The sequence below is a fragment of the Drosophila elegans genome, unplaced genomic scaffold (assembly GCF_018152505.1).
Source record: "Drosophila elegans isolate 14027-0461.03 unplaced genomic scaffold, ASM1815250v1 contig_349, whole genome shotgun sequence".
Classification (NCBI taxonomy): domain Eukaryota; kingdom Metazoa; phylum Arthropoda; class Insecta; order Diptera; family Drosophilidae; genus Drosophila; species Drosophila elegans.
This window is the reverse complement of record NW_024545729.1, coordinates 1,415,974-1,516,982: the sequence shown is the minus strand read 5'-3', so window position 1 is coordinate 1,516,982 and position 101,009 is coordinate 1,415,974. Positions and strand designations below refer to the sequence as shown.

Below are 101,009 nucleotides of genomic sequence, written 5' to 3'. Positions count from 1 at the left end.
GTTCTTATTTTTAAAAACTTCACATATCAATAATCGCTTTAACATAGGTCTACAATATTAACACATATTACTTTGTTTAGCTTAATTTAAATACATATTACCAATTTAATCCTAATTATATAAGCAATACATTTTAAAGTCTAATGCCCACTTTCCACACAGTCCATCCGTTGGAAACAATGGAAGGTAGATGAATCTCTGTGGAAACAGGCTATAAGCATTATTAATTTTATATGTTACTAAGTTTTTTTAAGCAATTTAGTCATAAAAAATACTTATTAAGAATCCATGCTATTAACTTACATTTTATTGATAAAAAAATTCCAAAAACGTATAACCATCGTTAAAAGTATTATATTATCTCTTCCATAAGTATCGTATAGACAGGTCCTATCGATATATCGAATAATAACTGCAACTCTGCGCCTATGAACAGAACACATTGCATGTGGAAATTAACAAAAAGTAGTTTTTGATTGTAAAGATATAAAGCTAGAATAACGGTTTGACTTATTGCTGTTTAATATACACTCAAAGTGGAATCAATATTAACCGTATTTCTGTATATAGCTCCATCGTTAAAGCACATATGCTCAGGTAAATGTGAGAGGTATAATAAGGACTGGGCAACAAATATTACATGATGACATTTTGTGCAAGTTGACTTTACCGTGCTAAGAAAAAATACAAATTAAAGCATCGACATGTGATTATTATGCTCAGAAAATACAGAATCGGTTAAAATCAATGGAACGTTTTCACTGTCGGAAGCTTTGTGATAATTTTGCTTCTCTCATTCTTACACATTTTAAGTCCTATCGCCACAACAGCAACGTCGGCAAATATGTAAAGTTAACAGGCTTGATTGGTTTTGAAAATACAAGTTGGGGAATAAGGTATTTCATGACGTATAGCCCCAACACACCTAAAAAATCAAAAAGTTTCATCTTATGCACAAAAAAAAATTTTAATTAAAATTAAATTGTGGTCATTCTGGACTATAACACTTAACATTGTTATGTGTGTACTTTATAAATATATTCAGACATACACTGCTAAGTCTTATACGTGTCTTTTCGAATTTCAGATACGATTCTGGAAGTGATACACCAATCTATTAACAGGTAAAATAGACATACAAATCATAAGTAAAACGGCTTTTAACTTTATTAATGTCTTATTGTAGAATCAAATGGTTGTGTGACGACTTATTTTAGTGGGTCCAAAAACGCCCCAGAAATCGTCAATGAACGGCTAGGTTGACCGTTTTGGCGATTTCCAATACTACTAACTCACTAAAATTGTACGTAATGCAACAAGCTATACAAACTATATCAACACAGTCAGATATAGCTAAAATCATGCAGCCCCATTCAGCACAAAATATGGTAAGTTTAGTTGGCAACTTAATCTTATTCTATCCCTTTCCACACTTTATAAGTTGTTATCTTTTATATGCCTACTATTTCTTTGAAAATATTTTGCGCGGGTTTCTCAATTTAATGAGCTTAAATAACGCCATACTTTTATGTTGCCATTGGTTCGTTAAGAATCTGCTGCGCCAAAAAAAGTGAACTGCTAAATGTTGTGTGGCCCTACTATGGCAAAAAAAATCGGAATAAGTAAATATATTTATAAATTTAAATAATTTGAGAGGTGAAATCTTAGGGAAACGAGGCACTGCTTTTAGTAGTAAGATACCTGATAACGAGCTTACATTTAAAATTGAGTATAATTTGCTGGTTCAGAAAAAAAAACATTCTAGTAAAATCCAAATGGAAGTCATCGAGTGGCCTTCTTACTTTAAATCCAGCTTCTTCAACATCACCGAGTTACTCTTGAAAAGAAGAACTAACATAAACACAAATAAAGATTTATCATCTTGGTCAGAAGTGAGTAGTGCAGAAAAGGAAACATCTCGTCCCAATAGACAAATAGTCTACTTTGTCATATCGTCTTCTGCGTATATATATATATCTTTGGATGACTCGATCACAAAGCGGTCATTGGAACGATAAGTCAGCTTAATTTCGATTTCAGATCATGTTTATAAACGGCGTGGATCGGACGAATATTTCATATAGCTCTAAAAAATCATCATTTCACTGCAACTTAAAGAAAAGTTAATTCCATCCCATATCAAAGATATACAATTTTTCTTTTTACATGTTTCAACATCATAATTCATCTACATCTTCGGGAAAAACACATTGACACATTTTTTTGTACCTTTGACCTTACCTAGATACTTGACAAATGGTTACCCCTTTAGCTTACCTAGGTACTTATTTTGTATCTTAACTAGATCCAAAGAACTAGTACCTTTGCCACCACTGTATAGCTCCCTTTGAAACAATCGGAAAAGTAAATAAAATAAAAACTATAACTTTGCCGTTATATTTTGTATTTATACAAATGTATTTCGAAACATGGTTACAGTTTAATGTTTCAGAATACCGGCTTTAGTTTTATTATAATCGGACAATGATAATATGTACAGTAGTGGGAAAATTAATATAAACGACATTTTCTTCTGAGCTTGAGAGGCAATTCCCAAATAAGTAGGAAAGTTCTTGGCTTAAAACTAACAAAAAGTAGAGCACTGAGCACTTTATTTTTTGCTTACGCCGAAACTTCGCCATATAATCTGTTTATTTGGAAAACAAAGGGCTAGTTTCTAGGTGAAAATCAAATTAAACATTTATAATCAGATTGGGTCGCAAAGTGCACTGCACAGCTCTTAGAACAAATGTTATATAAAAAAAGTAAAGCATAAGGTGCTTTTACAATCAAGGCGACGAAGAGTGAAAGTAGAAAGCTACCGACATGTAAAAGGTTTTAAGACAAAATTTTAAGTTGCCATGTCCATTGGTTGGAGCGCTACCGAACGTTAGGCCGTGGATGTATATCAAACAAATTTTTTTTTTTTAATTCTTTAAAAGGTCCTTTTAATTTTTAAATATTTATTTTTATTGTTATTTAATTTTTAAATTTCTCTTTAATATTTGTAAATGAATTATTTAAATACCTAGTCTAGTCCGGTACTATGTTAAACCATTATAAAAGGCAAAAAAAAACAAGACAAACGCATAATTCTTTGAAAACAATTTACTAAATAAAATAAACGTAATATATGCGTTTAAGCCATGATGATTTGCAGCTCAATTATTCGTCCGTTCCTATGACAGGTCTTTTATATCAAGGAAATATGAATGAATAGTTATTAAATGAAAAGTAATTAAATAAAAAACAGTGACCAAAGTTGACTTTTTAAACCTCTGTAACTTCTTTAAAACTTCGAAATTCTCAAAACGAACCGAATATATTTGATTTTGTGGTTGTGAACCCAAAAAGCAAGCTGTAAAGTCTTGCCTAAACAAAATTAGTCATGAAGTATAGGTGAAAGTTTTTTTTGTAAAAACCATGGTCAAGAATATGTATACTTTCTAGGGTCGGAAATGTCTCCTTCACTGCGTTGCAAAGTTCTGACTGAAAATATAAAACCCTCTCCAAAGGTATAAAAAGCATAAAATTGGCTAGGATTGACATGAAATTCGTTTCTACGCCGATTCAGGTAATTTCTATAACACTTTGAGCTGTGTGTCGATCAATTCGAGCCCTCTGCAAGGGTATAATAAGAAACAGCAAAGTTATAACGTTTTTTCATTTTTTCCCCGACGGTTCCTATGGGAGCTATATGCTATAGTCGTTCGATCCGAGCGTCTTTTTGTCTACATATTTACATTTACATTAATGTGCATGTTAATGTTGAAATTCAGATGGATTTCTCGGTCGATCAAATGAAAAGTATATGATTTGTCTGATCGATTATTAAAAAATGATAGCTATAGAAAAAAACCTAAAGATTACCCGAGACTTCTTAATACATTATTAATATAAAAATCGTATTACTGAAATCGTAAAAATGGAAACTCATAGCTCATAGAATTTATGATTCATCTCAGATCAAGTAACTATCGATTCATCGATTGTCAACAGTCATTGAAAAAGTATTGCTTACTTTTTATTTTTTTTTTAATAAATAAATTTATAGTTTCGATAGGTTTAGTTTCGAATTTTTTTTTACCCTTGCAGAGGGTATTATAATTTCAGTCAGAAGTTTGCAACGCAGTGAAGGAGACGTTTCCGACCCTATAAAGTATATATATTCTTGATCAGCATCACTAGGCGAGTCGATCTAGCCATGTCCGTCTGTCCGACCGTTTCTACGCAAACTAGTCCCTCAGTTTTAAAGCTATCTGCATGAAACTTTCCCAAAAGTTGTCTTTCTATTGCAGGTGGTATATAAGTCGGAACGAGCCGGATCGGACGACTATAGCATATAGCTCTCAAAGGAACAATCATAAAACAAATAAAAAAAAATGATAACTTTAGTGTTTTTTAATTTTTTGTTTAGTTCTTCGAGATATAGTAATGGTTAAATATTTCAGAATTACGTTTTAAATTTCATCAAAATCGGACGACTATAGCATATAGCTCCCATAGGAACAATCTTATAGCTGCCATAGGAACTATCGAATAATTAAGCTTCAATGTTTTTAAACATACTCGCAAGTAAATCACAATTCAAGAGTATTAAGTTGAAATTGTGCAAGGGTATATGAACTTCGGCTTGCCCAAGTTTGCTTGCTTTCTTGTTTAATGTAAAACAGTAGATTTCTGAAAGATACTGTGCTCTATAAAATTATCTTGAGGGAGCGCGGGTTACTCTTGGGCCAACGTATTTTCATCTTTTAAGCAAAATACTAATTAATTTCAAAATTAAAAAAAAAAATATAAACAATTTTGGTATAAAATTAGCAAAAAACAATAATTCGTTTCGCACCCAGTCGAATGAAACCGTTAGCGTTAACAAGTTTTTTTTTGCATTTTCGACCATCATTTTAAATGAATTAAGATTAACTTCCAAAAAGTGTTAGGTTCGGCTTTAGCCAACAATGGATTGTAAGCAGGAACCTTTTGGAATAAAAAATTTAAATAAACAAAACCTATGTTTGAAAGCAACCCAATTATAGATTTCTTTATTTACTCGTTAAAAAGTATGTTAGGGGTAGAAGAATGCGTTTCAGACCCTATAAAGTATATCTATTCTTTAACTGTCTGTCCGTATGAACGTCCACATCTTCGAAACTACAAAAGCTAGAGTTTTGGGATTAAACATGCAGATTCTAGTTTTGCCTACGCATCACAAATATATTTTAAAATTAAACCACGCCCACGTTACCGCCCACAAATAGTCAATAACTATTTTTCAAAATTTATAAGCATTAATCTAAATTTTCTGTAAATGGCCCCCCCAATATTTTCAGAGGGAATATTTGTTTAAAATTTGTTATTTAATATAGGGTAATCGGGTTTTGAATTTTCTGGTTTTAATGTCGCAAATGTCACCTTTACTGCCTTTCGAACTTCTGACCAAAATAACAACACACCACTGCAGGGGTATATTAAGATATTTCAATTTGTGCAGAAGAATTACCTTACAATATATTAAGACACGTTATAAAGTTTTGTTTTGTTGTCTTATTAGGAGTAATTTTCCTATTTATTTCCTAAGAAAATATGTTTGAGTAGAGTAAAGACGGATTGTTGTTTCTTAGAAATATTTTTTTTATCGTTTTTAAACCATTTTTTTTTTTTTTTGAATTCTTTAACCGTTTCATGATTTGTACTCTTTGACTACATTTTAAAATTTAAAAGTATTGCTAATAAAATTCTACAGTCCGGAAATATCCCACTCTTGTGATCTGTTGTAGATTTTGCCAGCCATTAAAAAGAACAAAAAGTATGCTCAACAGGTGCCATCTTCAAAGCCACAATCCCTTCAGCAGCCCCTGCAACAGCAGCATAGTCATCCCACATCACAGCATCAGTTTCAGATTAATAAGGCATATAACGTGGTCTCCATTCATAAGGCAGCAGCGCAGAACGCTCACCAGTCCCCGCACCTGACGCATCCGCATCAGCAACAGCAACAGCCACCATCCCATCACCTGCAGCAAACACAGCAGCATCAACAGAGCTATGCGAACGTTGTGAACAGATCTATATCCGGGTCTGGACCGGTTGGAGCCCAGCAGTCAACGGTCATGTGCAACAGCTCCAACATATTGACGGTTAATAGTTGTCAACTCAACTCGGGAGACATGAACTCGACTGCCATTTACAATTTATCCAGTCACCGGGCCCTACCTGGAGGTCTAGATGGAAACGTTTGTTTTCTAAACGTGCCGGACATTTCGAAGAATGGGACTAACATCGGTGGTGCAACAGTAGTGTCGAGCAATTCGATCCCCGGAGTCGGAAACGGAACAAGCTCTTGCAATGGAGCCAGTAGTAACAGTCAGATATCGTTGCCCAATTCGCACATGGGAACAACTATGAGTGTCACCCTGGGCACGACAACTGCGGGGACAAGCTACATGCACGACAAGAATATCGTTGGTGTTAGCGTCAATTGTGTTGATACTAGTAGAAAGTATGACTTTAAAAACAGTAGTTTGGTGTCAAATAATAGCTTCCAGGCATCCACAGCAGAGGTAAACCATCGGAAGTACTGTGATTCTAGGAACAGATGCGTTTTATAAAAGTTTTTTGTTAGTTTCCTTTCTTTATAACAACCATTTTTCAAATTTAAAGTCATTCAATAATGTATAATTCGTTCCCAGCAATAGGACAATTTTGACAACAGTTGTGGAAAAATAGGCTTTTTACAAATATTTCTTAATCTTAATTTAAATATTTGTAATCTACTGAGTACAAATTTTATTGGACGTAAAGCATAAGATAACTACGTAAAAGATCACAAGAGTATATTGGATTTGTAAATGTCAATATCGTAGTCGGAATAAATTGTCTGATTTCATTCGGGGAATCTGAAATGATACTTGTATATATTTGCTCACTTTTGCCAACTGCTGTTCCCCATTTTGTCGTTTAAATTGTTCAAGTTGTTGTAAAACAAATAATCCGAGATCTTTTCACTTTCATTTTTCACTTTTCGATACCTTTATTATTTGATTTACTTGTATTATTGTTTAATTTTGAACTGCTCCTTTCTACTGATCATTAATTTTCCTTTCGCATATTTGCAGTATGTTTCAACGGGAAACAACAGTTCTGGGAACACCCGTTCAAATCCACAAAGTGGCGGAATATTTCGAGGACCCCCTCCGGCGTCGAATGCGCAGAGAGGTCCCAGCGGCGGTGCAACCCGCCACGTCCATGTACAACCCATGTACTCACAGCCCATCCACCAGAACATGGTGCTTCAACCATACACACAATACAATCCGCGACAACAAACATTTCCAGCTTCTCACCTGCAATACGCACCCGGCCCAATGCCCTACTACCAGTACCAATACGTGCCAACTCTTCAACAGCAGCCGCCGCCACACGCCCGTAGTGCCGTTGCGGTGAACACGAACGTCAATGTGGGAAACACCTTGCAGCCAGTGCAGTCCGGACCCAATGGCCCACTGCCTGGGCCTGGGGCTAGCTCGTCACAGCTCCAGCTGCTCACGAGCACCGTGCAGCCTGGAGCAAACACTGTGATGGGAGTCGGGGGTCCTGGCAGTGGAATGGGACAAGTGGGTGTGCCCAACATGGTTGGAGTTGGAGTGATGCCGACAAGCGTGATGCCGACAAGCGTGCCACCGCAACCCGTGCAGGTGCAGCCGGCTAGCAGACGCCGGCATCAGCATCGCCTGCAGATAATCGATCCGGCAACAAAGAAAAATATTTTAGACGATTTAGATAATGACGTCTCGGAGCCGGTTACACTTTCAAACACATCGGCAACAGTCCTTTCAGAGGGTCAAATCCGTGTACCACAGCAAGATGGTGTTGGAATTAATAATTTAAGCAATGCTCCATCACAAGGATCTGAATTACGGACAAACGCTGCCCACACCCCCGTTGGTATGTACCTCTAAAGTTTTGTTCATTTGGAACACTCTGTTGCACAAGTCACTGCCAACATTTAAGTAGTAGCCTGATTACATTGCCGCATTAGTGGACTTTTTAGATGTGCCTGATTCCATTGGCGCATTAGCATTTAGCTAATGCTACTCCGACATGTGAGTGGCACGAACAGCTGATTTGTGTTTGTTATTTTTGAATTTTGGCAAATTCAAAATAAATTAATTAAAACTAATGAACGTGAGTGAGTTTACTAAGCTCTGTAATGCTCAGCAGGACATCCATAACGCGACCGAGGCATTTGCCAACTTGGACGACAAGGAGAGAAGCTGATTGCGTTGTTATGACGGGTATACAATATAAAAAGGGCAAGGATTGTGGTACTGCGAGCAGCATTTGCAGAGTGCGCTCTAGGTTTCAGTCATTTTTATACAAAATAGATGTCATATTCAAAAGACATCAAAAATTGCGCCAACCTTGCATATAGAAAAGAGCTGTTGTGGTGGCACGAACAAAATATCGTTAAACATCGGTATTTTCCGGTATTTTTTCTAAAAACGTTCGTGGCGAATGGTTTTAATCGCCTTTAATAATCGCATTTACTTTAAATGCGGCAGTTAGCCTTACGGGATTCCCTGTGTAAATAAATGCGCATTAGTCTAAATGCCGTTTAATGGAATCAGGCTATAACACATTTAATCATAGCGTCTTTTGGCACAAAATATTTATCCCTTCAGAGGGTATTATAATATTAAGAAAAAAATCTGTTTTCAAAACCACCAATTGTACATTATACTAGACTTGCAAATATTGATATTTAAAACACTATAAATAAGGTGTTTTAAATGCTTTATACTTCTAAATGCTTATACTTCTTTATGTACCTCTAAAGTCTTATTCTTTTGGAACGTTCTGTTGCATAAGTCACTGCCAACATTTAAGTAACACATTTAATCAAAGCAAAAAATATTTATACCCTCAGAACAATATAATTATGAGAACCAAATCTGTTTTGAAAACCACCAATGGTGCATTATACTACATTTGCAAATATTAATATTTAAAACACTGCAAATAAAGTGTTTTAAATGCTTTATACTATTAACTTAGTTACACTTTTTGTTAATATGTGTGTTTTTTGTTTTGTTTGCCTGTAGTGGTCTCTAGTTATGAAAATTTATTAAAGTAATTGAGTTTGGCCAACAAAATAGAAGAACTTTAGTTAGTTTTGACCATAAATCAAGTTTTTCATCACAAAAAATGCATAATCGACTAAATAATATTCAGTATACTATGCATTCTGGCGAGATATAATATCTTTCTGCAGAATTTAAAATACAATTTTTTTTAAGCATTACAAAGCATTTCTTGGTTTTATGACGCACAGTTTTAATATGGAAACAATACATTTTCCTAACAGCTAGCTAAAGCTTACACATTTTTCTTTTGCAGAACCAGTACCAATAAACCGCCAAGATGTTGGGCAGACTCCAATCGTGTCCGCCATGTCTGATGCACCTTCGGTTGAAATATTACCAACGCCTCAAAGAGGTAGAAGCAAAAAGTAAGTAAGCACCTTTTATTCACTTTGAAAGTCAATGGAAAGTTGTAACCTTATTTATTGAGAAGCACTTAAACCTGTAATTAATCAATTTTCAAAAATTGACTAACTAAAATTGAAACAACCTTCGAAGAACCTAAGCTTGTAAAAATAAATCTTAATAAGGCTTAGTTAGATAAATAATAAAAGAAAAAACTATTAAAATAATTGTTCCAGTTTTTGCTAAAAAGTGAATGATAACCTAACTTCAAATGAATAGATTTCTATGACACTTTCTCATTCAATGTGGTAAAAGTCATGCATTCAAATATTTTGGCAGATTCTGCTGTTTCAATGGAAACTCGGGTCAAACCAAAAGCCTATTTTTATTGCAACGCAGCGTAGATGACGTATCCGACCCTATAAAGAATACATATTCTTGATCAGCATCATTTAGAGAGTCGATCTAGCCATGTCCGTCTCTCCGTTTCTACGCAAACTAGTCTCTCAGTTTTAAAGCTGTTGCAAGTAGTATATAAGTCGGAACAAGCCGGATAAGACGACTATATATTTTAGATCCCATAGGTACAATAGTCATGGTTAAATATTTCAGAGTGAATTTGATTAAAATCGGAGGACTATATCATATAGCTCCCACGGAAACAATCAAAATATTAGAAAAAATAATTTTGGCCTGTCCATTTTTCACTTTTTTTTTTGTATTTCTTTTAATCATAGTAATGGATTAATAATTCTTTATATTCCCGGTGCATATCGGCTTTTGCCGATTTTTTTGTGCCCAATTCGCCAAACACCCGATTGGGTCGTGCTCGTCGGAAATACGCTTTTATTACATTTTGATACTCTCCCTATTGCAATCACGATCGTCTTTCGTTTTACCAAAGTCAGTTTTTGACTTCTACAACCGTCGATAATCCCAGACTGGATATATATTTTCAAAATATTTCTGGGTCGCAAACCAAGCCAGCTCCGTTATATCTGTAGAAATCCTACATTGCATATATTTGCATTACTGGAGATTTTAACATTGGTTTTTCGTCTGGACGGAGTGCTTGTGGCTAAAAGCATGAATTCGATTCCGTTTTTAATGCTTTGCATAAATTATTAGATCTTATATTTATCAAACAAACCCCGTTACCTTACCTTCATTGTATATTGATTTCTACGATCCTAGGTGTTGGTCTCTGTGTGTGTCGAGCTAATATCTCTTGTTGTCTTTTAGAATTAGTAAATGTACTTTTCAATTGCAATATGCTAAAGAATCAGCATGATTCGCTGGATCTGGGTGTCATGTTTAATGATAAGATAGGTTTCGTGGACCCCATAAATCCCATGACTCGCAATGTTTGTCTTTGTTGAGCTAATTCTGCCCTCTTCGAGGAACCCTACATAAAACTGTCCCTTTATTTTGCGTTTTCTCGCTCCCAAGTTAAATATGACTTTTTGCACTACATTTTTCAGATCCGCTACCTTGCGGATCTTTAATTTTTACAAGACTGTATAAGACCTTTTTGCCATTTTATGTGCGACCACAAAGAACCAAATATGACTTTCACTACTGCTTTTGACTTGAGAATAGAGTTTTGTTACCAACTGCTGGGAGCCTATTTTTTCCCCATCAAGGTTATAGTTTCATTTGCACAAAAAGTTCAGAAAATGTTACCTACTTACTTGTGGATTTAATTCTTAGGCGGAAAGTTTTCGTCAGGTTTTATTCATAGATTTCGTGACGAGATATCGAAAGTGCACTTTTCGGAAGTGAAAACTGAAACAAGGCCTAATATATTTAAAATACCTTATTTTAAGTAACTAATTACTAATTAAATTAAACTTTAATTAACTAATTTTAAACTGTTTTTTATTGTTTTAGAATTCCTATAGTGTCTCCCAAAAATGTATCCGAGTCTACTGCTGCTCCTACCACCGGTAAGTACATGAATGTGAACAAAGTGTTTTGCTTGTTTAATTAATGAAAATTAAGTACAACAAGAATGAGATTTGTTTAGTTTTAAAGGCAAAAACAATTGATAGCATAATCGATAGCTGGAACAGCTGATCTCAGATTTTAATAAATTATATTGATTTACTACTCTTTTTTTATTATGCCGGTTATAAAAAAATATTTCTAACATTATAACTAGTTATTTACTTATGAACGCTTCATAAAAAATTAATATTAAATTAAAAAAAAAAATTAATATTTTTTACTCATCGATACTTTTTTTCACACTAAGTAAACTTAACTAAAATTTTTAACTTTGTCAAAAATGTACAATTCTCGTAAGGAATATCTCTTTGGTCGCGTCATTTTTGTATGACTGAACATAATATATTTTTCGTTTTTCTTCTTTTGTATTGTGAAAAAAATCATCTAAAAGAAAAGCATGTGAAGGATCTGCCATTTTAAATGGTTAACACTTTCTGCGACTTATGTTTTTTTAAAGAACAAATTTTTACAAAACCGGTAATAATGTTTCGGTATCGGTAAAGATTTTTTTGGTTGCTAAATATTACGGTTACGGTTCCGGTTAGGCAAAAATATATGTTATCGGTCCCGGTTTCGGTTACGGTTTTGATTCAGTTTTCGAGAACAATGAACTTAAATAGACAAAAAAGACGATTTTACGTGTAGTTTGAGTCTAATAAATCAAAATTTCTTGTCATAAGTAAAATAAAGAATTTTTAACAATTTGCAGCCACTGAGTATGAATAACACGATACTTGAGTACGGCTGTAAACTCTTACCCGGAATGATCATATTAAAAAGTCTGTAGAGAAAAAATATGGCATAATAAGGACATTATCCATAACTAAAAATTGCCTGCCCACCCATATAAGTTTACTAATAGCTATAACCTGCATTGTTCTAGCGCTATTTTATGGAGTAGAGTTTTTTCAAACTGTGACACTACCATTAAAAACAAAATTAAAGTTCTATTTAATTGAATAGCCAGGTATATATTCAACCTACCACACCTACCTACCTACCAAATCACGTATCCGAGTTTTCGCAGAAAATATTCGATATCTCGCTAAATGAATGGATAAAGATGCGAATCTTAATTTTTCTTCGTATCTTTTCGAAAAACTTCAGTTTACATCCTCTAGAAGAGCAAACAATCTTACTTGCATAAGACCTAGATCACTGACATCCGAAAGACAATTTTTAATTAATTCTATTCGATCATGGAATGGCAGTTCAAGATAAAATTATTCACACACCTTAAAAATACTATTACGTAAATTAAAGGTTTACTAAACCAATATTTTTTTTAAGTGCATAGGTAGCGCTAAAAGAAAAGGGATTAAGAAAAATTTAATTGTTTATGGAAAAACGACGTTGAACGTGACATTAAATTTTTTTTAATTGGAGCTTTGGGCCCGGTTTGCTGAAATACTCCACTTTTTTTAGCACAGTTGATATTTTGTTCAAAGTACGCGTTGAATGACACACAGTTTGCTTGGATCCGATGCTCCATTCAAAAGCGATTCAAAAAATATATATATTTTTTTGTATACCTTAAAATAAGAATGTTTGGGTGTTTGTTTGTCAGTTTCAAAAAATCTTGTTGTTTTAGAACCCTTGAATATTTTTTTGTGTTGTGCCGTTAAAAATCTAAGAAAATTGTCTACGTTTTGACTAGAAAGGCTACAGATGAATGCTATGTGTCGTTAAAAAGGTATTGTCAAATGCTAATCACGATTTGTTGACATCATTGTGTGAAGGGTAGGCTTTCCAAGTAGTATATGTAGGTTTTATTTGGATATTTAATTTGATATTTTTAATAGAAAGTATCGGTTACAATACCACTCGCTCTCTGATATTGATAATTTATATGACCGTATTCTACGAACTCGACGTTAACAACACTGTTAAGTTATATGCTGTTCACAATTGATTTAAATACAAAAGTCTTATACTATTTTATTTTTGTTTTTTACGGTTTATTTAAAAACGGCACTATCTATTTTTGTGTTACTTGTTTCATATATAGCCCTTGATATATAACACGTGTTTATGAAAGAGAGTTTTCGAAAGTTATAAAAGTACAAAAATGGCAACATATCTCAGTTCAGTGTAGTTAACGTTGCATGGAAAAAAATTTCCTCCCAAAAGTATGCACTACCAATTTGGTGAGGTTATTGTTATAAAAAACGTTTACTATTTAAAGGGAAAAATTTGTCATAATATATTTAATATACATTACTTACTTTTTAAAAATTAAATTTAAAACTATTCTTAGTTTAAGTAAACTTTTATGAAATCCGATACTTTGCACAAAAGTTAGCAAGATGTGAGCGAAATTCTTAAAAAAACAACGAAGTTATGAAAATATTAATGTTCTATTGGGAGCCACAAAACTATCTTGTTAATTTATATATCCTTGAAAATGGTGCTATAATTTCAGACAGAAGGAGACATTCCCGACCCTTCAAAGTATATATATATATATATATATATATATATATATATATATATATTTGATCTAGCCCTGTCCGTCTGTTTGTCCAACCATTTCTACGCAAACTAGTCTCTCAGTTTTAAAGCTAATTGCATAGAGACCTCACAAAAGTTGCATTTCTATTGCAGATAGTTTATAAGTCGAAATATACATCAACACTCATGGGAACAATCGGGAAAATAAATATGAGTAAATAAACCTTCGCTGATATTTTATCAATTGATTTAAATATACTTCGATTCATAGTAATGGTTTATTGTTTTAAAAGCTTTAAAGCCTTCCCAAATGTAGTTTGTTAAAATAAAATGAATAATAAGTAGTATAGCTAAAGATTTTTGTGTAAAAATCAAACCAAAATGCGGAAATTCTGCTTATTGACATAACCATCGAGTTTGAAATAAGCTTCATCTGAAAAGATGATATTTTTTTACATTCTTTTGCACATAGTAATGGTTTTATTTAAATCATCATAGATTCAATGATTTTAAACATGTACAGAATTACTTCGAAATTTATATGTTTTATAAAATAATCAATTTTTGCAATAGCTGAAAGTTTTTACAAAAACTTCGGCTGGCCGACATTTTCTTCCTTTTTTGTTTTTTTTTTATATATTAGTTAATAATAAATTTGAGATATCCAAAAAATTAATCTAACTTTTGAATAGAAGATCGCAGACGTCTGACCGCAGCATAAGACTCGATTTATACGATTCACATTGCTTGCTTCCCCGAATATTTGTGGTGCACGCACAAGTGGTCTTCGTGAAAATCGGCATTTTTTCTGGATGCGAGTGTATTGTGTGTGAATACATTTTCACTTTTACTTTTTAGATTATTTGCAGACTGCTCGGAGGGCTTTCGGCTGGCAGGCGGTTATTTTCTGTTCGTTGTTTAGTTCGTACCGCGTTGGATCGATTTGATCAGCTTTGTCTTAGTGTTGGTGTGATTCGACATCATCTGTGTCTATCTATAGCGGCTAGGCAACAACGCGACAGTTGGCCTGTAAGACACCCGCGCTAATGTGAAATAAATACACATGCATCTATAAATGCGTGCGTTCAACATATACATATAGTACAAAAAACGTGATTACATTCTTATATATTTTTTGAAATATTGTTAATGAATTACGAACATTCGTTTTACAAAGTAGTTGACGTTATTTAATCTTGTCAATGAGTTCACATAAATGTGAATATAATATTTACATATACAGTTGAAAATACTGTTTTTATAGTTCGTTGAAAGCTAATAAGCGACGGATTTATATCAATAAAATATATTGATAATAATTAATGTTGGTGGAACGAGAACACTCTAATTTAAATTTGATTTTTAGTACAAGTGAACAAACAAAAATTGTTAAGGGTTGGCTTTTACGAGCTTAAGCCTTAGGTAGTCTAATTGCTTCTTTATGCGCGGTAAGCTCTTGAATAAAAGTAAACTACAAATAAATGTCTCCGTAATATCATCAGGCGAATAGTATATAGTATTATACAACTATGAAGATAATTAATGGCCGGAGTAACCTTTCATTCCGTGACATAGTTTAGATTAGGGTTGCGTGGACAAACCATTGTTATATCTATATGCTTGACCAACGGCTACATAATTAATAAAAGAATTGCGATTTCAAAGACTTTACAATTAGAAAAAATTAATCATGGTTTGTCGGTATTTGAATTTTAAAGTGGCGTGTTTTGCTATAAACTTTACTGAGAATACAAATTTTAAAATGACATATATGTAACATTAGTTCAACCGCATTTAATTATGATAAATGAGGTTTTTCTAAGCACAGTTTTCCACTACAGCTATAGTCCATCGGCTCTGGTATTTGCGGTACATTTCATTGAAGAAAATCACTTTTTTTTTCTTTTGTTTGGCTTTATCTTTAAGAAAGGTCTCAGTTTGTAAATCGTCACTTGGAAAAATTATACAAAATTAGTTATAAAATTCCAAAAGAAATTTGATAATCGTAAGAAATGTCTCAATTGTAAGAAACAGAACTCAAATATAACCATGCAAAATAAAAAAAAAAAACAGCCAACAAACTTCAACCTAAGTATTCCTCCTATAAAACAATCTAAGTTTATGTGGCGCCATCTGTCGAGATGCATAGCCAACACTGGAAGCTAAGAGCGTGCAGCACCCCCACCGCCCACTAACAGTTCTGTAGTTCACTCTCTATCTTTCTTTCTTTCTCTCTCTCTCTCTCTCTCTCTCTCTCTCATCTGCTAGAAGCGGCAGAACAGCGGCTGATCAGTGGCTAAGCAGGGGCAGAGAGGCGGCAGAGAACTTTATAAACCCCATAACTCCTAAAATAATAATGAACATTTTTGGGTCTACTGATAGATATGACCGAAACATCTAAAATGTCTCAAAGTGACAGTACATATTCTTACGATTTACTCTACGAGTAAAGGCTATAATAAAGAAATCTTCCTAATTAAATATACCGCAAATACCAGAGCTGATGGCGTATAGGTGCAGTGGGTAACTATGCTTAGAAAAGCCACAAACAAACGGACGACTATTACATATGGCTCTCATATGAACAATCGGAAAAAGAAGAAAACAAAATTTTAGTTTGCTGTCTATTAATCTTCTATTTTATTTCTTTAGTTCTTTGAGATATAGTATTTATTTATTAATTCAGAATTACGGTTTAAATGGGACAAATCGGATTGTAAAAAAATAAATTTTTAAAAAATTATAAATTTTCTTTAATTTACTTTTTTATTTTTCTTTTGGATAGCAATAGTTTAATAATTCAGAATTACGAGTTTAATTTATATTCAAATCGGAAAACGATATCAATGCTTTTAAACATTTGCATCGAAATTTAGATGCTTTAAAGAATATTTAATTGTACCAATAGCTTCGGCTTGCCGAGGTTTGCTTCCTTGTTTTATCAATGGAAATGAAATTTTAGCACAAAAAAAAAAATATGAGTGTTGAGTTATTGCAAAACTTTTTTTTATTTGGATACTTACAGATGAAACGGATGATGCAGTGTCAAAACCTATTGCTGCAATCACTAAGGAACCCTTACAGCAAAATCCGGCGCATCAAAAATTATTTGCGTCCGAATCAACGCAACAGAAGCAAACGGTATCAAATACTGAGATTATAAAGGAAGTGCCAATTACCACAGAGGAAACCACAACTGCTGAGTTGGTTTCTGAAGTGTCCTCCAGAGACCTTCCAACAGAATTGCCAGCTGTCAATGTAGAGAACAGTACACCGTCGTCGAATGTCGCTGCCGAGTCTGAAAGAGCTGGTGTTGACGAAGTACCACCCGCTGATTTCATCTCGGATTCACCTATTATGCACAAAGGTTTAGTTGAGTCTGAGGACACCCTTTCGACCGAAACATTAGTGAAATCTACAGAGGAGAGCTGTAATGATAACCAAAGCGAAGAACAACCAACTCAACCAGAATTACATTTAAGAAGTGTCTCTAATGAGACTAATCCATCATCGATGGCACTGAAAGAAGACACTTGTTTGGACAATAGTCAAACCGAAGCAGCAGACACTACAAATGCAAGAGACAACGTAGACGTCTCGGAAGAGGTCCCTACTAGGGACTCAACTAATAAACTTCTTTCAACCGATAACACAGGAGAAGACGTAGATCCAAACTCAGAACTAAAGTCTGAACCAAAGGCAGAGACGAGCCTTGAGGAAAATCCCAAATCTACTGATAGCAAAATTGAGGGATCAGGTATACCCGTAGCATCTTGTATCAACTATAATGAGGGTCAATGGTCTCCAAGCAATCCAAGCGGCAAGAAACAATACAATCGAGATCAGCTATTACAATTACGGGAGGTAAAGGCATCGCGTAATCGGCCAGAAGTAAAAAATGTGTCCATTCTTCCTCAACCGAACTTAATGCCATCATTTATCCGCAACAACAATAATAACAAGCGCGTTCAATCGATGGTTGGTATGATTGGCAATCGTAGCAGTGAGTCTGGAGGAAACTACATTAACAAACAGATGTCCATGTCAGGTGTCCAGGGTGGTGGCAGCAGAAGCAGCATGAAAGGCATGATCCACGTTAATCTATCCTTAAATCAAGATGTTAAACTAAGTGAAAACGAAAATGCCTGGCGCCCACGAGCCTTGAATAAATCAGACGGTGACGGCGACACAAAAACAACGCAAGAAAAAGATGAATTGGTACGTCGGGTTCGTGGTATTCTAAACAAGCTCACCCCTGAAAGGTTCGATACGCTGGTCGAGGAAATCATAAAATTGAAGATTGATACACCCGACAAAATGGACGAAGTAATTGTGCTGGTATTCGAAAAAGCAATTGACGAACCAAACTTTTCGGTGTCCTATGCTAGACTATGCCATCGTCTTATTTCGGAGGTGAAGGCGCGAGACGAGCGCATGGAAATAGGCACCAAATCGAATTTGGCACACTTCCGAAATGCTTTGTTAGATAAAACCGAACGCGAATTTACACAGAATGTCTCCCAAAGCACTGCAAAGGAAAAAAAACTGCAGCCATTCGTGGATAAGATAAAGAAATGTACCGATCCAAACGAAAAAGCCGAACTTGAGGCGTTCTTGGAAGAAGAGGAGCGAAAAATACGTCGACGCTCAGGAGGTACGGTTCGATTCATCGGCGAACTTTTCAAAATATCCATGTTGACTGGTAAAATCATATATTCCTGCATTGATACACTTCTCAATCCTCATTCTGAGGACATGCTTGAATGCCTATGTAAGCTACTTACAACTGTGGGTGCCAAGTTTGAGCAGACCCCAGTCAACTCAAAGGAGCCAAGTCGGTGTTATTCACTGGAAAAATCCATAACGAGGATGCAGGCAATCGCTTCAAAATCTGACAAAGACGGTGCCAAAGTCAGCTCCCGAGTGCGCTTTATGCTTCAAGATGTTATAGATTTGCGCAAGAACAAGTGGCAAACGTCGCGAAACGAGGCACCCAAAACCATGGGCCAAATTGAAAAGGAGGCGAAAAACGAGCAGCTTTCGGCGCAATACTTTGGCACACTTGCCAGCACCACGCCCGTGGGATCTCAGGGCGGCTCTGGCAAACGAGACGATCGTGGCAATGCTCGTTACAACGAATCTCGCTCTGGTAGTGGGTATGGCGGCAGTCACAGTCAACGAGGTGACAATGGTAATCTGCGACACCAGCAGCAGAACAATGCTGGCGGAGGTAGTGGCTCCGGTGGGGCTGGCCACTCCAATGGCAACAATGATGACAACACTTGGCATGTGCAAACCAGCAAGGGAAGCCGTTCCCAAGCAGTTGACAGTAATAAACTGGAGGGTCTGGTAAGTTAAGTTAGTTAAATTCAAGTTAATTTCATATCTTTTAAAACGTGCACAACTCTAAAAACCAAAACTAAATAAATACAGTTTTTAAATGTTTAACGTAGGCAAAATACCTGGATGAAGCGCTCCGAATGGAAAATTTAAAAAGTGTATTTATTTAGTCGAATGCGTATTCATTTTTCGTCGCAAAATGTATGTCAGAGATTTTGTTTGTTGAAGGTCCGATCGTCACGACGTTTTCGTTTGATACTGTTATAAGACGACTATTTCTGATATGGTATATTATTATTATAGATCAGTATATTAACTCCTACTTGCGAGTAGATTTATTCTTTTGTTTAAGGAATGATGATAGTTTAATAATAATGTACGCATGAGGGCAGAAATTAGCTAAAAATTCGTTTTATTTGAATGAACTTTCAAATATTCAAATCGTTTCTGCCTAATACAATTTATTTGCGTTTATTGAACTTCTAAGCTAAGAATACCATGTCAAAAATTTAAATGGAAATACGAAAACGTGCTCTGAAAATACAACTTGTATTAGTTTCATTATCATTAACTTTTATTTGTCAAGATTCTTTGCTTTTTAATTTAATTAACTTTGACTTTCAACTTTCAAATATTTCAGTCTAAACTTTCTGATCAAAACTTAGAAACAAAAAAGATGGGCGGACTAAAGCAATTTATTTGGGATAACAACGCAACAAGACAATCACCTGCGCCCTCAGCAACACCATCTAATCCCTTTGCTGTCCTATCATCTCTAATTGATAAAAACAGCACTGACAGGGATCGCGATCGAGATCGCAGTGGACCCAGAAATAAGGGCTCATACAACAAGGGATCTATGGAGCGCGATCGTTATGATAGAGGTATTTCTGTTTACCATTTGTTCAATAATTAAACAAACATTAATCTAAAAATTATCCAAAAAGGTATACATTCAAGAACTGGATCATCACAAGGATCACGAGAAAACTCATCCTCCCGCGGTGGCCAGCAAGGTCAGAGTCGCAGTTTATTGAGTTCTACAGTTCAAAAATCTGCTAGTCATTCAAAATACACGCAACAGGCACCACCAGCACGTCAAACTGGCAAAGTAAGTAGTAACTGTAAAATTAATTTTGTTTTCCCTCATATAATGTAATGAATACGAGCCATTCGAATTTGTGTATTATTAGAATTTGTGTATAAAAGAAAAAAATGCACAGCTCAGGCGAAACCTGCCATGTCCGTCTGTGTCCGTCCGTCCGTTTTTATGCAAACTGGTTTAGTTTTAATAAGTGTGTCAGTATTAAAGTAAATGTATTAATTCAATACTAAACAATATAGCCCCTTAACTTTTTTAAAGAGTATATTATAAATAATATACCCTATAAATTCAATATGCAGCATGTCTGATTTTAAGATTGATGGAATTACCCTATTACATTTTGATTGCCTAAGTGACGTCTTTCACCAACTTGGGCTGCGGTGACTAAGGTCACTACACCAAGATCAGGAACATTACGATAGCAAAACGACATGACACCCGAAATCAAAGAAAGCGAATTATGTTAATTTTGATAACATTCATTTTGGACGATTATAGTTGTAAGAGAATTCAAACTTCGGTCGCCGCAGATCTTTCCTGTCCTATATTTATTCTCCCATCGCTAATTGAAATTATCATTGATTTCTTTTAGGCACAGTCATCGCTGGGCAGCTCCAACGTCAACGCTGGCGGACTTTACCGTGGCAGTGATCACTCATCGACTGCATCTTCGTCTGCAACGCTACCGCAGGGTATTCGTTCTACGGCTCCAGTAGCAGTGTTTAATGAGGCCAATGAAAGCGATCTTAAGATCATCAAATCTGTTGTCTCAGAAATGATTGAGCTTGCGGCAGCCTCGAAGGCTGTAACGCCTGCTGTGGTTTCGTGTATGAAACGAATACCGGAGGAACTACGCTGTAGCTTCATATATTACATATTAACAGACTATTTGCATTTAGCGAATGTCGGTAAGCAGTACAGGCGGTACCTGGCTATTGCTGTTTTCCAACTTATTCAACAAAACTACATCTCTGTGGATCACTTCAGACTGGCGTACAACGAATTTAGCGAGTACGCAAACGATTTTATTGTTGATATTCCAGAGCTTTGGCTGTATATTCTTCAATTTGCCGGTAATATTATCGAATACTCCGCTTGCCAGCATATTTTATCAGTTCTTTCTTTCAACTATTTCAAAAGTCCTGATCATTGTTTAAAAACAATATTGTATTGATAGTCACTGATTAAGGTCTGCTGGTGACCGGTTAGCAACTTGTATATATTCTTATATTTTACAACAATATTTACAACGGTTTTTCTTACAGGGCCATTAATTGTAAAGAAAATCTTGACTGTATCAGATTTGTGGAACAAAACTTTGAAAGACAACAGCCCAACACGCGTGGCTAAAAAGTTCCTTAAAACTTATTTGATATATTGTACACAAGAAGTGGGACCGAGTTATACTCGAAGTATGTGGGTCAAGTTCAACTTAAAATGGTCAGATTTTATGCCTGAAAGTGAAGTCGCTGACTTCATTTCATCAAATGTGAGTTTGTTTATATTTAAATATACACTTAAGTTTCAAAAGTTTTCAATGTTTAAAAATTTCAGCAGATTCAAAACAACTTATAAAATATTTATCTAAACTTAAACTGTTAAACTGTTCTATAGATCAAGGATTAAAACATTTGTACCTTTTAAGCAGAGGCTGTAAATAATGAATATAAATGTGTTTTTTAAATCAAAATTATTATCATTATATTTTGAAAAAACAGAAATATTTCACTGGAAACATCGATATTTAGTAAGTTTCAGCCGATAGTTTCTATGGCAGATATATAGTATACATATCTTTTAGCTGCCATAGGAAAGATCAAAAAATCATTGAATAGAACTTACTCTTTATTTAATAACTTTTGATTGGTAGGTGCTATCTTTTTGATTTCTTCAGCAATAACTGCTTAAATATATTTAATATGGAGTTTCCGACTCCATAAAGTATTTATATTTGGGATTTAGCATGCAGATTTTAGTTTTAGGTGGCCCACTTGGCAGATTTGTAAGCTTATATTATTCGTGAAATCGCGGCACCTTCGATATCGATACTTTATTTGAAATTATGACAATATTCATTATAACCCATTTATTATTTTCAGAAACTGGAGTATGTGGAAAACGAGCTGAAATCTGCAGTGATTGAGCAAAAAGAGACTCCAGAGAAGCACGTTAAAAATGTGATAGATCATATTGAGCACTTGCTGAAGGAAGGAACGACGGCAGATTGCATTATTGATTATAGTAACGTAAGAAAGTCGACATTTGTGTTATAACTTAATATCAAACTTGAACTATTTTCTAGGGAAACATAATGGTGGTTGATAAGTTGTTTATCAGGGGATTGACCGAAACATTGAGTAATTTCTCAATTCTCTACAAGGAAAATAGTTATAAACTTGAGTCCGAAACCTTCCAAAAGTTTTGCATACCAGTCTTGCAACGATACATTGATTCTAACGAGGACCATCAACTTGAATGCTTATATGCTATGCAACTTTTAGTGCACGGCTTGGAGCATCCCAGAGGTAAGACTAAACATATGCATATTTTTTGTATGCCCTTGCTAAAGTTTTAATAAACTTTATTTAGTGTTACACGGCCCATGCGGTCAAGTTCCCAGTTCAATTTATCTATCACTTTAAGGGCATTACATGTACCGAAGTTGAATTTTCTTGTTCACTATATTGTAATAATTTATTTCAGGACTGCTGAGTGAACTAATTGGCGAGCTTTATGATGCCTATGTAATACAAAAGGAATCGCTCTGTAAATGGCGTGATTCAAAGGATCAGTCAGCTGGCAAGGGTAAATTACTTACACAAATTTGTACGCTTCCTAAATAATGTATTGTTATTTATTTATATTTTATAGGCGTTGCTGTAAAAAGTCTTAATCCTTTTTTTAACTCGTTATTAAACGATGAAGCCAACTGAAACCGCAAAGTAGCTGGCCTAGACAGCATACATTTGAAAATTGTAATAAAATTAATTAAAACGAGAGAGAGTTGGTGGGAGAAGAATGTTCATTAACAGTATATATATAGATTTCGATATGGACTTATTCAACAGAAATTCTGGTTCATGCATTAAGAGTATATGCAACAATATAAAAGTGTATAACATATGTAAAATAAAGCGAACCTAAAGGAAATTTAAAGTTATGATGAATACTGCTCACGTAAAAAAACGCTTTTTTACGAGGTTGAAATGTAGAGCTCTAGTTTTCCGATTTTCTATAGAGAACCTAAATCTTAATAAAAATTCTTATTTTGATTACAGCTTAATTTTCCTCGACATTCATCGCCACCATATACAAATTTAATTAAAGAAAACCGATTAAAAATTTCTCAACATTTTTAGTTCTGATTTCAAAGTAATAAAATATTATTTTGAAACTGTTTTGTCAGGCAACCAGTTGAATCTTACTAACGAGACCCCATTTTAGCGAGTTTATCAAAAATCTAGGGAATAAGGTCTTGTACTGTCTAGCTGCGCTTACTGACAAGAAATTGGAGAAAAAGCAATTGTAAATAGATATTTGGAAATTAACAAAATTATACGACAAACTGAGATCAAAGCACTTTTGGATTCAGAGTTTAATTTGGGATATTTAAATTGGTATTAGAGCAAGGAGTTTGCTCATTATTAACATTATTTAACAATGAACAATGGATTCTGAATAAATAATATATATTTTCCTACCTACGCAAGGTAGGCGCGAACTAAAATCAACTATATGTATGCGTACGTAAGGATCTTGAATTAAAAATATGAATAAAATATAAAATGAAAATCATTTGCGACCTATATTGAAAACTGATAAAAAAAACGAATCGTTAGTAACGATACTTAAGTTATATTGACATTGTTACAATGAGCTCTTTGATATAGTTACTGAGGTGGTACATTCAAAGTCATTTAAGTCTATAGAAAAAAATGGCACACGAAGAAAAAAAAAACATAAAGCATAAGTCAAGTATATAGCCAAAAAATTCCTCGAACCATTTTCCCATATTAGTTGGGTGCTCCTGAGTAGGGTTCAGCGGTATAGCAAAGAATCCGACTTTTGACGCGAGGATGAAAAATCTTTATACATAAATACGAGTTCGATCGTTTCCGATACGCATCAATAACGTTGCAGAACGCGGAGAAAGAATCTTTACTCCACAACGCCTACGTACTAAAACCCACTTCATATCAACTAGGGCTGTGTGTATTCCTTTATTTATTTCTATATTAATGCCAAGGTATCAGTCCCCGGCTTGAACCATTATCCATGTCTTTGACATATGACGTCAAAGTTGAAATCTCTGATTTTACACAATTTCTCCAATCTTAAAGAGCCTTTAAAAAATATTTTTTTAATGGAATCAATTTTAGTTTCTCTTCGAAGCTTGTTCAAATAGTATTTAGTTAGATTTTTTATATAATAAAAAATAAAAAATTGTTTATTTCATTTTTAGTTTGCCCGCTCCTACGAAGCGCTTTTTATTTGTTTACAACAGAAGATTAGTCATTTGTTACGCTGCCGCTTTTTGTTGCAAAACAGATTTTAAATAAAAAAATTTGAGTTTTTCATTCCGTTCTGTCGAAAAATCAAAATAATTTAGTAAATTTGTAACTTTTATAGTCGGATTTTATTGACTCGTTAAAACGCATTTAGCACAAGTCGCAGTTTTTTAAAAAGGGAATCCATAAGGCGAAATGCCGCATTTAAAATAAATGCAAAAATTTAATGCGACTTCAAACCATTCGCCTCGAACGTATTACAAACAAAAATACCGAAAATTGCAAAAGCTATCGATTTTTCGTTACTGCCACCACTACAACAGCTGGTTTATTATATGAAAGGATGGCGCAATTTTTTATTTCTTATGAATATAAAATATATTTTTTGTAAAAAAGACTGAAATCAATAGCATGCGCAGCAAGTCCTGGTCGCAGGCCCACAATACATAACTGGTGGATCCCTGGCAGGTGAAACTCCCAGATATACGGGGTTTTTCCAGTAACCAAACCCAGATCAGCTGTTCGTGCCATTCACATGTCGAAGTAGCATTAGCTAAATGCTAATGCGCCAATGGAATCAGGCGCATTTTAAAAATCCACTAATGCGGTATTGGAACCAGGCGATTAAACACAATTTTGCTCATTGACGCAGAGGCCCTTTTGGTGTGCTACCGAATGGTATTTTTATACCGAAATCTGGCCGGTATATTTTGTTATCGGTTCTGTCAATTTGTTCAGTATCTTCATTTATTGCTCGTTGGAATTGTCATATGATCGTCATGCTCGAACTTACGTAAAGTCGTATAGTCTGAGATAAAATAGCTGCAATGAATGATGCAAAATGTGTGATTATCCTTTATTATTATGGAAAAGTACAATTAAAGAATTAATCATTATTTTGTGATTTAAAAAATTAAACTAATAATGGTTGCGGTCCCTGGTTACAGCTGTTTGACAAATAAATATTTTGGATCGTTCCCTCAATTGCTAAAAATTTCTTCTGAATTTTCAACAATTCAGAAATTCAATCGTTTAGGAAATATAATTATATTATTGAAATTATATATGTATATGTGATAATGCGTCGCCTACAAATTGGCAAACGGTGATGCGCTGGAGGATCCTAGATCTGCACTTGAAACTAGGTCGAAGTTAGGAGAATGATGCGCAAAGTGAGTATCTGAAGACACATCGTGAGCCCCTGTTGATAACGATCGAAGTTAAGCAACAGCTCTTTGATTGCTTTGAGTTTGATACTTTATTGAATAAGCCTAAAAGTATATATAGGAAATTGACTGGTACAAATTTTGCAATTATTCGTATTTTACCGTAGGAAAAAATGCTGCTGGTTCGACTGACCTACTGTCTGTTTGTATGACTTACTTGGCTGTAATTCTTTTGATGTTTCTCGGCTCACTTTCTTGAGTGCGGTATTAATTAAAAAATGTATACCAGTGTGTCTTAACAATATGTAATACTTAAATATATAAAATAACAAAATAAAGTCTTTATAAATGTTTTCAGATATATCCTGAGACTTATTCAACAAAACTGGCATCTTCGGAAATATTTTTTAATCAGCACTCTATTATTGCAGCCATTTTTTCAAAGATTTTGAGGTCTTCCGTCCATTTACCGTGCTCTGCCAATTTCAACCACAAAAGATTTAATTTAATATTTTTTTTCGCCAATTCCTGACGAAAGTTCGAAAGAGATCATCTGAGATATCTGTCAGCACTATGTAATTTTCTTATACTTTTCGTCGATCTGAGTACCTTGACAAAAAGTTGGTGGACACTTTAAGCCTAGTTCTAGAACGAAAAACATTAATATTTCTAGTGAACGAAGTTTCAAGAGTTCATAAATTCATTCATAATTCGTAAAACTGGGTGTTCATTCAGTTATACCATATTAACTGTCAATCAGCTGTTACAGAAAAAATTCAAATATTTCACGCCAGCTTTCAACTGTTACATAAATATTAATATTATTGAATATGTAACTTAAGATATTTCAGAACTCATTATTATTATATTCGATGTGGTATTTATTTGTGACTGATTATAACGAACGAAAATTATCTATGTCAAAGGCAAACGGAAAGCGAATACAAAAGAGAATCGAGAGAGCTTCGTTTCGCTGCGACTTATATATACTTATATAAATATTGGGATAATGCAGAACGGAAAATAAAGAAAGAAAAGACACAGCGCATTGTTAAATTTTTCATGTTCAACACTCCTTCTCAAAGCACTTGTCTGTCATTATAAAATACACAACGTTCCCCCAGGCAGCAATTTAGTTTAAAGATCAAATTACCAGTTAAAAACTAATCTATAGCATTAAAATAAAATAAATGCCGGAATAAGTACTTCTCGAAGAAATTGAAGGAGTGTGTTTTGATTGTCGGTGGATGGTAAAGGTGGCTCTGTGGGACCACCAGTCCACCATCCATCAAAAATCCCAACCGTTTCGCTGAGATGGGCTCTGTGGGACTGGGCTATAAGCGACTAATAACCTTTTCACATTATGGCCAATTCACATTACAGTATTCTTCGGGGGAACAATGGGAAGGAGGTGAAAAAGTGAAACTCTAATTCACACTGCCACCGTCAACGTCTTCTTCTTCCGAGTTCTCAAAACAAAGTGAAATTATTTAGGTCAAAATAAAAGCCACATCCAATTAATTTTCCATTCTTTACTAATTTTTGGTTGGATTTGTCTTTGTTTTCATAAGTCTGAAGTGTGGCCATAACCCTCTACAAATTCAGCAGAAATTAACAGCGATTGACGGAACGACCCAAAATGTTTCCTGTTCAAAAAGTCAAACAGCTGTTTGATCAAACTGCAGTTATATGCCTCTTCCCGCAGAGGTCCATTCACCATTCGATAAACGGATGGTCCATATAGTTTCGCCGCTCCTAAAATTTCCCAGTAAGAGCCTGGCAACAGTTTAACCTAGAGTTCATTTTAGGCGTCTAGCAACGATCTGAGAACTAAGTTTTATAACATACATAAATTTCTCTCCTTTCGAAAATTAAATTTTTCGATTAAAGCAGTGGTATAATGCTTAAAAATACTGTACCGAGCTTTATTCACCACAGTAAGGGTTCTATGTGATAAACTCTCAGTGCTTTGCGCATGTTCCGTGTTTTTTATTGAATTGAAATTATACAATACAAAATAACAATTTTTCAGTCACTGTGTACTAAAAAAATAATAGTTAAAAAGTGGTTTAGATGATTTAAAGTTATCGGAATAATTAAACAATATCGCTATTATTTGAACTGAAAGTTTAGCTTTACTAAAATGTGATTAATAAAAGGAAACCACAACTATGCTTAAAGGAAACCATAAGATTTAAAAAACAGAAAACTTGATTAGACATCAATAAAATAAGTCGTAAGAGGTAAAAACATAAATACATATACAAACATATACTGTTGTTAATGTTTCCTTAAACAGTGCAGCCTAGAGATATGCTGTTAAAACCACACTTTACATATGTACATATGAATTTACATATGCCAAACCGAGTGCTCGTGCCATTTTGTACGCAATTTGTAACTCGTAAGCTTTAGAGCATTGCAATTAAGTTATAGAATGCATTATTTACATATACATATGTATGTATGAACAACTTCAAACAACATTGGTTTAAGAAGGAAAAAATAAGCGAACATAGAAACATAAAAGTGGTGTCAAATTAGATTCTTCAACCTACTCATTTAAATACTAATTCAATAGAAGCATAACCTTAGTTCTACCACCGTCCCCTCGAAATAAAAGTGGAATTAAATTTACATACCTACATTTATGCATATGTGCATACAAATATATACATACGTACATTACATATTGTGTGCCAAGGACTTTTTGGAATATCAAGCGATTTATGTGTTGACATCAGATATGTGTTGAACATGAGACATCTCAAAGCATTATGGATTAATATATTATCCATTTGATGGCCCTGGCTTTAATGTTTTAAAAATATACTTTAAACCCTGTTGTTTTTTTTTAAATAATGTGACTTGCAAAATTTAGGATAATATACGTATGTATGTACATATGTAGCTATACAAACTATTTGCAACAAAAATCATTTCCCTTTCATCAGTGTGTCAAATATGCGCTGTTTTGCGTGGGTGCCAACGGGCATTTAAAATAAAACAAATAAAGAATCGACCATGGATATTACAAATACTATTTTCATATATATTTTAAGGATTTTTGCTGATCTCTAATGTCCGCCCGACGCCTACAATGTCACACAATTACGGTTTAAGAACTAAACAAGATCAGGTAGAAGAAATAGGTTCCAGATAACAGTGCGGGGTCTCAACAAATTAAAAACATGACGGTGAGTAATTGAAATATAAAAAATGTGTTTAAATTAATAAATATATTTTTTAGCACTACGCAAGGCCTGACTACTTTCAAAATACACAAAACGGTGCCTTATCCTCTGACACCGGTCGGTCAACTTACAGTCATATTCCGTACGGAAACCAAAATAGCAGAGAATATTTTAACGATCCATACGATATAAGGAATCAAGGACCAGACGAATACAGAAGTGAGTGCCATCTCACCAGTGATTTTGTACCTACAGGCGTAGATAAAAGCAACAATAGTTATGGCTACGAGTATTTAGAATGTTATGGAACGCAAGAGCAACCTGATGTTGAAGAGGAATTTGTGGACAATTGGAATGAAAATACTACTGTTGTCGCATCTGAATATGGGTTTGAATATGCGAATCAAAAATGTACCTCATCGAAAATATTGCCTAAGCTGCCAGTCAATAAAAACGTAAGCGGATCATCAAAACCAAGTGCCAGTCAAATGGATATGGAGTTCCAAAGAGAAGGTATGTGCGCTGAAAGAGACCAACGCCATGGTGTCTGCATGGCCAAAGCACACGAATATGACCGTCGTCTTTTGCCTGGTGATAACCAGCTTGTCCATGCCAATAATCTTAATGGATATGCTGGTATTGCCTATTCATCTACATTCCTAAACAATGCAGTGCCAGCAGCGCCATCGCGAGCTTTACCACAGATAGCACGATCTAGTTTTTATTTAAGCCAAGATTTATTTGGATTAAATGCAGACACGGCTCAGAGGGAGGAACTTTCGCAATGCAGCTTTGGAATGGATCAAACAATGTCGAGGCCATACACTTCCATGTTGCCCTTAGACTACAGTGATTACCAAGAATGTTATTACAATACCGACAATCTTTCAACATATAGCGACACACCGCCGACTAATAATGCACAACTCAAGCTGCAAAAGCAACGACAAATTTCGTTGATGATGGCGATGACTACAGCTTCTGTGATAGCATCTGGTGAGACTAGAGTGCCGGTTCACTCAAAGCATTCTAAGAAACCAACTGAATTCCAAACAGACTCTATACAAGGAAGCAGCATCAACGTTAGCTCCGTTACAAATGCTTCAGAGAGGCTTTTAGAGCCGGAATGCTGTGGTGGATTTGTCACTCCAGGTGACTCTGGTGCCGTCACAAGCACTCAACAAACTACAAGAACGACGATTTCAAAGACTAGAAAATTGCCAAAGGTTCTACCAACGTCACAGTGCAAATCTTCGTTGCATACAAATACCACAGCCACCGATGCATTAGGTTCCCCATTATACTCTATAGATACTGTGGCAGAGAAAAGTCATCGTCCCAAGCAGCTTCCGAAGTTGCCGACATCATTATCTTTGACCAAGCCACAACCAATACCCAATTCGAATTTGACAACGTATCCTGCCACACCACCATCTTTATTATTTAAATCGCCATCCCCTCAATCGCCAACAACAACAATAAAAACAACAACAACCACATATTCGTCTATATCAACGTCTAATGTAGCGAGCCATAACTCATTTACCTTTCCCTATGATAGTAAAGAACCAGAAGAAGCGCTTTCGACCAAATCCATCAAAGCAGATACCGCGCCGTCATGGACTTCATCTCCTCCAATACTATCAAAACCAAATCTTAGTCCGTCATTGGAGCTTCCGTACAATATTATTCAGCAGAATTTGCCAACATATAACCTACCTGAAATTGAAAAAGCCAAATCAGACATTAAGTCAGACCTACATGAAATATTGATTAAACCTATTTCAGAAAGTATAAAATCACCCGAGCCATATTGCGAGCCTGATTCAGCCTTATTTAACATATCTGATTATCTAAAGCCTTATACATTAGACATAATTAATTTTTCCGGAGATAAAGAAAATCATATCATTAATGGTGCCAGTTCATTAACCACTACACAACTCGGCTCTGACAACGGGGAGCTCAGTAGTGATATGAGCAAATTGGAATTGTCTGTGCCATCAGGTGACGGACTCTTTCCGTATTCTAACAAGTGGACGGATAGCTGTGTCAATTATCAATCATATAATGTTGATTTGGGTGAAATTATTGCAACTCAGTCTAATCCAAGCACGACTCAAGCTGAATCAATAAAGTCACCATTAAGTAGTTCCATTCCTCCTCACTCCAAATCTTCGCATTTCACTTCCGATAATTCAACGGAAGGAATCTTATCTCAAATAACAGGTTCTCCTTCCGACATTAACACAACTGTTAGTTGCATTCCGTCTAACAACGCGTTCACAACAACTGTTCACGTAAATAATCATGAAGTGCTGCCAGTAACCACAAGCCAAAACGCTCCACCATCGCCATCAACTCTAACGTTAAGATCACCATCGTCAATAGCTCCAATTCTATCCTACACGGACTACATGAAGCAATTTGAGTTGCCCGATTTGCCACAGCTGATAATGGACCTCTCAGAAAATGAGCCCGTTTCTCTCAGTGTTTCTAATGCTATTACAACTGATACTGACACTAATGCCGAACGTGAAACGTCATACAAAGAGTTGGATAACGAAGGCAAATGTAGTGAACCATTACCTTCGTACTTAACAGAACTTTTTGATGCAAATAACGTGCCCAGCGTACCCTTTGAGATTCCAAAAACTCCCGAAAACGATGAAAAGATAAATTTAACTAATATTGCAACCGTACCCTCAGTACCAATTACCACCACAATATGTTCAGTAGACCCTCCGAATCGACCTATATATATGTCAGAGACTGAGGCTATAGATAACACTGCAGTTTCATTCGATGACACCTTTTACGATAGTTTTAATGTTGACATAATAGAACTGACGGCATCTGTTGGACATGTTGAAACTGAAAACGGTTTAAGCAATACCGCAGTTTTAAGTGGGGAAAATAACAGTATGACTATCGATAATGAGACCCCGATTGAATTAAGTATTAAAAATACTGTGGACACCAGAGATATGAATCAGAATTTGAGCTCAGGACAAGGTGGTTATTATAAGCCATCTCAGACCCAACAAAAGGCGAATGTGGTTGCATCTGCAGCAACAAGTGTGCTGGGTGGAATTTCGAAAGGCCTAAAAGGAGGATTGGATGGTGTTTTCAGTGGTGTCGGTTCAGCAGTTGAAGTCACACAGACGACTAACAGCACTAAAAAAGGGTTTGGCTTTAGCTTGGCATCTAAGCTTGTGCCCAGTGTCGGTGGGTTACTTTCCAGTTCAAGTTCAAACTCTAGCAAACAAGCACAAACCCCAAAAATAGAAACTACTTCTTCTTATATAACGACATCAGCTGAAAATGTTTCTAATGATCACAGTACTTTCGTGGGAACGACATCTCCATCTTGTCTTCTTAATAATCCAGAGAACAATTTATACGCCACAACAGTTTCAAACACCTTGGAGGTGTCTCGCGATTACAATGATATAGTGGTAGCAACCAGCTCGGCTATGATGGAAAATATCTGTGACAGTTACGATGAAAGCTATGATGAGATGATTTTAACTGAAAAAATGTTGAATGTAGGAATGGTTGAACGTGAACCTGAGTATGGCCTAATAGAAAATCCTTATTCGTATCACATACCAGACGAGGCACAGGGCGACCATATGAGTGCATATGATAAATCGCACAAGGATGTTCTAAATGAATCGGGTTTTGATATGGAAGACAAAATAACAAATGACGAGCCGCATTTTCAAAAACCTATGATAAAAAAAGTAAATACTACATCTGGTGGTATGTTCGGATCTATTTTAGGAAAAGCAGCTGCAGCTGTCCAATCAGCAACGCAAGCTGTCAATCAAGGTGCATCCTCAGTGGCATCAGTCGTGGCTCAGAAACCATCAATGCTACCCACAACACACATAGTGCCTGACTCGTCTGGTATGTCCTCGCCTAATACGATGAAACGTGATTCGGAATTGGGTTCAGTTGGTTGCGATGCAATTAATATCGATTACAACTACCAACTGACCAACGAAGAGTCTCTGCCAAGCCATTACGCAAATACTGGCGATGATTATGAGAATAGTAATTTTAAAATGCATGAGTATGGTACTTATACAGATAATAAGGCATTTGCCAATTACCATTCCAATGGTAATCAAAGCCAGTTTAAGGATGACACGATGATTTCCGGGCTATCTCAAGTGATTAGTAATGGCACAAAAATACTACCGACGGTGCCGCCAGCAGGATCCACCGGCAAAAAACTGCCCACCGTCAACGGTAAATCGGGATTGCTAATTAAACAAATGCCGACGGAGATATATGATGATGAATCGGATGAGCTTGATGAGCTAGATGTTAGTCTATCGATCGGCAAAGAACCGAGTTATCGCATTGATAGTGAGCAGGATGATTACTACATGGATCTTCAGCCGACGACACCGTCGAATCAGACGAACGGTTATTATGAACACGTCAATAATGGTTATGATTATCGAGAGGATTACTTTAATGAGGAGGATGAATACAAGTACCTCGAACAGCAGAGAGAGCAAGAGCAACATCAGCCAAAAAACAAAAAATATCTGAAGCAAACCAAAGGTATGCTATCGAGCAGTCAGCCACAATCCTCATTAGATTTCATTGACGATAGACAGGACGATGACTTTATATACGAAAACTATCACAGCGAAGAAGACAGCGGAAAATATTTAGATGAAAGCTCCAGTGGTAGCGTCGGTCCCATCGACGGGCGAAATTTAAAAATGGATGTGATATGCGTTGGTGCTCGCAAAGACTCGAACGGGGAGCCTTCAGTACCCGCAATCAGCACTCATATGAAGGGCGAGTATTTCACTCCGACAAATAATTCACTTCAAAATCATGACAGTGTGATTGGCGAATCAACGACAAACATTTCGGGCTTTAGCAAAGAGAAAGTATGTCCAGACCTCGACGAAAGAGATGAAGACATAAATGATCAACTATCTGATCTTACTGACTTAAATAAACGTATTTCGCAAAAGAAGAAGCCGCTCCTAAGGGGAGAAACTGAAGAAGTTGTGACTGGTCACATGCAGATGATACGACAACCGGAAATCACAGCAAGGCAACGATGGCACTGGGCGTACAATAAAATAATTATGCAACTTAATGTAAGTACAAAATATATTTTTATAAAACATATACATATAAGCAAATTAAAAAAAATAATTACTTGATAAAACTTTCAAAACTGGCAGGATCGGAAAATGTGTACACAAGCCGACACAACTTTTTGTCTCCATATATAAAGTGATTTGCCTTTTTTTCTGGGGATTTGCGCAATGCTCAAACCAGTATTAGACATTTTACAGGGCTAGTACCAGTGTTGGAGAAGGTACTAATTTTTTGTATCTAGGTAAGGTAGAAGGTATTTGTGAAAGATCTACTTAGGTCAGGTAAAAGCTACACAATTTGTAATGTAAAAGGTACAAAAAAAGGGGAAACAATTTTTTTACCCATTTTTTTTTTAAATTTAATTGTTTTGTTTTTCACGAAGTTGCAGAGGAATAGTGATATTATGTATATGTTGTAGCAGAAACGTGTAACAAGAAACATCTTCTATCTTGTTTGTGCGATGGAATTAACTTTTCTTTAATTTGCTGTGAAATTATTTATAATTATTTACATATTAGGGAACCGAATACGAAATTCAAATTAGTGGTATCAAGCGAATTTGAATTTAAGGTATAAGGTAACAAAAAAGTGTACCTAGATACATAACTAGGTACAATAATATAGGTACACCCTAACACTGGATAGCGCTTGTAGAAATGAGGTCCCGAATAGCCCAAAATCTGCCTATTATCTCCTAACGTTGATTGTATTTTTATTTTGATATATTCTACTCTAAAAACTTATAATGCATTATTTACCGATTCAGATAACTGCGGGTTCTTGTCCTGACTTATTGTAACATATGTTTTTAGTACGGTTGTCGTCTTGGCTAATATATAAATTTTTTTTTTAAATTTAATTTTTATTTACAATCTGTCAATCTGACAATAAGTAAATTGTATCACTAATATTTACATAACAGGAATAGCAGATTTCCAGTGAAACCTGCTATTAATTTAATTTCTCGTTTACTTAAATTTACCTATCAGGGAGATCAAGAATGTGGAATCTTTTGAGTCTTCTGAATGTTAAGCTATTGTCTACTAGACCTAGGGCTAAATTATTTACATGATTGTGAAGTCTGTCTGTATAGTTGCTGTTGAGTTGCTGTCTTTTCGCTTTTATGTGGTGTTTCCATGTTAGTCTGCGGTCGAGGTGCATGCCAAGATACTTCACACAGGTGTCTTGTTGAATTTCTGAGCCGTTAAGTGTGTGACATTTGGACAGTTTCCAGGTCTTAGTGCAAAAGTTATTTGGACAGACTTCAGGGAGTTGATTTTAATTTTCCAGCGAAGGAACCAGGCCTCAAGCAGACTGAGCTCACATTGCAAGAGATGAGATGCTTCGTCTCTAGATGAGCTTGTTGCCAGAATGGCTGTATCGTCAGCATATTTTGCAATGGTGCAGTTGTTGTTGTATCTTGTAGAGTAATCCATTGTGCCAAACACGATCATAAGCTTGCTGAACGTCATGAAATGTTGCAGTACAATATTTTTTATTCTCAAGTGCAGATACAATTTCATTGATAACCCTATGACATTGCTCAGTGGTCCCGTGGTTTTTTCTGAATCCGAATTGATATTCAGGAATAATGGCAAGTTCGTCCAAAAGTGGCAACATCCTCTTCAGTAGTATTTTTATACCCTTGCAGAGGGTATTATAATTTCAGTCAGAAGTTTGCAACGCAGTGAAGGAGACGTTTCCGACCCTATAAAGTATATATATCCTTGATCAGCATCCAACAATAAACTTTGTCCCCAGTCCTTGAAAAAAGTTCTTAAAATCGAGCTCTTTTATTGTAAATCTTGGTGGAAGATATATTGCTGAGATTGAGACATCTGCGTGCATGCATTTAATCTCAACTGTGGCAGCCTGCATAGCATTTTCTCTGGTGCTGTCCATGATTTTAAATTTTAGACCGTTTTTGACAAGAATTGCTGCGCCTCCATGGGCTCTATCAGACGGATGATCAGCTCTTATTGTGTCATATCCAACTACTCTAAAAAAGATTTACTGGTGAAGTGTGTTTCTGAAACAAGCATGATGTCGATTGCATTTGTTTTTAAAAATAAGGATATCTCATTAACATGGTTGGAAAGCCCATTGGCATTCCAGATTCCTAAGTTTAGACTTATTTGCATAGTCTATTAACCAGTAACATAATCATGTTAAGCAAGTTATTGGTGAGTTCAAATTGTTTTTCTAAAAGGTGTTCTATTCTTTCTAGAGAAGTATTCGTATTATTGTTTCCTGCAGCAACTTGGGCGTATGATTGATAGCCATTTGGTAGTTGGGTCGGCTTATCAGACAGAATAAGTGATGGAAATATTACAGAATCATTTTGCTATGTATCTGCTTTCGACCAGTAGCTAAGTTTAGAAATAAGCTCCTTATGGACTCTACACCCTTTGTAGCTGGCAGCGTGATCTTCGTTACAATTTGCACATTTTGCTGGTTGTTCTTTATCTTTTGGACATAGCATGCTGGAATGCTTACGAGAGCATTTTACGCACCTATAGGTTTTGGCGCAATAGGATTTTGTGTGTCCGAATTCCTGACAACGGTGGCACTGAACAATGTCTTTTGCTTTATGAGGGGGCTCTATTTTAACAATTGCGTTACCAATATGCTTAACTTCGTAGATATCTTTGTTATTATTGTTGGGCTCAATGTCCAGGAAGAACAGATTTAGTGGCTCTTTGGTTACACGGCTTTTAATGTTATTTATGTTCCTAACAGAGTGACCTTTGGACTCAACGTCTCGTTTAATTACATCAATATCTGTGAGAAGTGCAAATTTTTTATAACTACCCTAAATGCTCTTTCATGCTTAAGCTGATATGTGTGAAACTTAACAAAATCACTAGCAAGATTTTAAACGTGGGACCTGTATTCATCAATTGACTTAACCATAACTCTCACTTGACCATCTCGTTGAGATTTATAGAGGAAATTTTCATTTTTAATTTTCGTTTCGAGGTAGGTCAGCATACTACTTATATCACTAACATCCGATAAGAATATAGGTGGCGGCTTGGCAGGTTCATCAACGTTGTCTTCAGTTATCATTTACAGGGCTTCATTTTCGTCTGCATCATTACCTTTTTTAATTGGTGAGGGTTCCGCTAAGACAGCAAATTTATTGGAGCTTGTGCTCGGTGCAAGGTCCAGGGCCAGTTTTTTTTTAATAAGAATCGGAGAAACTTGGTTTTGTCTCTTGAGTGCCTTTGGCTTCGGTTTTACTTTCTGCCAGCTCCAAGCTCCAAACCGCGTCGTCTTCATCGTCTTGCATGGTAACAACAACACTTTGTTGATGCTTATCAGCAACCACCGTTATGTTTTTGTTGTTTCGCAAATCGCGTATCTGTTTTTGGTAGATTAAGCGTAGCTTCCGCGTAGAATTTAGGCACGTCTTGACTCGGAGAGTGTTTGATCGCGACTTATAAAAATGTAACTTTTCAATTGTGTAATTTTTTTTAAATTCTTGTTGACTTAATAATATTTTGACAGTTATAACACAGGTCTTGGCTCATATGATAAAGATTTGTTATATGGTCGAACAACTCTAAAATTCATATAATTCGAAATCTAGATGTTTTAAAGAATATTTAATTCTTGCAATAGCTGCAAGGGCATATTTCTTTCTTCCTTTCTTGTTAGAATATTAATATTAATGTTAATAACATATCATAGCTGGCATATCATATAGATGCCATAGAAGCAATCTAATAATTCAAGGGAAAATCATCATAGCTTCATTGTTTTTAGACATTTAGTCACAAATTTAAATATAGTTAGGAACGCTTTTAAACAGTCAATGAACTTCACACTTTTTACACGCTATAGAAAGTTTCTATGTTTTAAGAACCAACGATATGGCAATTCCCAATTGAAAACATTCTTATCATAGCATAAAGAAATTTCCGACGTTCGGCTTCAATACCCATAGTTAGCTGATGAGTCTAAGGTGACGATTAGACGAAACTATCTAGTCTTATATAGTCGAGTTTACCGCCTAGGGAGTGCAAGTGTGATAAAAGTTATCAAAACGTTGAGTTTTAGAAATTTAAAACCTACCATAGCTTTGTGTTTAGCAAGCAAAAAACTTCGATTTAAAGTTGTATTAAAGCATATTTATTACATATTATATAAAATTAATAAATCATAAAGCTCCCATGGAGACAACCGGAGTATAAAAAAAAATGAAAAAAACTATTGTAAATTCTCTAATTTTAAATTTTTAAAAAAAATCATTATACCCTTGCAGAGGGTATTATAATTTCAGTCAGTGTTTGCAACGCAGTGAAGGAGACATTTCCGACCCTATAAAATATATATATTCTTGATCAGCATCACTAGACGAGTCGATCTAGCCATGTCCGTCTGTCCGTCCGTTTCTATGTAAACTAGTCTCTTAGTTTTAAAGCTATCTGCATGAAGCTTTCCCAAAAGTTGTCTTTCTATTGCAGGTAGTATATAAGTCGGAACGAGCCGGATCGGACGACTATAGCATATAGCTCCCATAGGAACAATCGGAAAAATAAATAAACAAAATTATAACTTTGGTGTTTTTTATTTTTTTTTTAGTTCTTCGAAATATAGTAATGGTTAAATATTTCAGAATTACGGTTTAAATTTCATCAAAATCGGACGACTATAGCATATAGCTCCCATAAATAAAAAAAATTATAACTTTGCTGTTTTTAATTTTTTTTTTTTAGTTCTTCGAATTATAGTAATGGTTAAATATTTCAGAGTTACGGTTTAAATTTCATCAAAATCAGACAACTATATCATATAACTCCCATAGAAATAAGAAAAATATATAAAATAACTGTCCAATAATTGAGCTGCAAATCATCATAGCTTGAATAATTTTAAGCATGTACGCAAGTAAATCATAATTTTAATGTTTCAAAAATATTTAGTTCTTGCAATAGCTGCAAGGGTATATTAACTTCGGTTTGCCGAAGTTTGCTCTCGTTTTTGTTTAAAATCGTCTCATAGCTTAAACGTTTTTACACTTATAACAAATTTATTCAAATTTAGATGTATTAAAGAATATTTAAGTTTTGAAATACCTGCAAGGGTATATAAACATCGGTTTGTCGAAGTTTGTTTCCTTTCTTATTTTTTTGGTTGTTTCTATGGCAGCCATATGATATAGGCGTCCGATTTTTATAAAACTAAAAAAGAATTTGTAAAAACAAAAAACCAAAAAAGTTGTTTTATGCTCTTTGCAATGGTATAAATATAATATTACAATCTTCAATATGTTTGTGGGCTTTTCACACTGTTGTTTAAGATAAAGCCAAACCCTTTTATGTATACCTATATGCGGGCAAGAAACAACTTGAATATGCAACAGGGGCACATACATGTAAATGTTAATTTTGTTACTACGTACATATTTTTGTTGTGGGACTGATGGTTTTTTGTCAGAAGCAACCTAATTTTTAACCAAATTTTTACTTTGCGAATCGATAGGTATAGGTATGTTTGTATTAAAATTATTTAATTTTAAAATATTAAAGTAATATATTTATAAATTACAATATAATATTTAACATTAACCCTTGGAAAACAGGGTATCAAGAAACTATTTTGTTGAAGCTTGCTTCGTTTTTATATATGTACGTGAGGGTTAATGCCAAGTGTTATTTCTCTTGAGTCGTGTGACTAGTAAACATCTACATTTCGATGAACTTTATATATGAAAGGTTCCGTCAACGATCGACAACAAACTCTTGCAATATTTTAAATGAAAAGTTTACAAATGTAGTAGATAAAAATGTTCAGTCCATGGCAGAACGTACCCGCAAGCTAAGTCTCCTTCTAAAGTATGAAACGGAAATTCCAATTGTAAGTACTTACACAAAAATTATTAAACTACCTCCCTTTTTTATAACATTGCGGAGATTTAAAAATTTTAGTCTTGCATCGCAGTGAAGGAGACCTAATAAAGTATATATATTCATGATCAGTATCACTAGGAGAATCGATCTAGCCGTGTGCGTCTGTTCGTTTGTACGTCGGTCTGTCCGTCTTTCTGTTTATACGCAAGCAAGCCTCTTAGTATTCAGATTAACATTCAAGTTAGTGGAAAAACAGCGAAAATCTAATATTTAACAATTAATACTAATACAAATTTGAAAAACAGCAAAGTTTTAAATTTGTATATTTTAGTTTTTCAGTCAAAAGTTTGCAACGCGGTGAAGGAGACCCTATAAAGTGTATATATTCTTGATCAGCATCACTAGAGAATCACTATAGTCGTCTGTCTGAAAGTCATCTTAGCTTCAATGTTTTCAAACATGTACCCGTATAATTCGAAATTTAGATTTTTTAAAGAATATTTTTTGTGTGCAAAGCTATATTAATTTTGGTTTGCCGAAATTTGCTTCCTTTCTTGTTTTATTTAGTGTTCAGTTTAACAACTAGCATTAGCAAAGACATTATGCATTTTTTAATTAAATTTTAAACCGCTCTAAAAATAAATACAGAAAAGTTTAAAAAAATTATGGATTCGTGTTGTTGTTTTTGGGTTCCTCTACCGAAATACATATATATTCGGCCAGCCGAAGTTTATATACCCACCCTTGCAGCTATTGCAAAAATTAAATCAATCCAAAAGAATTAAAAAAGGAAATTTAAAATGAAAGAAGTTACGATTTTTTCTTAATTTATATGTTTTTAGGGTTTTAAAATGGGAGCTATATGATGTAGTAATCCGATTTTGATAAAACTTAAACTTTTGGTTATCGACGAACAAAAGAAAAATATTTAAATATGATATGAATGTAAATATAAACTTACATGTTTGAAAGAATATTTAATTTTTGCAATAGCTGCAAGGGTATATGAACTTCGGTTTGCCGAAGTTTGCTTCCTATCTTGTTTGTTTTAAATAATATTTAATTTTTTAATAGCAGCAAGGGTATCTAAAATTTGGCTTGTTGATTCTGCCTTATAATTTTCGACCGAGTTGATCTAGCTATGTCTGGCTTTCCTACTATTGCCTACTTATCCTACTTTATTGCTGGACACTCGAAAAAAATTGAAAATTAAAAAAAAATAGTTGTTTTTATACCCTTGCAGAGGGATTATAATTTCATTAAGAAGTTTGCAACGCAGTGAAGGAGACGTTTCCGACCCTATAAAGTATATATATTCTTGATCAGCATCACTAGACGAGTCGATCTAGCCATGTCCGTCTATCCGTCCGTTTATATGCAAACTAGTCTCTCAGTTTTAAAGCTATCTGCATGAAACTTTCCCAAAAGTTGTCTTTCGGAACGAGCCGGATCGGACGACTATAGCATATAGCTCCCATAGGAACAATCGGAAAAATAAATGAAAAAAAATTATAACTTTGCTGTTTTTTCATTTTTTGTTTAGTTCTTCGAGATATAGTAATGGTTAAATATTTTAGAATTATGGTTTAAATTTTATCAAAATCGGACGTCGATATCATATAGCTCCCATAGAACTAATAAAAATATATAAAATAACTATTTAATAATTGAGCTGCAAATCATCACAGCTTCACTGTTTTTCAGCATATACTCAAGTAAATCATAATTTAAATGTTTTCAAAAGTATTTAATTCATGCAATAGCTGCAAGGGTATATGAACTTCGGCTTGCCGAAGTTTGCTTTTTTTCTTGTTGAACATGTACTCGTGTGCTCTGAGTTGTAGTAATACGGTTTTAATTAGTAGTATAACTTTATTCAAAAAGCTAGCTAATTAAACGCATAAATATCAAGTAAGACTAGAGGCTCTTATCTAAATGTATATGGACAATAGCATAATTGTTTATTTATACATATATGAAATAATAAATAAGCTTTCCAATTGTAAGCGCGCAACAACTTTAAGAGTGTTCAATGGAGCAACTGTTAAGGCATGCGCAGTAGGAAGCCAAAATATTCTCTTAAATATTCGCTTTCGTACTCAGACTTGACCTTTTTTTTCTGTATACAGGAGCTTTTTCCAAGTTTTTAGTGTGTAAGCGTCAACCACACAAATGCCTACTTGCTGTAGCTCCATGAAAACGAAGCTAGGTGCAACAAAGAAGAATTTACTAAGTTGTAGTATACATTTCAACGTTTTTCAAATCACATCACTGCACAAGTAACTGTGCGTAGTAAATATACACAGTTTTAGTTGTCATATACAGATAAAATATTTTGAAAAATGCACTGCCTTATGTTTAACAATTGCGTATACATAATTGCGTATATATGGTTAAAGGATTTAACGGAGTTTTATTCTAAAAAAAATAAATAAAATTTGTGGCAGCTTCAACTGCCCTCAACACTCTGGTATACGAAACGACTTTAATGCTTTTAAATGGTGTTTGCTTTGGGCTTATACAGCTTAAAGTAAATTTTTAAGTAATTGTGCTCACGCATTTATGTGGTTGGATTTAACGCCACTTTCAAAGATGTTCATTTGTCCAACTTCCTAATAAGAAAAATCAAATATACATTTTTGTCAGGTCCTAAGTAAATAAAGCATTGAGAAAGTGCAATTTAAGAAAGCTTTTATTTGCATCCATGTATAAATATAATTTTCAATTTGTTTAACTTGTGTATACTTGTTTCTTAATTTTTCCCACTAACATCGAAATATTGTTATAGGTACATATGTATATAAGCATTCAGTATTTCAGACGATTTCGCGTTGACAATTGGATAAAACGTATGTATTTAACTTAGAACAAGAAAATCTGATTTTAAAAGACAAACCTATTTAGGTAAAATAACGTTTTACATTTAATAACGGCATTTCAAAACGATATGATGAACACATCTCAGCCACAGGCGCCGGGGACTCTAGAGAAAAAAAGTCAGTTCCGAAAGCAGGAACACAAATCCAACTCCGAGGAAAAGGTCGAGCATCAGCTTACGTTCGCAGAAAATACTCTAAAGACTCAGATTCAACTGAGGGAACAATTGCGACACCAGCAGCAGTCAACGATGTATGCGACTTCAGTATCCAACTCTTCTACTGGCGGACCAGCTCGGATCAACGGATCAGCTCAAAACCGATATCAGTCAGCGGAAAGGTCCGAATACCAGGTTAATTCAGCCCACCACCAAACAAACTTGATGCCTGCCCAGTCACAACTATTGCATTTGCAACCACCGTTAAGTAAGTCGCCATCAGGCTTGGATACCACTTACTCCAGCTATCCAAACACCAATGGCAGTATGGTGTCGATAAAAAGTGAACAGCAGTTGTGTCAGATATACAATTCGCAGCAGCATTCCGATTACATAATCTCCGATTATATGGATAAAATTGCGACGCGGATTAGTTTGCTCGAGACAGAGTTAAAGTTTGCTTGGCGAGCGTTGGACCTGCTTTCTACAGAGTACGGGAAAATTTGGATTCGTTTGGAGAAGCTTGAAAACATATCCGTAGAGCAACAGTCTGTGGTTAGCAATCTTATGGACCTAATCGGATCAGCAGCCCAGGAACAGCAGGAGGGCAACATCGAAGGTCTGGAATTCCCTTTATTTCAGGATGAAGATCAGCTGCTACCATTGGTATTAGAAGATGCCATGGGTGTAGACAAAGTCTTAGAAGACGAACCACCGGTTCCAGACTATGACAAAGAACTAAGTTTTGGAAACCATAATCACAGTGTAATGTCCCAGCTTACTCAGGTCCGCGATCCCGATGTATTTTCCAATTCAGCTTGTGCCCTGGACTCTCGCATCCCTTCTAATCCTTACTTTAGTTATGAAAATGTTGCTTTGAATAACCAAAGCTTGGGCTTCGGCAAGGCCGATGACCCTACTCTTAAGAGATTCCAGTCGGATACTGAAGCTTCATCGAGGATACAACTTTATTCAGATACTGACCTTATGTTGTACGAGAAACAGCAAATTCTGGCCAATAATGCACGGGCCGAACTAATGAAGGAATTTATAAATGGACGACGAGTGTTAAATGAGATTTCAGCATCCTCGGGTCAAAGTTTCAGGAAATGTTCCAGTATCTCACAGCCAAGAGAAGGACTTAAAAATGAGCAGTCGTATGTTGAATTAGACGGCGATCCCATAATACAGTCAAGCAACGCTTGTAATGAACTAGATAATCTTATCGAAGATGTTAAGTTTTTTCGTTTAGCAGCCTCTAAAACCGGCGAGGGTGGAAACCAAGTACTACCCATTGAAGATACTGGAGGAACGGAGATTTCAGCTAAAGCTGATGAAATGAGCGAATCTTTTTACAAAAAACTAAACGAGGCATATCGAGACAATGACTTAAGTTCTGAGATATTTAAAGTGGATGCATTGCTGTATCAGTCTGAGGCTACCCACGAAAAACTTGGATCAATCAGTGGCCATCCAGCGACCTCCTTAGACTCAAAACGTGGGGAGGGGAAGGACAATTTAGATATAAAGTCTTTAGACACTGCAAAGACCAGTCAGCCGAACAACAATTGTAGCAAGGAGTCAAGAAAACATCGAAAAAAAAAGCATCATACAAACGAAATGGACATGATAAATAAACTGAAGTGTATCCTTGCACAAGCTCAATCGTCACGGATTATTAATGGTGATACTGAAGAATTGAGTGCTGGACTGTTAGGTGTGCATACCGGTAATAAACAAATTGAAGTTCGAGCCGATAAGACACAGAATGGGTTAGACAATCGACTTTCACAAAATAGTATTTACTTGTTAAGTGATGACAACCGAATAATTTTAGACAACATAACAGAAACTCTAATAGAGGAAATAAATAAAATTCCAGGCCTGAAATCTTTAAGTGCATCACAAATTAGCCAATTACGCAGCACTGTATGGTCCGAAGAGAAGTTTTTTCAAAAACTAAGCCAGGTCGATAAAAAATTGACTCTGCTCTTACTTAACCCGATAACTGTAACTGAGGAGCTGCGAAGACATTGTATTACAAATAGCAATGAAAAATTTATTCTGGTTATGAAAAAGTTTAAAAAAAATATCGATACATTAAAAAAATTAGTTGGTAGCTCATTGGACGATTTTAAAACCGACAAACTGGGTGCAAAAACAACCTCAACTCATAGCGTCAGTCCCAATCTTACATCGAAAATAAAGGTTAGCAGTTTTAGTGCTCATTTATTAAGAAACAAATCAGATTTGGATGAACAGCTAAAGATTCTCGAAACGCAAGAGATTGAAATAAACCGAAAAAAAAATATAGACCAAATTGTAAGCGGGCTTAGTGGGGACATGGACCACTCTTTTAACCAAAATGTAAAATATGAAAGTAGTTACAATATTGACCCCACAGCTGATGATTTTAAAAGTTCATCGACAAATATTTATAGTGAAGATGAGTACATTAAGTCATTAAAAAAAAGTCTGGAACGTCACAACAGCATGATTTTTCTGCTCCATTTACAAAATCCTGAGAAACACAAGGTGTCTGCCGAAATGAATGATGCACTAATAGATTCAAATCGAGCCAGCCTCAGTCCCCCACCACCAGCTCCCAACGATATTCTTAACTTTAATGAGTCCGTAAATCAATTTAGTGTTGAAATAGACTCACATCAACAAAAGAATACGAAATCAGATTCGGGATTGTCGTCGATGAGCGGTTGGTCACCAAATTCCCCAGGGCCAGTTGGAATTCAAAACAGCAATTTTTTGTGTAGCAAAATCATTGATAAAAGTAATGATGATACATTAACAGGATACCCAACATTGCCATTAGCTGGAAGTTCCAACCTAAATAGCATACGAACTGGTTATGATAAAAATAGTACTGGCAAACAAAATGATTATGTAATATCAGAAGAAAACTTAAACTACATTCACGAGCTTTCTAAGAATTTACCGATTTGCTCTGCTTATGAAAATAGGTCAATTTTCGATATAAATTCCGACGCAAATGACATGGAAAAATGTTCAACTGTTGACGAAATGATAGAATGGGATCAGCTTAATCAGCAGGATACAAAAAATCTTTCAACGGAGCTGTCGAACTCCACCCGTATGCCAGACCTGTTGACTACTGAAACAAATAAATCAACTGCAAGGTCTATGGTAAACAACAAATTCCCAAATGTTAATCTAGGAAATGTTAAAAGACAAAACGATGACGGCATATTAAGATATAGCCATGTAGAATCAACTATGGATTACGAAAAAACGGTGAATCAATGTAATAGACGTTATTTAACAGACAGACTAGTATTCTATCCGTCTTCCAACTCTATTATTGATTACAATAGCAGCAATAACTTGGATTACTTAGGTCAACAGAACCAAAAACGGTTTACTAGAGAGCCCGGGTCTAAGCCTGCTCTTGAAGCACCACAGATTCATCATAATTTTACTGCTAATACTTATTCCCAAGCGCAGCTGGGAAATCTTGTTGGCCCGACTGGCTCAGGTCAATCAGAACTATGTTTTAACTCTGTACCTATGATGAGTTCTGCCGATCCTTCGAGCAATATTAAAAGACATTCACGACTTGGGCCAGGAGTCGGGCCTGCTAAGCCCGCAAAGGTATGGAACAAGCTAAATACCCTCTTGGTAGATAATCTAAAAATTAAGCGTATATCCAAGTTTAATCGATCACAGTCATTACCCGGTGATGTGCAAAGTCAAGGTAATCAGAGACAGCCTCGTGGCCAGGCGGGTTCGTGTCCGTTTATTTCTCATAAGCGTTCTAATGTAACTGGAAACCAGGTTCAGCTATCAAAGAGAATACAAAAGCTACCGATGCGTCTTATACGTAGGGCGACAGGATCCCCATTTGGGCGACGGTTGTCTCACACCGACTCCGCCGCTTCATCAGATTCCGCTGCCGATGAGCCTTCTTTAACAAGTGACACAGCTGGACAAAAGAAGTCATTTTCATCTAAGATGAATAATCTTATGAAAAAGGCGAAGACTTACAAGCGGCACAGCTTTGACCTGCGCCGCGGCTGTAACATGTCGGACATTGAAATAGATTTGCCGGACTTTACCTCATCGGATAACGATAAAAGCTCTGTATTCGAAAGTAAAATTATAATGAATCATCACGGGGTTAATGCAGATAAAGATTTTAGTGACCAAAATACCTGTGCCTTTGAGGATGAACAGGACTCAGATAGTTCCATGAAGGACATTAATGAGAGTCTATCAAACAATGTATTTGCTGTGGTAGGAGACCTTAAAAAGATGCAAAACCCCATACCACTGGCCGTCTCAACAGCATTGCCTTCTACTGAGGCAGCAAACAGTAGGGAAATTGGCAATGTGGAAAATATGACCATTAAAATGCCAGAGATACTCTTAGAAACATCATCACAGGCATGCCTTCAGAAGCTCAACTCAGTCTGTATAGACGATGTCGACGATGAGAACATTCTTGGAAGTTCAGTCAATATTGGTGAGAATGTCCCCACCCTCAATATACTTAAAACTACTGAAGAAGCTGGGGACACGCCATTCAACACATTCCTAGCAACGACAACAGCCACAACCGTCAGTCGTAACCTCAATGGCAGTGGTGTTTTGTGGGTCACTCAGCAGTGCTTAGACCTTCCAAACAATTCGAGCTATGGGCCGCGGGAGGATGACGATAATCGAAGTCAGCACTCTGCTCGCACTCTCTCTTCTTCTCGCCGACAAAGCACTGAGGATAGCATCGACACAGACGACGAATACTTTTATTATGAACTTCGCCAGTTGGAAGAACAGGAACAGCAACGGACAGAGCAGTCCGGGATTGTCTCTTGCGAACAAAGTGAAGATAATGAAGTTTTGTTTTCACAGATAGGACAACTTCTCCAAAACGATGTCAACGGAGGAGACCGTTTTCAACAGTCTGATTTCTGTAAGGATGGGGAAGACACCATTAATTATTCTCCAAATGAAAGTGTAAAGTTGCGGATGTCTGAGGTATTTTGTGAACTCAAACGCGTCGTTAATTTACAGTCCGGCGACAGTAAGATACACACAGCTTCTGATGTTGTTATTGAAGATTTTGCAGTTGTAAAGCCAACAGGTGAACAATTTGCTACAGTCAGTGACATGCATAGCGCTTGGCAGGATATAAACGGCGATTTTCAAAATACGGCTTCAGAAGTGGATTCTAATGACGATGCCGAGATGGAAAACAATGGCGGGGGGACTCTTCATTATTTAAATAATAAGCAGCGAAAGTTGCGACGATTAAAAAGAAAAGCACGCGATCGGAAAGTTAATATTTCTAACAAAACAGCCAGTTCAAGTTCCTCTTGCCATTCTGAAAATGAATATGAGCAGGAGCAACACAGTCAACATTTTGAGCAATGTGTTCCGAAATCCGACGCAGAAAAAGAAGAAAAGGATATATCAATAAAATCCACGGCATCTAGCGAAACATCTGGACCCGATACGCCTGCTGAGATGAGTGATGTTGAGATGAGTGAAAATGGCATGGAAAATGGCGTGAAGGCTAAGGTCCATACATCAGATAATGCAAATTTGCATGATACAATCAGTCCAGGTATTCCTTTAAAAGTGGATCAAAAGTCAATACTTCAATCTGATGAAGATCTTAATGAGCACAAACTAAATAACCACTCTCAGACTAATACGAATTTATCGGAGGTTCCATCTCAAAGCCCAGACTTAAATAGGCTAAAAAGTCAAGAGTTAGATGTTGACGGATCCCAGGCTGCGGGCAGTATTGGTGCCGCAGCAGGTCTTGGTAGCAGCAAGTGGAAGTTGTTAAAAACTTTAAAGGAGCGCAAAATCGAGGAAAAAAATAATCAAGATAAAATTAAAGAAGATGAATTGACTAAGGACAGAGAAAAGGTAATTAATGCGAATTTATTATTTTTAATATATGTTTTGAATAAGTTTCTTTCTTGCGAGTATCTACTTTTGCAATAGAGACTTATAATTATCAAAAGAATTCTCGCCTGATATACATCCAAGATCTCAAATATTTGAAAACTACGTGTTTAAACTGCTCCGTGCAATGCTTATTTTTAAAACTAAGAATAGTTTTTATTAAGTACATGGGTTACCTAGTTCTAAGCCAACATTTTCCTTTTTATCTTCTTCTCTGCTCACGGCACGGTCCACGTAGTGACAAAGCGCACTGAGTATATAAATCTGCTACAATTGTTAGACGGCTCGACAGGCCTAGAATATATTATTTAATAGTTAACACTTACTTATCAAAATATTTTAATAATTTAAGAAAAATTATGCCTAACTAAATTAATTGGTCAGAAAAGTATTTACCAATTAGTTTCTCATTTTTTTAATGCCTTTAAGAAAACCTTACAAACTTGATATTTTGAGTTTGCACACAATACCGATTCCGATTCATTTGCCTTTCAAAAATAATCATTTGTCAAATAAGTCTATCATGAAAAATATTGCAATATGTCACTAACAATAACTAATTAGCATACATATCTGCAAATATTAGCAGCAAGTTTGCTTTTCTATTCAACGATTTGTAGGTGCCAAAAGTACCATAGTCATTTTCAAAAATTTGAACACTTAGTGTGTGAAATAAAAACAAAATTATGAAATTTAAATGCTTTTAACAATCAATAGATGTCTAAAATTGAGTTACGGCAAACGAAACTATCGTTGTAGGAAGTGCAATGTGTGATGAAAAATTAAAAACGTTGTGGTTGCGTTAAAAATGAGTCTGAGCAAAACTTCAATTAAGCCACTAATAAACAATATATAATATAATAATAATTTTTGAGTTTTGGTGAACATTAGTTAACTACTTTTATTTTCTTACAAAGTGGAGTTTTAGACGAAGGCTAAAAATAAAAATATATATTTATTTTAAGGCTGGTTCTCCCCTTGTGGACCCGAAAGAAAGATTTTTTTTGAGAAAACGATTTATATCCTAGTTTTTAGCTTTATATCTTTTAAAGCTAAAAAATAGGATATGAATACACATTTATTAGCATAATACAATTTTTTAAAATTGTATGAATCAATTTAAAAACTGGGGCAGGCGGCTTGTCGGCGAGGATGTGTTCCGCTACCAGAAGTGATTCCGTCAAAACCCGTGATCTGAAACACAAAACCCAAACCCATTCTTAATCTGTACCGTATTACTTTCCAAACATTGCGGTTTATTTGTGAAAAGCCACTCCATGCATTTTCAGTTCGCGCAATGGGCCCCAATGGGCTCTTGCAGCGTTTTTATTGAAAAATCATATTTTCAGATGAATCTTATTTCCATCTCGCTGGGTACGTCAATAAGCAGAATGCGGTATGTGTTCAGGCGACACCATTGAGCCGATTTTCCTTAATAAAAAACAGCTTTTATCGCCCTTTAAAAAGACACCCTTTATGTAATTGAACATATCCAATTTTGGATTTTTGAATGTTCAATAGAAAATATAAATAAGTCCTGATTTATTAAACGTTTCTACAATTTATTTTTATTTTTTCAGAATGGCGGTGGTACTGGAGAAGTTGGTTTGCGTTCCAATGGTCATCCCGGAGATAATCCTTTCTATAGCAATATTGACAGTATGCCGGATATACGTCCTCGTAGAAAATCCATTCCCCTTGTGTCTGAACTGGTAAGCCCTCTATCAATTTCTTGATTTATTTTACCTCTCAAAGCAAGGATACGAATACAGGCAACACTCACTAGCACAATTAAAACAATAAAATAGATATTTTTGTGATGATACATGGATCCTCTATGTTAAAAGACAAGTACTTAATAACCTAATCATCTATGAACCTTTGCTTACTTTTGTATACCCTTATTAAAATGTCGTTTTCTTTCGTCGATGATTTGATGGACGGCAGGTTCTCAAGGTATAGACTATAGACTTCCAATTGTAACACTTTTATTATACAATTTTAACTAGCAGTTTTAAAATAAAAAAGTAATTTCTATTTACTTTTACATTCACTGATACATGCCAAGTGCAACATTTATTGTTGTTTTTGTTTTAAATGTAGTTGTGCACTGTAGACTCCATAAAACACAAATTTTAACCGCAAACTCAAAATAACCCGATGGGAAAACATAAACATATATTCTGATCTGCAACTTAAAAAGAATAACACAATATTTAACAAACTTTAAAAAGGCGTAGAGAAAAACCTAATATATATTAATATAGGTGTGTAGTGAAATAAGGTATAAGAAGATACAAATGTTATTGAAAATGAATATATTTATTTTTGTTCACACAAAAAATTTTTTACTGTTTTTTGTGAACAAAAATGGGTGCATCTAATTTATATGTAGAACATGTTTAGGCGATAATTGATATTATTCACTTTAAAAAATACACAATCTGTGAAATAATCAATTTAACGAGAAAGCTGTTGGTCTACATCAATAGTTCTTTTATTAAAAAAAAATAATTAATATTTGAAGGGCAAACAGAAAACATTGTTAAGAACGATCCCTTACAATTAATGTTAGAATCTTCAATCGCAGTTTTTTGAAAAAGTCACTTTTAGTTTAAAGTTTCGCGTTTTTTAAATATAAAATAAAGGTATGGCAAATATTTTTTTGAGGATTTGAGGATTGCCCATATATAAAATGAGTGTCACGATGAAGACTTTAGGTGCGTACGGAGAATTGTTTTACGGGACTAAAAAAATGTCAGTGTTCGTGTTCCATGGTTAGTTGAGTATGTTAAGGTCAATTTTAATTTAAGCTTCTTTTTCCAACTCATAAATGTTTTCAAAAGAAAGTACCTCGACACCGCAGTTACCATTTTTCAATGTTAAGTCCACCCTTAGATCCTGTTAGAGAAAATTGAAATTGACAAACATTAAAAGTTGGTAAACTCGCCCGCACCACTGGGCCATATATAATTGCGTGTTTTCACTTAACAACCGTTAAAATTAACAACTTCTTGTGTCTTAAAATATTTAGAGCAAAACACTTAAAATAGTGTATTTTTATATACTCATACTCATTAAAAATAAAAAATAGATATAAGTATAATTTACGTAAAAGTAAATTTCGACTCGTCGGAGTTCTCCCGTGCAGCAAACATATTTCGTTTCTGGATTCTTTTATTGATTTATATTTTCTATTTTTTCCGGTTTTTTTTGTAGCCGTACATATTCCAAAATTACGCTTGTAATTTTTCATCGCATTCGGTTTCTATAAGTTCAAAAGTTCTGAATATTTACACTAGTTAAAAACAGCTTTTTTGATTTTATTCTTTCAGGAGGCGCAATGTTAAGCAAAAAAGTCTTTTATTTAGCTTTAATTTTCCTAGCAAAACAAGTTTAAATAACTAATCAACTATGATTACAGTACAAAAATTAAACGCGTCGCGCCATTGTTTTTTTCTTTTGTACAAAATTTTTTTTTTCAAAACATGATCAGGTGTATTTATTTGGCTTTCGAATGTTTCTTTACAAAGGTGACGATCTAAGCTAGTCCCATTTTTATATAACCCCACTGAAAAATATATATGCAAGGGTAAATAAACCTCGGCTTGCCGAAAGGTTTTAAAATGGCATCCTGGCCAAAATCATACCCTAAGTTACTTGAAAAAACTGCAGGTAGACATTATAATTAAAAATCCTATATCCAGCACATTCCCAAAGTATAATTTTTAAACAATTTTTAGAATCGCTGTGTTCATCTTCGCTCTGTCTCTCTACATTACCAATTTTGCCCGCAGAGCAGCGGCAGAGCGGCGGCAGAGGACTTTATAACTCAATAGCTTCTAGAGTGAAAATCTGCCAAATGCTTTTGACATTTTAGGTTCGCAACAAAAAAAATACATTTGGGCAAGTTTTAAGAATTTTAAAGTCTTACGGAAGTTACAGGGGTTTAAGAAGTCAACTTTGTGTATACACAGAAAAAATAATCGCGTATATTAATTTTTGTGCTCAAAAAAATCCAAGAGCACAAATAATTATTTTAAGCAATCTGTTCTCAAACTGATAGTCTGCCAAAAAAAATAAAAAAAATGTGAAAGACATTTCCGACCCTATAAAGTATATATATTCTTGATCAGCATCACTAGAAGAGTCGACCTGGCCATGTCCGTCTGTCCGTCCGTTTATATCTGCATGAAACTTCGGAAACAATCCGAAAAAATTTGAAAAAAAATACTTGCTGTTTTTCATTTTTTTTCTGTTAGTTCTTCGATATATTGTCATGGTTTGTTATTTAAATTTCACGGTTTAAATTGAATTTAAATATATATACATATATATAAACCTCCAATGGGAACAATCTGAATTAAAAAAAAAAAAAATAAAATAAAAAATAAAAAACGTTTTTAATTTTAAATTTGTTTTAAATTCTTATGGAAATAGTAATAGCTTAATAATGCACAGGTTTACAAATTTAAAAATTTAGATATCTTCCAGAGGATAAACCTTAATTTTCCGTTATCTACACATTAAAATAATGGTACCATACAAAAAATGTTGAGTATAATTTTTTGAATTAGTGAGTCCATCTGAACCATCTGATCTCTAGAGGAGTTCAACGATTATAATTTGCTAATCTGTGTAATTGAACTTATATTCATCATACTTTCAATGTTTTTAAACATATGCGCATGACATATATTTCGAAGTTTAGATGTTTTAAAGAATATTTAATTTTTGCAATATCTGCAAGGGTTTATAGACATCGGCTTGCTGAAGTTCGCTTCCTTTCTTGTTTTGTTTGTTATACATACATAACACATATAGAAATTTAATTTGAAAACTACTGTTTTGTCGGTCTTCTGTGTTAGCTTGTAGTGCTACTATTGTTTGTCTATAAACATTATTAGTTGTTATATTATTATTTTAAATGAAATGAAAGCACATGTCCGACTGCGAATTGATCCCGGAAGCTTACGCACTCTAGAACATAGCCTCAGGTACATCTGTTTAAATTGAAATTTCGAATTTTGAGTATATCAATTGCGGTAATTTTTTGAAATGGTAAAGTCGGGATCTCGATAGTCGACTTCCAGGTCCGCTAGACCACGGGTTTTGAATACATTTTTTTTACTATGAGACATTATTTTCTCAAGTTCAAAATTCAAGTACACATATACTCAATTTCAGTATATTTTGGAGTTGTTAGGCAAAATCTGTACTCAAAATGAGTACATTGAAATTCTCGATTTCCCAACATCGGAATTTTCTGTGTGGAATTTGCATAATAGATCTCGACGCTCATACGAACTAGCGGACCAACATATGGACATGGCTATATCAACTTGGCTATTGATCCTGTTCAGGAATATACTTACTTTATAGGGGGTACCTGTTACAAAACACCATTTACTCTACGAGTAACGGGTGAATCAACTTTTCTAGGAATATCAAAAACTAATTCAAATTAAATTAAAATAAACGCTGTCGTAGTGCCTACTATTGTTGCAATTGTTTATTGCCGAAGAACATATCATTTAAACAATAAGTACATAATGAAAAGCATATTCAATAAAAATGTCATATAGTAAGCTGTCTTGAGTAACTGATGATTTTTGATTCTTTTGACCGACGGCTCTCAGGCAGAGCTACAACATACGCCCGCAAGAAAGGATCAATGTAATCTGTTAAGTTTGCATGCAAATGATCACATCACGGTTGGTAGACAACAACGTACACGCTTGCAATGCATATCTATTAGAAACCATAGAAAGACCTTGAACGAAAACAAAAATTTCGATTTTCGGATAGATGCGATTCCAAATACAAAAACTGTTACTAATAATTAAGAAATAAACATGTTGTATTCGTATATAACGATCAGTGCACTTTTAATTGTATTTATCTCAAATTTGTCATTTGTTTCAACGACTTTTTTTCCTATTTGCATTCTGCCTGTTATGCTTCTTTAAATTATTCTTGAAGCTTAAAACCATATTGTATTTACTTAAGTATCTGCAGTAGAGTTGCGATGAAGTAGCTTTATTTGCTTAGTATGTTTTGACAACCAAGTTTTAATAGAAGAACTTTAAAATTATACACTCACCAAATACATACCTGTACTCTCAGAAGGCTAATTTATCTATATGTCCCTTTAGACGATGGCCGCTACAAAACGAAATGCTGGACTTACATCCGCTGTACCTCGTGCAACGCTAAACGACGAAGAACTGGTGAGGAAAACGTTACCTCAATGATAATTTCTTAACTTAATTTCAGCATTGGTAGCATGAGTTTCGTAAATCAACTATTGACAACTTCTAATGTTGAACAATTTTCTTAAATTAATTAACTAAGATGACCATTAAGATGTTTTATTTGATTCATTGTTTTAGAAACATTGCCCGTAACAACGCCTTTGCCGGGTTTTGATTTAAGTTTTCGATATACTTCTAATTAAATCAGTCACTTTGAAGTTTTAAAGCTGAAAAAGGGTATTTTTTTTCAATCGGTATCTTTTTTCATCCCATAGAAAATGCACGTGTATAAAAAAGCTCTACAGGCCCTGATCTACCCCATATCATCGACAACGCCACACAACTTCCTGTTGTGGACGGCAACGTCACCAACCTACTGCTACGAATGCGAGGGTCTACTGTGGGGAATCGCACGGCAAGGAGTACGGTGCACTGAGTGCGGTGTTAAGTGCCATGAAAAGTGTAAGGACCTGCTGAATGCTGATTGTCTTCAGCGTAAGTATTGTGAACTTATAGGCGTACTCGAAAGATCTATTAGCTCCTTTTTATTTGGATAAAACTAGGTGCTGCCGAAAAGAGCTCAAAACACGGTGCGGAGGATAAGGCCAATTCGATCATTACAGCCATGAAGGAGAGAATGAAACAACGAGAGCGAGAGAAACCAGAAATTTTTGAGTTGATCAGGTAATATTATGCTTAAAATATTGACTTGACTAGTGCGGATAAACGCAGCGATTAAAACATATAATTTTCCTTTAACGGGGGTACTACATAGTTCTATGCAAAACACTTGATTTGCCTATATTAACATGTTATGCAGTCTCAAATCGTACACGATAAAACACAAACAAGTTTGTTAGCTAGTTTTGTAAGCGGCCAAAACCAATAAACATAAAGATAGTAAAATTTGACCTGGGATTCATCCGTATAGAGCCGTGTTCAGCGTTGAGGAGAAGAGTCACACCGGTCATATGAAGGCTGTTAAACAAAGCGTCCTGGATGGCACAAGCAAATGGTCGGCCAAGATAGCAATCACAGGTTTGAGATTGTACAAAACTAACTTCTTATCGTCGTAATTTTCTGTTGTCGGTTATTTTGAATTGGATGTATGTGAATGTATTTGCAATTCGCATTTGAATGACACGCTGTATTTATTATTATTATACTGGTCTATGAGAATACAATATTGATTTACAATAATGAATGTGCGATTATATGTAACTGTATATTATTTTTGTATTTGAGAAATGTGTGATACGCATGTACGCATTAAATTCAGGTACATTTGTGAAGCCCACGTATAAAATAAATCGCAATTATATTTAATTTGTAAACTAATAATGGCTCTAAACAAAACTAACATTTTGTGGATTAATTCTATGTGTGGGCTTCACACCGAAATGTTAGATACGAAACATTTTTATCGTTTACAAATGCAAACACATAAATAGGATCAACAAGATCATAGGATTGTAGTCATGTGTAAAGGTCCAATAATATACCTCCAAGGGGAAGAAACGTGTGCACCCGCCTAGCCAATTCAATAACATACTTTTAGTGTTTTGATATTTCAGAAGCATTTATGGAGTATCCAAAGTAAACCCGAATCATAAATGTATGTAATCGATTTTATTTAAGGATGACATTCGGTGTGGATCCTGATACACACATAGATTCATTAGAACAGGCTGAGCACGCTACTGTTGAGGGAACATCTAAGTGGTCATGCAAACTAACTATTACAGGTACACAAACAACGCCATTTGGCATTCAATGCATTCCTTTTTTTTATAGTTTTTCGTTTTGGTTTTAATTTAACTACGCCCAAAGTAATTATTGTAATTAATTACTGGATATCATACATTTTTTTATACTGATCTTTAGTTTCACGTTTTCGTTAAGTTAATTTTTGTCATGAAATTGTTATTTTGATATGTTATATATAACACTGCTACCTTTCAACTCATATTTATTTAGTTATAACAGTTCTAAAGGAAAGGTATTTTTTTCTTTAAAAATTAAACAACCAAATTAACGGTAAAAACAATTACTTAAAAAATTGTACATAAATATTGTAAGTTTATTTTAGCCTATTAACGGTTTTCAAGGCAAAACAGGAAAGGAAGCAAACTTTGTCAAGCCAAAAGATTATATACGCTTCAAGCTATTGCAAAAATTAAATATTCCTTAATCCACCTAAATTTCAAATTATTTTAGTATGCGCTTCATTCACGCTATAAATATTCTCTATGTCCAAAAGAATTTTAAAAAAATTGAAAATTAGAAAAGTTTAATCTGTTTCCCTTTATTTTTATACCCTTGCAGAGGGTGTTATCATTTCAATCAGAAGTTGGCTTTGGTTTATTTCATGTACACTTTGCAGTAAGGCTATACTCAGGCTATAGACACTAAACAAAATTAGTTAATAGAGAGAGCGAACTTTAACTTCAATTAAAGTGTTTTACGGATTTTTCTTTGTTTGTGTTTTTTTTTCTGCGAATCTTAACTCATACTTAACAAAAAGGAAGCAAACTTCGGCATGTCTAAGGTTATATACCCATTGAGATTTTCCAAAAATAAATACTTGTACTTTCTACGAAAACTAGCCTTCAAACCTTTTTCCCAAAAGTTACCTTTGTATTGCAGGTAGTATAATAGGCGGAACAAATGACAAAATCATATAGTTCCTATATAAATAATAGAAAACATAAATAAAAGCAAATTACAACTTCGTTGTTTTCACATTTATAAGAGTACACTCAAACACTGAGAAAAAAAACCAAAACTAGTCATCAAACCGGTTTTTTTTTAATAATATTGATTCAACATAAGGCGTTCCAATTTAATATTTTTGAACACAACAAACCAATAATTTGGAACATATTACTATTGTATTTTTTCATATCACATTAATATGCTTTGCATATCAGAATTTTTATATTTTTTCATAACTAGCTGATAGTATTTTCGTATTATTTTGTAATTGTTTTCATTTAAGGGTGTTATGTATTCCCAAAATACCCAGTATATATTTATACCCTCGCAGAGGGTATTAAATTTTAAGTCAGAAGTTTGCAGGAGACATTTTCGATCTGCATGAAACTTTCCCAAAAGTAAAAACGAGCCCGATCGGACAACTATAAATATATTATAGCTTCCTTTGGAACAATCAAGAAAAAAAAGGTATAACTTTGTTTCTTATTTTTTATTATTTTTTTTTCAATATTTAGTGATGGTTTATTATTTTGAAATTACGGCTTAACTTTTATTAAAATCGAGCGACTATATCATAAAGCTCACAGAAAAAACATCAACAAATTAAAAAAAATTAGAAATTATAAAACAATTGTATTTTCTCCAATTTTGAAATTTTTTAATTTAAATCGGAAAACAATGTCATATAGCTGTCATACGAACGATCGAATAATTGAAATAAAAATCATGTTCTTGCTTCCATTCTTGTTTTAAAATGCATTGATTATTTATTTAAATCACATTTTCTTAATCTATTTTCTGAAAACATTATTGCATAAATTTATTATGATAAAAATGTTTGCCTAAATTATATTAGTGTACATTTTTTACTTGTAATGATTGTTAATAAAAATCTTTTAGCAGGCCATATGGGAAAGAGGCAAGCCATTGTTTTCCAGAAACATAATTAAAGCTTCTTCTTTCATTGTAAACTATCAAAGTATTCGTTCCTTATTACACGAATTGACACTGTTTAAAACTTTTCGTAGAACTGCGGCGTGACCAGAGCGTATTCATTAAGTAATACCTTAGTATGTTAAATATATTACAGTATCGAAGTCATTTCGAACTATTAGCCTGACACCATTGCGCATTTAGCATTTAGCTTATGCTACTCCGACATGTGAATGACAGCTGATCGGGGTTTGTTTACTTTTTAATTGTTGCAAATCCAAACGAAATTAATTACAAATCATTAGTTTGAGTGAGTTAACGGAAGACTTTAATGCTCAGCAGGATATTAAACGACAAGTAAGGGGAGCTGATGGTGTTGTTTGACGGGTTTGGTAAGGAGACCACCACAGTTTCTAAAAAAGAGCAAGGATCCCCATATATGTGGGTCTTTTTTCCTACAAGATATCCAGCAGTAAATAATTGTGGTACTGCGACCAGGATTTGCTGAGCTTACTCTTCTTTTCAGTAATTTTTATGCAAAACAGATTTTATATTCGAAAGAAATCCAAAATTTCGCCATATAAAAGCCTGCAGTCGTAGTGGTTGCACTAACGAAATATTTTTAAACATTCATATTTTCCGGTATATTTTCTAATATCAGTTGGGCAAGTGATTTTTAATCGCACTTAATTATGGCATTTATTTTAAGTGCGGCTTTTAGCCTCATAGGAATCCCTGTGTAAATAAAAACTCATTAGGCTTAAATTGTTTTTATGCGCCAATGGAATCAGGCTATAACATTTGATACAAAATAATATTTATGTGTCGTGTATTCAAATTAGTAAATTAGGATATGTTTTCGTATCTTATTGATATGTAAAAGTTCTTTTAATCTATAACAAGAAAGAAAGCAAACTTCGGCAAGCCGAAGTTCATATACCCTTGCAGCTATTGCAAGAATTAAACATTTTTGAAAACATTAAAATTATGATTTACTTTCGTATATGTTTAAAAACATTGAAGCTATGATGATTTGCAGCTCAATTATTTGATAGTTATTTTATATATTTTTATTATTTCTAAGGGAGCTATATGATATAGACGTCCGATTTTGATAAAATTTAAACCATAATTCTGAAATATTTAACCATTGCTATATGTCGAAGAACTAAACAAAAAAATAAAAAACAGAAAAGTTATAATTTTTTTCATTTATTTTTTCGATTGTTCCTATGGGAGCTATATGATATAGTCGTCCGACTTTGATGAAATTTAAACCGTAAATCGGAAATATGTAACTATTACTAAATGTCGAAGAACTAAACAAAAAATTGAAAAACAGCAAAGTTATAATTTTTTTCATTTATTTTTCCGATTGTTCCTATGGGAGCTATATGCTATAGTCGTCCGATTTTGATGAAATTTAAACCGTAAATCGGAAATATTTAACCATTACTAAATGTCGAAGAACTAAACAAACAAGAAAGAAAGCAAACTTCGGCAAGCCGAAGTTCATATACCCTTGCAGCTATTGCAAGAATTAAACATTTTTGAAAACATTAAAATTATGATTTACTTTCGTATATGTTTAAAAACATTGAAGCTATGATGATTTGCAGCTCAATTATTTGATAGTTATTTTATATATTTTTATTATTTCTGAGGGAGCTATATGATATAGACGTCCGATTTTGATAAAATTTAAACCATAATTCTGAAATATTTAACCATTGCTATATGTCGAAGAACTACACAAAAAATTAAAAAACAGAAAAGTTATAATTTTTTTCATTTATTTTTCCGATTGTTCCTATGAGAGCTATATGATATAGTCGTCCGATTTTGATGAAATTTAAACCGTAAATCGGAAATATTTAACCATTACTAAATGTCGAAGAACTAAACAAAAAAATAAAAAACAGAAAAGTTATAATTTTTTTTCATTTATTTTTCCGATTGTTCCTATGGGAGCTATATGCTATAGTCGTCCGATTTTGATGAAATTTAAACCGTAAATCGGAAATGTTTAACCATTACTAAATGTCGAAGAACTAAACAAAAAATTAAAAAACAGCAAAGTTATAATTTTTTTCATTTATTTTTCCGATTGTTCCTATGAGAGCTATATGATATAGTCGTCCGACTTTGATGAAATTTAAACCGTAAATCGGAAATATTTAACCATTACTAAATGTCGAAGAACTAAACAAAAAATTGAAAAACAGCAAAGTTATAATTTTTTTCATTTATTTTTCCGATTGTTCCTATGGGAGCTATATGCTATAGTCGTCCGATTTTGATGAAATTTAAACCGTAAATCGGAAATGTTTAACCATTACTAAATGTCGAAGAACTAAACAAAAAATTAAAAAACAGCAAAGTTATAATTTTTTTTCATTTATTTTTCCAATTGTTCCTATGGGAGCTATATGCTATAGTCGTCCGATCCGGCTCGTTCCGACTTATATACTACCTGCAATAGAAAGACAACTTTTGGGAAAGTTTCATGCAGATAGCTTTAAAACTGAGAGACTAGTTTGCATATAAACGGACGGACAGACGGACAGACGGACAGACTGACAGACGGACAGACGGACGGACAGACGGACAGACGGACATGGCTAGATCGACTCGCCTAGTGATGCTGATCAAGAATATATATACTTTATGGGGTCGGAGATGTCTCCTTCACTGCGTTGCAAACTTCTGACTGAAATTATAATACCCTCTGCAAGGGTATAAAAATTGAAAAACAGCAAAGTTATAATTTTTTTCATTTATTTTTCCGATTGTTCCTATGGGAGCTATATGCTATAGTCGTCCGATTTTGATGAAATTTAAACCGTAAATCGGAAATTTATTTAACCATTACTAAATGTCGAAGAACTAAACAAAAAATTAAAAAACAGCAAAGTTATAATTTTTTTTCATTTATTTTTCCGATTGTTCCTATGGGAGCTATATGCTATAGTCGTCCGATCCGGCTCGTTCCGACTTATATACTACCTGCAATAGAAAGACAACTTTTGGGAAAGTTTCATGCAGATAGCTTTAAAACTGAGAGACTAGTTTGCATATAAACGGACGGACAGACGGACAGACGGACATGGCTAGATCGACTCGCCTAGTGATGCTGATCAAGAATATATATACTTTATAGGGTCGGAGATGTCTCCTTCACTGCGTTGCAAACTTCTGACTGAAATTATAATACCCTCTGCAAGGGTATAAAAATTGAGGAGGCAATATTAAACTGGTTTTGTTATGTTTTTCTCTCTGTGAAGACATAGTTTTGGATTACTACTTTAGAATAACATTTTCAATTTTTAAAAATCCGACAAAATGGATTTATACAACTATCAAAGTCAAAACACATAGATATATATTCAAAACAAAATATTTAAAGAAAATATATATTTTTTAATTAAAAAAACCGTTTGAAAATATTTGTATTTCAATACAAAATTGCAGACGAACGCGCGGATTTGTGCTTATTTTCTCAAATTGGATTAAAACTCTACAGAATTTTAAACAGTTTGGTTTTTTCTTGAAACACTAAATCAATATGAACATTTTTTAAAACCTTAACTTATTTTTGGTAACTAAAAAATAAAATACATGAAAACAAAAGTTTTTCTATGCCTTAAAGGCATGTTTTTAGATTTATATAAATATGAATATTATTTTTGTAATAGCTTCAAGGGTATATAAGCTTCGGCTTGCATAATTTCCCTAGTTTGAAAATATATAATTTTAATATTATTTAAAAATATCCTTTTCAGTCTCTGAATGCAATCTAGTGTTACATTATTAAAAGTAAATAACACCGTCTTCAGGACCTCCTGTCTTACTATATTATTTGTTTTTCTGTTATTCATTTATATAATTTCTTTTACTATATATTTATTTTAAGCGTGTTAAGTTTCAAAATGTATATTATTTCACATAATGTAATGTATTAGCTCATTTTTGCAATTTTTAATGATCCTGATAACTTTAAGTGTATAGAAAAAGTCAATACAATAAAAAGTTGTTCAAACAAAAAAGTCAATTAAATGCCAAACTTTGAGGTTTCTGAATAAAACTGGAATTATACAACCAAATTGTTGTTTGTTGATTTTGACACTGATATTGTTTATTTTATTTTTTTGTTTTAAATTTAAACTTACTACTTTAACATTTTTAAATTAAGTTTACAATTTACACATCAGAAGAAAATGAAAATATTAGGTAGAAAAAAGTATACACAGAGCAGAAAATAAATAAAGTGACTATCTAAAAGTGGTATTCCACTGGAACGTAAATGCTTAAAAACAAGACCTTGGATTTAGCATATATGCGTACTTTTATTTAATTTGTACCAATATTTGTATTTTAACGTTTTATCGTTCAAATTAGATAATTTCAAAAACAGTTCTAAAATATACAAACCAATCTAGTATGCTTTAAAATTGCAAAAAAATATGTGAAATTATTGCCTAAATATCCAAAATAAATGCAAAATATATGCATATAAATTTTATTGACAATTTCATATCACTCGTTAATTATTAAAGTGTGACAAATACAGAAAAAGTTTGGTTTTTTTGTGTAAACAGAACCGACAAAAATATTTTTTAAAGTAAATGAAGTGAATTATAGATAGGTGAATAAAATTAATTTTAAAACTTAAATTGAATTAAACTGTTTAGTTTGCTACACCTTTTTGGAGCTTGCTTCAATTACTTCAAGACGTCGACAAAAGTTTCTCCTCGTACAAAATTATTTTTGGAGCGAAACATAAAGGCCTGTTTATTAAAAATTTGTAGAAAATTGTAGAAGTTTATTGTGATACAAATTATACAGGATAATTTGTAAGCCTAATAGATCAGTTTTCAATATTTATAGCTCTTATTTTATTTTTCCAACACATTATCTTTCGTGTTATCAGAATTACCAATCCCAATCCTTAAAATATATCCAAATATGTAAAATCCGAGGTCTTTCAACAACCATTTCATTGTGCAGAAAAATATTTATGCTGTTAATAAAAATTATTTGAAGCACACCCCGTTTCGAAGGGTATTATAATTTAAGTCAAAAGCAACGCAGTGAAGGAGACATTCCCGAACCCATAAAGTATATACATTCTTGATCAGCATCACTAAAAGAGTCGATCAAGCCTTGTCCGTCCGTCCGTTTCTACGCAAACTAGTCTCTCAGTTTGAAAGCTATCTGCATTAAACGTTCGCAAAAGTTGCCTTTCTATTGCAGGCAGCAGGAACAATCGGAAAAATAAATGAAACAAGTTCGATGTTTTCCTACATGGTGGCCCATTACTGTGATTATTTCAATCTCCTGCTTTGATCGTCTATTGTCTCTGGATGGTTGGCATAGCACCTATCCTTGACAGCACCCCACAAAAAATTTCCAACAGGGTCAAAACGCAGCTGCGAGTCTACATCGCCTTTTCGGCTGATTAGTCCGTTTTCCGTTCTGCTGGAACCATATGTGTCGTAGATGTCTTCATCTTCCATTCGGGAGAAGAAAAAGTTTTCCAACATGCCTCGATAGCACGGTAACGGCGACTTCCGATTCGTTTTTGCAGAAAAACTGGCCAAATTGCCGCCTGACTACCAAAAAAAATGGTCATAGAAACTATACTGTTGTTGCATGGATATCAAACTATTGGGTATAAAAAAATGTCAATATCATATCAGATGAGCATTGAATTAAAATTATGATAGTAAAATTTAAATACCTACTTCAAGAATATAAAAATGGGCAAACATTTCTTTGATTAAACCGTTCAAACTGTGCTGCACTTATGTACTCTCACTTCCAACAATGTCACCATTTGAAATTTAAAAAAATATATATAAACATTTTTTAGTGAAGGAATTGTTTGTTTTTATTACATTTTTTTTAGCCATTTATTTCATTTTAAATATGATTTTAATATTCACCCTTATTTAATATAAAAAAAGTAAAAAAAAAATATATGTTTATTTACTTATGTTTTTCAATATATTTCAACTTAAAAAATTATTTTAATTCTATTTAGATTGCACATAAAATTTTATAAATATTTACTTTAAAATTAAAAATAAACATTTTTTAAAACAATATAAAAATATTAGTGGCAAACAAATTTACTCAAATTTGTATTAGTCAAAAGAATTTGATTAATTAATTGAAAATTAATTAACTTGCATGCGCCTTAAAAACAAATAAAACTATATTCATTTCAGCAGAATAATTTTTTTAGATTAAAAAAAGCTAAAACTGTCAAAATCTGCTTGCAGATCAAGTTGAAAAACAACTGTTTAGGGAAGATCTTGTAGTTTGGGACAGACAACATTGTTTTCCTTCCACAAAAATAAACTAAATTTAATATGTAATTGTTTTTGATGACCGAATTTGTCATAAGCCGAGCCAGATTTTGCCTATGACAGTCGACTTTTGTTCACCATCAAAGATTGTTATTTTCAATTGGGATTATTTCAATATTATTTGTAACTTTTACAAATTCCACAAAAACAAAAACAATTTAAAACCTAAACGAATATTTTTTTCTACAATTATTATTATTATTATTATCCTGACGCGACTTATAGTTGTTTCTTAAGTCACAATCTAGTGATGAAAACAAATTAACGGGCTTCAAACTACTCGTTTCTCCTCTATAAATCAAATATTTTATTGCCCATTAGTAATCTGTATCTGTTTTTATGCCTAAAATGTGTGCAGTTTTAAAGTTACCGCCCCCTGAATTATGGTAGTATATTTATCTAGCACATCTTTGAAAAATTAAATTTAAATGATGGTTTTTATTTTATTTCAAATATATCGATATAGTTGTAATTTATAATGATTAATGCAAAAAGTGGTTCGATCTGATCGTGTTTTAGACTTATCCATGCCGACTTAAAATCATGCCTTTAACTAAGATCATTAAAATCGATGCTGATTAAGAATATATATGTTGATATATATGTCTTTACATAAATTTATCCTATGAGATTAGGATGTACAAAAACAATTCTGATTTTCAAATAGCTAAAGTGCCAACTAGGTTGTGTTAATTCAATAAAAGCAGGCAGTTGCTTACTATATCCCGTATGAAAAAAAAATCGGTCCAAAACGCTAATGAAAAATAAATCTGTGTGCAGTGTTTTAAATGCCAGGCTTTGGTAACCCTTTAATCCTAATATATTTTTATATGTTCTTTTCTGCATTTTATATAATACAAAATATGTTTTCAAAATAAATATTCGTTTGAGCTGACCTTCTTAGTATGTGTGAGGCCATCTTGTGGGCAATGAAAACCAATTTCTTATACATACATACATACGTATTATTGTACACACTTTAAAATAAAAATCTTTATAATGCTAGTTTATTGTACCTAGTGTATCATTTTCCTTTACATGTGCATTTTGTAAAGGTACATATGATAAAAACGAATACAAATTATTAAACTTATATCTTGCTTTCGACTTTCTGCTCTTTACGTTCAACTGTGATTAGTTTTTAAAGCTGTACAGAACTAAGTGTTTTTTATTATCGAAAATATACCATTAACACTTTAACCTTTGTCACTTGCATCTTTCTGACTCGTAATCATGTGTACATAAATGTATATACTTATGTTAACCAATTAATTGTATGTACATACATATATGTATATGTGACAGTGTAATCAAGTCAGCAGCACTGCACTGTTTCTGCTGAACTGATATTGAAGATCATTATTAAAAACACCCCGTTTTTTCTCTTCTTCTTTCTCCCTTGAAAAAACAATTCTTAACACTGAAAAAAAATCAAAACCTTAAAAATTTTGAACTAACTACTTAAATGCACATAATGAAAACCTAAAACTATTTTCTTCGTTTCAAACCCCAAAAAATCGTTTTAAAATTTAAAACAAAATCAACAAATCTTGTAACTTTTTTTGCAATCAACACAAATACACAATAAAAAATTAAACCAAACAAAATTACAAATTTGACATCTGGAACATTATGATCGGCTTGGAACCCCTGACTACCACACAACAATTGGTGATTTTCGGATTATGGTGTTGGAAACGAACAAATTGATGAACCCACTATATTTGACCTGATTTGATCCAGTGATTTGTGCTCAAGGCCTGATAGCGAAGGATAAAAGCGGTACCAGTGATCCATATGTGACGGTACAGGTTAGCAAGGTGAAAAAACGAACGCGAACAATGCCACAGGAACTTAACCCTGTGTGGAACGAGAAGTTTCACTTGTGAGTACTTGTGCCCTAAATTCAACCCTTTATGTTTTCTCCACACAACTATGTATGCATGCATACATAAATTACAACTAAGTTGCACTCTATTCTATTCTCTACTATTCGCGTCTCTCTGTTAGTGAACGATTGCCACAATTCTCTAAATCACAGAGGCAAAACAAAACAAAAAGTGCATAAACAAATAGATGACGGCACTAGTTTTCAAAATGCAATCTACTATTCATCTAATAGATGATAGTTTGGTTATCCAGTGCACTTTGACTCCAAAACGAAACAAATTACACCTAACATTTTTGTGTGGTACCATTTTTGCAGTGTAAAAAAGTATATTGTACTCCCTTGAAAGTAGAAACATATGTAGAAAAGCAGGTAGTAGGAAGTGTTTCCGACCCTACAATGTTTTAATATTCTTGATCAGAATCAAAAGCCGAATCGATGGCTAACCATGACGTCTTTCTGTCCGTCCGTCTGTCAGTCTATCTGTCTGTCTGTCTGTCCGTATGTACGTTTAGATATAAAAGCTAGTTATGCCAACGCATCGAAAGTTTATTTCAAAACGTCAATATCATGTCACACTGAGACATGGTAGATGTTATTTATTGGGCTGTGCATGTGCTTTTCGGACATATCTATCGGCAGACACTAAAGTCCAAATCGAGTTCTAATTTAAAAAGTTACACCATATTGTTCAATACCAGCGGAGATTAGACTTCATGTTAGTGTGCTGACAGCCGTTTTGTACTAATCGTGTCGGGCTCTGCCGCTGCTCTGCATTGGATAGTGCCGTTGCCGGTGTGTTTATAACAACGAAGCTTTGTTGATTTGCCGCTGAATTTTTATATCTTTCCCATATGTTATTGTTGTCAGATTTTTATAAAATTAATTGAGATTGTTAATAAAATGGGTTCGAAAATAGTAAACCATTTACAACAGATCGATGTATATTTGTATAAATTGAAAGACATCTATATTTATTTTTCGGATTTTTCATATTAAGCTATATGATTGGTCCAGTCCGGCCCGTTCCGACTTATATATAAGGGCCCTATGTTTATAAGGGCCTAAAAAGTCTCAAATGTCTTCAGAGTCATTTTCTAAATCAGGGAGTCGAACAACACCGCAAAATCAATATATATGTATATATATTTATATATATATATATTAAAACATTAATAAAAAAAGATTAATTTCACTTGCTTACATATTTTTGCCTTGTGAATAATGAATTTCCCTTATGGCAGCCGTTACGTGGCTATACATTGGGGTTTCTAAAATTCTATTGCTGCAATTAGCGTTTGAGTATAATACATACCTTTAAGGATGTTTGGAAGTGTGTCAGCCTTAAGTTCTATTGCCTTTGATACAAAAAAAATATAATCTATCCGGTAAAGTCCAGGGTCAGAAGCGTTTTTTTTTACCAGGTATCTAGCATCCTGCTAAAAACCAAAAACCGAAACCAACCGGTGCAGTTGGACTCAGTGATTCAAAAAATTACAATCAACAATTTTTTATGGTGCCATTGCTTTATGATATTGTTTTCCGATTTGATAACAATTAAAAGTTAATTAATTCTGGATTACTTAACCATATTAATGTCTAAAAGAATTAAAATAAGAAATGAAACAAACTTCGGAAAATCGAAGCCATTACATGGTACTCTAAAAAATTCATGCATATTATAGTTTGATCGACAATGGTTTAAAATAAGAGGAATATATATAGACCCGCTAGTGGGAGACTGATACAAGACACATAGACCGCCACACTGTCCAATTTATAAAAATAACTGGTGTGAAAGTGAATTAAGTCTCACACAGCACACAACCCAATAAACTATCAAAAACATCCCCGTAAATAAGCTTACGATTAAAAGTGATACCAAGAATTGTTCTACGATTGGATAAAGATGGTAAATTATATACCGTAGAGCTAATAGTAAAAAGTTATTTTGTTCAGACACCGGTCTATATGTACACTATGTTGGGGACTCCCAACTGGTGAGCAATACTCCAGGATTAGACGCAATAATGAAATGAATAAGGTCTTTGTGACATAGGGATCATCGAATTCCTTAGACCAGTTTTTTATAAATCCAAGCACTCCCCTGGCTTTGTTTACTATTGAAGAAGTTTTTGGTGCCACACTTATGACAGTTTTTGGCTTGGTAATGCGGACGTTATGTCAACATGAGGTGTTTGAGCCACAAAATTATTTTGTTCGGACAAAGCGGATGTCACTGGCGGCACAATATCGCTAGGTACCATTGTTGTGGCACCTAAGATTAAATAGTTAGTTAGTTAAAGCCGCCCAGATACTAATGCATGGTCTGTAAATGCAATGCATTTGAGGGCATCGCAAACCATGATAGAGTAGCCAAGACACTTGGCATGAGAAGATTTTTCGCATGAATGACAGAAAATAGAAGGCAGTCCGGTCGAGATAACTTTATTGGAATTTTCCACGGAACAGACCATATTCACGACTAATCGGACCACTGTGCAAATCTTAGGCTCAAGAACTTTGAGAGAGAGAGCGGGAGTGTCATAGCGGGAGCGTAACACCGATTAACTCCGATATTAGCACTACTAAATGAGAGAGACAGAGAGAGCGATAGGTCAAGAGCGTAATAACGTTTAGATTTTGCCGTTCCAAACAACTCCTTAAGGACGTTTAGCTCCTAAGAGAGAATTTCAGATAGGTAGAACAATTTTCACCGTTAGAGCGCTTGCCGTTCAACAGTGTCCAACGACTCAGAGCAACAAAAAAAAAGGGAGGCAACAGAAATACAATAACAACAAACCAAGCACCAAATCAAATGTTCAAGGGTATGGTTAGATCGAATCTCCTAGTGATGCTGATCAAGAATATATGTACCTTACAGGGTCGGATATGTTTCCTTCACTGCGTTGCAAACTTCTAATTGAAATTATAATAAGCTCTGCAAGAGTATAAACAAGTTTAAAAGAAATTGCGTGGGCGGTTTTTGAAAACTTAACTAAAAAGTGTAAAAGATTAATTAAAAGTTTTTGTTTGTTTTTTTTTGTAAAACTAAACTACTATGTTAGATCAGCGTGATTGACAATAAATTTTCAACATCTTGTGTGTAGCTTTACTGGTTTAAAATAAGCCTAATAACCGTCAAGCAGAGGCTCATTTCATTTTGACATGTACAAATAAAAAGTATTTTTCGAATAACTTTTGAACGAAGCATCGGTTTCAAGCAAGTTGAGTATCTTTCGACGCCTATTTTCAAAAAGAATCTTGATATTTCGGTGCAGTTAGACTACCCGATTCAGAAAATGACACAAATTTTTGTATGGTACCTAATTAGTCATAACTTAGATTAATTGTTAAACAATTTGAAAGTATTTCTTAGACTTACCACGGCGCAAGTTAAACCACCACAACGGGTTCGTGTTGCAAGGGTTCTAATTATAGTCTTTACTATCAACTTTACTTAACGACATAATTGTAAAAATTTGAATTGTACCGCCAAAACTGTTTCGCTATTCTCACCACTCATCAAGGAGAAGCGAAAGTGGCGAAAAATCAGTATTAAACTAATCTTCTGGAAATAATGCATTCGAATGCGTTCCTTTTGGGATAAAGTTGCTGGCCTGAAACAGGCAAAATCCGCAATCTGCTATTCCGAGAAAATAGTACCATATTTTCGAAGTGTAAATAACGTTTTTCACCTGTTTTATTTTTATCTCCAGTTCTGCTAATCAAATTTCAGTCATCGATAGCTTATTTTAATAGAAATAGAATATATTTTAAACTCCCTTTTATAGATGCTAAGCCAAATAGCTAATAAAGTCAACCATCCACCGGATTGATCTTTGGAGTATTTAGTCGATTAAAATTTGTAAACCAATGTTTTTAAACGTTTCCAATACCAATTGCCAGATAAAAAAACATGCACAACTTATAAAGTTATTATCCTATATATTGCTTTATACGCTCATAACTAAATTATTGTCTATTGGGTATATGTATGTAGCGAGTGCCATAACTCCTCAGACCGTATAAAAGTACGGGTTTGGGACGAAGACAACGATCTTAAGTCAAAACTGCGGCAGAAATTAACCCGAGAGTCGGACGACTTCTTGGGTCAAACAATTATAGAGGTTCGTACGCTTTCCGGAGAAATGGATGTTTGGTACAACTTGGAGAAGCGCACAGACAAATCGGCCGTATCAGGTGCGATACGGCTTCACATATCCGTTGAAATAAAGGGCGAGGAGAAGGTAGCTCCTTATCATGTTCAATATACCTGCCTGCACGAGAATCTGTTTCATTATCTTTGTGAAGAAAACATCGGAATGGTAAGCACTTTATAATTATTTACCTTAAGATTGACCTACCTCATTTAAATAATGCAACTTTTGAAACAATGTTAAAGGTTAAATTGCCAACCCAGAAAGGCGACGATGCTTGGAAACTGTATTTTGACGAAATTCCCGAGGAGATTGTCGATGAGTTTTCTATGCGGTATGGAATTGAGAACATCTATCAAGCTATGACGCACTTTCATTGCTTATCTGCCAAATACCTTTGCCCCGGAGTACCAGCCGTAATGAGCACACTGTTGGCAAATATAAATGCATATTATGCTCATACAACAGCTTCTTCAGCTGTGTCGGCCAGTGATCGATTTGCGGCCAGCAATTTTGGGGTATTTAGTCTACTTACTTAATTGACAATGATAATATTTTACAAATCCTGCTAAATTATTTATTAGAAAGAAAAATTTGTAAAGCTGCTGGACCAGTTGCACAACTCACTTAGAATTGATTTGTCAATGTATAGAAACAACTTCCCTGCGTCGAGCCCGGAAAAGTTAATGGACCTAAAGTCGACAGTCGATTTATTGACGAGCATAACCTTTTTCCGTATGAAGGTAATTGAACTGTAAATTTAGTTTGAATCAATATATTAAGTATATATCCACACAGGTCCAAGAGCTATCTAGTCCTCCGAGGGCGAGCACAGTGGTTAAGGACTGTGTTAAAGCTTGCCTGAGATCGACTTATCAGTTCTTGTTCGAGAACTGCTATGAACTCTACAACAGAGAATTTCAGGTAAACGGCTTAACCTATAGAATAACTATTGTTTATAATTATTCGTTTTATATGAGGTGAAAAAAGGGTTGGCATAGATAGATCAAATGTTTTACTTGACAAATATTTTTGGCCACGTCAAAGGAGTCATTTCCTAGTCGCAGTATATTATTGCTGGATCTCTGGCATGTAAAAACGCCTTGCTCTTTTTTGGAAACTGTGGTGCTCTCCTTTGCAAACCCGTCAAACAACACCATCAGCTTCCCTTTCTTGTCGCCAGAGTTGGCAAATGCATCGGTCGCATTATGGATGTCCTGTTGGGCATTAAAGATATCCGTTAACTCGCTCATATTCATGATTTTTAATTCATTTCGTTTTGATTTACGACAATTCAAAAGTACACAAACCTAAGTTAGCTAAACGGCAATGGAAAGTTCACTAATGCGGCAATGGAATCAGGCTATAAGAGCCTATAATAATAGCCTGATTCCATTGCCGCATTAAAACGCATTTAGCCAATTGCGCATTTATTTACACAGGGAATCCCATATGGCTAAATGCCGCATTTAAATTAAATGCGATTTTTAAATGCGATTAAAAACCATTCGCCCCGAACGTTTTTAGAAAAAATACCGGAAAATACGGATGTTTAACGATATTTTGTTCGTGCCACCACTAAAACAGCTGTTTTCTATAAGCAAGGTTGGCGCAATTTTTGATATCTTTTGAATATAAAATCTATTTTGTATAAAAATGACTGAAACCTAGAGCGCACGCTGCAAATTCTGCTCGCAGTACCACAATGAATTACTGCTGGATCTATGGCATAGAATAACTCCCACATATACAGGGATCCTTGCCCTTTTTAGAAACTGTGGTGGTCTCCATTGCGAACCCGTCATAACAACGCAATCAGCTTCTCTTCCTTGTCGTCCAAGTTGGCAAATGGCTCGGTCGCAGTATGGATGTCCTGCTGAGCATTACAGAGTTTAGTAAACTCACTCATGTTCATTCATTATACCCTTGCAGAGGGTATTATAATTTCAGTCAGAAGTTTGCAACGCAGTGAAGGAGACGTTTCCGACCCTATAAAGTGTTTGTACTGTTTTTTAATTTTTTGTTTAGTTCTTCGACATATAGCAATGGTTAAATAATTCAGAATTATGGTTTAAATTTAATCAAAATCGGACGACTATAGCATATAGCTCCCATAGGAACAATCGGAAAAATAATTGAAAAAAAATTATAACTTTGCTGTTTTTTAATTTTTTGTTTTGTTCTTCGACATAAAGCAATGGTTAAATATTTCAGAATTATGGTTAAAATTTCATCAAAATCGGACGACTATAGCATATAGCTCCCATAGGAACAATCGGAAAAATAATTGAAAAAAAATTATAACTTTGCTGTTTTTTAATTTTTTGTTTAGTTCTTCGACATATAGTAATGGTTAGATATTTCAGAATTATGGTTAAAATTTCATCAAAATCGGACGACTATAGCATATAGCTCCCATAGGAACAATCGGAAAAATAATTGAAAAAAATTATAACTTTGCTGTTTTTTAATTTTTTTTTTAGTTCTTCGACATATAGCAATGGTTAAATATTTCAGAATTATGGTTTAAGTTTCATCAAAATCGGATGACTATATCATATAGCTCCCATACAAATAATAAAAATATATAAAAGAACAATCAAATAATTAAGCTGCAAATCGTCATAGCTTCAATGTTTTTAAACATATACGCAAGTAAATCATAATTTTAATGTTTTCAAAAATATTTAATTCTTGCGATAGCTGCAAGGGTATATGAACTTCGGCTTGCCGAAGTTTGCTTTCTTTCTTGTTTTAATTAATTTCTTTTGGATTTGCCAATTAAAGGCGATTATTTCAAAAGTAAACAAGCCCAGATCAGCTGTTCGTGCCACTCACATGTCGGAGTAGCATTAACTAAATGCTAATGCACCAATGGAATCAGGCACATTTAAAAAGTCCACTAATGCGGCAATGGAATCAGGCTATAAGGCGTTTTAAATAAATGCGACTACAAACCATTCGCTCCGGAGGTTTTAGAAAAAATTCTGAAAAAAGTATAGTTATCGATAATGCCATAGTGCCACCACTAAAACAGCTGGTTTTGCTATGAAAGAATGGCGCAATTTTTGATTTCTTTTGAATATAAAACTTTTATGAACTGTTGTTTTTTTTTCTTGCGTATTGAACGCAATCTCTATGCGAAATACACATAAGTACTTTGAACGTAGGCAGAAAATTAAATAGGCTTTAAAATTAATCGATAGTTTAATATTCAATTGAATACTTTTGTATTCTTGTTCCCTTTTTATTTGGGCCATTTTTTTAAAAACATATTTTGTAAAAAATATTTTCGTTCTAAAGTTTAAAGTTTCTGGTTTATAAAAATAATTTGCAATGGCAATTAACGTTTATTTTCTAAATAGCTTGAAAAAAATGCTGTATTCTTTGAAAAGTAACTCTATTCTTGAACACACAGGTGGATCCCAACGAAGCAAAACGTGCGCCGGATGATCATGAACCCAAACTGGATAGCGTAGACTTCTGGCACAAGCTTATAGCTTTGATCGTGTCAGTGATAGATGAAGATAAAAACAGCTATGGCACAGTCTTAAACCAATTTCCTCAGGAACTAAATATTGGCCAGGTAAAGTTGCCACTTGAGTGTAATATATTTGTAAAACTTGTTTAATTAAATACATGTGTGCAGCTATCAGCATCCTCAATGTGGCATCTTTTTGCTGTGGACATGAAGTATGCACTTGAAGAGCACGAGCAGCATCGTCTCTGCAAGTCATCGGCTTATATGAATCTTCACTTTCGAGTTAAATGGCTATATAGTAACTACGTCAAAGAGGTGCCTCCCTACAAAGGAGCAGTTCCCGATTATCCTGCATGGTTTGAGCCTTTTGTGATGCAATGGCTAAATGAGAATGACGACGTATCACTGGAATATCTTCACGGCGCATTTAAGCGAGACAAAAAAGACGGGGTAAGAATTATTAGGAAACAAGAGACTTCTTCGAGTTAAAACAATGTAAACTTGTGCAGGTCTCTAGTGGTTATTTTAAACAACCATTTTAACCAATTTTAAATGCCTTTACTATTTTCCTTGCGTTGTAGTTTCAAAAGAGCAGCGAACACGCGCTTTTTTCAAATTCGGTTGTCGACGTTTTTACGCAATTGACGCAATGTTTCGATGTTGTTAGCAAACTCGAGTGTCCTGATCCAGAAATTTGGAAACGTTACATGAGGCGTTTTGCTAAAACAATCGTAAAAGTGTTAATAGCTTATGCGGATATTGTAAAAGTAGAATTTCCAGATCACATGAAGGATGAAAGAATTGTGAGTAGACAAATGTGCCAAGTGCTTTTATAATAACACTAGCATTTTTTTTAACGCACCAATTTCTTCCACTTTTGTGCCATTAGGCTTGCATACTTATGAACAACATTCAACAACTGAGAGTGCAGTTGGAAAGAATGTTTGAGTCTATGGGAGGGGATAAGCTAGAGGAGGACGCAGCCAACATTTTGAAGGAACTTCAGCAGAATTTAAATTCAGCACTGGACGATTTGGCATCACAATTCGCCATCAGGTGGGCTTAAATCAACCTTTTGAATGAATAAATAATTAAATACCTGATTACCTTTAGCTTGGAGCCGCGAATAACTCAGTCTGTGAGAGAACTTGGTGATATGCTACTTTCTATCAAAGGAGGTAGTGGGACTCTGGCAGCTGGGAACCTAGCCGCTCAAAGGAACACGGTTGCCGTCGAGGCCGATGAAGTTTTGAGGCCGCTAATGGATTTGCTCGACGGCTCTTTAACTCTATATGCCCAATCGTGTGAAAAGACCGTACTAAAGAGGTTACTGAAGGAGCTATGGAAAATTGTGATGCGAATATTAGAAAAAACTATTGTTCTACCACCAATGACTGATAAAACCGTTCGTATACCGATTTTTAATGATGATGATAATATAATGACATTTAATTGTACTCTTTTAAATAGATGATGTTTAAGCACCTTACTGACAATGCAAAAAACTTAGCATCCAATGCAAAAATTGAAGACATGGGACGACTGTTTAAGTCACATATGGCAGGGAAGCAGGATGTTAAAAGTGCGCTTAGCGGTGTAATGGACATATCGAAGGAAGTCGAAAAGAACTTGTCACCCAAACAGTGTGCCGTGCTTGACGTTGCCTTAGATACAATAAAACAATATTTCCACGCCGGTGGCAATGGACTGAAAAAGACGTTTCTGGAAAAATCGTCCGAACTGCAAAGTTTACGTTACGCACTCAGTTTATATACGCAAATGACAGACACACTAATCAAAACATTTATATCTAGTCAAGTTCATGAGGGTAAGTACAATTTTATGTGCTCAAACTGTTGGACTTTATTGAACGCGTGGTTGTTAATCATTTTAAAACACCAGACGGGTGAAAATCCGCATATGCGCTGGATGTTTCTGTCAGGTTACTAGCTCAACTATACTTAAAGCTCTCGCAATCGTTTTCTATCATGCGTGAATAGATCAGGAGAGAAAGCCCAGAGCATCGGACTATTTTATATAATTTTTTGGAAGATACATTTTAAACTGTTTTTTTATTTAATTGGATTTTTTATAAACATTTAAATTCATTATGGACCAAAGACAAAAAGCCGAAGTAGCTATGGCTGCTATTTCCCGCTATGGCTTTGGTTTGTATTTTTAAGCTTACAGTTTGTAAATTAATATAATCCAATATAAGAACTAAAGAAGAAAAATTCTCTGTTCGCTTTTGTTAATTTATCCAAGTTGCACCAAAAAACTCTAGAAACTTTTATAAAATCTGAGCAAAGTTGCCGTTTTTGTTGCTTAATAACTTTCGAAGACATTAATTCAGGTAAAACTTTTTAATGACATATTAATTGTCGTTAATTTAGCTATTTTTACCGATTTCTCGTTAAATAAGCTAGTTTTTCGAGGTAATCACGAAGTTTTTGTTTTATATTTTTTTGAGCACTATTAGCTTGTTAATAAAAAATAGAAAAAAAAAACGTTGTGATTATCTGCTGAATAATGTGAAGAATTTGCAAAAGGATCGGTTTAGTAGATTTTGAGTTCTGATGCTCTTCAACTTCAAAAAATACGTTTTAGGGAAAATTGATTTTTAGTTTAGTAGCACGGTCGGTCGTTTGAAACGCTGTTACTCTGTTAGTTTTTAATCGGATTGACTTTAAACTTGTACAGAACATTCTAAACTTATTGTTGATTTAGAAAAAAAAAAAAGTTTAAACCCCCCTCAATGTTTGTGCTTCTTACTTTATTCCTTTTTTCTTGATGCAGTTGATCCTGAAAACGCCGAGGAAAGTGTCGGCGAGATTTCCGTGCAAATAGACTTGTTCTCTCATCCAGGCACCGGTGAACACAAAGTAAACGTAAAAGGTAAGTCACAATAAGTATTCGTAACATACATTTATAACGCGTTTTATGTAACGCTTTTTTTCCACCTTCAGTTGTTGCTGCTAATGATCTTAAATGGCAAATACCGTCCGGTATGTTTAGACCATTTGTTGACATCAATTTAATCGGACCACACCTACAAGAAAAGAAAAGGAAATTCGCTACTAAGTCAAAGTCAAACAATTGGTCACCCAAATACAACGAGTCTTTCAGCTTGTAAGTCCTTGTTAAACATAAAAACTTGAATCGGATGATATTTTCAAAATGTGTCTTATTAGCACTATTGGAAATGAGGAGCAGCTAGACTTTTTTGAGTTGCACATTTGCGTTAAGGACTATTGTTTTGCCCGTGATGATCGACTCGTAGGCGTAGCTGTAATCCCACTAAAAGATATCTCAGAAAAGGTTCGGAATGCTCTTAAAAGTAAAATATATTACAAACATATAATTTATGTTATAACTGACAGGGTTCTGTCGCATGCTGGTTACCCTTAATGAGACGTATTGAAATGGACGAAACGGGCTGGACCATTTTAAGGATTTTATCACAACGTAACAATGATGAAGTAGCCAAGGAATTTGTCAAGCTGAAATCGGAAATACGACAGGAGCCAACGATGGGCACATAAATCTACAAATTCACCTATTACATAATATTACTTTGACAAAATAGCTTTTTATGTTTTCCGGTGTTCTGTATTACCAGTATTCCCATATAGCAAAATCATACAAAAAATATGCAATATAAATATAAATATATATCTAAACACTATGTATGTTCATTGACGTAAACATGTATATCATAACTCCACCACGTTCACAGAAATGACTTACATCAAGCCTCGAAATTTATATTGTCATATCCAATATTGAAAAGAGCACTTAGAAAGATAACCAAATAATTACACAATTTCTAACTTCTGTCTATACACAATTATGTTTAACTGATCAGCTGTAATACATCCGCATACATTCGTGCATTTGTACATAATGCAGGCAAGACGCTTATATAATTTTTTATATTTATTTACTAAATCCATATTCATCTGTAAATTTAAAAATCACTACATGCACATTCCTATTTCTGTAAATAAGTACCTGTATAAATATTAATTGGTAATTCTCAAACATATTTGTTAAAGATACTTCACATAAGTACACAATAAGTCCATGTGAATCCTTATTTTTTTCTATTGCAATAAAAGATATATAAAATTACAAATCAATCAACAAAATAAATATACATTTTTCAAAGAAATATTGATTTTGAACTTTAAGATGTCCCCCAAGAGAACGTAAAGACATTACTCATTCCGTCAAGATCTGGGAAAATATAAAAGCTAGTCCAGCCAGGTAAATTGTGCCAATTTCAAAAATGTGCACCACCCCCATATTTTAGGTGCTTTTTTTGGGTTTTTGTAGATTTGAGAAATACAAAAATTCCTAAAGCGTCCTTTTGTTGTAACTTGGCCAAAATTATAGGTAGAGACATAAGAGTGGCTGTTTTTGACAACTAGCAATCTATACTACCCATCTAAAATCGGTTTTGAGCCTTTTATTTGGTTAAGGTCACAGACCAGTTTTTTCGCAGTATACATATATTTCTGTAATTCGAAAAATTAATCTCTAAAATTATTCAAATTTAGCGCGGTCCCGATTTAGGTTTATTGTACCGTGTATCGTACAGCTACAACATCAATGAATAAACCATAAGAAAAATGTTTAACTTGCGAGTGTCAAATGTTTATTTAGTTTGCGTATGTATCCATTTTTTGGGAGGAAAATTGAATTTTGTGTTCTCTTCTTCATTTTAAGTCTGTTTATTTTTAGTAGGCCGATAAGCAGTTTTTGCCTTTGTGAATTGTCGTTCCAAAATCTTCCCAGTTAGTCTGCCGTTAAAATTTGTCGGACTTTGACGGACTAATTTATGCAATAGTTAGCCGATGTTTCTGCGGTGCAACCCTCTTTCCACGCAGTCCATCCCTGAAAAACCGTTGGGATTTTTAAAAAGAGTGAAACTCCGGTTTCCACAGAGCACATCCACCTTCCGATTTCAGCTGATCTTAACAGCTGCATCTCATCAAAACATAAACAAAGATGGTTGACCTGTTGACTTTGTTTACGTTTTGACGAGCCACAGCTGTTCAAATCAGCTGAAATCGAAAGGTGGAAGGTGGATGTGCTCTGTGGATCGGAGTTTCACTTGTATGTTGTAAATTCCAACCGTTTCCAACGGATGGACTGTGTGGAAAGAGGGCATTAGTTTATTTATGTTGTGGAAGCCATATTGATGTCAAATTCCCGTTTCCCACACGGTCCATCCGTGCAAAAAAGGATGGCAAATGTGAACCACTACCAATAGCAGCTGTGGCTCATCACAATACAAGCAAAGATTATTAGAGTTAATTCTGTGAGACTAAATATAATAGTTTACCAACTATTTTGCCTGTTGCATTTTATTGGCAGTTAAATCCGATAACAAATAATTTTGATCGAAAAATTCGGAACATTGATTTTAACCAACGTCGAAGTTTCCCAAAACCGAAATCGCAAGGAATAATAGTCAAGTTACACTTACGCACATCTGCTATCGATATCGGAATAGACGCAATGAAACACAATAGCCAGTTACACTTCACAGACGTGCTTCATTGCGTATTTTTGTTTTCGGTCGTTAGCGGTGGTACAAACCGAAACTTCTGCAATGCAGCAACCCAAGTGTAGTTAGGCCCCTAGGAAACATTTTTAGAAGAGCAAAAATGTGGCCTGCTGAAATTATCAAATAGCTGTTTCCCTAAACAGTTGTTACACATACTTTTTGAAAATTGCCCTAGCCTTGTTTATCTTAGCTATTGATTGAATTCGAGGAAAATGCCCAATAAAAGTAGAAGGACGGGCTATTTTATATAATAACAAGCTACTGTCTAAACGTCTTTATTTGCATATATTCGATGATTTCTTGGCACCAATGCTGCCTTCCTTATTTTAGTAGAAATGAGCGACTTAACTGAATTTTCAGCAATTCAACAAAATTTTCAGCAGCCTTTTGTTTGCTGAAATGCTGAAATTTCCAAAAGCTCAGTTTGTATGGAACAGCTGACAAACAGCTGACTGATTTTCAGTCATTTTGGGATTAAGATGTTTCGGAAATACCCAAATTGATTATATTAAAGGTTAGGGAGGTATTGACTTCATTCGACCTGTGGGACAATTAGCTTGAAGACCTACAAGGAGCGCGGAAAAACTGTTATATATATGGGGAAGGAGAGCAGGAATAAAAGGATAAGGGAGTGACCACCAACATATCAAACATCAGTTAATAACCCATTAGCTGAGACATTCACTTGGGAATTAAAAAATTGTATGTAGTTTTACGTTGATATCCATTACAATGGCGGAAAAATGCAATTTTGTGTTCTCTTCTTCTTATTTTTAATTTTGCTTATGTCCCAGAGTTGTTTTTGCATCAGCGGCTGCCAGTGTGAATGGGTCGCTTTAACTTTTTGTGTGCAAACGCTATTAAAGGAATTCCCTTAATGTTAAGTAAATAGTAAGCTGACTTTTCGAAAGTTGGGCACACTAGTCGGACATTTATATTGGCATTGGTATTTTACTATAATATCTCGGTGGTACGTGTAAGTATAACATTTTACAAATTAAAACAAGAAGTTTTGTTTCTTTTTCTGTTGAACTGGTTGACCAAAGCGCATAAAAAATGGCTAAAATAAATTAGACCGAACATTAGTACTAACGCCGTTAACAGCCCCCGAATGTTTTCCTACGTTTACTCATACACGCATTAGAATACACGAACAGACTTACATCCATATGTGCGTATGTAGATATATGAGCTGCACTTTGAATATTTATTTTTTTGGTCAGCAAATTTACAAATTTCAAAGCATAAAAATATTCGAATTAGAATATTCGCCTACTCAGCAGTGTGTATGTTTAAAATTATAAATGCGTATGCATGAGTAAATTGCGTTTGTATGTGATATTACAGTTTGATTTTCTAGGTTAGGTTGCTTAGCTGTCTTACATTTTAGTTCCTTTATTTTTACTGCGTTCGGTAATAATTTGTAGCGTCCTCTTGTTGGTAACAGCCCATTTACGGGAATTCTAAATTTAATTTAACCCCCTAGACCGATAGCGTAAAATTATGCGCGTTAAGTTTTATTTTGTTTAGCTTACAGAATTAATCGTAAAAATTATACGGAGCGGAGCGTTTTTGCAATTATAATTTAATTAGAAAAAAAAACCGTTTACGTTTGTTTGCTTGGCGTTGTTGTGATATGCAAGTCAAGCTGTTTAAAATAATACATTCTTTCTGTGAACCTAGCGTCATCATTAATATATCGAACCAGAGGCTACTGAAAATGACAGATTCAATGAAATTTGGTCCGGAATGGTTGCGCAACATGTCAGCTGAGCCCGCAGGCTCTCCCAGTGCTTACAACATCGGTACCGGAGGACCAAACAGCTCAATTGCAGCGCACAACCTCGGCAACAACACAGCATCTGCCTCGCGTAATCTGTTTCCAGAATACCGGTATGGACGTGAGGAAATGCTGTCGTTGTTTGACCGGAACTGTTTGCTACCGCAGATCCTACCTTCGTTTAAGAAACTTTTCGTGGAGAAGGTTCAGTACCCACTTGCCCTTACACCAAGCTCCGAGGAGGAAAACAACCAAAACCCTCTTGGAAATAGCGTAAGTAGCTGGATTTGGCTTACTGATGGGGAACTGATGTTTCTCTACTTTGCAACAGTCGCGTCCTGCCTGGTTGCAGCGCTCATCCGGTGGATTTAGTACTGCTTCCCGGGGCACAGGACGTGGTGGGACAGTCGAACGAGGCCGAATGCGCGGTAAATCCGTCTATCACCCTATATATCAACGTCCAAGTGGTCTCTACGATGAGGGCTTATCAGTTATATCTATCAAGGCAAGCGGAAAGGTTCAAGGGAAAATTGGTGTGTTGCTAGCTAATAACTTTCTTCACCCAGGCCGAACGTACTTGGAATGACCGGAACGGAACTGGGGATTCAGCAATTGCTAACACTTCTACTACTGGTGCAGGTGCCTTGGATTGGAACGGCACTCCAAGTTCAAGTCCTCGGAAAGACTTTTCGAGTCATCACCGCAACATGGAGAATTGGAGACGAACCAGGAACGAAGACGGATCTGGAGATGGTCCAGTTGCCAGCGGCCCAGACATTGCTGGTTGGCGAAGTGGCGGCGGCGGAGGAAATACCACTGGTTTCGGTACAAACAGTCATCGCTGGGGTTAGTTATTACAACACTTTATTATTATTTTAGTACACAACAAAACAAACAATGCAATGCAAGAGATATCCCCGGCCATAGGTTAGATTAGGTATCAGGTATCAAATTTGGCATACAATTTATCAAAGGGATTCCTTAAATCAGAAGTTAAAATGAGAAACTTACTTAAAGAGCCGACCCAGAACAGAAGATACATACTAACAGTCGCAAAGTGATCAAATTGGTTTACCAAAAAAATTTAAATATAGTAAAAAAAGGTATAACCTTAAACTTAGAGCTAAAATGTTACGATTTTAATGTTATTCAAATCTGACAACAATGTGTAGATGCCACAGGAATATACAAATTATAAAGTATATTAGTGATCTAGAATCAGCAGACTCGATCTAGCCATGTCCGTCTGTCCGTCCTTCACTCTGTTTCTCTCAAACTAGTCTCCCAGTTTTAAAGCTGTCTAGACGAAAATTTTCTAAAATTCAGCTTTCTATTGCTGGAAGTACATAAGCCGGAATGGGCGGATCGGACGACTTTATCATACAGTTCCTACAGCAAAGAAAGCAAACTTCGGCAAGCCGAAGTTTATATATCCTTTCTGCTGTTACCAAAATTTTTTAAATATCTAAATTTCGATTTATAAAAACATTGAAGCTAAGACGATTATTTGCTCAATTTTTCAATCGTTCCTACGGCAGCTATATGAACATAGCTAGATCGACTCTCCTAGTGATGTTGAGGATATATAGTTTACAGGTCGGAAAGTCTCCTTCACTGCGTTGCAAACTTCTCACAGAATTTATAATGTCCTCTGCAAGGGTATACTAATTTAATCTTCGGAATTTTTCAATTTATACGAATATTCTTCGAGATAAAATAATGTTTCACTGTTTCAGAACTGCGGTTTAGGTGAGGTTAGGTTAGATATGATCTGACACAATTAGACCTACTGCGTAAATCCTATTATCCTATGTTCTATTGCAACTCAGGTAGCAGCGCCTATCTCTTATGTACTTTAATATTTTAGGCTTATATTTGCTAGTTGGGAAGGGAAAACTGTCTAATTGGACAGGTCATCCATGCAGCTTTTGTCGAAATCATTTTGGGGTGCGCCTAGTCTGCTTGCCTGCGTGCAACAGTGTCCTGTTAGGACACGCATTATCGTCCCGCACTCGGTACGGCTAAGCCTTAGTAGTTCAGACGTGGTTTTCTCCTTTGTGGTGGGTAATTTTTATCGTATAAGTTGCCAGGTAGTTTGTCAGGGTGGCCAGTCTTTTGTGTTGATTATTTATGTTTAGTTTGCAGGCGTGCATGTAATGTCCCGGTTTCTGGGGACCACTTTAGGTTGATACTGAACTGCATAGCCACCTCATGCGACAGATTTTATGTTGCTTAAGAGTTGGTGCTGGTCGCGTAGATCGACCTTATGACCGCTCGACTATCACTGTAAATGTTCCCTTATCGGATATACTTTCGCCTGGAAGACGCTACTGTGATTGCTTCTGTTGGTTTCGACAGCACCTCCTCCCAGTCCACTCTACTTGGGTAGAGGGCTTCAAAGGGGGTGTGGTTGTGTCAAGCAGGATTGCTCAGATCCATTCTAATTGGGACTAATTTATCTTGGTGGAGTATCGTTTGGGGTGCCATTCGCCGAACTTTGCTTAGGTGTGCAGTGGTTCTCTGCAGTAGATACAGTTTTGGCTTTTCTTTTTGCCTTCTTATAGGAGGCTCGTTGCAGTTTATGCTGTTTCCATTTCGTGTATTAATTTCCAGCCATTGCCATGAAAGTTGTTGACTGCATTGAGGAGCTTTTGTTTCCCCTTTTGTTTATTTTTAAGGCATCCTGTCCAAAGTAAGTTCTAAGCTCCGTTTTGCTTCCTCTGAGGTCGTCGTCGACTTCGTCCTCCGGTTTTATCGCCTGCATCCATCTGCTTAGTGAGTCCGTAGAGTAGAGCTCGAAAATCATCGAATTTGGCTAGCATCGATGTTTCCGATGCTTTGACAAAAAACATCGATCTACTTTGGTTCATTTCGGTGGATCACACATAAAAACTTAATATACGAAATCGCTAAGAAAAATAATTTTGTTTGAGATCAGAGAACGTCTGCGGTCAGACTCCAGATGTCCTGCTTTGTTTAACTTTCGTTCTGAATCGCTAGTTGTTGCAGGCACACACACGTATTTCATCGTGAGTATCGATGTTGAGATCGTTGTTGAAATCGTCATCGTCAAGGCTCTACGGCGTAGAGTAACCCTACTCCGGCCCTTTACCAGGTGCCTCTATATCTCCGGCGTAAACCTGCTCGGCTGGGTGTGCCGACAGGATTTTTTTTAAAGAAACCCTTATAAATCGCGCTGAAACCGAATTTCTGTTTCCCGCGAGCAGCCACTATTGTGGACTCATTGTTCAGCACGATAATCGCCTGGTACCCTTTATGGGATCGGAGTGCATAGGTACTGGCGGCCGACAGTTTGCCACCAGACATCCCTAGTTTGGGATTGGCCCGAACTGGTGCCATATTGCAGTCTACAATGGCGCCTCAGCTAGGTGACCTCAGAGAAATCACAGTAGTTATCGGACAACGATATCATATAGCTGCCATAGGAACGATCGAGAAATGTAACATGGTTATTTTTATACAAAAGAAATAAAATCGAAATGTGGCAGTTTCATTGGATGTTTAATTGATGAGTGCAGCTATTAGCAAGGGCATATAAACTTCGGCTTATCTCCAAATAAATTTAACTAATTTTCGAAAAAATGTACGATTAAACGGAACATTATGGAATGTTATGTTCCAATTAGTTTGATCATGTATATATAGAATATCTCTTAACAGTATGTTACATGGGGTAAGTAAAAATTGGTCGGCAGTTTGTAACGCAGTAAAGGAAACATTTCCACACCAAAAATATATAAAAATGAGTTTCGAAAAATGTAATTTTTTAAAAAACCAAATACCTCACATGAAATTTTCGTGTTTTACATTGTTAAAGCTCGGTGCAACGTAACAATTCGTTGTTATAAAGTCTTTAAAAAATCATTAAAGTCAAATATTTGAGACTTTGACCACGACTTCCCTATAACATGGACGTGAAAAAATTTGTTCTGTTTCGGATAAGTACTCTGCAGTTAAAAACCTTTCAGAATCACTAGCACTTGGTTTTGGGCCAAAAAAGTTCAGATTTTTCGAAATGTGTAAGCAAATAACTTCGAGATTTAAGTAATACAAATGACGTTTTTGCGACAGTAGAAAGAAAATATATATTTATATTTATTATTCTAAAACGTAAATAGGTAAGCAAGATAGAAAAAGGTTAAAATGTTTTAAAATATGATTTTAGGCTAAATAACGTAGAAATTTGTTTTTAATAAATTAAAAAACTGCTAGAAAACACTAAACATTAAACAGCATTTCTTAAAAAACCCGCATGAAATTAATTATTATTTGCTTATTTATTTTTAGGAAGGTCTACAAGTTGGCGCGATGAAGACGCCAACGTTGAGAGTCAAGCCAGCTTGCAGCGTTCAATTTCAACGGTTGGGACTGTAGGCCCAGAGCGTGAGCGGACTGGAAGCAGTAAGGGATCTGGAATGGGAGCGGGAGAGCCAGGAGGAGGCACATCCAACGCCTCTGCACGTTTGTGCAGCTCAAAGCCCTCACAACTGTGGAATGTCAATAGTAATGCAGTCGGGGGAAATGCCGAGGACAATCTTCCAGAATGGGCCATGGAAAACCCATCGGAGTTGGGTGGCAGCTTCGATGCAAGTGGGGCCTTTCACGGGGACACCGATCTGCAAAACAAAAAAAGTTCGCATAATGCCTTGAAGCCAGAAAGCTCAAGCTCTGAGCACGATGTGACAAAATCGGAAAGCAAGGACGTAACTGATAGGGATGTTGTGGACGATAGCACCTCTGAAGTCCCATTCACAAAGGATGCGAACATAGCAGCACAGGAGGCCAACAACAGCCGTTTGTCTCCAACAAACTTACCAACGACAAAAGTTGAAGTGATCCACGGGGACATTTCAGATCGAATCAAAGAAGTCGCCGATGAAGTGGAAAAACTAATAATGGAAGATGATAATCCAAGCGCAGCGAATCAAAGCCAACATCAGAATGATAGCGACCGGTTTGCAGCCTCTCTGCCAGGCCTAGCAGACATTGAGTTAAGCATGAAACCCAATCCTGTGTGTGTGACTACAGTTCGCCAGCAAGCACCTCCCACCATGCCAATCCAAATGGCTAACACGCTTTCGGAAGCAGCTCATCCAGCCCATCAGCACCCGGCGGTGCCGTTCTCAGATCATGTGACTATGCAGCACCACAATTTGCACCACCAGTCGCACTTTTCAATGCTTCCAACGCCACACATGATCAACCCAAATCTCAATGAACTGTGGTTCTACCGGGATCCTCAGGCCAACGTACAGGGGCCATTCAGTGCCATAGAGATGACTGAGTGGTATCGTGCTGGCTACTTCAATGAGAACCTGTTTGTGCGCCGATTCTCCGATAATAGGTTTAGACCGCTGGGCGAGCTTATAAAGTTCTGCCATGGGAACATGCCATTCACGCACAGCCACTTGCTTCCTTCACCAATTGAGCTGGAGAACCTTCCTGTTGGTCCGCTGGTGCCCCCCGCTCTTCCAGCGGCCCTTCCGCTTACACCACGCAAGCCATCTCCAATCGCTCTGTCTCTGTCTGTTGTTGAACAGCAGTTGCAACAACAAAGGGACGAGCAGCTCAAGGCAAACGTCACGGCTGCTGCGGAATCTCTAAGCGCCGCCATAAAGGGAAACCTCGGAGGGAACAGCAGAGGCTCTACATCGCACTTGCTTGCAATGCGATTCGAGATGCTGCAAGACCAGTACTTGCAGCACCAGGAGTACCAGATACTGGCCGAGCTATCGAAGAATGAGTGCTTTCAGCGGCTTTCGGCGGTGGAAAGAGAGGCGGTTGTGCGGCGCAAAGTTCAAATGCTCGTTCTTCCTGAGTATTTGAGCAGCCTAAATGCACTTAGAAATTCGCTGTCCGTGCTGAACCCTGTGGCCGGAAGCCAGTTGTATAGTGAGGTGGTCGAACAAGCCAAAAAGGATCAGCCGCACATGTTTGCAACCAGCAACGAACAGCCGCGTTCAGTGGGCAACCTGTTAGACGCCAATAACTTCGTTCTAAACGCCCAAATTATGCATCAGCAAGCACAGCCTGTGGTGGCCCCTTTGGCCACCTCTGCTGATTGTGTCATGCACAGCGGCTCTGCAGCCGACCATAACAAACTCGATGAGCTGCCCAGAAACGACTTGGACCTGTTGAATGAATACAATTTACGAATGCTGCTGCGGGGCCAGCCCACAGTTGGCCAGCAGCAACAGCCTTCACTGCAACAGCCTTCTGGCAACGAGAATCTTTCCGGAGGGGGTTTTATGACCGAAAATCAGTTGCTGGCAGGACAGAACTTAATGATTCCGATGTGGCTGCCGGCCAACAAGCACCAGCAGCCCGACCAACAGTGGCCTGGAATACCCAACACGAAGGCAACGTTGTGGGAAGTGGCCAATCTAAACGAAGAACAAAACGAAGAGCAGCCACTTTTAGTGCAAAAGTTACCTGAAACCTGCTTTGCGGATCCATTGCATTCTGTGCAAACATCACCACTGTCCCAAGTTCAGCCAGAAGACATTTCAAAGCCAGCCCCCTCGGCCGATTTAGATCGTGCTGCTGACAATCTAAAGGATTCTAATAATCAAAAGCTAGCTACACCTTTTGTTTCCATGTCAGAAGAACAGTATCAGAACAAGGAACAACATCCAAACCAGCAGCAGGCGAAGCAGACTAACAAACAGCAGTTGAATGTGAGGCAGAATCCGCCGCAGGCGTCCGCAGCAAAGCAAACAACTGAGGACGATCGCAAGCGGGAGCAGACCGAAGAAAAAAGACGGCAGAAGGAGGAGCGCAAGCGGCAGCAACTAGAAGAAGAGAAACGCCGTGCCATGTTGGAATCCGAGGAAAGGGCCCGCCAAATGCAGGAGGAAAAGGAAAGGCAACAGCAAATTCAAGCCCAGCGCCGAAAGGCACTATTGGGCAATGCTCAGTCTTCAGCGCAAAGTGGCATGACAGGTAGGTTTCCATAGGTCTAATGTGCTAATGACACATTAAACTAAATTAAATATTCCTTATTTCTTGTAACAGTATTTTAAAACTGGAAATGAAGCCAACTTCGGCACGCCGAAGTTTCTATACATATACCCTTTGCACCTATTTCAAAAACTAAATACTCGTATTTAACAACTGATTTAACGTCCGATTTTAACAAAATCAATAATTAAAAACGAAATTGAGAAACAGCAAAGTTACAAACTATTTTTTTAATTCTCCGATTGTTTCCATGGAGCCTACAGTGGTGGAAAAAATAATAGAAACGAGCTGATAGCGTTCTTACTAGAAAATATAATATTCTTTTATACATATTTTGGCATATCTTTTTGGATACAGAACAAAAAGGTCTATTCAATTTTTTTATTAACAAAACAAAATTAAATAACTAAATAAATTAAATAATAGAAACGTTATACTAATGTCTTAATAACAGTATGTTTTCATTTGTTTGAACTGTGTTAGTGTTTTTTTTTTTTTAATTTTGTGATTTTCAGGTTGCAGGAGCACTCTGATCAAGAATATACATATATACTTTATATGTTCTGAGATGTCACTGCGTAGCAAACTTCTAACTGAAGTTATAAATTCTGGCTTCTAAATTAAGCTGTCAGTATACGGTGAATTGCTCAAAAGATCATTAATCAGGATCATTAGCCAAGTCGATCTAGCCATGTCCGTCTGCTGACCGTCTAGATCCAAATTTCTTTTGGAATCTGCAGTTGACTGTATTTTTTATTTCTGTTAAAGAAATATCACAATTATATTTTATTAAATTTCTTTAAAATATAAAATCAAAACTGCTGCGAACTGTAAGACAGATATTTATTCTCCAATTTAAAAAAAAGCATGGCAACCTATAACTTGGAATTAAAAATGTATGTACTGAATAAGTGTACTCAATAAATGTTGTTGAGCTTTAGGTTACAAGTTGCCATAACTTCTTTTACAAATACAAGTAGAAAACCGGCGTTTTCCACTGGGTGGCGCCACCTGTGGAAATCGGTGAGGGAATTCCGATCAGAAGCATCACATGGCAAGCTTAGGTATCGGTCAACAACTCCACATCATCTCGCTCGTCTATTCTCATTGTCCATTTTTTTGTTGGTGCGCGAAGATGTCGATATTTGAACCGAATAAGCGTCATTTGCGGGAGATTTTGCTTTTCGCGTTTCATTTGAAAAAATCTGCTGCTGAAGCGCGTCGAATGATTGTAGCAACATATAGTGAGTCGTGTATCAGTAAAGGAAAGAGCCGAGAATGGTTCGCGAAATTCAAAAATGACGTGGAAGACAAGGATCGGTCGGGTCCCGTGAAAAAGTTTGAAGATGTAGCTTTGAAGACTCTGTTGGATGAAGATTCTTGTCAGACACAACAAGAATCCATCACAGGAGCTCTCTATTTTGAATAATCAGTATGTAGCTATTTTTACGCAATAAAGCCTCAAACTATGAAAAAAAAACGGCGGTTTTCTACTTGTACACCTAATAGATTTAAGACAAATATACTAGATAATAACCAAAAATGGCTGGGAAAACAAATTAAATATCCGTATGAGCACAATTTAAAGTTTGCAGATTTCAAGATTAAAACCCGTTTAAATGTGAAAAATCTGAGATTTCGCCTACAACCGCATATTGCAAAGCCATGGTAATTGGTTCAAGCCGCCGAATTTGGTTTTGTAATACGGTGGTGTTTTGAGAGGGTGTTTCTGCTAAAAACAATTAGCTAATTCCAGTTATATGGGTAAGAGTTTCAAGTTTCTTGTTGAAAATTGCCCTCTCTTTTAACTCAGAAGTTCATAACCTCAGACTCCACAGCGATAGCATTTTTCTTTTTGGGCCCCCTTATCGAACAAACATGTTTTCAGGCTACTTAAAAAAAATAATAAATGTATAAAATTATTTATTTTTGGGTTTTTTTTTTAGGAAATTCCGCTCCTGCCCACGTCAATAAGAATGACGCCGTCAAGGCGGCCGAACCGCAAGCAGCTTCACGCTTACCTGCTGCGTCCGTGGCGCCGTGGTCTCTTCAGTCACCGAATTCCAAAAGCACCGCGCCTGGACTGGCTGAGATACAGAAGGCAGAGCGGCGGGAGCGACGCGCGGACCAGCAGCGCCATCAAGAGCTACTGGATAAGCAGTCGCGTGCCAACGCTGCGGCAGCGGCTGAAGCCAATGATGCTCTGCTAAAATGGCAGGCGGCACCAGCGTCGACTCCCGTGATGAGCCTGGCCGAGATTCAGGCAGAAGAGACCAAGCGATTGACCAACGAGCTCTTGGATCAGCAGCGTCGACGCGAGCTGGAGCAACACCAGCATGCTCCGCTGCAGTCAGCCGCTGTTGGGGCGAGTGGAACCTCCAACATCTGGGGCAGCGCCAATAAGGCGTGGAGCGGGGCGAGCGGGGCTCCCTTACTTCCGTTGAGGTCGAGCACTGGAGCTGGTCTGTGGGACGAACCAAGTGCCTCAGGTTCTAGTCAGAATCAGAGTCTGTTTGGCACTGGAACGACTGGTGGCGGTTCCGTCACTGCGGCAGCAGTCCTGGCGGGAGCACTGAGTTCGGCCAGCAAAGCCAATCTGCATGATCAAAAACAGTCAGCGGCATTTGCGTCGCCTCGGAATTTACGCAAAAGTCAGACATTGCCGGCCATCCACAACACAGGAAAAGCCACTAAGACAGCACAAGGACAACAACAGCAGGAGAAACCGAAGTCGGATCAGATCCGTGCGGGCTCGAAAGTGGCAGCTACTTCAACTGATGACAAGGACAAGGAGAGAAAGTCCAAGGCGCAGCAAGGCCCCTCCGAACATGCCACTAGTAAGGTTAACGAGTACGAGAACGAGTTCACCAGCTGGTGCATGAAGAGCCTCGACAATATGTCCGCAAAAGTTGATGGTAAATATCTGTAAGCTTGATTGTAGGCTCCTTCCCAACTATTGTTGTGTTGTTGTGTTTTGTTTTTAGTGCCAACATTCGTAGCATTCTTGCAAGACTTGGAGGCACCATACGAAGTGAAGGACTATGTGCGAATATATCTTGGTATGTAGTTGTCTTTATAATTTAACTATCAATAAATTAAAAAAATGTTTTGATTATTTTTTTTTTTTGTCTTGTGGTCAGGACGACCGGGTTGTGTTCTTTGGTAAAACTTAGTACAAAATGGCAATCATTAAAAACAGGAGCAGTTGAATTTGGAGTTTTTAGATTTAAATTTAGTCCATGTGTAATTTGGAAATGCTATGTTCGCAATTCGGCCAGAAATTTGGTCAAAAGCAATCTATTTATTCCGTTTCGCAGGTGACATTTTCTGGCAGATTGGCATTACTTAGCTGTTTATGAATCTAGCTAATCGAGCAAAATACCCAGGTGAATCTCTCCGCGTGAGTTCTATACAGAATTCGTATGGAGTTCAAAATATACCACCATTAAATCATTTCGCTTATGTATAGGCAGTGCTGCCAACTTAAAAAAGAAAAAAAAGTTGGAAAACGTTTAAAAAAAATTAAAAAAAAGTATTGAAAGTAAAAAAAAACCAAAAAAAAAAAAAGATTATGTTTAAACAAAGCTTATACTACTTCGGCATTTCGGAAAAAGCTGAAAAATACAAACATTTTTTTTAAAACCCAGATTTTCCGCTTCCCACAATTTAAAGCCAAACCAGATTTGACGGGAAAAAAGCGGTCGGCGAAATTCATGTGATTGGTATTGAATTCCTTAGTGAGCGAGTGATCCTTACTTATGCAAGTCGAAGTTTATATACCCTTGCAGCTATTCCAAAACAACAATATTGCGATTTTTATGCTTATTTGTCATAAAAGCTGCTATATAATATCTTTGTCCGATTTTAATAAAATTAGAACCTTAATTCTGAAAGAAACAACAATTAATTTATATTTTTATTTTAAAAAAGGGATGTTAAAATTTGTTTCATATATTTTCATGATTGTTCCCATGGTAGCTTAATGATATAGTCGTCCGGCACGGCTCGATTTAACTAATACTAGAAGCTTTAAGACTGATAGGCTAGTTTGCGTAGTCCTTCTGACCTTCTAACTGAAATTATAATTCCATTTGTAAGGATATAAAAATTAACGAGAAAAAAACAGTCTGGCTCCCAAAAGAACATTAAATTTTTCATAACTTTGTTCTTTTTAAGATATTTGCTTACATCACGCTTTTCTTATAGCCTGAAATGTTGAGCTATTTTTAGCGATTTCCCCCTAAATAAGCTTTTTTTTTTTAAAATTATAGAACAAACTTTTTAGTAACAAACAGCCCAACACAGGAAAAATTATTCCAGGATTTTAAAACACGTCCTTGAAATTTTTGTTAAACCTACAGATTTGAGATATAAAAATCCGTCAACACGTATGTTCAACAAAATTATAATTGTGCTTAAAAATTAGTATTTTACTAAACCGGGTCCAAGACGGAATAGAAAATAAATTTAGTTTTTCACTTTCACCGCCCGTTTCCCTAAAACAAATCATTTTCCTTAAGTCTGGATATGCAATCCCTTTAGTTTTGGTGTATTATAGCCGGATTTAGCCTAATGCGCATTTACTTACACAAGGAGTTTAAAATAAATGCAATAAATAATTGCAATGAAAAATTTTTTGGAAAAAATACCGGAAAATACCGATTTTTAACGATATTTAATTAGTGCGACCACAATAACAGCTGCGTTTGGGTTGCAAGGATGTGAATTTTTGTTTCTTTTCAATATGAGGTCTATTTTGCGTAAAAATGACTGAAAACAATTGCAAGCGCAGCAAACCCTTCTCGCAGGTCAACAATGCCTTACTGCTGCATCTCTGGCAGGAAAAAACTGCCACATATACGGGGATCCTTTTTTTTTTAGAAACTGTGGTGGTCTACTTTGCAAACCTGTCAAAAAACACCATTAGCTCCCTTTCCATGTCGTCCAAGTTGGCAACATCAAAGCAGATTGTTAATGCTGCGGCTATATATAGTAGTCTCCAATGCACACGCTCTTCGTCACTACATGTAATGCCGTCCATAGTGATACAAAATTACTGATTTTGATATAGTTTAAAAGAAAGAATAAGATATGAAGAAATAAGTGCGAAATAAATTAAGTTGCTAGGACCGCTACAAATCGAAAATATATAGCTATATTCATATGTTTTTTTTAATTTGTTGTTTTTTTTTTCGAAACTTTACAAAATTATAACTAAGAAATATATTGTTTACTTGATTATTTTTAGGCAAATCAAAAATGTGAAATATTGTATTTTTGAAATCTGTAGGGCTCGTAAAAAATATGACCCATATGCTCAAAAACATTGAAACTATTATGATTTTCAGGTCAGTGTATTATGTCGTTTTCCGATTTAAATAAAAAATCGTAATTCTGAATTATTAATTATGATTATGTCCCAAAGTGAGCAGGAGTTTTCGACAAAGAAAATTTGTTGTGGGGCCATATATACGTGAGTAGATTCGTAAGAAAGGTAAATCGTTTCGACACATCCAGTAAAAATGATGTCATTTGGTTTTCTGGAATAGTCTCTTCTTGATTTGTTACTTTTGAAAAATTCAGGACTATTTTTAAATATTTTATAAAGACAAGTGGCTAACACGTACCGTAAATACAATTTAACAAGAGTGTGAATATAAATATTATTTTAATTGGCTTTAAAGCTATCGTTATCTTAGGAAATGTTGCGTCTCGAATTTAAACTCGTGCAAATATGCCACATTTGTTGTTTGCTAAACACACGCGTCACCGAATGGCGTGGCAGGGGTGGAAACACATAAAGAGACATTGTTGCAGCCCTGTTGCTCAGTGTATCCTATAGCCCATTTAGACAGGCGGCTTTTCTTTTTTTTTACTTCCATAAGAGGTGCATGTGCTAGAAGGAAACACAAAAAAAGTCGCTTTAACTAGCTTTAGTTGTTGCGAATAGCAGACTGTTAATTTAAAAACTGCGTCTTTCAGGTAAATGCCTTTGAATGTTGTTAAATCAGTGATGTTCACACAAATACAATGACATGTTAACTTGCATTTGTGTGCGTTAAAGTGAAGACGCTTGCCGAAGCCACACGACCTTTTACATTGTCGGCAGAGAGCCGGCAGAAAAACACTCACATTTATGGGGAAATCCAGCAGAATTTAATGGATCGGCCTATCAACTATCACAAAGGCCTACATCAATGGATTAATCATAAGCAGAGGAAAAACTTTCCACTTGCGAATGTCAAAAGTGCAATTAGTTTTGCGTTAATATCCATTTTTTGGCGGGAAAAGTGAACTTTGTTTTCTATTTTTCTTTTAAGATTTGTTTACTTCTAGTAGGCCGATAAGCTGTTTTTGCCTGTGTAAATGGGTCGCCTCAACTTTTTCGCTACAACTTTTAAGCGGCTGTGTGCAGACGATATTAAGAAATCATTAGTGTTGCATGAGTCAGCAGTTTTCCAACCTTCTGTCACAGTCATTTTCTTATGTTTAGGTGATTTATCATTGTCTGTCTCATTGTTTTAATGTTTTGAAAGATATGGACCGCAAGGTTTCGAAATATTTTAGGAGTATGTTTCATATCATAACTGACACTTCGATAAGATTTGAAAAGTTAGAAGGCTAAGCGCTTACTGTATACAAAAAAACAAATTCAACGAAACTAAATGAAAAGAAAATTGTCATTACAAAATCGTTTACGAATTACGAATGCATTATTTTCCCTCCAGTAATCAGGAGAGTATGGATTACATTGTAAATCAAGGCGTATACAATCTGCATTTCTAGTAATGGGAAAAACGTGCAAGAGCAACCGAATCGCCTTCGGGTCCGATTAAAATTGAATGTGGGCATTTCCAAAAAAATGTCCACTACGATGAAAAAATTAAAAGTTAAACTAATGCTTTTCATTTTTATAATGATAAAAAAATATTTAAATTTTAACATGATAATTAGTTAACAGCATATGTTGTTTTTGTTGTGAAATATTTTGTCATTATTGGCAGAGTTAAGTTTGTCGCGATCTCCATCTTAAGTTAGTCAGATTTTTGCTTCCTTTTTACGCATATGACTAAAAATTATAAGAAAGAAACACCCCGACGTTATTTAGAATAATATTAAACCGATCCCTCCGAGCGTCAGAAGTACCTTGAAAAAATGAGAAGTCCCGCTAATCTTAACATAAATTTTTTGATTAATAAAAAGCGTTTCTTAATAATGTAAATGTTCATAACTATATACACTTGTAAAAAAAATTGTTTCTTTTGAACAAAATTTGATGACTAAATGTTTGTCTTAAGACAAACAAAGTGAAAATTCTGTCGCGTTCGCGATGTCGTGTTACAATTCAATCATTTATAAACGTACAATTCTTTTGTTTTTTTTTTTTAATTAAAATTTGCTGAATAAATGTTTGTCTTAAAATACGTGAGAATTTTTAAAACATTTTAATTTAACAATCTATCGACGGTTAAGATGAGGTAAAATAGCAGGGACTTAAAAACATTTTATCTGAACTGATGAACAGACAAGAAAAAACAAAATCGGCTGGTTCAATAGCCTCGATAGCCTAAACAAATCGTATTTCGCCCCACAAATGGAGTATTCTAACCCAGAGTAATCTTTCAGGTGAAGGAAAAGAGTCCTTGGATTTCGCCAAGCAGTTTTTGGAACGCCGCAGTAAATACAAGAGTTTGCAGCGTGCCCAAAATGCACACAACGACGACATGTGCAAGCCAGCTCCCGCCATAACACCATCGGCGAACGACTATGCTGACAGCAAGGTGGGTCTCGTACAACCAACTCTCATAGCGTACTAATTTTGTGTTTCCCAAGAACAAGCAGAAGAAAGTGAAGAAGAACAAGATGACTAGAATGGACGCCCGCATTCTTGGGTTTTCGGTTACGGCCGCCGAGGGTCGCATAAATGTTGGCGTTCGTGATTATGTCGAAGGACCATAAACAGCAGAAAGGCCAACGACAACCTCAAATTTTATATAAAATTGCAAACCTTATAAACTACAGAACTAAAGTAAGTGTTAGGTCACAAATGAATGTGCGCTAAACCCTGATATACCTTAACAAATAAATAAATATGTGTATCAATATATATACATATATATAAATATATATAGGTATGTATGTATAGAGATATATATATATACATTAACAGAGTTGTAGATTCATTGTTACCAAATAAATAAGCGTCCGGCGAATTGATGTCGTATGCTTTGTCGGTTAACTTCGCCAGGGTTGTACAACCATCACAGCCTGTGGCAATAACATTGGACAGGGTGAGTGTAGAGGAAGAGAAGTATACATTAGTTGCGGCCCTGCCTCTCAGCTGGTTCTGTTTCCGCCTTCGGCAGGCGCAGGCTTTGTCGCTGCCTTATTATTTGGTCGTTGCTGTGTGAAATTTGTGCACTCTTAAATGTATATATTGCGCAATCAAACAAATTAACGACTTTTGTCTTTTTCCACTTGAACGCAAAATAATACAAAACAGAGTCTTGTTTTGTAAATTTGGTATTGACTGTGTTTGACTTTTCACTTGACTCGCTTTTAGACTTTACAAAAGTTTGATCAATCTACGAATGCTTAATAATTATTAATTTTGTATTTAATTTACATTTGTGATTTTATGTCATTTTGTTTAGGTGCGACAGATAGTGAACCTCTTTTTTTTTCAATTTCACTTGACCTTGGTTGGTACAAACCAAATTTGTGCACTTTTTTAGTCAGAAATTTGCAAGTCAGTGAAAGAGAAATTTTCTACCCTGAAAAGTATATACCTATATTCTTGATCGGCATCAAAATGATGTTCTATATTTAATAAAAAATATCCCTTATTAAAGCTCCATCAGGGGAGGTGGTATTTATTTTATTTTGTCGGCGGAAATTTATTTTGTTTATGTACACATATTTAAGAACACACACTGAATATTTCATATCGTTCCGGTGAATATTTTCAAAGTAACACCCAAATTTAAACAGGCGTTTCAGAGTGCTTGCAATTAGAAGTACAAACTTTACACGCGTTGTACTCAAAATTGGGTTTTTAAAGTCGGTGACCAACATTACTCAAAAACGGCTAAACCGATTAGTTTTAAATCTTAACACGAGCTTCTTAAATATATTATTATTATTTCGATAAATATATTTTTTATAGCAATTTAAAACCGAATTTCCTAAAAAATACATTATTTTGTTTGAAAAACCGCAATTTTGTCAAAAAACTTTGTTTAATTACTAGATTTGACCCTAGGATCAAGTCCAAAAATAAAGTGGTCAACGCAAAACGCATTTTTAGAGAGGAGCTACCGGAGATAAGCATTAAAAAAATAAAACATCTTTCCCAATAATTAGTCTTAAAATACAGTTTAAATGTGAACAAAATATCAGCTAATTAAATTTTAATAGTTTTCTCAGAACAAATTTTCAATTCCCCTTAAGGGAATTTATTTTAATATATATATAATATAATGGGTATTTAATTAAAGGTAATTTTTGGGCAACTCATTTTTTCTTAGAAAATAAAATAATTTTTTTTTAAATAAAAACAAGGCAATTATATATTTTACACTCCACACAAGGATGGTCCTTGTTTTCGTGTATGCTATGAAAGAGTGTTCCAAATATCACAAATATCTGGTTATTAGGTGCTCTCTTTCCAGGGCAGGTCATAGGATGTCAGTATTTTGCAGATTTTATAGGAGGCGCCCGTGTCTATCACGGCCAATAATTCGCCGAGTGCCGTCTGCGGGGAAGTCGTCGACCCCCTGGTGTAGCAAGACGTCTATCCAGATGGTTCGTGTGATCAAGCAAGAGATCTCTGTATCGATTTGAATAGCTGACAGACCACAATTGCGTGTTGGTCATGAGGGGTATAAAAATCAGGCAGAATGCACCACTAACTCAAAGGGTTTACTTATGAATTACGAAATGAATCAATGATACAGCGCCTTCTGTGATGTTTTTTGAGTCTATACAATGGCCATCATCTTCTGTGGAAAAAGGAATTTTCATTCCTTTTTTTGTTTGTTCTTCGATAATTTGTGGCAGGTTAAATATTAAAACTATGGTTTAAATTTCATAAAAATCGGGCGACTATATCATCAATGTACAACAATCAATCAACAATCGGAGTATAAAAAAAAAAAAAAAAAAAAAAAATTGTAACTTCTAATGTTTAATTTTTGTACCCGTGCAGAGATTATTATAATTTCAATCAGAAATTTTTTTTAAAAAATGTTTAATTTTTATGCCCGTTCTCGTAGATTAAAAGGGTATATTGTATTCGTCGAAAAGTATGTAACAGGTAGTAGGAAATGTCAATTCATTTATAAGTCAAAAAGAATTAAAAAAAAATTACAAAATAGAAAAAAAAATTCACATTAAAAACATTTTTTTTTAATATTTATATTGCTATTATGGGAGCTATGTAATATAGTCGTCAGATTTTGATGGCATTTAAACCGTAATTCTGAAATATTTAACCATTACTATTAAATATTAAAAAACAACAAGATTATAATTTTCTTTTAATTTATTTTTCTGATTGTTCTTATGGGAGCTATATGCTATAGTCGTCCGATCCGGCCGTTTCGACTTATGTACTACCTGCAATAGAAACCCCTTGGAAAATTTTCATGCAGATAGCTTGAAAACTGAGAGACTAGTTTGCATAGAAACGGACGGACAGACGGAAATGGCTAGATTGACTCTCCTAGTTATGCTTTATAGGGTCGGAAATGTCTCCTTCACTGCCTGAAATTATAATTCCCTCTGCAAGGATATAAAAAGCATCCTGTTTTGGTCTATATCTCTTTAAATATTAACTTAACTGAAAAAAGTTACAAAACATAATATGTATATTTAAATCAGTCCTTGATATTTTGTTTGTATGTGTTTTTTGGCAAAGGACCCCAAAATATATGGATCCTAAAAATTTGAAAATGATCGGGCGTTGGAGTTTTCCGGAAGTGCAGCCAATTGTATAATTGGCCTTGCTACTTATATTTATTACCACTACTAATTAGTATAAACGTTGCTATAAATAAGTCTTTTAAAAGGGTAAAGTAAAGTGTTTGCTATCAAGTGCGAAAAGTGTATGCCGTTGAATTAAGTTGTTGAAAAACACCACCATGAACAGAATGTTGCGCACCCTCAATGTGGAAACATAACCAGTTCTATCAGATAATAAACAGGTATCTGGTTTCAACATCTGTCGCAACCGCCCAATTACAACACCAAGTCGAAGCTCATATAACTCAATTAGAGCAGTCCTTTGCCGAACAATGAAAACGCACCATCCACTTTCCAGCCTGACTTTTAAATTCGTCTTGGTTAAAACAAGAATAAAGCTATTAAATGCTATTATATTTGGCTATACAAAATTTGCTGTGTATAACACCACAATTTTTCAGGAATGATAGACAACTTTTCAATACGATTGTTTCATAGTGTAGATTCAGTCGAGATTACATTTCAACAATGTTTCGAGACTTACATTATTCTATACCCTTGCAGAGGGTACATTTCAGTCACTGTGTACGCTGTGAAGGACGCATTTTTTTTAATTAATCGGTTTTATTTAGACTTGAAGTGACTACAAAATTTATAGCAAAGTATTTGTATTGCTTTTTCC

General features: G+C 35.2%; 3 protein-coding genes and 1 long non-coding RNA gene across 17 annotated transcripts; 3 read left to right on the top strand and 1 right to left on the bottom strand.

The window, feature by feature from the left end:
• The first annotated feature begins 419 nt into the window (after nucleotides 1-419).
• On the top strand, nucleotides 420-23,538 carry LOC108145297 (eukaryotic translation initiation factor 4 gamma 3). Of its 5 annotated transcripts, XM_017270614.2 has the most exons (16): nucleotides 420-597; nucleotides 1,088-1,124; nucleotides 1,187-1,388; nucleotides 5,778-6,560; nucleotides 7,116-7,944; nucleotides 9,397-9,508; nucleotides 11,376-11,431; nucleotides 16,969-19,292; nucleotides 19,924-20,167; nucleotides 20,231-20,394; nucleotides 20,981-21,461; nucleotides 21,654-21,877; nucleotides 22,488-22,634; nucleotides 22,691-22,913; nucleotides 23,092-23,193; nucleotides 23,260-23,538. In XM_017270614.2, exons 3-16 carry the CDS (start codon nucleotides 1,311-1,313, stop codon nucleotides 23,319-23,321), a joined length of 5,829 nt encoding a protein of 1,942 aa, XP_017126103.1. In that variant the 5' UTR covers nucleotides 420-597; nucleotides 1,088-1,124; nucleotides 1,187-1,310; the 3' UTR covers nucleotides 23,322-23,538. The 5 variants fall into 5 exon arrangements, with proteins under 5 accessions (XP_017126103.1, XP_017126105.1, XP_041564551.1 ...); XM_017270616.2 differs by lacking the exon at nucleotides 5,778-6,560 and having other exon boundaries at nucleotides 422-597; XM_041708617.1 differs by lacking the exons at nucleotides 420-597; nucleotides 1,088-1,124; nucleotides 1,187-1,388; nucleotides 5,778-6,560 and having other exon boundaries at nucleotides 7,854-7,944; nucleotides 9,397-9,512.
• A 4,494-nt stretch (nucleotides 23,539-28,032) lies between these two features.
• LOC108145267 lies at nucleotides 28,033-79,190 on the top strand. 8 transcript variants are annotated; one of them, XM_017270541.2, is made up of 24 exons: nucleotides 28,051-28,305; nucleotides 29,125-29,259; nucleotides 29,313-34,388; nucleotides 50,811-50,942; nucleotides 51,178-51,186; nucleotides 55,386-55,460; nucleotides 55,760-55,979; nucleotides 56,048-56,168; nucleotides 56,416-56,522; nucleotides 67,247-67,388; nucleotides 71,395-71,719; nucleotides 71,797-72,069; nucleotides 72,136-72,294; nucleotides 72,350-72,475; nucleotides 74,970-75,137; nucleotides 75,201-75,482; nucleotides 75,614-75,835; nucleotides 75,922-76,088; nucleotides 76,146-76,437; nucleotides 76,503-76,860; nucleotides 77,829-77,927; nucleotides 77,999-78,161; nucleotides 78,224-78,350; nucleotides 78,413-79,189. In XM_017270541.2, the coding sequence occupies exons 2-24, from the start codon at nucleotides 29,254-29,256 to the stop codon at nucleotides 78,572-78,574; spliced, it is 8,811 nt and encodes a 2,936-aa protein (XP_017126030.1). In that variant the 5' UTR covers nucleotides 28,051-28,305; nucleotides 29,125-29,253; the 3' UTR covers nucleotides 78,575-79,189. The 8 variants fall into 8 exon arrangements, with proteins under 8 accessions (XP_041564605.1, XP_017126030.1, XP_017126033.1 ...); XM_041708668.1 differs by lacking the exons at nucleotides 28,051-28,305; nucleotides 29,125-29,259; nucleotides 29,313-34,388; nucleotides 56,416-56,522 and adding exons at nucleotides 42,428-42,532; nucleotides 43,036-43,096; nucleotides 43,152-49,191; nucleotides 57,123-57,229 and having other exon boundaries at nucleotides 78,413-79,188; XM_041708667.1 differs by lacking the exons at nucleotides 28,051-28,305; nucleotides 29,125-29,259; nucleotides 29,313-34,388 and adding exons at nucleotides 42,428-42,532; nucleotides 43,036-43,096; nucleotides 43,152-49,191 and having other exon boundaries at nucleotides 78,413-79,188.
• A 295-nt stretch (nucleotides 79,191-79,485) lies between these two features.
• Nucleotides 79,486-80,423, bottom strand: LOC108145263. The gene is made up of 2 exons (XR_001774389.2): nucleotides 80,380-80,423; nucleotides 79,486-79,928 (listed from the first exon to the last, which is right to left on the bottom strand). It is a non-coding gene; the product is annotated as an uncharacterized LOC108145263 (long non-coding RNA).
• Nucleotides 80,424-81,519: 1,096 nt separating this feature from the next.
• On the top strand, nucleotides 81,520-97,470 carry LOC108145273 (GIGYF family protein Gyf). Of its 3 annotated transcripts, none has more exons than XM_017270563.2 (9): nucleotides 81,520-81,580; nucleotides 82,288-82,657; nucleotides 82,716-82,889; nucleotides 82,951-83,230; nucleotides 86,693-89,347; nucleotides 91,312-92,280; nucleotides 92,350-92,424; nucleotides 96,992-97,146; nucleotides 97,199-97,470. In XM_017270563.2, the coding sequence occupies exons 2-9, from the start codon at nucleotides 82,325-82,327 to the stop codon at nucleotides 97,322-97,324; spliced, it is 4,767 nt and encodes a 1,588-aa protein (XP_017126052.1). In that variant the 5' UTR covers nucleotides 81,520-81,580; nucleotides 82,288-82,324; the 3' UTR covers nucleotides 97,325-97,470. The 3 variants fall into 3 exon arrangements, with proteins under 3 accessions (XP_017126052.1, XP_017126053.1, XP_017126054.1); XM_017270564.2 differs by having other exon boundaries at nucleotides 81,558-81,574; XM_017270565.2 differs by lacking the exon at nucleotides 81,520-81,580 and having other exon boundaries at nucleotides 97,208-97,470.
• Nucleotides 97,471-101,009: the final 3,539 nt, after the last annotated feature.

Excerpts from the sequence above, each read along its gene's own strand:
- LOC108145273 (XM_017270563.2), top strand. The coding sequence starts at position 82,325 with ATGACAGATTCAATGAAATTTGGTCCGGAATGGTTGCGCAACATGTCA. Across the intron at positions 83,231-86,692 it reads TACAAACAGTCATCGCTGGG|GAAGGTCTACAAGTTGGCGC; the intron begins GTTAGTTATTAC and ends ATTTATTTTTAG. Across the intron at positions 92,281-92,349 it reads TATGTCCGCAAAAGTTGATG|TGCCAACATTCGTAGCATTC; the intron begins GTAAATATCTGT and ends TTTTGTTTTTAG.
- LOC108145297 (XM_017270614.2), top strand. The coding sequence starts at position 1,311 with ATGCAACAAGCTATACAAACTATATCAACACAGTCAGATATAGCTAAA. Across the intron at positions 19,293-19,923 it reads GTAATAAACTGGAGGGTCTG|TCTAAACTTTCTGATCAAAA; the intron begins GTAAGTTAAGTT and ends CAAATATTTCAG. Across the intron at positions 20,168-20,230 it reads GCGCGATCGTTATGATAGAG|GTATACATTCAAGAACTGGA; the intron begins GTATTTCTGTTT and ends TTATCCAAAAAG.
- LOC108145267 (XM_041708668.1), top strand. The coding sequence starts at position 43,195 with ATGATGAACACATCTCAGCCACAGGCGCCGGGGACTCTAGAGAAAAAA. Across the intron at positions 49,192-50,810 it reads TGACTAAGGACAGAGAAAAG|AATGGCGGTGGTACTGGAGA; the intron begins GTAATTAATGCG and ends TTATTTTTTCAG. Across the intron at positions 72,295-72,349 it reads TAACCTTTTTCCGTATGAAG|GTCCAAGAGCTATCTAGTCC; the intron begins GTAATTGAACTG and ends ATATCCACACAG.